A 144,179-nucleotide genomic window follows, 5' to 3' on the forward strand; every position below is an offset into this window, starting at 1 on the left:
AAGGTTGAGCAGAGTACCCCCTAGCCATATCTAGGTGAAGGGAAACAAGGGGCATAAGCATAAAGAAAACAGGGAACATAACGCTTAAAGTAGAAATGTAAGTAGATTAAAAAAATGAGAGAGAATACCAGGTTAATGGAAGGTAAAAAGGGAAGGACAAAGCTAAAAGGAATATAAAGGAGTATAAAGAGGATAAATGAAGTTAATGCACAGTAGGGGAGTGGAGAAGAGTATTGGGGCTAGAAAGTAAGAGCAAAAGGAAAGGGAGGAGAAAAAAAGAGAATAATAAAATAAATTTGTTGTCTGTGCCCTAAAATTTTCTATAGTGGACAATGTAAAACGCTTGAGGTTAAACACTTGAAATTATGTAATCTCTTGAAAACACCTTCTTACCTTTATTTGTGTGATTCTGCGATATAGGTATTTTACCTAAAGTTATGTATATTGTCTGCTATGGTAGGGAATTTTCAGCCATTTTGTCGCCAGTCAAAAACCCCCTGTCTATCATTGTCATAAATAAATAGAAGGGAATTGTGCAGAGACGGAGACTGAAAAACACAGCTTTAGAACTAAGTGATAAAATAACAGGGCTAATGAGAATGGGAGATTGAGCTGAATAAGAGAAAAGAAGATAAAGTAAAAAAGTAAAATAGAAAGGGGAATGAAAAGATAATGAGTACTGTATGGAAGTGGAGAGAAGAGGAGAAACCTGGGTTTTAAAGAAAGGGATTACTTGTTTACTTGCTTCTCTTGGAAGTCAAGAGTGGAAAAAAGTATACATATGTGCACACATGCACACACACAAATATCTGCAGGGCTAATTGCAGGGCTAATTTCAATCATCTACACACAAAGCATGTCCAACACAGCCCTGTACCTTATAAGGGCTATGATTGGCTATTTGGTAGCCCATATGCGGGGACTGATGGCCTACAGGAGGCTCTGCTTGGCAGAACACCTGTTTTTCATGCAACTAAAACTTGCCCCAAGCCAGGAATTTAAAATTAAGCACCTGCTTCAAGGTCACTGAGAGCAACATCCGAAGGGCTTGGTGAGCAACATGTTGGGGATCACTGCACTAGATCTTGCAGTAAAAAGTTGTGCCAGTTTCTGCACACTTTACACAGGTATTGCAGATTTTTACAATATCTGCTGCAAATTTTTTACGGCAATTGAATCCTAGTAAGGAACATCACTTTGTGAATTGGGTGAATTGTGCCAGTCTTTTGCTCTGTGTGCTTCTTTAGGAATGAACTCTTTTGCCTTTAGACAAGGGGGGGATAAGGGGTCTTTCCGTAATTTGGACCTCCATACCTTAAGTCTACCAAACAATCAATAAAACATTAATTAAACCCAATAGGATTGTTTTTAATACAATAAGGATTAGTTATGTCTTAATTGGAATCAATTAGGGATCCCATACCTTTACCAAGATTTAAACTTGATACTTTTGACACACTAGTACAAAAAATTGCATTGTAAAAATGTGCACGGTTAAATTTTTGATTGTTTATATTATGTTTAATTGCCCCATATTTTATCTAGTTGCCATGTCACAGAAACAGTATACATTTGTCATATTAATAATAGTACAGTAAGCTATTGCTTACTCAGTTTTTATGAATCAGCCAGTTTAATTCTTATTTTTATGCAACATTTTATTATTTCCTTAATGTTGACTAGCTGTACTTGTCTTTGATTGTAAAATGTGATAATATCCTCTGCTTAATGACTTGATGACAACATTCTCAGATCACATCTTTGCAGATAATTTGGGTACTTTTAGCAGGAAATGAAAAACGTTGCATGCTGGGCACTTGAGTAACTTAGTAATGTCATTTATTTTCTTTATTTGTATCCCAAACTATTTAATGTGCTTTAGATTAAACAAAGCAAAGCAACAAAGCAAAGTTAAATAAAGTTGTACTGTAGTTGTCTCCCTTAAGTTCTCTCATAACTATCTCCTTTATTCTGAAAGTCTCAGGATGAATATTCAGTTTTTAATTCTGTCTTCTGATTTTTTTTGTTTCAAGCAAAACTTAATGTGGATTTTACTATGTGTTGAAACTTGTCTTGTCATTCATACCTATAGTTATTAAAGGCTAATTAAATGAAAGTGCATTTTAAAAGTGAACTGGTCAAAGATTTCTGCCCAATATTAGATTTCTTAAATTTATAGAGACGCTCATGAGAGAAATGACTTACCACAAGCACAACAATAAATGGTTGTGTTTATCACAACCTCAGGGATTGATTTCACAGGTACTAGTTTATATTCTAAAATTAATATATGTATAATTGTTATAGAAACCATTTATTTTATACATGTAAAACTGTCTCTTTGCAGACTTTTCTGCAATCTTTTATGGATCTTTACTTTAAGAAAAATGTTGCTATGTTATGTATTTATGTAAGAATTGAATTACATATAACTTCATGGACACAAACCTTCCACAGAAATATGGCTCCAGATTTTGGTAGACTATAGCTCGCAGAACACTCCAAGAGATTATCAAACTAGGAGCTGAAGTCCAGAAATATAGGCAGAGATTGATGAAATTTACAGAAGCTTAGCCTAAGAGACCAACTGCAGTATATATATTCATATATAATTACCTGTATATGCCTTTTATTAGTTGCCTCCCCCCGCAAAAATGTCACCCTCCTTTGCGTCAATATCAGGGATATTTTCTTAAAGAAATAGGGCCAACTGCATACCCAAATTTGTGAGAAGACCACAATTGTCACAATTATAGGTGCAGCATGTCTCCCAGAAGCATTGACTTTTGTATGCATAGGAGCTTTGTCAGTGTGTAAATCTTCAGCTCACCAGTTCCCGCAGAGGAGAGTGAGTGCAGGAGGGGATAATGCGGCTGTTGGGTAGCGGCGGAAGTACTGGCCTAGTGGTGCATATTTTATAAATCCAGGCCTGGCGAGCTGTCCAGTAAAGGCTCAGATGAACTCCATCTGCAGGTGTAAGAAAGTTCAGGATACCTATATAGGAGCAATCAAAGACATGAATGGGAATGTTTATGTCCCCTTTAATGACTTGCCAGCTGTAGATCATAAAATGAGTAATGGATCAGTTTAATAATCTCTACTTTTTGGTTAAACTATTTAATGTGGATGTAGAGTCCTTTAGAGTTTGCAGAACTGTTTACAGAACTGCTTTCACATATATTGATAAAGTCAGTGATATCCTGAATTCCTTACAATGGCCTGGTGCAGATACCCTTTGCTTGGCCTTAGTGTAACAGGCTCTAGTTGAAGGTATGGGAGCTCTTTTTCTCTGTAAAAATAAAACAGCATCTTGAACTTGATGGTAACCAAGCTGTGTGAATACATATTGGTGGCAAAACAATCCTGTTGGGTTTATTTAAATATTTTGTAGTAGATTTATCAACACTCAAATTTGATTTTTTATAGGTTTTGAGATTTGAAATCTCTGTTATTTATAAGGTGCAAAAACCTTAAAAACTGAAATGTAAAAATACGGCAGCTAAAACCTTGCAACTTCATGTAGAAGTCAATGTGAGTTGCCCTAGACAAAGTCAAGCTATATTTTCAATTTGAGATATTCAAAATTTTAAAGTTTTGTTCCAGTTTGTAAACTCAAAAATTCAAAGTATTTTTTTATTCGAACAGTTAACCATATTAATAAATAAGCAAGCATTCAAGTTTTTTTAAAATGTGAGTTTATTCAAATTAGAAAAAAACTCAAAAAGTCAACTGAAGGCCAAATATAGTGAGATTTGTGGTCACTGTGTCTATATTGTTTCTGAAGGCCTTAGGGCCCATTTGTGTAAGAACTGGACTCAACAATTATTTAGTAGAACAAGTGATACAACAATATTTTGTATCTGAATGTTTGTTATAAAATAAGCGGTACCTGATCAAATGCTATATCACAAAGATGGGCTTGGGCCGAAAACGTTAATGCAGTATATAAACTGTTCAACTGTATCATAAATTTTTGCCGATTTTCCTGTATCCTCCCCATAACTAGAGAGGACATAGAAAATATTTTCTAATACCTTATTTTAGCTTTTATTAAGAAGTTATTTTACATCTACTTCAACCAACGGTTCTGCCACTTATTAATAAGTGAACGCATTAGAATTCATATTAAGATTGGATTAACATGGACTTTTTTAATAATGGCTTTATTTAGAATTTGTGTGATTGTAAAGGCAAAGGCATAACATTTCATTTTACCACAGTCTTTGTTCAAAAAGAAAAAAAAAAGCAGAAAGATAGCTAGTTAAGGCTGTGCAAACTGCTGGTTTGCATCTACTTGTAAAATATGTATTAAATTCTATCAAGCTCTTGCAAGAATGTAGAAAGTCTGCAGGCTAATGTACTGCTTTAGAAAGGAGAGCTGTCCTCTGTGTATTTAGCTTCCCAAATCTGTCTCTTCTCTTCCCTGTGCAAAAAACTGTAATTTTATTTTTATTAAAATCCAAAATCATGTTATATAGGGAAGCATTTGATGAACATTATAGCAGATCCTAGCAACGCTCAAGTGCAAGTAGTACTGTCATGTTTTTTTTCATAACATGTTTTAAAACACTGACTTCCAATCCCAAACTTCTATGACAAATTCAGTAGTAAAAATCCACATGTAAGCCCTTTTTGTTTTGCAACCAAATACCGTTAATGACAGAGATGCACATATTTCTAGGTACCTCTGCTTGTCTGTGTGCACGTTGTAGGGCTTAAGTGCAATTCCTGTATTCAAATATGCAGATTATCCCTAGTCCCAAAAATTGGCTATCCCTAGCCAATGATCTATTAAATGTTTTTCCAATAAGCTAAATCTTGGCACACAGTAACTAATATAAAAGACTTTGCATTCTCTCGCGTTTTCATGCGGATATAGGCTACATGTGCCTGCACCGAGCGTTTCTCGTTCATTCGGGTGCAGGCACTGGTAGGAGGCGTATGGCGGTATTTTCACCAAGTGTTTTTCTGCTTGCCGAAAATATACGCCATATGCTACGTCTGACATTAGCCTAAAAGTAAGTAGAGAAACAGCATACTCACTATATTTTGTATTTCTACACACAAAGACACATAGAGCGTATTTTAGAACTAAAATGCATACATTCATGTTTCCACACCAAAATTCACTCTGTGTGTCTGCATACAGCCTGCTTCCGTGCCTGTCAGTTCAGCTACAGGAAGAAGCGGATGGGCGTGGATGGCGTGGATTGTTTTATATGCTGTTTTATATGCAGGCGGAGAGACAGCCCTGTGTCGCATTAGCCTAAGTACACAGTCACATGTGGCATATGGTCCATTTCTCTCCCTCTGCATTTTGTATGGAGGTGAAGAGAAGCAAATCCACTCCTATATGCTCCTGTGTGCATCTCCACTGACAGGTATGTTGTCAGCCTGAGTGCAGCTACATAGAGTGGAGGTCAGCCTGAAAAACACAAAACCGTGCCTGGGCTGATAGCATTTTATGTAGCTGCATTCAGGCTGAAGCTGCGCCTGTCAGTGGAGCTATACACAGGAAAATATAGGAGCAGATCCGCTTCTCTCTACCTGTGTTTTGTAGGTGACAGACTGTACGCCATGTGTGACTGCACCCTAAGAGGGAATAACCCTCCCCCACTGTTCTTCAGTCAGATGTGGGATATTCCTGAGCATTTTTATTAGTATCATTTTTTACTTGCAATAGCAATAGGTAGAGATAACAGGTTTAGTAGTTACTAGAACTTCAAAATGTCTGGCGATTAATATATTTTCCTCTGCCCCTGAAATGAGATTTGTCTAAGCAGGAGGGACCTGAATAGCATACAATTGTACAGTAATTTTATGTTTAAATTTCAGCTGGGGAAACATGGTTAGGAAAATGCACTTAATCAGCCAAATTGTAGTCTCATAAGAATCTCAGAGCTGTAAATCTGGAATGGACTGGAGTTGAGGTAGTCTATGGCTGTGCTATAGGGGTAAGTAAGGTAAAAACCTGTTTTTTGGAACTAGGGTCTGAATTAGCAAAAGTAAACCTCAAAGTGTATCTTTTCCTACTATATACTGAATTTTTGAGTTTCTCAAGGGAACCCAGTACTTGGCCTAAGGAATACTAGAATTGTTAGGGTCAGAAGAAGACTGCCACCATGCACAGTAACAGGGAAGACAGACCATCCCATTGGTAACTGGAAAGCAGAAATTTGAAGGGTTATTAGTGATAGGGTTAATTTTATTAAGAACAGCTGTGTGAAAAGGTGTAATTAGTTAGCCCCCCAGATGTGGTGAAAATAGACGCAAGTTAGGGATAGGCTAAATGATAGTCAGGTAAGATCATGTGGTATAAGAAGGTGAGTATAAAAAGGCAGAAAACAAGGGGGTTCTTACCTTTCTTCCAAGGAATAGGCTGTAAGATGTTCCTGCCACCCACCCCTAATAAAAAAAATTGTTGCAGCAGAGCAAAGGAGACTTGGTGTTGTTTATTGTAAGAATATTAAGATTGGTTATATAATGCTTTGGTATAGCTCTGGTTGGGTATGGCAAAGCAGTAAGGTAAGGGGGCCTGCAAAATGGAATAAACAGGCTGGCTAGGTTTTGTGTTAAAAATAAATTATACGTTTTGGATATGGAATAAAATATATTTACTTTATGGCTTTAACACTTACAAATAAAGCTGCAGCCTTTCTCCACATAAATCTGTGTGCCATGTATGTAGATGGGCTTTAAAATGAAGTCCAGCTTGCAAGTTTCATGAGCTAGATGGGCAGTTTCCACCTTGCCTCATGGCAGAAGCAGCACTGATAACCATACACAAGCTGACTATTCTTTTCCAACCAAAGGGCAGCAACTTCAACAGTAACATACCCTCATCTCTTGAATGAATATGGGGAAAACTCTAGAGCATATGGAAATAACAGCTGGTTTATAGCTAGATGTTTTGCCTTGCAGTTACCTTAATTATTTAGGTGTGTTTGTTGCTTGTTGCTCTTTCTTTGTTGGCAAAATATTTGCAGAATCTGATTATTACATTATGATAATCCCTCAAGGAATGTCACACTGCTGTTCTGCTCAGTTGCACATTTTTTTTTTAACAGTGACAACACGACACAGAATGTCTTGAACTCCATAATATGAATGCTAAAAGTATCTATACTTTGAATTAAAACAACAATGAATTGTTTAATATATACATTGTTTATTGCATTTTGCCTCTTCATACTATGTACTCCCATTGGCCAAATGTGAAGTTGAGCCTCTGGAGCTCCCAGAATGGGTGGGACATTACTTTGCTCTCACCAGTTTGGTGAAGGCATCATCATGGCATGCCGGGAAGTGATTGTCTAACCAGCTGAATCAGTTGTTAAAGCTTTAAATCCCCAATGGATCTGATACCCTTTTTTTAGGTTCATTCTGCCTCTTTATGTGTTTGACTTTTGAACTAATTCTGACCATTCCTGAATGCTGCCTGCCTTGACTTCTGCTTGGACTTGGAGCATGAACTTTCTGCCATGTTATTTGACTTTTGCCATCCAGTGCCTGATTCCTGTATTTCTATATGTCATGGTTTGAAATATGCTTTCCCACAAACCTGGATGTAAAAAGGGAAAGGGTTTTACATGAGAATATGTTATTACCGTATATACTCGAGTATAAGCCGATCCAAATTTAAGCCGAGGTACCTAATTTTACCTAAAAAAACTGGAAAAACTTTGACTCGAGTATAAGCCTAGGGTGGGAAAAGCAGCAGCTACTGCTAAGTTTTAATAATCAAAATAAATACCAATAAAATTACATTAATTGAGGCATCAGTGGGGTATATGTTATTAAATATTTATTTCAAAGAAATACAGTAAACTAGCTCTGTAAGCGGAGAAGAGGGTCAACAAAAACAAGAGTACTACCCCACGCTTATTGCACATTGGCAAACTGGCAGCATACCCAGTCCCGGAGGGATGTAAGGGGAAATAAGTATTGCTAGTGGGAGCCTAGGCCAGGGCACTGGAGGGTCTGGTTGCAGGTGGCCTAATTTGTACACAAAGGAGAGAGGGTGCTATTCTAGAGGGACCCATGGCACCCGACTCGAGTATAAGCCGAGGGTGACTTTTTTCAGCATATTTTGGGTGCTGAAAAACTAGGCTTATACTTGAGTATATACAGTATATGAATATGAGACACACCTGAGGTAGGATTTCAGTAGAACTAATATGTCTTGAAGTAAACAAGTTTTAAGTGATTTTATTATTACAAAGGCCATTGCTGTGTATCTCAGGAGGTCATTCTGCAATATATACTTCATGCACTTAACTGTTAGTTGTAGGCTGCTGCTTCCCATTATTTCTGGGACTTTACCATTCCATATACCCCCACGTTTCTCTTACACTCTCACTAAGACAGGCCATACAACTCTTGCTCGCTTTGGTTATGAAAACTGTTTAGGATTATATGCACCTACTTACCAGCAATTTTCAGCTCCAGTTTGCTCCCTGATAGGCCCCTTCCCCAATAATGTAGGATGTTTTCACCCTATACCAGAGAGCTTTATTTAAATTATTTTTTAGTAGAGTTAAGGTATGGTGATCAAAATTATAGAACTGCCCATTATCTGGAAAACCCCAGGTACCAAGTATTTTGTTTAACATGTGCCATACCTGTATTGCCATATGCTGGGAGATGTAGCCCAGAAAAATTAGGCATAAGCAATATCATTGTATGGGCTGTTTGTACCCTTTTGAAATTGAGTTGGCCAGATCTTCCCTTTATTTGGGACTGAAGTAAAAAAATATAGAGATGCATTAAAAAATCTTTTGGCATTTAATTTCATGAATATCACCTGATAAAGACGTGACCTGGTGGCCCAATAATAAACTGGCATTGCCCTTGCTAAGTTATTTATAAAACCATAAACCGCCGGGTAAACAATTTCATGAAAATACATGGCAGGTTACTGGGATTTCACTTAACTACATGTTACAAAGGTTAACTAAAGGCTGACAATGAATGTTCTATTACCACATACAGTAAATAATTAAGGGAATATATATCATCTTTTCAGAAATAGCACAATACAAATACAGGTAAGGGCCATGGCAGACGGGGAGATTAGTTGCCCGTGACAAATCTCCCTTGTCGCGGGTGACTTATCTCCCCAAAATGCCACCCCACCAGCTAGAATGTAAATCGCCGGTGGGATGGCAAAAATTATTTGGTTATAATGGAGTCAATGGGAGTTTTGTGTATAACACACCTAATAATACTTACAAGTAACGATTGGTGGCAGTGTTATTGCTGTATTGTAAATAACCAGTCTGTGCATTGGATACAATTATGACATACTGTAGATGATAAGTCTCCCAGGGATATACAGTATGTGCAGCCTGGGTGTTTGATGTTGCTTAAGTCTCTCTGATGTTATAGAACTACTACTCCCACAATGCTTTAAAGTTGAGATAACATCGCTACTTGCAAAAACACTTTGAGATTATGATTGTGTAACAGGAAATGGTATATGGGTAGGGTTGCCCTTTGCCATCTAATGCCATATTTCAGTGTGGAAAAAATGACATTTTATGGAATGTTACGATTAGTCATACATGTTCTTTTGTATCGCTATCTCTAGAGAAGGGCTATGTTAAAGATGCTCGTTATAGTAGTGTAGATACAAATTACAATTTAATCATATCCATTCCATACAGTATAATCATATAGATGGCAATATTTTGGGAAGTGGGGTTTGTGAGGAGCCTGGAAGGAGTGTGTTCACGTGTTTTCAATTGTTTTTATACTCTAATACACTAATTTTGTTTTTCATGAAATAAAGTTGTGTTATTATTATTCTGAATGTGCATGTTTCCAGGGTCTTTAGCAGCTACCACTGTTGTGAGTCTGCGCATTGTCAAAATGCTCGTTATGGCATTGATCTTAGATTGTCTTATGTACATAGAACCACACTGATACACCAATAAAGACTCATTTTCCTGGAGAAAAGCCATTCAGTGATATATACTGTATCATCCAAATAATAGCAGAAAACACAAATTATTATATCCACCAAAATATTATATCAGCCCTAAACATTAAAACCAATGCAAGGCCTACACAGGGCCTCCTCCAGATCTGTACATTAATAATTATCATTCAGATAATGCTAACTAATAGGTAATAGCAATGATAATATTGTCATACAGCAGATATTGCCTACCTCTTGTTTCTGTTTACAGGTGTTTGGCTGGGCTGTGCTTAGATTTTCTTTCAAATGTATATGGGGTAAAATGTTGAGAGTTAAATATATACAGAATTTATTATAGAGTTGAAGAGGAAAGAAGCACAGTTTGCTTGTGGCCCAAAACAGCAGATTACAGTAGTGAGCTATGAGAAGAATAATATTGTGCCTTTAGTGCACCTTTAAACACTTTTACCTTTAAACGTTTTCAAGTTGATTTTTTTCAATACATTTTCCTTGAATTTATATATGCCCAAAACTATAGACTGCGGGGGTTGTATATTTTAAATTGTGATAAAGATTTTTTGTATATAAAGAATGGATCTGTATATTTGCACTATGGAACCCCATTGAAAGTGACATCCCTCAGCTCTTTATAATATTTTGTGTATTTTTAACCACCTCTCACCCTTGTATTTTTCGAATTACTAATTTTATTTTTTTCTTAACATTAAATACTGTACATTGTGAGATTAATTCTTACTCATATGTCCTTGATTCTCATTTATATGTACCTTTGGAATGAACTTCAGGTTTTAATGATGATATTTCTCTAAACAGAAAACATTCTCTAAACCTTTTCCTAAACCAAAGCACTAATTATCTTATTTGTATATTATGGTAACAACAAGTCATTTAACAGAATGTAAAGCAGGCAGAACCTGTACTGCTGGTGTATTAGAGAATGATCACTGTATATGATAAGGAAGATACCCATACATCTAGCTGGAAATCCAGTAATACTTTTCTAAATGTTTTTTATAAATGCACTGTAGCCAGTTTTAACAGCTTCTGTCTCAGTACAATAGATGCTGTTGTTCTTATTGCAATATTTACATGTAGTGGGTCAACATGGGCTGAATAGATTACCCCCATATGTATTATAGGCACTAAGTTTGCCCAGGTACAGTAACCCGCAGTAACCAACATGATGTTTGCATTTAAACAGGTGACCAGAAAATGAGTGATTACATCTGAGCTAACTTGGGTTATAATGGGTTATAATAGTCTTAAGTTTATTACTTGTCTAGCAACCTGTAGCAACCAAAAAGCAGGTAGCACTTACTGGTCAGCTGTTTTGAAAACATAGTAACATTTCATTGGTTACTACAGGCTCCTAGAGGTGTGCACAATTTCGAATTACTTTAGCCTATTAGTGTCTTTTATTGCATAAAATAATAGCAGACTTATAAGACCTATATGATTAAATCCCCTATTGGTCTGTGAATCCCTTAATGTGTAAGGAAGTCTTTTACATGTAACTTTTGCCCCTCGGCAGCTCTGGACTGGGATTTAAAATGTAAGGCCCAAAAAGCCCCACCACTGACCCACTAGTGACTGTCTATGGAAACCTACAGCATCCCCTCTGGCATTTGACGAAATCCACAGACTGACAATCTGGGCCTGCCCTTAGGTCCGTCCTATATTCATTAAAGTAAGTGGGAGCATGTGGCTCTTCCTCTTTGTCATTCACCTGCTGAATAAAGTGGGTGCTGCTTAGGAGCCTGGGACACAAGGCTCTTGTAAAGAATAGTGCCCTAGGGAACCAAGCCCTTTGTTAATGTTGGGGGAGCAGGGGGCCCTTAAATTAGGTAATCCACCATATGTATAAAAAAAGCACTAAGTTTGTCCAGGTGCAGTTACCAAAAGCAGTCAATAAGATGTATACAGGTAAAACCTTTCTGCTGATTGAAATACTGTAGGTGATTAGACCAGTAGCAAACATTGCTCCTTTTATTGTGTTATATTATACCCACTCTAAGTTTTAGACAGACAGGCTAGCTAGTACTGAGCTCCAACACTGGACAGACAAATTGGAGGTATCTCTCCCAGGTGGCACTTTTCTGAAAGTGAAGGAACGACAGTTTGGAAAGAGACTCAGGAGGTTATCCAGACCACTAAAGGGTAACTTAGAAAGGTGCACTTGAAACCTTGAAGTTTGTCTTTATAGTGGTGTCAGTGTGTGAATACACAGTGTGACAACACTGTGCAGGCCTAGACCTGTATTCAGAATGCTAGGGACCTGGGATTATCTGTATAAGGGGTCTTTGCATAGGTTGGATCTCCATACTTCTAATGTCTAAACAACATTAAAACATTAATTAAACCTAATAGGATTGTTTTGCCTCCAATATTAATTGATTATATCTTTAGTTAGGATCAAGTACAGGGTGCTGTTATTGTTACTGAGAAAATGGACATACTTTATTATTATTTGCGTACAATTGAGTCTATGGGACATGGCCTTCTCCATAATTCTGGACCAGACAAGTCATGTTCTAATGCTCTAGAATGTAGGCTCTGACTTTCTTTTTGAAGAGGTTTAGAGAATGTTCCCTACAATGGGAATTCAGGGATTGAATTTCAGATGTATGAGCTATGAGGTAGAAAGGTTTTAGACAAGATGGCAGTGGATGTGGGTGGCCAGGAACATACGGGGAGACAATTGATGTAAAATGTACTGAGGAGCTAAGGAGTGAGAGGAATTATATGTTAGCAGAAGGATTTTACATGCTATGCTTTGTTTAACAGGCAGCCATGAGAGGGGTTTTACCAGTGGATGAGCAGGTTCCCTCTTGGGAGAGAACAGAAGGATTCTAGAAGTAAAGTTTAAAGGGATACTGTCATGTTTTTTTTCCCTAAATTACACTGTTTACATAGCAAATAAATCAGTTTACCATTTAAAAAAAAAATTCTTGAACCAAACAAATGTTTTTAAGTTTTAATACTGGTGTGTAGGCATTGTGTCTGTGTCTGAGCTTCAAGAAGGAGCCAGTGCTACACATTAGAACTGTTTCTCCTACTCACATGTAACTGGAGGAGTCCCAAGCTGGACTTGGATTTCTTACTATTGAGTGTTATTCTGATATCTACTGGGAGCTGCTATCTTGTTACCTTCCTATTGTTCTGCTGATCGGCTGCTGGGGGGAAAGGGAGGGGTGATATCACTTCACCTTGCAGCTTTTCACTGAAGTTTATCAGAGCACAGGTCACTTGGCCAGGGGCGGGCCAAGCCGACCGGGTGCCCTAGGCAACCCGGTCGGCCAACTCCGCCCACCTCCCCCCCCCCCGAATGGCGCATGGGGGGGCGCTGCGATTCGATCGGTCATTGCCTCCACCGCTAATGATAAGCGGCGGAGGCAATGACAAAGTAGAACTAGGGGTAGGCAGGAGAGGCTGCCTGGCGCACCTCAATCGTTTGCGCCCTAGGCAGCTGCCTCTTCTGCCTACCCCTAGTTCCGGCCCTGCACTTGGCTCTGTGGCACCCTGGGAAATGAAGAACATGGCTAGCCCCAAAATTAAATATAAAAAATTCTGTTTGTGTATTTAAAAAATGGATTCAATGTGGGATTCTGCTGGAGAAGCTTTTATAACTGATGCATTTTGAAAAAACATGTATTCCTTTAAGACTGATTGCAGGAGAGAGAGGTGGGAGTCTGGGTGACTGTTAGTAGTCTTAACAGGCAAAGATATGCCTTTTTATAATCCAATAAGTTTTCAATTCTGCCAAGATAAGTACATTTATTTTCCTTTGGTCCATATTTTTGAAAATTTTATTTCAACTTAATTCCCTTTCCCCCATGACAATGTATTTTTAATTGAACTCAAATAAGAGTTTCTGTATACTCAAGCACTGTTAACTCAGGCATCTGTTTCTGAGTTTATATAATTAATGTATTATGAGACATCCTGCTTTATCATTTCCCTGTTTGTATAATATCCTTATTTTCTCTCCAACTCATTAGCGCTAGTTCAGCTACTTCTTGCCTCAACAACAAACAAAATATATTCTCTAATGTATTTTAGGAAAAGTGGCTCTGAACATTTGGGCAGATGGAAGTTTACATACAGATAGAAACAGCACTGCTTTGTGATAAAAGCCTGTTCAAAGACAATTTTGTTTCTGATGTAAACAAATAATTAGTAGTGTGTGTGAGAGACATGAGAAGTTTTGTGGTCACACCAGAAGAAAATTGTTAAAGGGGACACAAACTTCCATAAAAGTGTTTTACACTAAAACATTGATGAACTCTCTGTAGGTTCAATGATGATAGCTGTAGTCCAGCAACTACAGGGATTGATTTTTAAAGGGGGTTCTAAATTCTGCTTTTTAAATCCCTATTATAGATGCACAACATTGAAATAAATAATTGGAAAATACTATTTATATCTAATTTTAAAGGAAGAATCGGAACTTGCTTTCAAATACAAACAATTGGATTCTTAGATTTTCTTTATCTTCCTCACTGCTTTCATCAAAAGCACTACTCTAAGGGGCCGAGTTACTAATCCACGAACGGATCAAAAGCGTCCGAATGCATTTTTTTCGTAATAATCGATATTTTGCGATTTTTTCGTCGCCGTCACAACTTTTTCGTAGCCGTTGCGACTTTTTCGTAGCGGTCGCGAAAAAATAAACTGGCACAAAACTGTTTTAATGGTCAATATCTTTTTATTGGATTTATAGAGCAAATTTTTGAAGCCATTATGACCACATTTATATATGTGGGGTTGACTTCCCTCCTACATGTGGATATCAGCTGACAGTACAGAATTAATACACTTTTATTAGTTTAGGTAAGAAAATACTTATTGTTCTTGATGGTAGACATATACATATACCTAGACATATATATCTACATTAATAGGTGAGTAAAGATTGGGGGAGGGGTGGGCTAATCCTAAAGAGTTAAAAAAAAATCTTACTAGCAATATTTAGATAACAGTATTTTTTTTTTTATAAATAGCTGCATCTGGCAATATTGTTTCTGTAAAAGTCAATCAGCATCACATGACTTTTGGCCCATATCTATATAAGTTACACTGACACACTCCTAACATTGAGACTAATGAGCAGCCAGTATGACATAGCATACATGGGTACTGTGTAACCTCATAGTTATGTACTTCTTCAACCTCTGTTACTATGTAACTCTGTTCATTATAAGCACATGAGGTTTTATGTAGATGAGAAATGTATTTCTTACCCAGGTGCCATGCAACATAATCTTACTTGCTTTTTATCCTCCTAATGATTCCTGGACACCTTTACACTGATCGGAAGAGATAGATTTAATAGTTCAGGAATGGGAAGCTTCCAGCTGTAAGCCAAAGCATTTTCTGAAACTCCATCAGTATTCAGTACCAACGCCACCCGATCTGTGCGCTGGCATGCAGTCAGATGAGCTCTATTAGTGAAAACCTTTTAAAATTTTAAATGCCTGTTTCTGTATAACCCATTTTGACAGTACAGAATGACTGCTATAAAATACTTGGCAGTAATGTCTGACCTTTCCTGCAAAATAAAACTGCAATTTCTTACAAAGAGGAAAGAAGACATATAGGCAAATAAATCTGCAAATTGCCAAAATGGGCCCATGCCCTACCACATACATAGGGGAGCTGAACTAATAAACTAGGTTCTAAACTGCACTTTAGTTTCCCATAGCAACTAGTCTGGTCAAACCTACTTGCTCATCAGTTACTATTGATAACTACACTGGTGCAGTTATGTGTGTCAGTATTAGTGGATCACTATACACTATTTTGGGAATGCTAATCCCAATTTGCATACTAATCCATAGCCCACGCGACAACATTTTCAACTTCCCAATTTATTTGGCGAAAAGTCACATGATTTTAAGGATTTGGATTCAGTTCGGCCAGAACCACAGATTTAGCCGAATCCGAATCCTGCCGAAAAAGGGCGAATCCCCAAATGAAACCTCATGAAATTTATTGGAAATCAGGAGCAGTCAGCATCTTCTTCTTTGATTCTCCTTTGACATTGCTTTTTTCACACATCAATTGAATGGGCTGCCATTGCTGAAATGCTGAGGGATTAAGTTGCCTCATGAAAAGCAACCCTAAACGTCGTATTTGTGAGTAGGCAGGAGGGTAAGCGCTGTGGTGGACCCTTACCTGATACCCTTTACTCACATTACCTGCTAACTGGTACCAGGATTTTAAAGCCTTTTAATTATATTATTGGTGCTACACTATGGGAGTTTTCCCTTAAGTACCCTGGCTGCTGGGAGAAGTAGTTCGACAACAGCAATATATACATCAATCTCCCTGTTATGCCATATTGGTGTTTTTGAAAAATGGATTTTAATCAGGATTCTGCTGGAGAAGCTCTATTAACTGATGTGTATTCCTTTAAGAGCTGGGTTGTCAATTGTAGAAACAATTGAATTCTACCTCTATCTGGCGATTCAGCATTAACATACAGCTAATATGGTGCCCGATCAAAAATTTTTTTAGGCCTGCCTGATCAAGGAGACGACCATTATCCAAATAGGTCGTGGGGCAGCCTAAAAACTTGCCTGCTCCTTGCCAACTTAATTATTTTTTTTCCTTTGCACAATATAAGCTTCATAATATTTTAGCAGTTTACTTTATTTGACACTTAAGGCTGATGTCCCATGTCCCGTGATAGATCTCTGCTACAGCGGGCATCTAATCTCTTCAAAATGCCTTTCCACCAGCAACAATATGAATCGTTTGGGAAATGGCAAATTTTCCCTCTGTACGCAACTTAGTGCAACTTCGAAAAGCTGAAAAGAAACGACACATAGGCCTTTCCGCCAGTGGTTTGTATTGGCTTGTGGAAACGCATTTTGGAGAGATGTCACCTGCAGTAGTAGAGATCTATCGCGGGTGACTAAATCTCTCCATGGGACATCAGCCTTAGGGCGAAGACACACAGAGCTACTTAGTAGCAGCTACTTGTCATGGCTACAAAATGCTAGAAAATACCCTGCCATAGACAATACTGAGAATTGCCTCTGCTAAATCACATTGGCCATTTTTGTAGCTGTATGCAACAAAGACGAAAAAGACACAATTTTTGGCACACCTGTACATTTATAAAATATAACCTTTAATTCCAATAATCAACTAAAACCTTTGGATTAAAATAGATAGAGCAAAAAAAGAAAGGAAAAATTTAAAATATAAAAGAAAACACCCTAGGGGGCTGATTTACTAACCCACGAATCCGACCCGAATTGGAAAAGTTCCGACTTGAAAACGAACATTTTGCGACTTTTTCGTATGTTTTGCGATTTTTTCGGATTCTTTACGAATTTTTCGTTACCAATACGATTTTTGCGTAAAAACGCGAGTTTTTCGTATCCATTACGAAAGTTGCGTAAAAAGTTGCGCATTTTTCGTAGCGTTAAAACTTACGCGACCAGTTGCGCATTTTTCGTAGCATTAAAACTTAACGCTACGAAAAATGCGCAACTTTTCGCGTAAGTTTTAACGCTACGAAAAATGCGCAACTTTTTACGCAACTTTCGTAATGGATAGGAAAACCCGCGTTTTTACGCAAAAATCGTATTGGTAACGAAAAATTCGTAAAGAATCCGAAAAAATCGCAAAACATACGAAAAAATCGCAAAATACCGATCATTACGAAAAAAACGCAATCGGACTCCATTCGACCCGTTCGTGGGTAAGTAAATCAGCCCCAGAGTGTTATGTGTAAAAAGGATCTTTATTGACTCTGTTGGATCCTTCGTACTAGGACTCCAGGTAAGTGTATAATAGTGCACTCATTTCTTAGAACAGCACTTATACATTCTACTATTGCACTGCAGATCGCAAAGTCTATCTGGCATTCGGACTTGCAACTACAAAACCGTTACAATACGACTAATGTCAACAATTATTCGGATGATTTCCTACCATCACATGTAACGATCGTTTGTATCCGCCGGAAGAGATTTTCTCAGTGTGTGTTTTTGACAATTCCTTTATGCACTTGAATTTCCTACACGGAATTTATATTAGGGGATTGCACACCTCCGTACTTGGAGGTAATATGAGGTATGTTATACTATATTCATGAACAAGGCTGTTAGCCTAAAACCTGTGCGTGTTTATCATGATGTTCCCTCTGCATAGGGAAAACTCAATTATCTCGTTAGCCCAACAATTTGGCCTTATATTATCAGTCGGAAGAGAATGTACCTGCCTTCACGGCACTAGGTATACACATTTGGCAATTACCCTCAGCAGACTCCAGGGTCAGGATTGTGCTCGTGCCCACTACCTTAGGTTCTATCTCTCGGCACGAGGTCTGCCCGTCACCAGTGGCCCAACAATAGCAACACTGCTTTCGATCAATTCATCAGGCTTCGCCAATTCACAATTACCTATTATAGGCCCCAGAATCGAGATAACACCTATTACCTCTATTTGTCTACCTCAGCAGCTGATTAGAATCTCAATAATGGCCCTTTACCGTTGCCGTTACTTGCTGCCAACATCATCCCATGTCATTACCGTCAAATCACGCACCGCGGCTGCGAGATAGAACTTGTGCCTACTATTACCAATCAGTACCTCGGCATCAAGTTACCGTTAATTTAGCTAAATGTACAATACACACCGATCGTTTCTGGTAGAGTCACATTCGATAGCCCCCCATGTCATTACTCTCATTCAACAGCGAAACTGCGAGATGGAACTTGTGCCTACTATTACCAATCAATACCTTGGCATCAAGTTACTGTTAGAAACTACATACACACAGCGAACGCTACTGGTAGAGTCAAAATAGTTACCCCCCAATTCCGGATTTCCACATTGCAAAATCTGCTATATGAGAGGTAGAGCTTGTGCCTACTATTACCAATCAGTACCTCGGCATCAAGTCACTATCCATATCTACATACATACAGCGAACCGATCACTTCTGATAAAGTAAAAAAATGACTACCCCCCAATTCCGGATTTCCACTTTGCAAAATCTACTGTGCGAGAAATAGAACTTGTGCCTACTATTACCAGTCAGTACCTCGGCATCAAGTCACTAATTAGGTACACGCAACAAAACGACCGCTTCTGGTAGAGTCAAATTAAATTAACTACCCCCCAATTCCGAATTCCCATATTACAAAATCTACTGTGCTTACTACCCAATTTCTATTACCTCAGCACAGAATTGCACAGATCTAGGGTGCGAACGCCGACGCGCGTTTCGCTAAGGCTTTATCAAGGCGAGTGACAGTGTAGCTGTGACAAGTAGCTGCTACTGGTAGCGCTGTGTGTCTTTGCCCTTACTAGACAGGAAGTCCTGTATCTCAATAGCAATATATTTGGGTTGTGCCTGACTTCTACCTTACAGTATCTCTGTAGATCGATAGAAAGCTACACTTATCTTTTTCATTTTTTAATTTCTGACTTGAAGACAAGATTTGGAGGCATAAAGACCATGTGTACTGTCAAGCAGAGCCTCTTGCAGTCTGCCATCGTCATTGGGCTTTCAAATAACCAATCACAGCCCTTATTGGTCATCCCCTAGGAAATTTTTTTATGCTTGCGTTGCTCCCCAACATTTTTTACATTTAAATGTTGCTCACGGGTAAAAAATACCAGGGGCTTCTCAGCTAGAGCAACCAAATTATCCCATTTACAATGGACACCTACAGAATAATATAGACATGCTGCATAGCTTATATGAAATCAGCTTATGAGTGTATGGACTATGATGTATGTCACTGGCCATAATCTAAAGTTACCACATGAAAAATAAGGGCATGTCAAATAAATGCAAATAGTGGAGCTGCACTTTAATGCACTTAACATCTCCCTTCTACCTGGTTTTTCTATATAAGTCCCTGATTTTTTACATGATCTGTAACCTTACCATATTTGAGCAGCACTGAGTAATGCAATGGAATTTACTTACAGCATAAGTATGTATCCAATTTTAAAGGTCAAAAAAAGTCAGATAAAATGTTACCAATTTTGAAGGTATACCTGGTTTGACCCAATACTTCTAGGATGAAATTATTACATGTTTCAGGAGTCAGGAATGACATTAAATCAGAGGGAGCACAAACTATTATCAAGTTTGACTGACTGAATTCAGCCCTTTGAGAGAAAGTCAAGTTATATTACAGTTTGATTAGAGTTTATGCACTATGGAAGAAGCGGAGGAGGCTGTTTTGTGGTCTTTTTTTGGGAGGAGGAACTATCCTTGTTAGTCAGCATGGTATTTAGACTTTGGAGTTTAGGTTCTGGAAACCTCCAAATACAACCAACCTTTAGGATAATTGCAGATTGGGCTTTTTGTTGCCAGTCAATCTTGTCATTGTGAGAAAATGTGCAAACAAGCATTTCAAGCAGTTTTTGAACACATCGATTCCAAGGTCCTGCAAGGCTCAGGTTTTTTGGGTGCTTTCCACCCATTGGAAACGCCTTGTGTGCCTTTACCCTTAAACTAAAGACAATTGTTATTTATATGTTATTTATACTAGAACAATTTGAAACAAACGAAAATCACAAAGACACTTATTCTGAAAAATCATTTCGGAAATAAATAACCTCCTCTAACCTACGCTATTTATCAATAGTCTCTTTCAATGCAGAGGCACATTTGCTCCATAGGTTAATATGTCCATAAATTTGCTTGTGATTTATGGCGGCTCATGATCCTACTTGTTCAGAATCCCTCACAGGGGATTAGGCTTTGCAGTAATTTACAAGGATGTGTTATTATTTGATACAGTGTGAGATAAGCTTTTATTTTAAGTTCCCTCGCATTCGGCAGTAAATTTCACATTCAGCCAGAAGCTCAGAAACCGTCAACTGTAACATTTTAAGGAACAGAAAGGGATTAAATGAGTAATCGTTTGCTGTTTTTTTCTGTCTTAAAATATGATTTCTGGGAGCCCTAATCTCACTTCTTAAAGGAAAATAATTTCATAACATGATCCGCAGACCTTTTTTTAGATCTTGTTGTTCTTTAAAAACAGTTTTGGTGGGTGTAAAATCCAGTCCTATGTTTGTATTCTAATTCACATTTAAGGTCTATGCGCAAAAGAGCAGTAATAATCATTGCAGGCAAATAAGGATACAGATAATAAGGAAACCTTTTGACCAACAAAAGCAAGTTATTGGAGTTATTGGAGTGGGAGTAAGTTGTATGGATGCCCATCATTTTTGTATTTGACCAAATATCAAATTCTCTTTCCCATTTGGCTGAATACACATCCTAATCTGCCTCTAGGTTGCATATTCATATTTCAGGAGAATTAAAATATTTCACACATTTTGGGCATTGTTGTATGCAGTAGGTCAGAGTCTAAAGTACTAAGTTAGCAGGGTCACACCCATCGCCCCCCTCGGTAGGTAAAATAGGGCCTTAATAAAAAACAGTGCTTTCTTATAGCGCAAGCTGTCTGGTTACACCCCTTTACTCTCAAAACACCCATTCCAATGTTTTTGCAGTCAGACTGCATTCAGACTGATGGTATCTCTGGGTTCCCTATCGCCATGGTTCCTGACAGGACTTCCTGCCTCTACTCCTGATAGTAAAACTAACAAACTTAATATTACTACTAATAATACTACTTAAAGAAACAATACTGTCCCTGCTATTTCTTTTATAGCCACACATTTGCTCCTGTTTTTACTATTATTATTAATGGTATAAAGCCTAATTTTTACTGGATGGGCCAGTAAAATACTGGCTAGGTAGCATTCCTAGCAAAAACTATAAGAAAAATTGTGTCATAAAGAGTCTTAGGTTTTTGATTTGAGCGTCTACAATTAATAGAAGCAATTAGCTTGCTATGAGGCACACAGAAGTAACGTTACAGATTGATGTGTGTAATTAAATAACTGGTATTTTGGTGAAAAATTGAATTTGATACTGCTTGTCTTTTACACCATTATTTCTAACTTGAGCAACATAAAAGAATCCCATCATGCCACATTATTGTAAATAAAAATCAATAATAGCACTCAGCAGGCACTGATATAATTTCAGCCCCCACTGTAGAAAATGAAACCCAAATACAATGGCAAATTAATATTTATGTAGAGAAAATATATTATAAAGAGAAATGACAAGATGAGTCAGGCAATGGAGCCCTATTGTTTGCTGAAATTGCAGCAAACATTTTATCTTTTGGCCCTTCAGACAGCTGTCATCTTTATGTAATCAGAAACGCTCCGCCGTTACAATGGCAAGCACTCTTTATTTGAGAATGGAACATTCTATGAGAGCGATTATGCAAATAGAGCATTGCAGTTTTGTACAGAATTATTTAGATTCTTTAAGTGTTTTTTTTTTTTTTAAAGGTTCAGAGAAAGCAAGAGTTTTGAGCAAAGATTTTTTCCTTTAATGTGTGTTTTCAGATCAACAACTGTGATCACATTTTTTGACTTAGGGCAATTATGTACAAATGAATCTACTAGTTGTTACAGTTAGGGAATCTTATTAATTATAAACTTTTTGATTGCAAGCTCAGTTGAGCAGGACCTTCTTTCCCGCTAAGTATGTAATCTATATGTTCATTGTATAGACCTCTGCAGGTAAGGAATCTATAACCTATAACATTTGATTTTTCCATATATTATATGAGACATTTAGGGGAACATTAACGTTTAGTTAACTTTTTTTGGCAAAAAAAAATTCAGCAGGTTTGATCTGTCAAGTACCATTGAGTCCTATAGAGGCCTAGTATAGTCAGTGGCGGCCTGTCCTTGACACATTTTCAAGGGGAAGTTAATCTCATCATTGTTTTTATTTTCACCCAGTTTTAAGTGACACTTTAAATTGTTTTCCAAGAATGAGTTCCAATGCTCCTAAAATGGCTTGTGGAGCAATTCCTGTTTGGGAAAAATAAAGAGGATTCACAGAAACAAACATCCTTTTAAACTCGAATTTTTCAAATATTAACAATGCTTTTGGCTTAAAAAATTCATGATTTTGGAAGAAAACTCAAAATTTTCGCACAAACGATTCAAGCATTATTGTGACATTTTATAAATACTACAATGATCAAGTTTAATTTAAATTTATACCATGTCGGGTTTAAATGGCCAGAAAAAAACGAATTTTAGTAAATCAGCCCCTTAATTTTAGTATCCATCATTTCCTCTCTATCTGATTTTTCAAACCTATCCCAGTACATTATTTTCCTACTGGAGGCCAAGCAGACAAATGAGAAAAAAAAGTGTTAATCAAAAGCCTTCACAGTTTATTTGCTTGAATTATCAAACATTTCAACTGATTTCAGTTATTTCTTTATTTTTAAATATTCATTACAATTGTTTCCATGAGCAGGACCAAACATATTATTTTTAGACCTGAGCTTGTGCCTTTAAAAACAAGTGTTCTTTTAGTTGGCATATGATTTGATCTTCATATTCATCTCCATAATTAGGGAAAATATATGTGTAGCTGGAAAACATCAATCACTAATACAAATGATTAAAAACATAATAATCTTCCTATGCCTAACATTGAATTAACTAGTAACATAGTTTTGGCCCTGACTAGTGAACCACAAACACATACGTGCAGTCCCAAGTTTGTTTTCCTCTTCCAAGAGGTAAGAGCAATATTCTTTGCTCAGAAAATACTAGAGAGACACTGATGCAGATCATCCTTGCACTTCAAAAAAAAAACCCAAAACAAAAACCTTAATGTAAGGTATGGTCCAAGATACACTTATATAGTAACTTATTTTCAAAATGTTCACTGTTTGCTGGACTTACATAGTCTTTGCTTGAATTATATACAATGTGCAAAGTTTGCAGATGGTAACAATAAATGGCAAAGAAAATGCTTAGCAACCAGTCAAGAGAAGCATAGGAAAGTGCAGGATAGTCAGTATGTAGTACCACCATGGTTAAAGGCATAAGAACAAATCAGTCCTTGTAATGAACTGGTAATCTTTGGTTAGGATTCCCAAGTTTTTGAAGCATTAATACTGTCACCCACTTTATCATGCTAAGACTGTGTAAAGGTTGCAAATGGGTTATAGTCATTTGTCTTTGTCAACTATATTTCCTTATTAGGTTATAAAAATAGCCACAGAAAGGGGGAAATTAGTCCGGCTCTTTCTCTGTTTTATCATTTATCTAAGCAAAACAAAGTCTGCAGCACCGAAAGAAAAAAATGTTATAAGTAACTTAAAAAAATGAATACTTTATTTATAAAGCAGGATTGTACTTTACAGCTCCATACATTTAATTGCTGCACCCTCTTCTTCCCAGCTTTCAGACAGTTTGGGGCAAATCTTAAAGGAGAACTAAAGCTTAACTAAGTAGTAGGCTAGAAATGTTGTACATTATGTTTTGGGCTTCTGTACCAGCCCAAGGCAACCACAGCCCTTTAGCAGGGAAGATCTGTGCCTTCAAAGATGCCCTCAGTAGCTCCCCATCTTTTTTTCTGCTGATTCACTGCACATGCTCTGTGCTGCTGTCAGTTACTGAGCTTAGGGACTGACGCACAATCTACTGTATATATGGAATATAAATGTCACCATATAAGGTTGATTAATACGGATGCACCAAATCCAGGATTCAGTTTGGGACTTGGCCAGATTCTGGCTTTTTTTGTCAGAATTCGGCCGAATCCACGCCTCTGGCTGAACCGAATCCAAATCCTAAAAATCATGTGACTTTTTGTCACATAAAATTTTTCCCATTTTTCCAGATTTAACCCTTCCAAAACCTAATTAGCATATGCTAATTAGGATTCAGATTCAGTTTGGTATTCAGCTGAATCATTTGGGGGTTCGGCCGAATCCAAAAAAGTGGATTCGGTGCATCCCTATTAATGAATACAGATTATTAGTCCATCTTAATTCATTTAAAATTTTACTTTAGTCCTATAGAATCAACTTATTTGACAGACCAATGATTTGCTTCTCAACAATTGCTCAAAGCTGACACTCCTAACAAAATCCAAGATGGGGAGCTCCTGTGCCAACTTTAAAGGCCTTGAACATTACTTTTTTTAGAGATACTGAACCTTTAGGCTAGTGCAATAAGTTCAGTATATAAAATATGGCATTTTACCCATATTACTTTTTAATGTTTAGTTCTCCAGCTGCACAGAGTACCTATAGGGATTTCCAAGAGGATCACAAGCTTACCTTATATCTTACATTGTGTTATATTTTTCAAACCTTAATTCCAGCAGTTATGCAGGCAGGGAAACTGCACAAAATTGCAAAGATATAAGCTGTTTTTTTTTTTTAATAATATAAATTACATTAGGGTGGTGCAATTGGTACCAATCACAAATACACTGTAAAAATGAAATTTGTGGCAGTAATGATACCATGACATGAAAAAAACATTATAAAAAAAAGACAGGCCCTGGCCCTTGACAGTTTAGGGATAGGCATAAGGTGCCACAGGATTTTTGAGATAACAATATCAAATAAGATAATAAGATCAAAGATATAAAAACAAAGTGGAGTCAAATTTTTTTTACAGATACTTCATTTTTCCCAGGAACTTTTGACCAAATTCATTATTTTAAAAACGTATGTCTTTATGCACTGGGGGGAATGGTTTTCTATTGCTTTTAGAGTCTAGTCTATACCAATATCTAAGTAAGCGCTGGCTCTGTATGTTCCCAAATGGTAATATTTTCCCCATGTGTCATGGCTATGTATGAAAATTACACACTTTTCCACTGATGTAAATACTGTGATTAGTTCACCTACCTACTTTAACATTTGAGAAAACTAAAGGCCAGATTCAGTTCAATGGGAAAAACATCTAATTTCTCATCATGTGAAAACTCCATTGACATTTAAAGGGAAATCAGGATTTGAATTGAAGAAAGGTTTTTACCATTGAATTAAATCTAGGCCCAAATTTTACAAAAATGACCCACTGCTGTTGTTGTCAGGTATGGGGTAAAACTGTGGGAGTTATAGAGCGATACATATTTTATTTATCAAATATTGCTCAAGGGGAGTATTTATACTTACCCAGTAGAAAGAGTAATTTTATATTTTCATCACCATAAATACTATGGGTATATAAAAAGAAGGAAATCTGATCTGCATATATAAAACACAAGGTCCCATTAATTTTGCCCCATATTTATTATATAAAAGAAATACTTCTAAGAAATCACTGGAGTGGTTTGCACTTTGCACTTCATTTCTAAACCCACAGTTTAATGCATATATCTTACTTTGCATCAGAGAACATTTATATAATATACCAGTGATGTCCAGCAACTTCCATGTAAAAGGAGCAATAATTCACGTGTGGGCCAGTTACTATTTAAAATATTAATTTTGTACTAAAAAGTCTGTGGCCTTAAAGGCTAGAACCATAAAAATCCTTGGAGGGCCATATGTGGTCCTTGGGCTTCCAGTTAGACATCCTGGATCTGGAGTTGGGCTGTATACCCTTTGGGAAACACGCATACATTTACATAAGTATTGTGTACATTCTAGTGCAAAAAAGATGTCTCTTGCATCTAAAGACATTAATAAATACAATTCTTTTGTCGGTGATCTGTAGATGATACATTTTGTAATAATTATTTCAATAAACAGAGATTGAATTTCATTTGTGTACACTAATAAAAAGGACCAAAGTAAAGCTATTGGGATTTTGGACCAGTACTTTGCAGTTATAATTAGCTCCTGTTTTATTACAGAACCTTTTTGTTAAATTGCAGTTAATACTTGTTGTTTTGTTCGTTGCACAGAAGGTATTAAGCAAAGAAGGCATTTCACTGGTATGAATATTTAAATGGAAAAAAATCCAAGCTGTTTTTTTTTTGTTGTGTTCAGAAAAACAATACAAACAACATGTGGCATATATGGGCAGGGTCCATGATTTTAGGAGTCATCATAAAGAGGATTGTTGTAGTTTCCCAAGGAGCCATAATCTTGTTCTTCTAGTAGTCTTCCGTAGGATGAATGCCTACAAAATAAAGTAAATTTTGTGTTCAAAAAAGATATTTTACCTGTTCTTCAGCAGAATTACAGCATTATTGTATATTTACAATCAGGCACAAAAAAATTGACAGATACACAACTTATATGAGAAAAGGGCAGTACATGGGTGGGGGCAGGTGTTCTAAGGGTGGCCATACACATTAAGATCCATGTTTGGCGCGGTCACCAAACGAGTGGCTTTGCTCCCGATATGCCCCAATATGCCCATATCACTGTAGTGGGTTATATCAGGCTACCTAGGGCCAAGTGATCGAATTACATCGACAGGTATAGGAGCTGTCGGACCAATTAATGAGCTGATGCGGCCTCTGATCCAATGAGAAAATCGAACCTGCCCAATTGACGCCGGGCAGATTTTGCCCGGATATCGATGAGTGGCCTGCCGGGGGGCATACAGTGGCAGATAAGCTGCCAAATCGGTCTAAAGGACTCGGCAGCCTTAAATCTGCCAATGTATGCCCACCTTTACATGCTATTTAACTGCATGTCATTCAACTATCACAGCACTGATATAGGCACATGTATCTAGTCAAGGGTGAAGACATACGGAGCTACATAGTAGCAGCTACTTGTCACAGCTACAAAATGTCAGAAAATACCTTGTCTTAGACAATACTGAGAATTGCCTCTGCTAAAACACAGATAGAGACAATTTTCAGGAAATGATCAGCATTGTCTATTTTTGTAGCCGTGACAAGTAGTTGCTTCAAGTATCTCTTTGTGTCTTTGCCTCAAGACAGTTATTATTTATAGGGCTACTCTTTCCCAGTTACATTTTAGGGTGAAGACACGTGCAGCTACTTGTAGCAGCTAATTGTTGTGGCTACAAAAATAAAGTGGAAATTAATTTAGAAAAACTCACAAACTAATATGGCACTGGCAGATATATTTAGTAATGCCTACAGTGGTTAGTGCTATGAAAAAAATTAAAACTGATATTACAGAAACTGTAATTTCTGGGAATTTGCAAAGTGAGCTACGCCCACACTCCACCAAACACATTATTTTTGATAAGCAGCCGCTTGCTCTGATCAACCGTTTTTCAAATCTCTCTTAACATGACCAGTCTCAAAGTTAACAACCATATACTGAGACATTATTTCTGTTTTTACGGCTTTTGCATTACGTGATTAATTTTCTTTTTCTTTAATTTGAAATTATAACTGGGGTCAGATGCACCAACCAGAGAGCAGATTCATGCTGTGACTTTTTGTTACATTTTTATTACTTATGTTGCTGTTTGGGCACGCTCTCCTCCCTACTATTTAACCCATTGCATGGCTGCCTGTCAGTTTAAAGGAAAACTATAACCCCCAAAAAGTCAGTCTCGTTAAAAATATTAGGAATGCACCGAATCCCAGCATTTTTTTAAGGATTCGGTTTCGGCCGGATCTGCGGTCCCGGCCGAACGGAATTAGCATACATTAGCATATGCTAATTAGATTATTATTTTTTTCGTGTGTGCGTGTGGCGATTTTTAACCCTGATCCTAATCAGCATATGCTAATAAGGATTCGGATTTGGTTCGGGATTCGGCCGAATCCTGCTGGGTGGGTTCAGAGGTTCAGCCGAACCCAAAAAAGTGGGTTTGGTGCATCACTAAAAAATATATTGCATAAACATGCTTATATATAAAACCCTGCTTCATCTAAATAAAGCATATTGATAAAAATACTTTTTTTAGTAGTATGTGTTATTGGGTATGCCTACATAGAAAATTGGCATACAAAGAATTAAGTTCCGGGATCATGGAATTCACAGTGCACACAAACAAGCCAAGGCACACATACATGCTAGGCCATTTTACTTCCACACTTCATCCTGTTACAGTTAGAGCTGCATCTGGTCATGTGATCTCTAAGGAAGCACACAGCCCATCACTAAATATATATATATATATATTCCAGTTTGACGAGATTCTTTAACAGGTCACTTAACATAATATAAATCATCTCTTGGTTAAGTATTCATTATGGGGGTATAGTTTTCCTTTAAATACCAAATGCCAAACTCCAGATCTGCTGAACAAAACATTAAATAATGCAAAAACAGCAACAGCACAAAAGTAAAGCCAGTTTTACACAGATTACCAGTAAATAGGTTGGGTTTCCATGCAGTGCCAACTCAACCCACACCAGTTGTGAAACCACACCACCCCACAGTGAACAGGTTGGATTTCTATGTGGCCCATACTCAACCCCCCAGCTCCCATGTGTCCTGTGGACAGCACGCCACCCCCGGACATTAGCGTCATTCTACAAATCCAGACAATTTTGAATGCTTAGATTGTATGTCATTAATACATATTTATAATATATCATATGATTTGCATTAATACATATTTATAATATATCATATGATTTGCATACATTATTAACTACATTCTTTAATAATGCAGTAATATTTCATAATATAATGTGAAATGTATCTATTCTTTTAGCTTAAATATATTTTGTCTAGACAGACATAAAATAGCATACACCAGTTCCTCTGTCCGGATTCCGAAGGCGTCTAATAATAGTTTGCAACACTCGTCTCAAAAGTGATCACTAGAATATTCTGAGGAAATAGCAGATGAGTTTGTTCTTTTGTGAACTTAAGTGAACCAAATTAGTTCCTTTTAGATTCTTTTTGCAAATGCCCTTTACCTTTGAAATATGGCTTTTTTTCCTCAAATAACAAAGTGCATGTGTTTTTTTCTGTGCAATTTTTTTTTTAAATAAAAGTTTCCATGTGACATCTCCTCTTAGCACAATAAAGATGTGCCAAGCAGGGCAGATGGTAATCTGTCAACTGTAGAGTGGGTTGGAAAAAGGATAGGGGTTGGAAAATGAAAATGAGATATACAGGAGGAGGTGAAAGGCAAATGTAGCAGGAACAATAAAGAACTAAGGCAAAGAATGATCTGTAAGAGAAATACTTTGGGTAGGAGTCATGAGGGAAAACAGAAAAATGGATTAGGGGAGTACCAAAAGAGGCTGGGCACTAATCCACAATTTCAATTTGCCATCTTTCCTTATGGTTGTTAGAGAGTCAAGGTATACAGAATTTCATAACATTAGTGACATCAGTCAGTTTGGAGGTTTATGAATCACTGACATTACAATAGAGACAGTATGATGTACTACTGTACTACTGTATCTATTACATATATACACACACATTTCAGTGAATTCTTCATTTCAGTTTTTGCCTCCCCTAAAAAATAGCAGAAACATTCTCCACTCACCTTATTTTCCAAAAGGCTGCTCCTCCAAACACCAACAAGACCAATAAAATTACAATTATTGTTATGGCAGCAACACTACCTGCAAAGAATAAAGAAAAAATGTGACATCAAAATAAATGTCTTAAAATGTCATTAAACATTTCAATATGATACATGCCAACATTTTGAAAAAAATTTTTGAAAAAATAATCTAAAACATAATTTCTATAAAATCTTTTAGAATTTTGTCAGGGTCAGGGACTTCAGAAAAAAAGAACAAACAATATACTTGAATGGAGAACAAGTACAGAACAATGTCTACAAAAGGGGATGTGCAGCTTTTAGTTCATATATTAAAAATGCTACATTTGTGTTAATGAAACCACATTGTCAGTATTGTTTAAGCAGACAAAATTATTTATTTTCTGAAACTATTATTAAGGGTAAACATTTCCTTTAACTTAATAGCAAATTTCCTTCTGGTCTTGGCTTTTTATCGTTGCTCTATTATATTTTTTTTGCTGTTATAACTATGTCCTTTTATCAGTGTCCCAGCACAAGTGCATGTCAACAGGTTGTCAGGGTGAGGGACTCCAGCAGTCGCAGGGCACTTCATCAAGGGCAGCTGTTGGTAACTGGTACCAGCCAAGCTATAATTACATAACGAATGGGCACAGAGCATAGAACACAATAAAAATCAGACACAACTTTTCTTTATTTGTATTTGTATCATGCAGGTCTGCCTGAATGAGCACTTGAAGTGTTTTTACTGAGCATGTTTTTACTGAGGCTGCTGCTAAAGTCTAATCTCATTAGACTGTAGTAGTCGGCTGTACTCAGCCTGCCTTCAGTCTGCATCCTGCAAATTCCACAATTCCCTGCACATGTGATGTCATTAAGTAAAGTATTATCACAGTGCAATGCATTGCGGGTTATGTGTTTCCTGCATGCTTTCTGTAAGCTGTGGAGAAGTTGTTACAATTTGTAACATCAATATTTTAGTTCCTCCTCCCCTGCCAGGATTTCAAATGATTGAGAACGAGAAGAACTCTTTTGCTGGATTTCAGCATATAAAATTTGTATTTATTCATACTTTTTGAAGGAACAGATTACAGTGATAGGTATATTAGGGGTTCTGTGTTGTGTTGGTCTCTTTAACAAATTTTCCCCTTTACTAAAAATTTTGTGGAAAAATTGTGTAACTATCTGACTTGAAAAAAACACATTGATGAAAAGAATTTCACTTGATATAAAACATATTTTAGGGCTATATAAAGTGGTACAAATAGACCATTAAGAAAATCTAGGTGCATCTAAATTCACTTTTTAATTCACCTAACTAGTAACCCACAGCAATATAATATAAATCAAACTGGTCTCTGGCCACGTTGGCAATGGGAGCTAATCAGAAACAAGTATACAAGGCTACTAAGCATAATGTTATAGACAGGAACCATGTATACTGCTTGACTCATGCTGCACAGAAAAAACACCATAGTTAGCAACCAAACTGATTTCTGAAACTGGGGCTGCGTGAGATGGCCATGGGCATCAGAGTGTATAACTCTTAAATGGAAGAAAAAGATATTTAGGGATGACATTTTATATTCTTTAACATCTGGGATGACATTTTATATTCTTTATGTTTGCAAACCATCTCTTCCATAATGAATCTTATACACAGATGAACTAGTAGTTACGCTCAGCGATCAGTAGTTGGACAGCAATATCACATGCATTAAGTGTGAAGGTAACGCAGCTGCAATGCGGAATGACAATGAATCTTCTGTAGATGTATTATTCTTAATCTAATGCAATGTTTATACTATAGATCTACAAAGGCCACGGAGAAATTGAAGAGCTCTTACATTTGACAAACATCTTTCTACCCAGTTTTCAATAAGGATATGTAACAGACGTCACAGAGAACAAACTCTTCTGGGGATGTTCTCTCATGAAACGCACGACTGATTCTTCTGATGTAGCTCCCTGAGAACAAAAGAAGTATTTGTGCACTTTTGCTCTTTGTGCTTGCCTTCCCATTTATAGTTTGCTGTGTGTTTCTACAAATTAGAAACCATTACATTTCCTGCTTCTCCTAAATATACAGCAGCTCCAGTCAACCTTAGGTCAGCTGGCGTTACTCTCTTATCAATAATACAAAGCCTGGCTTTAGCAACTGATGTGGCTCCGCAGTGCCAAGTTTCCTTTCAAGATTATGCAGCACCATCTACCACCCCCTTGAATGTTTTACCACTGAGTCACAATATACTGATATCCCTTGTGAACATTTATAGCAAGCCTTAAAGAAATGCATTTCTCTACTGTTTGATTAGTTCTTTTCTCATGTAAGCAGTTTACAGTAGACAAGCAGAATGGTTTCCTTAGGCATATATGCACCAGTGGAGAAAACAAGCTGCAGTGCAGTTTTGGGCTTCAGTCCATATTAATGAACTGGTAAAGGGGAATGGAAGCTTTAAACTATGAGGTTAGACTGTCAGGGTTGGGGTTATTTCTCTGGAAAAAAGGCGCTTGCAAAGGGACATGATTACTCTGTACAAGTACATTAGAGGGGATTATAGGCAGATACGGAATGTTCTTTTTTCCCACCAGTGGTCACCCCTTTAGATTAGAGGAACGGAGCTTCCATTTGAAGCAGCGTAGTGGTTTTTCACGGTGAGGGCAGTCAGGTTGTGGAATGCCCTTCCTAGTGATGTGGTAATGGCAGATTCTGTTAATGCCTTTAAGAGGGGCCTGGATGAATTCTTGAACAAGCAAAGTATCCAAGGCTATTATGATACTAAAATCTACAGTTAGTATTGATGTTGGTTTATATGGTTTATGTATGTGAGTGTATAAATAGGTCAGTATAGATTTGTGTGTGCTGGGTTTACTTATAAGGGTTGAACTTGATGGACTCTGGTCTCTGGCATGAGTATTCCTAGTACTACTGGTGGGTAGGAAACTAAAGATTTGGCAGTGTAGATTTAATTGAAAAATGTCCCTTGTGCCACTGCATGTAAGGAACATAAAAAATAAAAGTTTGCACTGCTAATCTGTACCGGTTACTCCTTTCCAGTACTTCTTAATAATGCTTTCTTTGGACCTTCAGGCATAAGGCCTGAAAGCAGACCTATAGGGACCATGAATGGGTTTGGATGTGCAATCAAATTTTGTCATTTTGCTGTGACATCTGCATTATCTTGCTTTGTTTTGTGGCATATTTATTTTGCAGGCAGGTCTATTATAAAGACTATCACTCATTCAGTTGCAATAATATATACAGTATTTATGAAATTGGCTAGTTTTAATTGAAGATGCACATGAAGCATTTTTATGGTAATGGCCCTATACCGGTACATTTTACAAATAGCTGTAGATAAAGTAGACCCACCCAAGCAGAATAGCCCATACCATATGTACAAGTAAAGTAAATGTACTGTCCAAACTGGCTGGTATCTCCCTGTGCACCTAGGTCCAAACAAAACAATGTTTAATCAAAATCTGCTCAGGATGATCCATATCTCTTTTAGATATGTCTGAAAATCTACTCAGCTGATAATAATAATAATGGGTAGATAGTGGGGGTTGGATGACCCAGCTGCTGACAAGTAGAGTTCGGTCACCCTCTCTCAGCTGTTCCCTTGCAATGGTATTGGGAGATGAATTATGGAAGCTAAACTGCCACTTTCACATTATAAATACTTTGGTAAATGAATAGACAATAGTGATTTGTAACTATTGATAGGATTTAATAGTAGCAGCCGTCACTCTCGTAAGTACAACAAACAGTGAAGCAAATACTTATTGAGTAGTATAGCAACAAAAGCAAGTACAGAGGATTTCTTACCATTACCTATAAGAAACAGAACTTGTAAAGGCTTAAGATCACCAGTACCCATTAGTAGTTTGAATCTCCTTCAAAGGATGCTTCTCACAAAGTAGAACTAGCCTGAGTCCCTTTTCAGATAATTGTTACACATTATCTATCGCCTTGGAGAACTGTCTCCAAACTACTCCTCAGTGGAACTGGTCCTGCTCTTGCTAGCTGAGTTATTTAGCTTATAGCTCCTTAGAGAGAGATAGGCCAGAATTCAACCATTGTCTGACCCTTTCTGCAACTTATTAAAGGCTTGGTTAGACTGAACTAGACTCATTTACTGAGGTCTAACTTTACCTCAGTCCTTCTGGCAGATCCATTCACTTTTCTCACATTTGGCTAATTAGAAATCCTCCTCCCACAGGGCAAAGTTACCAGAAACTGGCATCAGTTAAAACAACATTTGCACTCATTTAGTGTGACTGCACTTTAGTAAGGGCTGTTGTATGGATTTCTAACACCTGAAGATTATTCATACACATAATAATCAGTATAATTTTGCTATAAAACATTTTAATTTATGTTACTTATGAAGGGTGATTATTTGAAGTGGAATTTCTAATGATGTCAACAGAAGCTGCTTGTTGTCACTGTAACAGAATTTTATATTTTTGTCACATATACTGCCTTTCATTGCTTCATATTACTGTGCTTCATATTAAGTGATCTTACCTTGTGATCTAATGAACAGATGGACTTTCTGCCCTGGATCACATTACATGATGTATCAGGTTAAACAAACTGCAAGACGATATCTGACTGTTACTGTGAAGTAGTTTGTATGTACCTTCTACCTAGGGATGGAACCTGTTTAGTTTACCCATGGTATGTTCACAGATGTACTCCATTTTTTTTCTAAGGCAAAAAAATTGTGTACCTCTGCAATTCAGGGCTAGGTACAGGGGAGTATGGTTGCCTTTATGAGTGCTGAGATGGTGGCGTATGGGTGGGCACTTGAAAAAGTGTTTCCTCCTCTTTTTAATTATATCATTATCCCTATAAATATAATTTGTAACAAAAAGTCTTCTTATTCCTACTGAAATAACTTCCCCTTACAGCTCATTATATTTATAATTGACAACTTTTTGTTTATTATACCGGAATATTTTTATTTATTAAGCAAGAAATCCTTTTTCTTCAGAGATCGGAATGATTTAGTGTCACTTGTCCTTACAGTTCATTATTTTAAAATGGATGTTTATTTATGATATTTATTATGCCAGAGAGCACAGGCAACAAAAAAGTAAAGATAAAAGGTTAATATACATAACTCATTATTCCTTCTTGTACTGGATAAGAGAATAGGACTAAACTATTCCCCTGATCTCTATCAGAAATTACCTTTTTGTGCTAATTTTTTAAATTCTATATTTGATCTGAGGATCAGAACAAGAGGTAGCCAGAAGATACTTGTTCCTTGTACACAACTGTGGTGGGGCACTGGCCACGTAATGTACCACTTTTGAAGACCTTTTTCCTAGTTTTAGCCCATCTTAAAAGTCCAGAATTCAGCGGGGGGTGATTTTGTAAAGTCCATTCTTGACCATTCAGCCCCCAGGTCAAGAATGGCTACTGTGCACGGGAGTGCCAGCCTTTGAAAAATATGACCAGAGATAAATAGATACGACCACCATACGGGGTTTACCTTGACGTGGTATTGGTGGCTTGCCAATCTTATGATCATAATTTTGTAACTAAAAACCCCTATGCACTAGCATAGATAATTTACTTATGAAACAAGGGACCAGGGAATGTGCATTGATTAATCCCACTCTCTTTTTTTTGCTACTTTCAAACAGAAGTCACTGACCCCCACAGCCAAAAAACTATTGCTTTGTAAGGCTACATTTTTACTGTTATTTTTACATTCTATAACTTCTTTTTCTATTCAGGTCCTCTCCTATTCATAAACCCGCCTCTCATTCAAACTGCTCCCTGGTTGCTAAAGAAAATTTGGACCCTACCAACCAGATAGCTGCTGAAATTCCAAACTGAAGAGCTACTGAACAAAAAGTGAAAAAACTAAAAGAAAAATACAAATAATAAAAAATAAAGACCAATTGCACTCTTATACTTTACGTGTTTAATTATTTTTGTATATTAAGTGTAATTATTAATTAATAGGAACCTACAGTGAAAAAAATTTTTAAGCCCTTGTACCCTTCTTTAAAGGGGAACTATCATGAAAAATGATTTTATAATATTGAAAATATAAAATCTAGACAAACATTTTGACAATTTATAGCGAAAAAAAATTTTGGACTGTTACAAAGTTATGGCTAATTACTGACACAGCCTCCCATCTCCCACCCTCTAGAAATATGTGAGTGACAGAGCAGAGTGAAAGCTGATTTGCTGTGGCATGTCATGGGGCCACACCCCTTAACAGCAAACATGTGCAAAGGGGAAGTAAAGGAAAGGAGCCAGACTGGGCTGGGTGCTGATTAAGCTGCATTTATACATATAACAGTAAAGCAGCTTATTGTTTATATCCTCATACACACAGCACTTCATGCTCTTTTGCATTTGGGTTGTGCTGCCCACCAGCAGCCTTACATCAGCTGCCAGACACCCTCCTGCAATTTACACACAGATAGAAATCTTACTTCAATAGCCAGATGCAGGTATAATGAAAGAGTGTATAAAAGGGACTTCCTTCATACCAGTGACAGTGACACAACAGCTGCAGCAATATGACAGACCTCTGCACAGGCAACTGTGTGTGTACAGGCACATAGACTCCTGTATGTTGAATTTACAGACACCTCTCTAGGTCTCTCAGAGTTCTCTTGTAGACTAACTATCAAGCTTCTTGATTAGCCAACTGAGTCTAATATGTTATCGATTAGCTTGTATACCTATAAAGAATGACTACAATTTATTGCACAAACAGTAGCGCAAATTACTGTTTTTTCCGACACCATTTATATACAAAAGGCAAATTGTAGTTTTATGGAAAAGTGTAAGTGGATGCCATAAAGTTTTTGTTTGATTTCCACATTCACCTGCCAGCTCACTTGGCGTGTATGTTTCAAATTGCTGGGCCTTTGTGCTAAACTACAATTGCTAACTCGATTGCTGCTGCTCATAAAAAGCAAGTGATATGTGGCTTCTTTAATTTTTTTCTCATAAATAACCAATAAAGTTCTAGGTGTTTGCTAGTGAGTCAGGTGAGTGAGAAAGAAAGTGTCAAGACAGTGAAGTCTGGAAATTAAGTTAATTTTTAGACCTTCTTCAAAGTCTGTTCTAGGTTTTCTATCAGATAGGAAAGATGGACAGGTGGGGGTTAAATTTTAGATGTCAGTCAAGAATGGTTGGACCACTCCCACTCCTCTCTGATCAGAACACAAGCTGCCTATAAGTACTGAACAAAGTTAAGCAGTTCCCCTTTAAGTGTATCACTGCACCACTCATGCGCTAATCATATTCAAGATTCCCTATGATATATGCCAATGCTCAAGTGAGCTGATATTTGCTTGTGCCAAGAAAATGCCCAAAAGAACAGTAACAGACATAAAGATTTTTCAGGTTTCATAAGCTCCCACGTGCAGATATGAATGTCAAACTATGAAATTATTATCAGACTTTATAAAATAAATCCTTTTTGCTCAAGGTTGCTTACAGACTAGATTAGGGCATGTGTCCAATTTGTAGTTGGTATAAGTTAATGCCATCCTTATAAATGTGAGACAGATAACCAATAAAATATATCTTTTGATTAAAGGAATAAACCTAAGAAAAAGCAAAACATCGAACCGCTTATTGTTTGAGAGATGCAGCAAAAGAGAACAAGTGAAATAAAACTCACATATTTTGTCTTTTATTAAATGTTAAAATTGGCAGCCACCCTAACCTTAAGTAACGGCTCAGAATGATGACAATTATAAATTAAGCATGGACTTTACTGGAAGGAACACTGTGATGACATTCTTTTGGTGCACTAGATCTGTGTTAGTGTTGCCGAGCTAATAAAATCTATCATTATCAGTTATGTGTCGGCACTCCTATAAACTCAGCTCTTGGGTAGCAATTGTAACTAATAATAGAGGTCTGCATTTTGTTATATAGAGTGATGTGTGTTGTGTTTAAGATATTTATTCATACTTTCTGTCTAAACAAGTGCCCTTCTTATGATACTCAATATTCAAATTTTTGTATTTTAGGTTGTAGCTCCCACTCATATTTACTAATGACTAAATGTATGACTAAGGGGCACATTTATTAATGTACGAATTAAGACTATTACAAAAAATTTGTATTTTTTCAAAGTTTAAGAACTGTGCATATTTTCTGCGATTTTTTCATAAATTTCTGCAACTTTTTCCTACTTTCTGACAATTTGTCCAACAAAATCGCATTTGTCACGAAAGTTCGAAAGTACAAAAGTTTTGGATTCATTCAAGCTTCGGTATCGTGATTTTCCTTTGGCCAGGTTGGAGCTGCAGAGTGCCATTGAGTCCTATGGGAGGCTTCCAAAAATCACTTCAAAATCACTGAAGGATCAAAGTCAGAACGTTTTTCTCGCCGTTTACGATCGTTCGGATACGAAAATTTCAGAACAATTGTACCACAATAAAATTTTCGCACTTTTAACGATCAGTAATTATCGGATATAATACAAATTTAATAAGCTCTCTATGGAAATCAGGTAATTTTACCATTTCCTAACGAGCAGATCTTGTGTATGGCCAAATTAAGTTTCCAAACCTTCTATCAATAATGGATATGCATAAAAAAGACCCAGAACTGAAGCTGGCCATACATTATAAGATCTTTCCCAGATTTGCGCACCTAAGGCTGATCTTATCGTTAGGCTCAATCACAACGATGGGGATCTCATTGTATGACAAATGAAAAATACCTTTTGAAATCTACTTCAAAATGGTCTGACTTACCTGAACTCAATGCTTTTGGTTCTCCAATGCCAGCAACAGTAGTAGCCTCACTTGTCTCACTTTCTTTCTTGGAGGTTGATGTTTGGCTTGTGCTTATAGTAAATGGTGATGTTGTCACTTCACTATCTACTTTATATACAGTTGTTTCTTTAGTACCTACAGTACTGCTTGTTTCAGTTGTATTCTGGGTTTCTTTTGTTATTTTGGGTAATGAGGTGGTGACATCCATTGTAGATAGATTTGAGTCTGTTGCTGTAGGATTTGAAGTCAGTTCAGTTCCAGTTACATGATCTGTTGAATTTGAGGATACCGTAGAGAGATGTGTAATGTTGGCTGTGTCAGTGATGTTTTGGGTAGCACTTGGAGTCATTGGAGACGTACTAAACGCTGGCACTGAAAGGTCTGTTTTCCCTGTTGAATTGGTATATGTAACTGCTGAAGTAGTAGCTGATAATGTAGTTTCTTTGACAGTAGAATTCACTAATGAAGCTGTTGTATTGCTTGTAGATGTGGTGGCAACTACTGGTTTGCTTGTAGAGTACTCGTCTGATACATGTGATGTAGCCATTTCAGTTGAATTTGTGGCAATGGATGTTGAAACAGAAGCTGACGCACTGGACATTTGGGGAAGAGTAGTATAGAGAGAGTAATCTGTGGTTGGACCAGTGTCAGTAGATAATGTATTATTTGGAGTACTTTGACCTAGGACTGATAGTAAAGAATACATTAGGAGAATACATTTAAATATAGGAACAGAACACAACCTCCATCCTTCACCTACTGATTTGGTTATAGATAAGGGCTCTGGCACACGGGGAAGATTAGTCGCCCGCGATTAACTCCCTGTTTGCGACTAATCTCCCCAGTGTGCCAGAGCCCTAAGTAGGAGTTGATTATTAGCTTTAATCTCTCTGTTTGCCCTGTTTAGAAATAGATTATTCACAATTAGAACAAAAGGCACAAAGTATGTTACATTTATGTATAACATTTGCATTTCAGCTTCCTACCTATTAAATGGAAAGTATTGTCAAAATAGTATATATATATATATACAGTATATGTATTTTTCAAATAATGACAAAACTTAAACTTTACAATATAATAAAAAAGATGCATATTCCAAGCATATAAATCCCTATGTCTCTCCACCCCCCTCCACATTGGCACGGCTCTGTTCCATGCTGTTGCTGGGCTAAGTCAGATCTTAAAAAGGCATTACACAGAGGCAATGGGGTGGGTCAAAGCTATTACCTATTTACTAAGGTGAAAAAGTTCAAATTACCTAACTGGCTTGTGCTTCCTAAAATAGCATTCATATCTGTAATCTATCCTGTATTGCAAAGTAATGAAAGCAAATGGAATTTATATATATATATATATATATAGCGAACCCAGGGTGGCACTCTGCTTCAGCTCTTAGCTCGGGTGCAAGGTAAATGATTTAAATATCCAAAAAAGACCAGCAACACCGAGTTATATTCCAAAAACAATCAACTGTGTATTACACAGTCTGTTCATGCGTTTTTAATACACAATTGATTGTTTTTGGAATATAACTCAGTGTTGCTGGTCTTTTTTTGGATATATATATAAGCAGGTAAAGAATGTCGGCACTCTTAGGATTTCCACAATAAAGCAAAAAATTCTACAGGCTTTTTTAAGATGCAAGTGGTGAGATTTATTACCAACGTTTCAGTCCTTTCTTAGGACCCTGACGAAAGTCCTAAGAAAGGACTGAAACGTTGGTAATAAATCTCACCACTTGCATCTTAAAAAAGTCTGTAGAATTTTTTGCTTTATTGTGGAAATCCTAAGAGTGCCGACATTCTTTACCTGCTTGTAGAATTTCTAGCTCTGGCACCAAAGTTTAGGACTATTGTGTTGTGTGCTCCCCATTTTGGACTCTATGGGGCACATTTACTAATCCACGAACGTCTGAAAAGCGTCCAAATGCGTTTTTTTTGTAATGATCGGTATTTTTGCTATGCAAAAGTCGCGACAATTCACGAAAGTCATAATGGCTATGAAAAAGTCGCGACAATTCACGAAAGTCATAATGGCTATGCAAAAGCCGCGACAATTCACGAAAGTCATAATGGCTATGCAAAAGTCGTGACAATTCACGAAAGTCATAATGGCTATGAAAAAGTTGCGACAATTTGCGCAAGTTGTAACGGCTACGAAAAAGTCGCGACAGTGAAGAAAAAAATACGAAAAGGTTGCAAAATGTTCGTTTCCAATCCGATTTTTTCCCATTCGGGATTCGGATTCGTGGATTAGTAAATCAGCCATATATATATATGTATATATGTATATATGTATATATCCAAAAAAGACCAGCAACACCGAGTTATATTCCAAAAACAATCAATTGTGTATTAAAAACGCATGAACAGCTGTTCATGCGTTTTTAATACACAATTGATTGTTTTTGGAATATAACTCGGTGTTGCTGGTCTTTTTTGGATATTTAAATCATTTACCTTGCACCCGAGCTAAGAGCTGAAGCAGCGTGCCACCCGGGGTTCGCTATATATATATATATGCGCCTTGAGAAAGGTCCCGATGGGGACCAAAACGTATCGTTGGCTGTTCATGCTTCTTAATACACGATTGATCTTTTTGGAATATAACTCGGTGTTGCTGGTCTTTTTTTTGGATATATATATATATATATATATAATGCAGGGGAACTTTGTAGTTTCTGCCACCTAAAGTAAGCTTTATCAGAAAGGTGTATGTAAATATGGCTATAAGCACTCACAGAAAATCTGTACTGAGTCCTCTATCAAAAGAAACACAGGATTTCCTGTCTTTTTTTGTGTACACATGTTCTTTGGTCAGACTTCCTCTCAGAAAAATCCTTCTGTGCAACTCCTCTCCCTTCTCCTGCCCCCCCCCAAAGAATTCATAAAAACTCCCTCCCCCTCCCATCAGAATGTGTGATCTGAGCTACCAACAACTAGAGCTGCAGCAGAAAGCTACCAAGACCAAGATAAAATTGCAGCTGCTATCTTAAACGAACAGAGAAAGCTTCTAGGGCTCTTTAAGGCATTCTGCAGAATAAATATAGTGTTCTAGGTGGCACTAATATGGCTAATCTATTGGCAGTAAAATGGCAAAATGACTTTCCTTCTCCTTTAAAGCTAGGTGGCAGTAGCTCCAAGGTTCCTACAGCCGACTGTCAATATACAAGAATAATGCAAAGACTTAATTTTAATGCCAAGTGCTGTAAAAAATGCATTCCTGACTCCAAACATTTTCAGGACATTTTCTGTCCTGTAACTGTATTAGATGCAAACTCCTGGGCATCCTTGGGGGGAGGGGGGACATGCTGCATTTGTGTTCCTGAACTGACAGTGTGTGCATCAGTACAATCCAGGGTAAAAAACGCAGCATGCTGGGTAACAGCCATTGTAAATTGTGTATAAAATTGCACGTTTACACTGTACTTGCATGTGAATAAATGGTCCTTTAGGGCAGTGACACAAAGGGAGATTAGTCACCGCGTGACAAATCTTCGTTGTTGCTGGCGTCCAATCTCCCCGCAATGCCATTCCATCGGCTAGAATGTAAATTGCCGGTGGGATGGCATACGTGGCCCCGCAATTTGCCTAAGTCTCCGTAAGATCAGATGCTATCACAAAGCCTGACAAAATCTCCCTTGACAAAATGATACTGCCACTAAGAACATACTATCATTGAGAGAAATTCCACCCTGAAATCATACTTTAAGGTACTAAACACAGAGCATCAAAAAGCAAACCCTCAATATCACCAATATAAAGAAAGTTAATCACTAGCTACACATGTGAGTGCTGCATGGGACTTCGCATGCCATAGCCTGGACACAGTTTTGGCTTTAAAATCTTATTAAGCCTCCCTTTAATTAACTTGATTAAAGAGTAAGTACTAATTTCTAAGTGACAAATAACCACCTTCTGTAAACAGATAATTATCAATAATTACTTCAATAACTTTTTAAATGACATAATGCAAGCACTGACAATTACCCCACAATCAAGCCTTTATTAAAAGACAATCCAGAATGATGCTAATCAACATTTACATCAGGTGAATATCACGTTTTAGACTGAATTGCTGCCGTGTTTGTCATTTAATAGAAGAAATGATTAGTGCACTATATACTTTTATCAGACATAAATAATGGACTGAAATTGTGCTAAATCAAAGTCAATCTAACACAGAGTTAAATCTCGTTTACCACAGGCGACTAATCGCCCCAAAATGCCTGCCCACAGGCAATAAAGTGAATTGCAGGTTGTAAGGCATACGCATAGCTTCATTATCTGAATTTCCTATGCAAGAAAGTTCGGGAAACTCCGGAAAGAAAAAAAACACATGTGGTTTACCACCGGTAGCCAAGATTCAACTGCAAGAGACAAATCTCACTGTGGCACGTGGCCATACACCGATATGCCCACCTAGTGCCAAACAGTGGAATTAAAACAGTGAGTATATGGGCAGTCAGACCAAGGCCCGCATCAACAAGCAGTTCCGATGGAAAAATCAAACCTGTCAGATCGAAAGCTGTCCAATTTTGTATCTGTCCGTGTATGGGACTATCACCTTGTGTGCAGACAAAATAATTTTTCAGATCGAGATGAATATTGGGAGATACAAAGGGACTATCATAAACTGGTATTATTTACTGTAAGTAAGAGGGAAAGGCAAACACACCCAAATCAAAATTGAGTAACTGGAGAATCCTGAAAAATTTTCAGCACTCAGTAAGTTCAGTAATTTCCTATCCTATATAAAGTATTTCTAGAATGGCTGACTAAGATGCACTTTACAAAATGTATTTTCTGTTCTAGAAATCCCTGGAACCAGGTAAGGGAAGTTTTTAGTCGATTGATGATAAAAGGGTGCCTGAGCCCAAACAGTCTGAAAATCACTGCAGAAGGGGCTATTATACATAATACTCATATTGCTCATTTCTTACAGTTGTTAATATATATAATATTTTTTGTTAATAAGACCTAACAATGTTTCTGCTACAAAAAAAAGTTACAGTAGATCCAAAGCTTCCAGCAGGAGCAACTGATTGTACAGGTTGCAATTATTAGGCACTATGTTATTCAGCTAGTATTGTCTTGGTCTAAGGCTAATGCCGCACTTAGCGCATGGCGTATATTTTCGGCAAGCCAAAAAATGCTTGCTGAAAATAGTGCCATATGCTCCTACCTGTGCCTGCACCTGAATGAATAAAATGCATTTGGGTGCAGGCACATGTAGACGATATCCACCAAAAATATGAAGTCTTGCGTTTTTTTTGACGGATACCGGCTACATGTGCCTGCACCCAAACGTATTCCATTCATTTGGGTGCAGGCACAAGGTAGGCTAAATTTACAGTAGCGGGGCATATTCTCGGCAAACCTTTTTTCGGCTTGCTGAGAGTATGCCCATGTGGCATTAGCCTAAGTAGCCAACTGTGAAATAGTTATTTTGAGGGGGAATAAAAATAAAACCCACTGCCCACTGCCAAATCTAATAATTAAAATTATAACTGTGGCTATTTATTATTTATTTAACAGCAGCACTGTAATGCCAGTTCATAATATGCTACCTAGGCAACAGGCCAAGTTGGAACTAAAACAGGTACCCCTGCACTACAGTGGTCTAATCCTGAAATCAGTAATACAACACACAAAATTCTCACTGCCAAATAGAACAGTGAACTGATCTTCTGTAAAAAAAAGAGCATGCTGCTTGTGTACAGGCAACAGGATTTGTATATTTCTTTCAAGCACTATTCTAATCCTATCATTAATATTTAATTTTGTTTAATAATGAGCTATTCCTTCCTGAACAGTCACTGCTCAGTGTAAAGTGAACAATTAAACAAGGAGTATAGGGAGTTGCTAAGGGGGAAAAGTGCTTGAAATAATACAAGCAACTTATAAGGGTAAAGACACAGAGCTACTTAGTAGCAGCTACCTGTCACATTTACAAACTGCCAGAAAGCACCCTGCCTTAGACACACGTGTTTTTGTAGCTGCTACAAGTAGCTCCATCCGTCTTAGCACTAATAAAATTCTGCACCGCCATGATAGCCCCATAATGGGAAACAAATAACATGTTGTTGTGATGATTACCCCTGAAAAGGCACTAGGTATCATTTTTCAGTAAATATTTGTGTAAAATGTAAGTTTTTCTGTGCTTATGTTTTAAACATATCTAATATATATACTTACGTAGCACAGTGCTATGTCACATGGCAGTTCTTTAACAATTCAATATGCAACTTTGTTTCTCTTTAAGTGGCAAAAAATAAATAAATCATCCCTGTAATTTATGCTGAAATGTAATAAAAAGAAATACTGCCAACCTGGGCAGCTCCTTGACCTTCATCTACAAGTGCAGCAAGGTCTTCTTTTCTGAGCGTTAGCAAGTATTAATTGTGTAATTGAATTAATATTGTCTTTCACGTTCCATTATGCTGCCCTGCGAAATGTACCATAGCTTTCAATTTAAATGATGATAACGCTAGTAATTACATCTTCTTCTTCTAACAACACTTATTAGGAACAGCTCTTCTCCAATCTGTACTAATGACTGTAAGGATCATAGAACGATATATCGTCTGTAAACTCCTTGGCTCAGTTGCTAAAGGTATGTTCAACCAAATAATATCTCCATAATAGGAATGGATCATTATTCACTATTGGAAGATTGCTGTAGGCAATTAAAGGCACACAAAAGGAGAAGGGCGCACAGGTCAAACCAGAGTTAGAATACAGAAGAATAATGTATAAAAACAGACAGCTTCCTTGGATTGGGCTAAATGATATATAAAAAAGAAGCCAAAGTTTCTTTATACTACCTCTCAAATATTTTGCTTTATGGCATGCTAAGCAACTGACAGATGGTGGATGGCACACAATTTTAATATGATTCCTAGTGCTCATTTTAGATGTTATACAAGACAACAGTACAGTGGAAACTGACTGCATGATTCATTTTTCTAATAAAAAGTCAATATAAAAAAGTGCATTTTGATGACACTGAAAACTAGACACCAGTCAATAAAATCCTTGCCAAAATAGGAAATATATATTTATCATGAAGACAGCTGCACAACAGAAGACAACTGCTCTCAGGATTAGAGGGGAAAAAAAGCGCTACAGCTATTTATATGGCCATTTTTCAGCAATGACAACTTATGTGCAGTAAATCATAACACAAAGCTCTTCTGAAGTCTTCCCACTGAGCTGCTTGTATGCATTTATCATCTAAGGAAAAAGTCACGGAACACAATAAAGTGCTCTTTTGATCCCTTGAGCTGTGCCATTAGGAAGATGTAGACATCCTCTTGTGCTAAAGCAGTTCAACAAAAACATAAAGGGAAAGTAAACTAGATTTCACTTACGCAACTTGGTAGTAATATTTTCCTTGAAACACTTAAAAAATGAAATCTGTTGTGATCGTGTAATAAAAGGGCCAACATTTGCTCTAGAAAGGCCACAAATGCTAGTAACTGACTATGTGCTATAATTTATCAGAACTGGAGCAAACTTTGCCCCATTAATACATAATCCGCAGGGACTGAAACTAGTTTCTGAGTCTTTCAAGAATAGGCATTGCATTGCAATGACAGTGCATGCTTGTCAGTGTTTTACATGAATACAGGTTTAACAGAAACTTTAAAACTGTGTCTACAATAAATTACTGCAATAAAGTACTTCCTTGAATAAAAATGACTCCTAGGGAACATGAACATGAAGCTTATTTCTAGATGTTTAAATGCATGCATGTTCAATGACCATTTCATTAAAAAATAGGAAGCTCAATTAAAGGGGAACTTTATCTTCCACTATCTCGTTTATTGTTTTTTTTTTTCTGAAAACCTTTCTAATTTTGTGGCAAAGTCAGCATTTTTTTTACTTTGTCAACTCTCAGATGACATTTAAGGTTTGGAGAAGGGTGTTTGTTGTTTTATTTTTGTAGTCTGTATTTTGTAAGTGGACCCTATAGCAATAGAATTATTTATTACAGGCCCATTTGGAGCCCATGATTAATTTGAATAACTGTGGCAAGAAAACATACTCAGGATAGAGCAAAACATTATATAAATGACAGGAAAATAAAAGGGCATGCTTTTCATGTTGTGTTTCTTAATGCTACCATAAATAAACCCACTGCATCTATTTTGAATAGAGGGCATATGTTGTGCTAACTATATCATATCATTTTACAGGACAAAGAAAGTGAAATTCACTGGGGGTGTTTGTGTGTAAACTCAGTAAACAAAAGGAATTCTGGGAATGAATTCCAAAAGAATTCCTTTTGTTTATTTGTATCTGTATGAGGCAGTCTCCTCAACCCTAATGATATGTTTGTGTAAACTTAGTAATTTGTTAGACCCCCCTCCCCCCACAGTCAATTCAGCTGCTTGCATTTTACCCTAGGCTGGTGCTCTTCCAAGGGATCCTTTATTCTACACAATATAGTAAAATGTTTGGCTTTACTATACAATGCATACAACCACTCAAAGATGGCATTGTGGTGCTCAGAGGAAACCTGCGAGAATGTACATTCTTTCCGGTGGGATGGCATATCTGGGAGATTAGTCGCCCGTGACAAGGGTGATTTGTCGCACGGCGACTAATCTCCCTCTCTGTCACAGCCCTAAGCAAATAAGTATTTATTGATGGGCTTCTAACAAGTCAAAAACTGACACAAATTTTGTGCTATTCTATATTTCTGATAAAATGCATTTTTTTTGTCAAAATGGCCCAACATAGCATGTGTGCTGCTATTGCACGCCAAATATAAGCATGTTAACACACAATAGCACAATAAAAAAAATCTAATGCATCTAATAGTTTATTATTTTCACTTTTAGCAGAAAGAGCAGTTTCTAAACAACTAGTAAGATACTTTCTGACACCTTTTATGCTTTTTTGGCAAAGAGGGATGCGCCAGGATTCCATTTGAGCACTTAACAGAGGCAGGAAGAATCTAACAGTACTCTGTTATTTCGCATTTTACACACTGACCTTAAAGGAAGATTGCTTAAAGTGTACAAAGGACCTTATTTTAAAAAATGCAATCTTTCCAAACTGTATCGTCCCAAGGTTTAATAAAATATAGTACTTTAATTATAGCAGATGGTGTTGACTTGATTAGTGATGTACGGAAGGATAAAAAAAATCTTAAAATGACTTATTTGAGGAAAATCCCTAAACAGTCTTAAAAAGCAATATGTGTCTATCTGTAACCTGCTTCACTGAGGAACACCTAATTTTTAAAACTGGGAATATTCCTGGTGGGACCTGGCTCTGTTGGGCCTGACACCTGCCTGCAAGCAAAACAAACAGTGCAGTGGAGGCAGGGGGCGGAGTGGGGAGTGGTGGTGGCTGGGTGGTGGACCCTTAGGTGCCTGGGTTTTGGGCCTCAAATACTGGGGAGTCACAATCTGTTCATATAAATTTATATGTACTGCAGACAGCTTTAAATATCACATAAAAGTAAGTGGATGTGCAAAAAATAATATATTGTGTAATATTGTTAGCCATATTAAAGATGCATCAACGCCATGCAAAAACACCTATACACACTAAAGGGCTGATTTACTAATCCACAAATCCAAATCCCGAATGGGAAAAAATCGGATTGGAAACGAACATTTTGCGAGTTTTTCGTATTTTTTGCGATTTTTTCATCACCGTCGCAACTTTTTCGTAGCCGCTACGACTTGCGCGAATTGTCACGACTTTTTCATAGCCATTATGACTTTGTGAATTGACGCGACTTTTGCATAGCCATTATGACTTTCGTGAATTGTCGCAACTTTTGCATAGCCATTATGACTTTCGTGAATTGTTGTGACTTTTGCATAGCCATTACGACTTTCGCGAATTGTCGCGATTTTTTCGTATTGAACGCTCAAAAAATTTGCGACAATTTGCGAAAAAGTCGCAAAATACCGATCATTATGAAAAAAACGCATTCGGACGCTTTTCGGACGTTCGTGGATTAGTAAATGTGCTAATTACATGAAAAATTTGTGATTAAGCAAAAAAAACAAAACAAAACAAAAAAAACCATAAAAGTAAAAGAAAACTTCACCATCTAAAATCTGTTAAGGTCATGTAGAAGTCAACGGAAGCTGCCCACGGCAAACAATTTTTATTTAAGTCAGGGTTTTAGAGCTTTTCAGGTTTTTTTTTTCATTTTGTGCACAAAATTCTTACAAAAATAAAAAAATGTAGGTTTTCGTGTTCTTTTCATTTGCTTAACGCATTTAAATATATTTGTGATTCAGATCTTTTAATAACTGACTAGACATTCATGGTTTTGGTGGAAATTAGTTTTCTGTGGTTTCAGAAAAAACTATAAAACAAAAATTAGAATGTTAATAAATCTACCCTTAATTAAGTGCGAAATTAATCAAACAAGAAACAGGTTGTTTGTAGCAGGACAGAGCAGCCCCCAGAAGACAATATAAAACTTCCAGTGCAATAACAGGAGCCTATCTGTGCATTAGAAGTTCTACATTTATACATATCAAACACATGTAGTCTGCATATTCACCTTCATGGAACACTCCAATTCAGCGAATCATATGTTAAATACAAAACATCACAATAGTGCAAAATATCAATTTATTATAAATGCCACTCAGCAAAGCATATTACCTTTACAGGAGATAGTAGTTACTTCAGCATGTAGATACAATAAGGTGTAAATAACAACTAGAATCTGATGGTAAAGGTTCTACTACATTGTGGCCTTGTAACCAATGTAGCATCAGCCCTGTGACATCTAATTCTAAGGTGCTGTAGGGTTTCACCTTTTCTAGCAAAACTGTAATAACACATAAAACAAGACCCCAAAACCCCCAGAAATGTGTTCAAACATTAGATAACCTGCCAAATTTTGTAAAATGGGAGTGGTAGTTAGGAGGTGTGGTCGCAAAAATGGGCATGGTCATGTGCTATGTGTGCCATTTCCTTTTGTCCCTTTTTGCTTTTTTAGAATGTTGGGTGTATGTATCACTGACTTCAACAAACTGATCTACTTCTAGAAAAAAATATGATGATGATGATTATAAATACAAGTTATTAATAATAATAAAGTTCCAAAATATTCTGGAGTGCTGTACAATAGATGAGTGTATACATTAAGCAGACCGATTACAAATAAAAATGCAACTGATAACTGATATGAGGTAAAGGGAGCCCTCTGTTTAACTGAGCTTAGAATTTAAAAGATTTGTTTTTTTCCCATTTTGCCAAAACAAGTTTTAACCTACATCCAGGGTTTATTAATAGCGTCCACATTTTTTTTTTATACCAAACTCTGTGAATCTGTTATTGGCATTTAATTAAAAAGTGTGACTTCTGTTAAATCTAAGCATGGTAGATATAACAAACACCGCAAACTGCTGTGACAAGCCTTTATTAAGCATAGTGCATGTAAGCCATACTTAATTAGAGGGTATTTTTTCTTGACCTTTAAAGTTCTCACAAACATTTTAAGAATGTAAGAAATCAATTATATTGACGGGACCTAATTATAATTACTGGGACTGACTTAGCACAGGATTTGTGCTTCTCATGCCACAATAAATGTATTTATGACACAAAAGATCTAGAAAAAAAGAAACAATCTCTAAAGCTGTATTTTACTGCAAATTTGACTTTTATATGCATTACACCATTGTGCATATGCAGTAGCCATTAAATGTTTTTTCAACATGTATTATGCAGACAAATTACTATGGTAACCTCATATGGTAAAAATAATAAGAAAAGTACACAAAGTCTTTGGAGAGAGCAGACATTGTGGTCAAAACTGGGGCACATAACAGAACACTACCTATCCCATATAAAAAGGATTCTTAACATAACGGTTGTGATCTAAAAATGGCTCCCTATTCTGTTTAGAGTGGGTCCTCATGATACCATTTCCAAAATCCAATTGTTGAAACAGAAAATAACATTACAGTTATGGGTTCCCTTATCTTGAAACTTGTTAAACTATCTTCTTGAAACTATCTTCATAGTCATATAAAAGTATAGTTATATTAATATGATATAACTATAAAAATGAGTTCCTTTATCTCTATAATAGTAAAACAGTAACCTGTATTTGATGGTAACTAAGCTGCACAAATTCAAGTTGGTGGCAAAACCAGAGACACATATTTTACTTGTTGCTAGTATTGAGTGAAACACACATCAGGTGGAAGTTTTTATTACTAGGTTTGCCATTGTGAATTATAATAGAAGGGGCTGATTAGCTTCATGGGCTTCAAATCAGAGATGTACTGTAGGGTGGTGGTGTAGTTGAACTCTGTCTAATGAATGGTGTATTTAGAGGGCAGCTCAGATTTAGTTAACGCTATAAAAACTCTACTTTTTCGAACTATCGCTGCAAAAATCCCAACTTTATCCAATTATCGATGCAATAGTTTTGAGTAAAAAAAAAGAACTTCAAGGAAAGGGACATTTGCCATTGACTTCTACATGAACTCTGCAAGTTTAATCTGGCGAATTGTCAGATTCTGATTTTTAGACGTTTAGATGCATAGTAAATGCATTGTAAGCTCTATGGGGCAGGGACCTCCTTCCTACTGTGTCTCATACCACATGGCACTTATATATATATATATATACATATATGTATTTATTGTATTTATTTATTATATCACTTGTCCTCCCTGTGTGTAATTTTGTATTCTGTAAGACTGTACAGCGCTGCGTACCCTTGTGGCGCTTTATAAATAAAGTTATACATACATAGAAAATCTTGAAAATGATGCAGCGTTTTTTCTCTGCAACTTTTTCGGAAAAAAAAAACCGTATTGAGTTTTAAACTAAAAATCAATGGTAAGTAAAAGAGCCCCATAGTGCAGATTAGGTGAAATATCCATGAGTCTCTTTAGGAACAGGCTCTACAAGGTCTATTACCTGTAATGCTTTGGATCTGGGGCTTTCCAAATAAGGGATGTTTTCTTTATTTGGATCACCATACATAAAGTTTACATAAAATCAATTAAGCATTAAGTAAACCCAACAGGATTGTTTGCCACCAATATGCATTCATGCAGCTTAGTTACCATGTACAAGGTACAGATTTTTAATTATGAGAAAAAGGAAATCCATTCTAGAATATAATTATTTGCCTAAACTTGATTCTGTAGCAAATGGCCTTCCTGTTGAAGCTTTTTGGGTAGTGAGTTTCTGGATAAGGGATCCTATATGTATAACACAAGCAACTTATCATTAGAAATTAATGATTTAAGATGAAGAATGAAGATACCTCCCATTAGAGAAAAGCACAGAGATGATAGACATAAGTAATTATAAAGAAGATCAGTTATTCATTTTTGCAAGCATGGAACAAAAGCAGTCCAATTGTCTTCAGAGCTTGAATGTGCATATCACATAAGACAGTATGCATATCACATAAAACAAGTGCTTTCTCTGAAACCTTTTGGTGCTTATCTATAAATATCTAGCTTAAATGACATATAAGGGATAAGGGAGACATTAAAAAATTACATTATAGATGACTAAGATGTACAGTATCAGTTTAATACAATGCATAACAAATATCTATATCCATAACAACCTCAAAAGCAGAGCAATTAGCAAAATATCATCTGTTGCATGTGTAAGGGTATCTATAATGTCCAATTTTATTTTTATGTTATTTCCCCCTTGAAAAATGTATTTCTTTAGAAACTGCAAATCTCTTAATTTAATCTAACCATCAAAACCATAAAATCATTAGATACATGCTTTAAAAGTGTGTATGTATCCTAAAGCTATGAATATGTTTTGCTTAGACCGTAAATGATTGCAGATATTTTGTCATAATGAGCCTCTGATTTGTGTCTCACAGCAAGAAATCAGTCCTAATTACAGCTGGTTTTGTTTGTCTCACAATGGAATGAAACATTTAACAGTTCCTTGTTCACCCACCAGCCAGTATTTTTGATAAAAGTGAAAGAAAATAATTTTCCATGCACAGAAGGATTTGCCAAAAGAGTGGAGTGAGAAACCAAGCCTATATTTGTGCCAAGCACTAGGTACGTACCTCTTTTGTTGCTTACCCCTAGTCTGGGCCCTTGTTCACCCACTAGCCACAAATAATTACCTACCCCCTCTTCGTTAATGTGCAAATGCATGGGGGGGAGGTTGCTGGCTGGCTAGGCCTGGTATGGTAACAGGTATGGAACCTGTTCTCCAAAAAGTTCAAGACCTGGGGTTTTGGATAAGGGATCTTTCCATAATTTGGATCAACATAGTTTAAGTCTACTAAAAATTTAAACATTAAATAAAGCCACTAGGATTGTTTTGCCAAATATGTGGATTAATTAAATCTTAGATGAGATTAATGGCAAGGTACTATTTTATTAAAGAGAAAAGAGAAACTGCACAATGCTTAATGCTGTACTGTAGTATGTAGTATCTTGTCTGCTACTTCACATAATTACTGATTTCGCAATGAAATGTGATTTCATAGTTAAGTGCATGAGAAACACAGGCACAGTTTTGCAAATATTTAGCACCTTAAATCCCAATTAGAGGTCCCATTTACTTGCTAAATCTGTTTGCAAATGTCTATGTATTCTATAAACTCATATAGAGAACCATCTGCCGCATGCTGCTCATGAACAGAAGGAATCTGTAACATTTCATCTGCTTTATTTATTCATGAATTAAGCTGTTAGATTCTGTTTATCTACCTTTATGATTAACAATAAAAAACATACATACAATAAGAAGTAAGGAAGCTGAGAGAATTTTGAATGACTGCAGCTGGTTATAAATATCGTCTCTATGCCTTTTTCAGACTGGGAGACACAAGGTAAGGTAAGCTAGACTTGCGTGCATTTTTAAAAGTTTTACCAAGTGTTGGCTCTGGGCCCATTTTTGGCATAAAGCATCTATAATACCTTGAACTGTACTGAAGCTGCAACCTCTCATACAAAATTCACATTTTAGCATAGTTACTTTGAGCCCTGTGGGGTTTTTTTTGTTTTTCTTATAGTGAATCTAGCAGATAGTATGACAAAGAATTGTTTAAAGTTGACAATGAGAAGTTTAAATTGTTCTTTACTGAGGTCATATAATGGTATTATATAAGGCTTGTAGCTGTAGATCTAAGCTTACCATGTGATTGGCCCTATTTCCTCTTTCTCTATTTGTTGCAGATGGCACTGGCTGGATAGGAACCTAGGAAACCAGCACTGCTAACCACTGTGCCACCTTGCTGCTCTGCACATAAATCTGCACAAAAGTGTATAAGAGGACAAAAATTAAAACATTTCCTCAAATTGCTTTTTCTCAGCACTTTTTGATTCTTTTTCTCCTTAAAATAGTTAAATATGCAGGCAGTCTTCATTTGCTCTGATCCACCCTGGAAAAACAAACACTCTGAAAAAACAAAGTGACACATGTGTTTTCCCACCAGTGATTTACATGATGACTGGTGGGAAAGCATTTTGGGGAGATTAGTTGCCAACAGTAGTGCAGAGTTATTGGTGGTGACTAATCTCCCGGTGAACCATAGCCCTTAGGGCTGAACTGACTTGGTCCTGTCTACTACCTGACACTGACCATAAGTTCTCACTCACTTACTAATGTAAAAAAACAGTTTACATACTAGGCAACTGTATATCCTAAAAGGGATGTATTTTTTATTTCTAAATTACACTGTTTACATAGCAAATAATTTACTTAACCATTTAAAATTATTCTTGAACCAACAAACGTATTTTTTTTTCAGTTGTGATATTGGTGTGTAGGCAGCTATCTCAGTGCATTGTGCCTGAGTCTGAGCTTTCAGAAGGACCCAGAGCTACACCTCAGAACTGCTTTCTGGTAAACTGTGGTTTCTCCTACTCCCATGTAACTGGAGGAGTTGCAAGCTAGACTTGAATTTCTTACTACTGTGTGCTATTCTGATATCTACTGGGAGCTGATACCTTGCTACCATTGTTCTACTGATCAGCTGCTGGGAGGAGGGTGATATCACTCCAACTTGCAGCTCAGCAGTAAAGTGTGATTGAAGTTTATCAGAGCACAAGTCACATGGCTGTGTGGCCCTGGGAAATGAAGAACATGGCTAGCCCCATGTGAAATTTCAAAATTAAATATAAAAAAATCTGATTGTGTATTTAAAAAATGGATTCAATGCAGGATTCTGCTGGAGCTCATTTTGAAAAAAAACATGTTTTCCCATGACAGTATTCCGATATGACAATTTCTGAGCAGTAGATATACATAAACAATAAAATTTAACTGTAGAATTATAGTATCCCCATGTTACAAAGTGTAAGCAGAGGTATTGGATCAATTATCCACAAAGTCTTTATCCAGACAGCTGTGAGCATATACAGCACAGTGTATAATTCAAAGAAATATTTATTGCTGCTCTTGGTATCTGTTATGATGTTACTAGCTAGCATAATTCTAGAAAATATTTACAAATTTTGGAATGTTTTTGGTATCCTCAAGGCATGATGACCCAGAATACCCTAGGTCTCAAGTACTATCAATAACAGATCTCAAACCTGTATATAACTTTATTACTGACCAACAAGAAACACTTCTTACATCTTACCTTTTGTATCTTTCTTATTCTCACTACTACCACTAAACCTGTATTCTTTCCTTTCTAGACAAATTTGTAAATCATAATGCACTCCTTTATCAAATACATTAACAAATGTTTTATAGCCAAAAATAATCATTTATACCCACTTTTGTTTTTTTTTATTTCACATCACAGGTCATTGCCAGGCAATTTAGGCAAGCGGAAAAGCGCTTGCTGAAAATTCCGCCCTACGCCTCCTACATGTGCCTGCACCCGAATGAATGAGATACACTCGGGTTCAGGCACATGTAGCGTATATACGCATAAAAACGCAAGATAATGCAAAGTCTCGCGTTTTCATGCGTATATCGGCTACATGTGCGTGCACCCGAGCGTATCTCATTTATTCAGGTACAGGCACATGTAGGAGTCGTAGGGCGGAATTTTCAGCAAGCGATTTTCCGCTTGCCTCGTGTGGCATTTGCCTAAATGTGCTTTGTTCTTTCAGATTACTTTGCGTAAGTGAGTGGGTATATGTAAAGAACATCTACAGAAAGGGCATCCTAAAAAACCTGTACGCTTAGGGGCAGATTTTTTAAAGTATGCTTAAATATTCTAAAAAAATAATAGAGAGCTAGGGAATATTACTGTGGTGAGCTCTAATTTCCCACCTTAATAAATCTGCACCATAGCATACCTCCCAACATTTGAAAAATGAAATGTTTTGACCACGCCCCCTTTGTGGCCACGCCCCAATTGCCACACCCCATTTTAAAAATAGTTAAAATAGTGCCCACGATGGCCCAATAGACAGCACCCCATAGAAAGTACCCTCCATACACAATGCCCCCATAGAAAGTGCCCCCATACACAGTGCCCCCATACACAGTAGCCCTCCTTACACAGTGCCCCCCATACACAGTGCCCCCATACACAGTAGCCCTCCTTACACAGTGCCCCCCCATACAGTGCCCCCAATACACAGTGTCCCCCCATACAGTGCCCCCCCATACACAGTGCCCCCCCATACACAGTAGCCCTCCTTACACAGTGCCCCCATACACAGTAGCCCTTCATACACAGTGCCCCCATACACAGTGCCCCCCCATACACAGTGCCCCCCCCATACACAGTGCCCCCCCCATACACAGTAGCCCTTCTTACACAGTGTCCCCCCATACACAGTGCCCCCATACACAGTAGCCCTCCTTACACAGAGCCCCCCCATACACAGTGCCCCCATACAGTGCCCCCCATTGACAGTACCCCCCCAATTGCCCCCATAGTGAGTACCTCATACAGAGCGGCCCCCATTGCGGCCCCCATAGACTTCTTGGGCTCCTGCTCCTTACTCGGCTCCTCGTAAGGCGGCGACAGGTCCTTTTATAAGGTTGCGCCCGTGCGTACGCGTGACATCACACGTATGCACGGGCGCAACCTTATAAAAGGACCTGTTGCCGCCGTATGAGGAGCCGAATAAGGAGCGGGAGCCCAAGAAGAAGGAGCCGGAGCGCTCCGCTGTAGCCAGCGCGTCCCGCTGGCCTGGATAGTTTAATGAATGTTCTGCATTTCCGTAATGCGGGACATTCATTGAACAATCCGGGACAGCGGGACGCGCTGTAAAAACCGGGACTGTCCCGCGAAAAGCGGGACAGTTGGGGGGTATGACCATAGTGTAGTATCTGAATGCCAGTTCTTGGTTTTTTTTCACTTTGGGGTATGCAGCTGTGAGCTTCTGATTTAGTGGGAAAAGTTTTTTAAAGGCAATAACAGACAGGGGTACTTTAGTGGGAAAAGTGTCTTTAAGAGCAATTACAGGGGTGTTTTGCTGCCATCTGCTTAAAAATCCCATAAACATTAATAGAGAGCTAGGGAATTTTGCTGTGGTCTGTTTACAGACTCAACCCATTGTTCATAGGATTTTGCTAATGGACTACTGCTGCACAAATATGGCAGCACCCACATAGAGAAACATTGGGGATCAGATAGGTAATTTAAAAGCATCAGGCAGATTTTTATGGCAAATTTATATAAAAAATGGTTAATTTCTGGTGTCAGTACCTCTTTAAAGCATGATCTTACATGATACTTTATTGTTCTTTTTCCCCTTCCAGCCCAGTACCTTCAAATTCATCACCGCCTGGCTGTTAAAATTCCCAGAAGCAGGTCTCACCTTTTGCTATTCATTATGTGCCTAGCAGAAACATTTACAGTAAATATAAAGTAGATGAGAACAAACAAAGCTGCCACTGCCAGATTTGCAAGGGAGAATCAATCTGTTCACATTTCAAGCTCAGTTTTTACAGTGCAGGCACATTTGCTAAACTAAATGATAAAATTAACATTTTGTGTAATAAACTATAAAGAATATCTGCCTATGCTTCCCTGTTTATCAATAGTGATACTTGTCTGAGTATATGATCAGTAAATGATATTAATTGAAATACTCATATCACCTATAGTTCTCAAAATGTCCAGGTCTACTTCTACAAACTGAAGCCAAGTCATGAGCAATAGAGATTACAGTTCCTAACATACTGTACATAGATTTGGGTTTCCCAAATTTAAACCTATGCAATCTTTTTCTAAAGTTACTGTGTAGGGATGTGTGCTTTATACTATGTGAAAATGGATGATGCTATATTAATATTATTACATTCTATGTATATAGCAACAGCATATTCCACAGCGCTTTACAGAGAATATACATCATTCACATCAGTGGAGATAACACTAGGATACCTATCACATTAACACACACTAGGGTCAATTAATCTAAATGCATATTTTGAAAACAATTGGTTTTAAAATAAAAATAATGGAAAGTTACCAAAAGTGTGATCTAATGGAGCTCTAAGGTCAGAGCTGAGCTGCTGTCATCTGCTATTCAGTTTCCACTGGGTGTTGCAGTTCTGCCATGGCATGTGTGCTCAGTCAATTTGTTTTCATCTTTTCTGGGATTACAATTATAAGGAAGTTCCGCACAAAATTAAAAGTGCTTAATAATGTAAGAGCATGTTTCATAAACTCTGATTGCTCTATTCACTGGCGAGTTGTTTGTCAGCAAACAATGTTTTTAATTCAGATGAAAAACTATATCTTAGATTCATAGGATTCCACCATTTGCTCAAACCAAGTGAGCACATGTGCACAGACAGTAAAATATGTAGACAAATAATAGTTCCTTCAGTACACTGAAAATAAAAAGACTTATTTACCAACTCAGTTTATGGTGCTAACTGCACTATTCATATGTAAAATGCAGCAATTTTTCCCATAATTCCAGTGTCACTGCATGCAGATATTGTAATTGCTAATTAATTAATTAATAAGTAAATAAAGTATATCATTATGAAATTAACTTCTAATTACTATGTGGGATGGTGTCACTACCAGGCATGCAAATGTGCAAGGTCTTACTAACGGCATTAGTGTACACATTACTTGGCACTAGTCAGTTGTGGCTATTGAGGGAATCAACCTGCCAGGGAAGCAGGGAAGCCAAGGAATTATTGACACATTCAGGGTGGAAGTAATCCCAGGGTCACTTGCACACAATTCATCAGTACAGGATGGGCAGGCAAAATGGCACTCCCACAAGTACACAGAAGTGCAATGAGCTTGTTTAAGCATGAATACCTTTTAAGAAGTTACATGAATAACTTTGTCAATATCAGTGTCTCACACTTGTGGTCACAAACAAGATTTAAAAATGTTTTATCTTATTTGTACAGTGCCAATATATAACACAGCGCATTATAGAGGCAAAAAGTGCAAACCACTGTGTTTCCATGCTACTTCCTAGTAACTGTGTATTGCCAGAGAACTTTATCATAGGCTTGAAGGCTTGAACTATTCAGGAATTAGTATGTATTCAGTACAGACATTAGGCAAAAATAAACATTGTTTTTAAAGTCATCCAAACTACCAATAGGAATTATTTTTTGTAAGTATAATACCATGCTGACAAGGGTGGGTTTTACTGGAAGCCTAATGTTTGCCAATCAACATCCATAAACAATAAGCAAAACCAGGTATTCAGGTTGTTTCAGTTTACTGTATTCAGTTCATATGAGGTCACACCTAATGGCAAACCTCCTTGCTAGTTACACACTTACACAGGCCAAGAAAAAAGCTGATCTGCTGATCTGGCTTACTGCTTTAGGAAATGTATAAGCTATTTGTATGTATAAGGTCTTTTTTATGTCTTTCCTGTGCAAACCTTGCTTTTCTAAAGGCCGACTAAAACATGCAGAGATCAGTATTCCTAATTTACAATACAACAGGTAACAGGCATATTCCTACCACTGACCTTCATGCAGCTAGCACAGTCAAAGTATGCAAAATTATAACCAACACTTGTACGTAAAAGGGACATGTCAATATCAAATTCAGATCACATTAAATTATTAAATATGATGCAAGACAATCTTAACTGCCAAAATACAAAGTTGCCTTCTGATTATGTTAACTACTTATCAAAGATGCCAATCAAAACTATTGGCAAACACCAAACAATAATTGACTTCATGGCCAAGGTCCCTTGAGGTTATCCAACCCAGCAGCGATGTGAGAAGATAAAAGGGAACACAAGATAGAGTAACACCGTTTATTTAAATAAAAACCCTGTACACTACAGGCTACTCACAACTGTACCAAGTCTTAGGCAGTCATATCAAAGTACAGTTCCATAAGCCGGCACATCCAAGTACAGCTCATGGGTAAGGATTGTACCCATGGGTTGGATAACCTCAACGGACCTTGGCAATAAAGTCAATTGTTTGGCATTTGCTAATTTGAGTTTGGTGAGCACATATATTTACCATACCGTGTTGGTGGAGGAGTTTGTCAGATTGCACTTTATATTTGCAACCTTTGTGATTGCACTTTTTGTTTTGCTTTTTCCATGCACTTCCACATTCTTGAAGCCCAGTCAAACAGATTTTTACCACGTGGAAGCTGCAAGCAACACAACTTTGTGTGTTACAGAAGACTTCACTGTGAAAAGACCAATTACAGCGCTGAGTACATTATATACTGACCATTAAATGCTGCCAGCTGATTGGTTGATATGGATTACTAGAGAAGTAGCAAACTTTAGACTATTTATTATTATTATCCATTTCAGATAGCAAGTTGCCTGACAATTTATAATCCCACTTGTGTAAAATTGCCCATTACTTAAAGCGGTGATCCCCAACCAGTGGCTTCTGAGCAACATGTTGCTCTCCAACCTCTTGGATGTTGCTCCCAGTGGCCTCAAACAGGTGCTTATCTTTTAATTCCTGGCTTGAGGCAAGTTTTAGTCGCATAAAAACCAGTTGTACTACCAAACAAAGCCTCATTTAGGCTGCCAGTCCACATAGGAGCTTCCAAATAGCCAATCACAGGCCTTATTTTGCACCCTCATTAACATGTTTCATGCTTCCCCAACATTTGAGTGTGGCTCATGGGTAAAAAAGTTTGGGGATCCCTGACTTAAAGTGATACTGACATTAAAAAAAAAATACTTTGTAAAATATTAATGTACATAAAAAGTTACCTATAGGTCATGTTGATTGTTTGTAACCAAAAGTTTTGCTTTTGTAAGTAACTGTTACTTAAAATTTTTAAAACTTTTTGCCAACCTGACTCTCCCTTCTTAACCTGCCAGTTATAGTTTCTAATGCGGACTACTGCAGCACAAATATGGCAGCCCCCTCATAGAAGAACTTGGGGGATCTGGCAAAATTATAAAGCTCATGCAAAGACAATGTTATGATATATTTAAAACGGTTAGTATGTCTTTAAAGGGTTCAGGAAATTATCATAAAATGTCTTTCTTTGTTAATCTTATCATCTGCTTGACAACAAAATTCATACCACTAGTTTTAGGAACTGCAACATTTTGCACATTTGGAGATTATAACACTCACATACTGGTGAAGCATGAACTAAAATATTGTGGTGTAATATCTAAAACACATAAAGCCTTTTTGAAAATTTCACACAGCAGAATCAAAGATGAACGAAAAGCAGAATGGCTAAATATAAAGATACGCAACAAAATATAATACTAACAATAGCACAGAAACCTTGGTGAAATGAAGTCTGTTCTGGTTGTCAGTGACCAGACAACATTTTCCACTGGAGGCCGGAAAGAAACAGATAGGTAGACAATTATAAATAAATAAAATAAATAATAAAAAATGAAGATCAGTTTAAACATTTGCTTATAATAGGTACATTTACAGCATACTAAAAGTTAATTTAAAGGTTCATTTTCCCATTGAATTTAAAAATTATTTAATACCTCAGGCTGGTGATCTGGAAAAACTGCTTCTGTTAGCAGAAAACTGCACTGGCCTGGGGAACTTTTGAGCGAGCACCATGGAAAGAACTTGCGTGGGGTGCTCAAGCACATGACAATGGCAACGTCAATGTTATGCCCTCTCCATACCACCCACAGCTACCCTTCAAATTACCACTCCACACTATTGTTGGATTTAAAAGGCCGCAGCCAGTTTATTCACCAACCACGATAATCATGACATCATTCGATAACATCATTTAACCATAACATGCTAACATCATTGAATAACTTCACAACTAACAACATTAAGCCACTGAAGGCTGCAGTTTAGTGGGAGCTATTCCTGCCCCCAGCCACATTCAGGTCCCTGAGGTTCGCCATCCCCTTTAATCTGGCCACCGGCCAATGGCCAAAACTCCCTATCCTCAGGCCTAACCTTCTGCCTTTGTCCTAGCTGCGACTGACTCCCTTCCCATCCTTCCTTAACTGCCCTTTTTCCTCCTATAATTTAGGGTGGGAGCTGCTAAGGTAAAATGGTGTCCCCTCTTTTAGTCCCTCCTCCGCTAAAGGCTAACCCCAACTCCTCTCGGCCAATCAGATTACTAATACCTTTCCCCTGACTTCACCACCCACTCTTTTCCCGGGCTTTTTCCTGGCATTGTCATGGCTCCCTCCCCTCGACCGTTCCTTGCTCAGTACTGGGGCCTCTGTAGATTAAAAAGCAAAACTTTAAGCAAAAAGTGCCTTTTTCACTCTACTGCGCATGCTTTGGGTCGGGGCCATTGTAGAAAGAAGAAGTGGAAAAAGGTCACTCATCCAGAAGAAACCCTAGCATTTGCAGTATTCTGCCAAAAGAAGCATCACCTTAGGATATCATGATGATTATAATCAGTGGCAGGGAGTAACATTTCCCTCTCCATTAATCAATGAAAAAAGTAGCAAAGAATTGGTCAACACATAGCATGCCAAAAGTTAGGTTTGAGCTTACCCTTTTTATTCTGGTTTACTCAGACTATAATTAATTACACCAGACGTTAGAATGGAAAGATATAGCACTATGTGGTAGCATTTTCTACATGTGCCTACAAATGCAACAATTCTCCCTAAACGGATGAGGTTTAAGGTCTATAACTTGCTGATAGCTAGAAACAAAACTGAATACTGTTTCCTCTGGAAAGTCATGCACTGTATTGACTAGTGAAAGTTGTACTGTGAGAGGCTGAACTAGAGCTGGTTTTGGCACAAACACCAGCCAATGTGTTATACAAATAAGCAGTAGGGTTAAAGATATCCTGTAATACAGGTATCGGACCCCTTATCCGGAAACCCATTATCCAGAAAGTTCCGAATTACGGAAGGGCCATCTCCAATAGACTCCATTTTAATCAAATAATTCACTTTTTTAAAAATTATTTCCTTTTTCTCTGTAATAATAAAACAGTATCTTGTACTTGAGCCCAACTAAGATATAATTAATCCTTATTGGAGGCAAAACAATCCTGTTGGGTTTAATTACTGTTTAAATAATGTTTTTTAGCAGACTTTAGGTAGGAGATCCACATTACAGAAAGACCCCTTATCCGTAAAACCCCAGGTCCCGAGCATTCTGGATAACAGGTCCTATACCTGTACTCTCACTGCAAGTACACGTGAACATATACTCATCTGCAAGTCACAGCACACATACAAATAAAAAATCTATAAAAAAAACACTGAGAAAGCTCTTAGCACATAAACAAACAGTGGAAATATACACAGATTTTCACCAGAGCAATAATCCATGGTAACCAATCAGACATTTCATTTCTTCTAACCGCTCCAAACTAATAAAAGCTTATTACTGGTTTGGAGCTATGGGTTATTTCACTTGCAAAATGATTCCAAAATGGAATCAAAGAGTGCCAAGCTATATAAAAGCAGAAGATCAAGGAGTCAGGGCTGGCCTTAGGACCCAACAGGGCCCAGAGTAAAGCTGTCCAGCCCACCCACAACAATGACTACCTGAAAATGCTGCTATGTGTTCTGGGACATCAAACACTAAGGGGCTGATTTACTAACCCACGAATCCGACCCGAATTGGAAAAGTTCCGACTTGAAAACGAACATTTTACGACTTTTTCGTATGTTTTGTGATTTTTTCGGATTCTTTACGAATTTTTCGTTACCAATACGATTTTTGCGTAAAAACGCGAGTTTTTCGTATCCATTACGAAAGTTGCGTAAAAAGTTGCGCATTTTTCGTAGCGTTAAAACTTACGCGAAAAGTTGCGCATTTTTCGTAGCGTTAAAACTTAACGCTACGAAAAATGCGCAACTTTTCGCGTAAGTTTTAACGCTACGCAAAATGCGCAACTTTTTACGCAACTTTCGTAATGGATAGGAAAACTCGCGTTTTTACGCAAAAATCGTATTGGTAACGAAAAATTCGTAAAGAATCCAAAAAAACATACGAAAAAATCGCAAAGTACCGATCATTACGAAAAAAACGCAATCGGACTCCATTCGACCCGTTCGTGGGTAAGTAAATCAGCCCCTAAGTGGGCACTGCATTCATACTGCAACCCCAGGGTACAACCAGTCTTTCACTGTGTATTTTGTGTTTGAGGGGCCAATAATTACTGTCTCACACTGTATATAGTATGATTGGTCTGTGCCCAGTGCTTGGGGCCACATTGTGCAATGACATGTCGGGGGCCAATGGAACAAGAGAAAGAGAGGTGAAAAAGCAGGGTTACATCATCAGTCACATGCAGAGAGTGAGAGGTAGGGACTATTTGCCCACCCAGCCTGCAATCCTGTGCCAGTTGGCAACACCTTTAGTAGAGGGTCCCGCCAAAATGGTCCCAATTGTTCCCCGCCATCTGTAAAACCAGCCCTACGAGGAGTTGTAAAAGAAGCTATACTAATTAAATAAGTGATATGTTTGTAGCTAGATAGAAGGGCTTATTTATAAACATAGGTGGTAAACTGCAGTGTAGTTGGCAGTTGCAACCAATCAGATACATTTACAAAGTAAAAGCAATTATCTGATTGGTTTCTGTTGGCAATTGTACTTACGGTATTTTTGAGAGCGAGAAAGTGAGAGTATGCAGGGAAAGAGAGATATGGAAAGCTGCAACTGTGGGGCTAAAATACTACTAGTAGATAATATGTAACTAGTAACTTGTACTAGTCATTTTCACTTTTTGTTAATTTTGCTAGAAAGCCTGAAAAAGCAGAAGCTTAAGTGTATTACAGGCCTTTACATTACAGGTATGGTATCCGTTATTCAAAAACCTGTTATCCAGAAAGCTTCGAATTATGGGAAGGCCATCTTCATAGACTTAATTTTATTCAAATAATTCAAAATGTTAAAACAGATTTCCTATTTCTTTGTAATAATATAAAAGTATTTTGTACTTGATTCCAACTAAAATATAATTAATCCTTTTCTTACTGGTTTTATTTAATATTTAAATGATTTTATAGCAGATTCAAGGTATGGAGATCCAAATTAATGAAAGACCCCTTTTCCAGAATACCACAGGTTCAGAGCATTCTGGTTAATAGGTCCCATACCTGTACTGTGATCCCTATAATCACTGGGTCACAGGCATCTATTAAAATTCATTAATACCTTCTCCTTTGTATTACATCCTTTTCAGTCACTTACATCCAGGTAAGCACATGAACCCTTTCTGACACTAAGATCTCAGATATGTTTATGATAACAATATGTTTCTCTAAGTACTTTGAGATCCCAGTAAATGTATGATAGCTGCATTACAGCTCCTCCAGCTCTCCATCCAGCATAATAAGGGCATGATCACTGTATTACACACTGCTCTGTCATTTACAAAGATTGCAATAAGTGCCTGCAAACAGCCCCTTTCATGACTGACATCCTAGTAATACAATGACCACTGTAGTATAGCCAGCACTGTGATGCCGGAAAATGCAGGATCACTGTATTACAGCCAGCCATTTGCTGAGATCCCAGACAACACGCCTGCTGTAATACAGACTTTTCATCAGTTTTGTCCCAGAAAGTGCATAATCACTGCATTACAGCATTTCCTATCTATGCTAATCCAGAGCTGCCAAGGAGGGCTGCCATCAGAAATGTACAGGTGGAACATTTGGGACCTCCAGTTCAGTAATACGATGTACTTATTTTTTTTTATTGCTGCACTTTGTCCCCTACAATACCACCCCCACACCCCCTTGATGCTTGTCCTGCCAAAAAGTACATGCTGACTGCATAACAGCATTTTATATCATTGTCATATGAATAAAGAGCAGGATCACTGCATTACAGTTTCAGGTGATCACTGTATCCAGCCTGCTATCCCACTCATTCCATGCAGATATACGATCCTTGATTACTGTGATCATATAGTCCTTTCTTTTATACATTAATATAGTGTGATCCCAATCTCCCAGCACCCAGACACGAACAGTGCAGCGCTACGCAGATTTCTACAGACATCAAAGGAATTGATACAAACCCCAGCCCCCACCCCGACCCATGAGTAGAAGCCACCTGTTCCCTTCAGTCTATACACAGAGGTCAGGCGCTAAGTTTTCACAATAACGAGGAAGTTGAGGGTAAAAGTTGAGACGTTGAGTTTTACCTGCAGAGAGCAGCCAGCACGCAATGACACCCTGGCATAATATGCTCGCTAGGGAACTCTGCATCCACCGAGTTTTCAGCCCCATCGCGTCTTCGTGATGGACCACCAGAAGCAAAAAGAGGGAAGCAGTGTCTAGCCAAGTCGTTATCCAGATCCTTTCAGTAACAAATGGGTCACTATCCTGAGCCAGAAGACCAAATGAGTGCCCTCAGTATATGCATCGGGTGCAGGTGTCTGAGCGCCTACAGGTTATTCTTTATACTGCTTGTCAGGGAGAATCATGCCTCCCCTGTGTCACGGACACGCCTGCACCTTCCCACGCCTCTAGTGCACTTACTTAGCCCGTAATGAGCCAAGGCTTAGCTGCAGCGCCCTCTGCTGGACAATGTGCGCAATGTGCGGCTGTACCCCATGCACAGAATAGCAGGTGTCAAGGGAAGATTACGCCGGGAAGTCACCTCACAATACGAAGGCTGTCAGTCACACACCCATAACAAGAATGTCTCAATTTGTACAGTCGTCAATGACTTTAAAATGAGGCAGCATCACACGTATATTAACGTCATTTCAATTTCTTTCAGGCCCAACCTTTCAAACTAAAGTAAAGTAATGTCCCTCAAATAACACAAATTTGTCCAACAACTTAACTAGTCCCTACATTGCTAAGTTACTGACTTTGAAATATTGTTGTTTTATAATATATAACATATTTATATATTGTAAATTTTACATCCCTGTCCACTTTAAAATCAAGTCTTAAATATATATAAAGCAACTTTTTTTTTTTATTTGGCCCAGGGCACCACATGAGTATACAATTATAACAGCACCACATGAGTATACAATTATAACAGGTATCAATGTTTTAATTAAAAAAAAAGAATTTGGGTTTTATGTTTAATTTGCAAAGGACTTTTTTAATACAGCTTTTTATGTGTGGGTGACACGCCCCCTTTAAACAACCAGGTACAGAAAGAAAACCATGAATATCGGGGAACTGATATACTCACTTTCTAACACCATATAACAGAGGTGCCCAGAATTTTTCTCGTGGCGGGCGATTTCTGACTCCTCCCCGCATACATACGCGACGCAGCATACGTACGCATACCCAATAAATGCGCAGAACCGCCACACTTTTACACACGCATTTACCGGCTTTGATGCGGTCCACCAGAAATTCATGGGGGATCGACTGGTGGACCGCGATCAACATTTTGCCCACCCCTGGCATATAATGACAAACGCATAAGGGGAAGAAGTACCTGCTAAACTCTGCAACCACAAGATAAAGCTGATACATTTGAAAACCATTTCCTGCTATTGCATACAGTGGCTTGCAAAAGTATTCGGCCCCCTTGAACTTTTCCACATTTTGTCACATTACAGCCACAAACATGAATCAATTTTATTGGAATTTCACGTGAAAGACCAATACAAAGTGGTGTACACGTGAGAAGTGGAACGAAAATCATACATGATTCCAAACATTTTTTACAAATAAATAACTGCAAAGTGAGGTGTGCGTAATTATTCAGCCCCCTTTGGTCTGAGTGCAGTCAGTTGCCCATAGACATTGCCTGATGAGTGCTAATGACTAAATAGAGTGCACCTGTGTGTAATCTAATGTCAGTACAAATACAGCTGCTCTGTGACGGCCTCAGAGGTTGTCTAAGAGAATATTGGGAGCAACAACACCATGAAGTCCAAAGAACACACCAGACAGGTCAGGGATAAAGTTATTGAGAAATTTCAAGCAGGCTTAGGCTACAAAAAGATTTTCAAAGCCTTGAACATCTTACGGAGCACTGTTCAAGCAATCATTCAGAAATGGAAGGAGTATGGCACAACTGTAAACCTACCAAGACAAGGCCGTCCACCTAAACTCACAGGCCGAACAAGGAGAGCGCTGATCAGAAATGCAGCCAAGAGGCCCATGGTGACTCTGGACAAGCTGCAGAGATCTACAGCTCAGGTGGGGGAATCTGTCCATAGGACAACTATTAGTCGTGCACTGCACAAAGTTGGCCTTTATGGAAGAGTGGCAAGAAGAAAGCCATTGTTAACAGAAAACCATAAGAAGTTCCGTTTGCAGTTTGCCACAAGCCATGTGGGGGACACAGCAAACATGTGGAAGAAGGTGCTCTGGTCAGATGAGACCAAAATGGATCAATTTTGGCCAAAATGCAAAACGCTATGTGTGGCGGAAAACTAACACTGCACATCACTCTGAACACACCATCCCCACTATCAAATATGGTGGTAGCAGCATCATGCTCTGGGGGTGCTTCTCTTCAGCAGAGACAGGGAAGCTGGTCAGAGTTGATGGGAAGATGGATGGAGCCAAATACAGGGCAATCTTGGAAGAAAACCTCTTGGAGTCTGGAAAAGACTTGAGACTGGGGCAGAGGTTCACCTTCCAGCAGGACAACGACCCTAAACATAAAGCCAGGGCAACAATGGAATGGTTTAAAAAAAAACATATCCATGTTAGAATGGCCCAGTCACAGTCCAGATCTAAATCCAATCGAGAATCTGTGGCAAGATCTGAAAACTGCTGTTCACAAACGCTGTCCATCTAATCTGACTGAGCTGGAGCTGTTTTGCAAAGAAGAATGAGCAAGGATTTCAGTCTCTAGATGTGCAAAGCTGGTAGAGACATACCCTAAAAGACTGTCAGCTGTAATTGCAGCAAAAGGTGGTTCTACAAAGTATTGACTCAGGTGGCTGAATAATTACGCACACCCCACTTTGCAGTTATTTATTTGTAAAAAATGTTTGGAATCATGTATGATTTTCGTTGCACTTCTCACGTGTACACCACTTTGTATTGGTCTTTCACGTGGAATTCCAATAAAATTGATTCATGTTTGTGGCTGTAATGTGACAAAATGTGGAAAAGTTCAAGGGGGCCGAATACTTTTGCAAGCCACTGTATAACCAATTCATTGGAATTAAATTGACTTTTTTAAGCAATTAACTGGACGTTATGGTCTAACTACTGCACTGAACTATAATGCTCTAAAAAATCAAGTGTTTGCCCAAAACGTGCATTATTACTTTATCGTGCTACTTCCATTAAGAGATAAAGTACAGTAAATGTGATCATATAAAATGCAAAATCATGCTAAAAACATGTATGATGCAAGCAGAAAAAAACACACATTAGAATTTAATCTGAATTCATCAGATTTAAAGTTCACACTGAGCATGTGTGGCGTTTATTGATGCTCAGATGGTTACCTAACAAGATCACAAAATGGCGATCAGTTGTGGACTTAAAGTATGGATCACAAGGCTATTGGCACACAGCACTTTTATACCCACTCTCAAACAGTGGAATATGTCATCCAGAAAATGCATATAAGAGTTTTCTATCCAAAATATGCTCCCTATGTGCACTGTGACAGGAGGATGGCATTTTAATGCACCTGACAGGTGGCAGTGTTATCAGGGCTTAAAAAACAATATACACAGCGCCTCTATTCTAGTAAGGTAAGAATGTATACATGGCATCAATTATGTACGCTAGCTTGGGCAGTAGTGTTTCATATGCACTTTCAGTTTCTGTTCAAAATTCGCAATTGGAAAATGTGTGAAATGAAACCAGAAAACCTGAGTGTTACTATTTTTATTTAGCAAATACAAAATGATGTGGTGAATCATCTTGCATTTCCTGTTTGCAGTTAGTTTGGACTTTAACATGGGTGCAGCTTTTCCCAGCAGCAAGGGTGAACTTCCAGAGCATAGTGATGTATCGCAATGTCATATAAGCACATCAACCTATTTGCTATCCTGCAATGCATTCAGTGCAGTCTATACCCAAAGCTTCAAAGAAAATGACACTGATTATTTATAAAATTAAAGTACATTTAAATTTTTAATACAGCTATATTGTGTTAGACTAAGGACCACCACAGTACTGGCAAAGCTAGAGTAGGCAACACCGCCCCCCCCCCCCCCATAATTTTCCCCTGAAACAGGACAAGAACAAGTCCCCCAGATCCCCATAATGATTTTTGTAAGGGCTTTTACATACAAACTTTTTGGGCTGAATTCCCCTGCAGTGGACTGATCCTACGTTCCGTTGGAGGGGAACGTAGTAAGAAAAGCCATTTATTCTTTTGGAATTACTCATTAAGGTGCAACAAACACAGGTGGAATTCAACCAGAACCTGAAATATATTAGGCTGATGCCACACGAGGCGTAGGGCTGAATTTTTCGGCAAGCGGAAAAGCGCTTGCCGAAAATTCAGCCCTACGCCTGCTACTTGTGCCTGCACCCGAATGAATGGAATACGCTTGGGTGCAGGCACATGTAGCCGATATACGCATGAAAACGCGAGAGAATGCAAGCGCTTTTCCGCTGGCCGAAAATTTCAGCCCTACGCCTCGTGTGGCATCAGCCTTACATGCATCTTTTCTGAGCTTCAGTCGTGTCACATGATTGCTCTGTATGAGGTATAAGAGGTGTATTATTGTACTTGAAAGGGGCCTATATATTATGCTGTGTAAAACAAAATTTGCCCTTAAAAATGATGTAAAAAGCTTTATCAAGGTGTGTTTTATCTTACACTGAATATTTTACAGTGCTTCAGACTTTGTTTAAGTAAGTTCTGGCTAGGGTTGCCACCTGGCCGGTATTTTACCGGCCTGGCCTGAAATAATCATTCTTCATGCCTTCATGCCTATCAATAGGGAAAAAACATACAAATATATTAAGGCTGGTATTTTTTTCAAGAAAAGTTGGCAACCCTAGTTCTGGCAGAAGTTGCTCTATGAAAAATGTGTAAAAAAATTTGCAGCCTGGTGATGTATTCTGAATTTTGACGCCATTTTTCACACTGCATAATAAATCTTCCCCTAATTAGCGAGAGTATTGTTACCTGTGGCTGCTGCACCAAGAAACCCTTCTAATAAGCACAAAGATCCTGTGCAGGCCCCTCTTTAACATCACCAACCAGACTCCATGCATACGGCCCTTCACCAAAAATATGTGGTTAATAAATCGTTCTGCAGACAATACACTATGATCTCCATACTATGATCTCTTACTGTACTCTGAAGAGTTATATAAAAATACAAAAAACTGGGTTGTCACCCGCCTGGATTTATTTTGGGAGGTCTAACAGAGCATGGTCTGAACATAACTGGACGTCGTCAGGTTATATTGATGCTGGGGCCAAAATCCTCCAGGACATCACCTCCAGGACACTGATGTTTGTAAAGAGAACCCCAGTCATTAGGACTTGCTGTCAAAAATCATATACTTTTGTACATATACAGAGCTATATATGTTCGGGAGTTACCTGAATTTGGTGGCTCTCCCCCGGTCTCTTGTACCCTAGCAGCATTCAGCATTATTACGAATCCTTTCAAAGTCTCCTGTGAATTCCTGGCACACATACACAGTAAATATTTTGTGACACCATAATTTGATGCATTTGTGCATGCGCTAATAGAATTTTTCAGCTTCAGCTGCAATTTTGCACATGCAAGTGACGTTGCTTCCAGGTGACGAAAAAAAATTGCTCATTGTGCCGCATTCTCCCCAGCAGCCAAACTGTCAAGGTTGACAGCTCTGTATATATCCTATTTTTTCATAATTTTTAAACCCAAAAGACTCAGCAGACAAAATATCTATGGATATTTATTACATTTCACAGTGTGTTTTAACTATCCCCTAGATCAGGGGCATGACAGTTTTGCCATTTATTTCATGTTTCTCCACTTGTTAGCCATAGAAAAATGATCCCACCTCATAATGGAAATACATAAGAGAGAGTCTTAAGTTGCTTCTGATTTTTCAGCTTTAAGCCATAGCCTTCACGCAGCTAGCAGTGGAAGTGAAGTGGTAGAAGAAATTATAGCCAAATTTTGTGTGAGTAAATAAAATGTAAACAAACACTGTGATTTTTATATATTGTGAGACAGCGAGTTACATCAGCTAAATATTTTTAATGCTGTATAGTTTTTTAGATATGCTTAAGGATAGAGCCTTGTTACATGTAAATGTCATCCCAGACAGGATGGCTTGCTGAAAAGGAATAGTTGATGTGCACATTTTAACTAAGCATTGCAGCAGTGCCACCTACAGTCCAGTATCTGCAATTACACATACTTCTAATCCTGTGATCAACCTCATATCGCATCTGGCAATGTAGCAACCATCACAATTTTTAACATACATTGTACACAAATTGCTCAGTTAACCCCATGTCATGCCCCATATTAGATGTGCCAAATGTAAACCTGCCAAATGTAGCGCTATAAATATTTGGGTTTGTCTTTTTCTGCTGCTCTAAATGAAAAAGCAGTGCTAATGGACATAAGTGCCAGTGGTTCTTAACCAGAAATATGTACAGATAACATAGAAAAGAAGTAATTAAAAGCATAGATTCGCATCTCACATCAAGTTCACAATGACAGTGCTGGGCCAAGCCAGCCAGGAGCCCCCTGTAGGGGGTGGGGTTGCCGGGGGCTGCTGGTGGGGGTGATTCAGTGGGGAAAAAGGGCCTGGGAACTAAAGGTAAGTGAAAGAATAGGTACCTGGTACCCCCCCTCAACAGTGCAGCCTAGGCAGGTGCCTCTTCTGCCTACCCTAGTTCTGGCCCTGCACAATGGGTACTACTCATGTCACAGGTGGCCATAGGTCTTTCCACTGGCGATTAAATGCCAACCATTCAATGTACAGAAACACAGGTACTTTACACCTACAGTAATGTGTAGAAAGCTTCTCTCATTTACACAAAGTAGTGTGAGAAAACAAATAGATGAGCAATTTTAAAACCTAAATTTCAAATATAAAATTATAGATAAATGTATTAAAAAAATGTTGAGTTTGTAATTTAACTGTCTTGCATGCAGTTTGCTTTGTGCTTGTTATTATTTTCAAAACATGATTAATGCATGAGGATGGCTTGTGTTATGGTGTTTCAAGGTGAGGAAGGCTCTATCCTTAACTAAGACTTAATCTTCATAAAAAATCTGGCCTGCAATTCAGCCTGTGTTTTACATATCGGCCCCCCTTATGCGATTGAGTTTGACATCCCTGACCTAGTGGGGCTTTTTGGGGAGATTAGTCACCAACGGTAGTAGAGATTATCGAGGGTTGACTAGTCTCCCCGTGGGACATAACCCTTAATGTGAAAAGGGATATTATTATTGTACTATATCCCAACTAAGATATACAGTGGCTTGCAAACGTTTTTGGCCCCCTTGAACTTTTCCACATTTTGTCACATTACAGCCACAAACATGAATCAATTTTATTGGAATTCCACGTGAAAGACCAATACAAAGTGGTGTACACGTGAGAAGTGGAACGAAAATCATACCAAACATTTTTTACAAATAAATAACTGCAAAGTGAGGTGTGCGTAATTATTCAGCCCCCTGAGTCAATACTTTGTAGAACCACCTTTTGCTGCAATTACAGCTGCCAGTCTTTTAGGGTATGTCTCTACCAGCTTTGCACATCTAGAGACTGAAATCCTTGCCCATTCTTCTTTGCAAAACAGCTCCAGCTCAGTCAGATTAGATGGACAGCGTTTGTGAACAGCAGTTTTCAGATCTTGCCACAGATTCTCGATTGGATTTAGATCTGGACTTTGACTGGGCCATTCTAACACATGGATATGTTTTGTTTTAAACCATTCCATTGTTGCCCTGGCTTTATGTTTAGGGTCGTTGTCCTGCTGGAAGGTGAACCTCCGCCCCAGTCTAAAGTCTTTTGCAGACTCCAAGAGGTTTTCTTCCAAGATTGCCCTGTATTTGGCTCCATCCATCTTCCCATCAACTCAGGGCCGCTGCTGGCCAAATGGGTGCCCTAAGCAGAAATTTACTTTGGTGCCCCCTCCCCCCAAATATTACAGACGTAAAAATAAAATAATAAAAAAAAAAACCTACTATAGGGGCCAAAATAGAACCAATTGCCCCCATAAACAGTACCCCGCATAGACAGTAGCCCCCACACACAGTGCCCCCAATTGCCTCATACACAGTACCCCGCATAGACAGTAGCCCCCATACACAGTGCCCCCAATTGCCCCCATAGAAAGTACCCCCAATTGCCCCCATAAACAGTACCCCCCATAGACAGTAGCCCCCACACAAAGTGCCCCCAATTGCCTCATACACAGTACCCCCCATAGACAGTAGCCAGCCCGCACAGTGCCCCCAATTGCCCCCACAGATAATACCCCCAACAGACCAGTGATCGCCTGCGCCTCCTTCTCTCTTATGCCGCGGCAACAGGCAGGTTGCGCCTCGTCGCTGACGTGTGACGTCATACGCACGGGCGCAACCTTATAAAAGGGCCTGTTGCCGCGGCATAAGAGAGAAGGAGCCGCTGGCGAAGACTTAGTATGTTGTTGCGCAGAGTGCGCACTCTGCGTACGGTACTGTCTGGGTGCCCCCCTGGGAGTTGGTGCCCTACGCAGAGTGCGTACTCTGCGTATAGGGAGCGGCGGTACTGCATCAACTCTGAGTTCCATTGTATCATGTCATGTATGATTTTCGTTCCACTTCTCACGTGTACACCACTTTGTATTGGTCTTTCACGTGGAATTCCAATAAAATTGATTCATGTTTGTGGCTGTAACGTGATAAAATGTGGAAAAGTTCAAAGGGGCCGAATACTTTTGCAAGCCACTGTAATTAATCCTTATTGGAGGCAAAACAATCCTATTGGGTTTATTCAATAGTTAAATGATTTTTAGCAGACGTAAGAAAAGGAGATCCAAATTACGGAAAGATCCCTTATCCGGAAAACCCCAGGTCCCGAGCATTTTGGATAACAGGTCCCATACCTGTATAAATATATCATATATGCATATATAGCATAGTTTATTTTTTCTAAATCACTTTTAGGGCACTAATGCATGGGGTATTAATAAAGATTTTTGCATGTGATATACTTGGTGCATGTCTGTTGCAACTATTGGCACAACCTTTTTTGGGAACCCTGCAATTATTTCCACCTAGTGTCAAAAGGTGCCCTTGAGTGCACAGGAGGCTGGACTTGTGTATTAGTGTTCAGCTCAATTACAGGGAAGTGCAAGGAACATGTTCAGATACAAGTATCTTTTATGAATTCCTTCAATACATGCAAGAAAAAAAATTTTACTTACCTAATTGTCATAAATTCAATTTCTTCTAGTACCAACATGTCAGTACATGTGGGCAATATTGCCCCACCCAGACAAGGAGGTAGGACTTACTATATACTACAGCCATTCAAAATTAATAATGACCTATAAGACCACCTGACTTCCTCCTAACCATTGTTATACATTTGACATAGAATGCAGAAAATATTAATACTTGGGATTGGAAACCCTGTACTGAAATTGCAGGACTAGAATAAATGTAATTTACAACAAGTAGGTAAATTAAATTATTTTCTTCTGTGTCCGTACCATGTCAGTACAAATGGGATTTACCCATAAGCTTTAGTATAGGTCCTACCTGGGCAGGCAATACTGCTTATATATACTGGCATGGAAGGGATGCAGAAGAAATGCCCTGTGTGCACAGGGTCGGACTGGGCCGCCGGGACAACAGGAAGAAACTCGATGGGCCCCGCCGTCCCAGACCCAATCGCTGTTGCTGCCGATGTCCTCCCCTGACGAGTTTCACTTATGCACTTATGGGGGTGCAGTGGGGAATGTGGCGGCAGGGAGCTTTTATTATCTTATTAAAGTATAAGGAAAGGTAATTTATAAGCACTGCCGACCGGGCGCCCTAGACAACCCGGTCGGCCAACTCCACCCACCTCCCCGCCCCCCGAACGGCGCATGCGCGCCAAAGCACATGAGGAGGTGCAGGGGGGGCAGTGCAATTAGATCGGTCATTGCCTCCACTGCTAATGACAAGCGGCGGAGGCAATAACAAAGTAGCACTAGGGGTAGGCAGGAGAGGCTCTTGCCTGGCGCCCTCCAGTCGTTGCGCCCTAGGCAGCTGCCTCTTCTGCCTACCCCTAGTTCCGGCCCTGGTCTCTGTATGGCCCATCTTTAGCCTCCCCAAACAAAAAAGTCACCCACCACCTATGCCCTTTCTTTTAATACAATGTACGTGTACCAGCACCAATAAAACCTCTCTTATCCCAGAAGAACTCCTTTTAAGTTTTTAAAGCAGAGCATAAAAATAGCACTGCTCTAATGTATGCTGTCAGCTAATGAATGCCTAGTTTGTTTTATGTTCTTTCGCGCCTCCTAGCGGCCTAGCCCCTGCTATTAGCACATTGCGGATAGTGTTGTGCCCCCCACATTGTAAATAAACAAGAGCCGTGGTATCCCAGCCACCCGATTGGATTATGTAGTTCCCCCCACCCCCTAGCGAGTGCCGATTGGCAAATATATGGTGCGGCTACAGAGAAGTTAAGAGGTCCGTCGTCCCCCTAGGTTTGGAGGAGGGTTCTATGATATATATATAAAGTGGGAGGCACCTGTGTGACAGTAGGCGGGCAGATGATGGACGGCACAGGGTGAAAACGGGGGAGTGGAGGGGGTGTGATTCATGGGGAGGAGAGGGCATAGCAAAGCAACGAGGCTATTGGAGGAGGGTGCAGGGAATAGAATTAAAGGGCCACTGACTAAAAAGAGCTCTTGTAATAATAAGTACATCAGACCCCCTTAACTTTTTCAAGATGGTGACAACCAAGAATTTAATGTATATACAAATCACATTTGCTAACGTTGTCAAAGTTTCAGCCTAAATAGTTTTTCCTATTCTAAACCCTGAGATCCACACGCCGGGCTTGTAGAGGAACAGCTTCAGCTACAGCCTCATACTTCAAATAGAAATGTACGCTGCAGACTTGGATTGCCGGAGCTTCTGTACTACAACGCTTTGCAGGTGTGCTTCCAGCACGGAACGGGGGGAGCACAGAGCAATTCGGGCTCTATGTATGTCGGCTAGGATACATGTTTTGTAAGTGTAATTGCGGCTAATAGAGGGAATACCGGGGGGAGGTAGAATAATTCATATTAACAAGGGAAAGGCTGTTCTGAAATATACACCACTTAAACTGTGAACTTAGCTCACAGCTTCTTATAGCCCCAGAATGGCTCCACCCTTGTTTCTCCAAATAGCCCAGCCCATCTCATCCCAAAACTTTCAGTGTGCAGTGCCAGTCAGCAGGGACTATAACAGGTCTGAGGGACAGTGCCAATTACACTGTCCGGGGGCCTCCTGATGTGTGCTGCCCAGGTGGAGGAGCAATTAAGCAGCCTGTCAGGGGACCGATGCGCCTGACTGATGGACACACTGACGCTCAGCAAGCACCTGCTGCTGCCTCTTTTCCTGGGTAAGAAACATGAGTGCGCTGGAGAGACCTGGCCTGTTAGAGAAGGGTTAATGGAGAGAGGTGGGCAGTGGGCACTGTATGGCTTCTGACAGTGGGACTAACAAAAGAGGAGACAAACGTTAAAGTGCCTGAGTGTTAGTGAGATGAATAGTAACAGCTACAGAGCAGAGTCATCCTGCCATACTGTCAGATATTACCTTGCCAGGATTAAGCTGACACTACCTTCACTGATATAAGGGAAACTTTATTTTTTAAAACTATTACAGGCACAGTAGTTTTATGTATTTCTTGTAATAGTTGCTATAGTGAGTGCTAAATGTCCTTTCCTCATTTTACTCATACTCATGTACTGCATTCAAGAGGTTTGATCTCCTCATGCTAACATGCTTATCTTTAGCTCTTTAACCCGGCAATTGTCTTAAGCTAGATTGGGGCATCAAATTAATGTGATGTGCAGGCCAAAGAAAAAAAAAATATGTTGGCTTTGATCTCAGAAAGGGTAGCTAATAATAATAATGGGCATTGGGATCTGTGGTGGATTTTGCAGCATCCAGTTGCCTCTCGGTTTTTATTTTATTTGCTTTTGCGCTCCATTGCTTACTTGTTGTTTCCTCTTCTTATGAAATTCTCCCTGTTGGCATATAACAATGGTTAATCATTGTTCTCCATGGTAGGCAGTGCCTTTAACAACAAGGGAGCTGCACCAGGAATGTTTGAATTCTCTGCACATTGCTATCCAGCATGGCTGCTTAGGTGCTGTACTCTGCTGTCTTGCCCCTAAACAAGGTATTCATGCCAGGACTGAAAGAAGGCAGATTAAAACTATACATATATGTTGGCGCAAAGGAATTCACAAAAAAAGGGTGGAACAATATGAAAAGTATAGATTCTGGAGTCCAGAAGGAACTGGGATTGCCAGTCATTTCAGTGGAAGATAGCATGAACATTGATAGTGATTTCTGCCAGCTGGGCAAATGCCTGGCATGCTATGTGTTTTAATTAACAGTCCTACATGAGCATCTGTATAAGACTCCATTTTTTTTTTAAATTTAAATTCCCTGCCTCACTTGGTAGGTCTTATCAATACGTATACAGGTATGGGACCCGTTATCCAGAATGCTCGGGACCTGGGTTTTCCGGATAAGGGGTCTTTCTGTAATTCGAAACTCCTACCTTAAGTCTACTAAAAAAGTATTTTAACAGTAATTAAACCCAATAGGATTGTTTTGAAAACAATTTTTTAAAAATGTGAATTATTTTATTACAGTGGAGTCTTTGGGAGATGTCCTTTCCGTTATTCAGAACTTTCTGGATAATGGGTTTCCAGATAAGGGGTCCAATACCTTTATTTGTATTTATATCCCTATTGTTAACTATGCATTTTACTTAGAGTTATATACCACCCATATATGAAACAAAAACAAGAGTCCAAATGGCCAGGTCCTGAAAAAAATGGAGAATTGCTTAGATAACACACATAGGCCTAATATGCAATGGAATGATTGGCCAAATATAATAACGAATTAGTCATATATCTGGATTAATTCATTGATCTGGCCAGGAGGCTAATTAGTATGATCAACCGCATTGCACAGAGTAATGGTCAATGGACATCCTGTTTTGGCCTATCAACTTTGATGCTGTTGCATCAGAGGTTGATTGAAAAAACTGATAATTTTAGGGTAGACAAAGATGACTTCAACCTTTTGACGAAAAGTAACTCATCTGTGTATGCTAGGATAAAGTAAAAAAGGTAGAATATGAACAGATTTAGCATTTGGGTGAATTTCTTCATCTGGCAAAAATTGTCACATTAATTTGTTTGGTGTTTTACATCATATCATGTTAGGAATCAGTAGAAAGGATTTTTGTCCAAATCCTGTGTGTTATTTCCTGCAGTGCTGGAATAGGGTTATTTCTGTTTACAGATCTGTAACCCACTGAGCCCCTAATGCGACGCAGCTTTAAGGCCCTGGCCAACTACATTCTTTTTAGATGTAGAAGGTTTTTGATGTTTATACTTCAACCCTTTTAAAGAATAAGTAAACCTTTTGTTTTTCTATCAGTAAAATTACTCTAAACAGCCTCCAGAATTACCTACCTTTGTCCCAGCATTCTGTCTGACCTGGTTCCTCAGTTAGATGTTAATCCTTTCTTTTGCTTCCTTGTGCAGAGTAAAGCCCCGCCCCCACTTCCTGTTCAGTTCTCTCTTCAATTCCACAACCTGTTGTCAGAGTGGAGAGCCTTCTGCGCATGCCTGGAGGCAGCAGGAGCCAGTCTGTGCATTGGCAGGTTTTTTTTTTTTTTTGATGAGACACCTGAACAGGAAGTGGGGGCGGGGCTTCACTCTGCACAAGGAAGCAAAGGAAAGGATTAACGTCTGACTGAGGAACCAGGTCAGACAGAATGCTGGGACAAGAGTAATAGAGTAAAAGAGTAATTTTACTGATAGAAAAAAAAGGTTTTTCAGCACGAAAAATGTGCTTACAAAGTTCTGCCGCTGTGACAAGGGACTGCCTCGATGCCATAGTGTGCCTGTTACAGGTGAAAAAGGGGTTGCTTCGAGGGGCATCGAGGTACATTGCTGGGGGGCACGGCACCAATATTTTCTTCTTCTCCCTGATGTTCTTTGCATGGGCTTAGACTGTCCTGCCAAATACCCCAGGCCGCTCCAATTTTTATAGAAAAGGGTCATTATTTTAGGCTGCATACACCTTTCCCTAATCTGCAGCTGCCAATATTTTATATTTATGAAGAGTTCACATGGGGTCACGCTGAGTGTCCTTTATTAATTATTTGATTATTGAAACTTAGCAATAGCTGCTGCATATCCCACCCTAGGCTTATACTCGAGTCTATAAGTTTCTCCAGTTTTCTTAGGTAAAATTAGGTACCTCGGCTTATATTAGGATCGGCTTATACTTGAGTATATACGGTAAGTAAATCTACATTCTGCACACCTAATTTGAAGTTCATTTAGGCGCTCAATATAGAGTTTCTTGACACCTTCCTCAACCCACTGCTCCAGTTGCTCAAGTACCCCAACCCTTAATGTAAATTGTGAAGAGCTTGGTGACTGACTTGACTGTTTCATGTTTAATCAGCTACTGATGATAAAAAAAAAAATATATATATATATACATATGTGAATACCATAGCACTGTTGTTTTCAATAGAACTGCTGCATTATTAGAAAAAAAAGTGCAAAGTTGCCAAGTTTTTTAGCACAACTGTTTCTGTGTACACAGTCTGGATAATTTATGTGCATACTTACTTTCTCCCTGTTATGCTTCCTGCTTCATTTCATTTATGATTGCTTACCACATATAACACAGGGCTGAAGCAAAACAATTAAAAGACACTGCACAGAATGACTTTGTAAGTAGCAAGCCTAACGTACAGTAGATATACATATGGAAATGGAAGCATGGAAATTAAAAGTACATTGCCAAGCTCTTGTTAGGCATAAAAAGATAACTGTTACAATATGTCTGATTTAAGTATATCGGAATGTGCTGTTTGTTTACTCAGTCATGTATGTAAATTTATGCCATTGTTTAGAGGGTGGGGTGCATTCAATTGCTTGAAAATGTTAGAATGTTAAGGTGCAGCAGACATCGTGCATGGCCTTCTGTTACCTGTTGTAACTGCTGAGAACCTGTTTTTGCCTTTTTCAAGTTGACAATTTGAAGGCATCAGAAGGACTGTCATTTAATAATTAACCCATTCTCTGCCTGTATATGTATGCAGTAGTCTTCTCATTTATTTTGGAAGAGTCAAACAGCCTGTGCTCTTTGGAAACATATAAATAGATTCATAAGGTTGGTGGTGTGGTGGGGATCTATGATGGAGTCCTGCAGCAGGTCAGGACCAGCACATTATCTGTAAAAAGAATAATAAAAAAAAAATAGTAGGTTGTGGGTAGGACTTACAGATGCAAGTATGTGTGTGGAATCTAAAATATAGTATTTTTTTTTTTGCCCCAGCCCAATTTTGAGTATGTCACTTCCTGCTTTCAGCAACAGCACTTCCAGATTAATGGTACCAACACAATGATTTGCTTAGCTCTGTGTGTGCTTATGGTATGCATTAGCATTAGAATTATGCTATGTAGTGGTGATAAGATCATTATGTCTGCTGATAAATACTAGACTTGATGGGTCCATAGGGTTACCAGACCACTACCAGACAGCTATAAGGGCTACACTGATTAAATGCAATGAGTGTAACATTAAAATGCAAATTTATTAAATGTATTTCTGTAATTTCAAGTGATCTGGTAACCCTATGATGGCAGCTTATGCTGGTGCTGATCAAGCCTTTCACAGTCCTGTTAATGTTATTCAATGAGACTTCCATTCTTTTTCCCATTATACCCCTTCAGGTTCTCTGAGCATATATGTTAAGAGGGAGACTGTATATTTGTAAACAAATATATCACCCTCTATATGTATAAGCCATACAAAGTTTGTTTTGATCTGTATTAGTCAAGCTTGACAAACTTGTTTCAAAACACCTTTTTTAAGATCTGGAAAGTAAATTCTTAACCATCAGTTTAGCAATAATTAACCAAAGCTGGCAATAAATTATAATGACTGCATGATGTCTTAATTTCTCTGTCCTCTTTACTTTTTATTCATTCATACCTCCCTAGCTGTCTTAAGACTGGACTCCACTAGCATTTCTTGTGGTCGAGATTTCATGTCTCCACTGAAAAAAAAAATGTAGACATATTGTCTAGTAAAGAACATTTAATACAAGGCAACATGCATTTTCTACTAAGTTCTACAACTTAGTAGAAACTGCATGTTGCCTTGTGCTAACTGTCCTTTATTAGATAATATGTCTAGTTAAATGAAGGTTACAATCCTAAGGGTGAAATTGATCTTGAGCACCTGCAAAAAACATCTTGACTTCATTAAATATGTCATTGTTCTGCATTTTTTTCAAAATGTAGACTTTTGCCACAGTTAAGGCAACATTAAATGTAAATTTTAAAAATCCTCAATATGTAAATTCATGAATTTATTATTTTACATGCCTGCTCCATTTTCATAGATAACCTTTTGGGTAACGAATCTTCTATGGCATTTCACCGTCTTTCTTCAAATATTTTTCTGTGTACTTAGAAGTCATATCAGGGCATACTGTTAACGTTCCAAGCTATTATGTTGGTTATTACTAAGTGCTAGATGTTAGGCGGAGGTTTGCAATCTATCATCACTGCCTAAAAAAATCGCAAGGGCCTTAAATGAGAAGAGTAGGAAATCTTTACATGTGCATTAAATGTGTCATAGGGTGTATGTTATGGGATAAATCTTTTAGTAATGCAAAATGACCCAAACGTTTTTCAGCAAATGTGGAAAAGAGCTGTAAAATGAGGGAGTGGTTATATATTTATTTTAGCTAGACCTAAATTAAGGATTGAATTGCTGGGAAAAATAAATCCTCTCTGAATTTATGCTTGCTTAATTTTCTTATAAAAAATGTAGAAACCTGTAGAAAATAATGGTACCAAATTATACATTTTTTTTGTACTTACTGATCGGGCGACTGTAACAGTTTCTGTGATATTGAAACTAATTCACTAATGTCACTAATTCACTAATATCACTAATGTAATTCAGAGAGATTTTTTAAAAATATTTTTTTTTGTCAAATTGCCTTTCAGCATTTGTAACCTACAGATTTTTGTTAAAGGAATACTGTCATGGGAAAACATGTTTTTTTCAAAACACATCAGTTAATAGAGCTTCTCCAGCAGAATCCTGCATTGAAATCTGTTTTTTAAAAGCTCAAACAGATTTTTTTTTTTAATATTTTTAAATGAAAAAATTTCCCATGGGGCTAATCATATTCTTTATTTCCCAGGGTGCCACAGCCATGTGACTTGTGCTCTGATAAGCTTCAGTCATACTTTACTACTGAGCTGCAAGTTGGAGTGATATCACCCCCCCCCTTCCTGTGGAAGATATAAGAATAACACTCAATAGTAAAAAATCCAAGTCCAGCTTGGAAATCCTTTAGTTACATGGGAGTAGGAGAACCAATAGGTTATTTGAAAGCAGTTCTAATGTGTAGTGCTGGCCCTTTCTGAAAGCTCAGACTCAGGCACAATGCACTGAGATGGCTGCCTATACACCAATATTACAACTTTAAAAAATAAATTTGTTGGTTTAAGAAAACATTTTAAATGGTAAAGTGAATTATTTGCAATGGTAAACGGTGTAATTTAGAAATAAAAAGTACACCATTCATTTTAGGTGTCAGTATCTTTTTAGGAAAGGGATTCTGTCATGATTTTTTTAGAATCACAACATTGTATTTACATGCTACTAAATGATTGGATCACAATTATGGGGATACAAGCTATTGGGACAAGGACCACTTTAACAAGCCTATGCAGTCCTTGATCTGACTGGAAAATTTAAGGTCCCCATGCACGGGCAGATAGTAGCTGCCGATATCGGTCCCTTCGGACCGATTCGGCAGCTAATCGGCCCGTGTATGGTCATTCCCGACGGGCCTGCCCGACCAATATCTAGCCTGAAATTGGCCAGATCGAATTACCCTGGATTCTCCCGATATCACCCACCCGTAGGTGGGGGATATCGGGAAAAGATACGCTCGCTTAGCGACATCACCAAACGAGCAAATCTTATGGTGTATGGGGACCTGTACATGAGCAGATAAGCTACCAAATCGGTCTGAAGGCACAAATCGCTAGCTTAAATCTACCTGTGTATGGGCACTTTTAGCCAGATATTGGAGTTACAATTGTAGGCAGCCACATTATGGTAATATTTCTCTGTAACCTCTGTTAATAGAAGTTATAGTGAATAATGTACCTCCTTTTGTAAAATATAGGGGTAGTAAAAGGAGTTCCATGAACATACCATATGTATTATAACACAATATGTACCGCACATTTGCAGCTGTATTTTGTCAACAAAAGATTTATCCTATGTATACAGTGGTATTTACATGGATATTTTACAAAGTACACCAAGCTACCTGATACAGGAACTACTTGTTTGATTTAACTTGTGCCAAGCAGGTAGGCCAAAGTAAACATCATTGTCACAAGTGGGTCTATATTGTTATCCAGAATGCTCAGTACCTGGGATTTTTCCAGATAAGGGGTCTTTCCGTAATTTGGATCTCCGTTCCTTTAAACTGGGTATACACGCACGATGATATTCGGTGCGTGTATGGCGGCTCGATGAGGCGACCGATATCGCAAAAGTCTGCGGATATCGGTCCATTTGCCGATCGGCCAGGTTAAAAGATTTTGATCGGGCGCCACTGAAAGCGCCCGAGCAAAGTCTACGTTCAGGGCTGAATCGGCAGAAGGAGGTATAATTCCTGTTGATTCTACCTCCATATCTGACGATCAGCCCTGAACGTCTGTGGAGGGTGGAAACGATCTTTCCACGAAAGATTGAAAATTGCTACATGTGTGGCCACCTTTAATAAAAAAAACCAGTAAGATTGTTTTGCCTCAAACAAAAATTAATTCTATCTTAGTTGGGATCAAGTGCAATGTACTTTTTTACTTATACAGAGAAAAGGGAAATATGTTTTTAAATTTTTAATTATTTGCTTAAAACTGAATCTATGGGAGATGCCCCTCCAGTTATTCGGAACTTTCAAGATAACTGGTTTCTAGATAACGGATCCCATACCTGTATTAAAGCCCAAATTTTTAATTAAGCCTCTTTAACTTTCTTTAATTGCTTCAGGTAAGTAAGAAGGTTGCTTCTGTGCCAGACATACATTCCGATTCAGGCTATACCTTTTTGTACCAATGGCATTACATGGCAAAATACTAAATAGAAGGAGCGATAAAATATAATGCAATTGATTGTTTTGTGTTACTGACTTATTTTTTAATTTGTGGACCTGTGTCTTAAGCTTCTTTGGGCGTTATCTTTTTATATGTATTTCAATGCTTGGGTGTAGTCTATGAATAATTCTAGACATGGAAAGAAACAGCACTCTACTCACAAGGCATCTAAATATCAATAGTTACGTAATATTGTCAGTGCTTAGAAGGGTTGCACCAATACTGGGTTTGAATAAATCCTTTATATTCAGTATAACCAAATATAAGGGGCCTAACTTAAACACACTAGACAACTGAAGGTGACACATTTTTATTAGGATGAAGCATTTTATTCTCATTTTATTCAAAGGGATTATACTTTGGGTTTTCCCATTCTGTTGAGTGTTTGTCCATTTCTTTGGTTGTACTTGGCCAAAATCAAAAGTTATGATTTTGGTGCATCCCTAGTACTTTTGATATGATGTGTGTGTGATGCCATGTGCTGGTTTTTGGACTTACTGAAATGTATTTATTATATAAAATAATGTACTTCCTGCCAACTTTCATGGTATAAACATTTCTGACCTGTCCAGACCTAACCGCCTTGCCAAGAGGATGTGCTGTGAAAATTGGGACTCTTCAAAAAGGAATAGAACAGTTGAAATAGGTACAGTGGAATGGTAAAGGCGGTCATACATGCTATAATTACGTTCTTTCCCATGACCATTGATCGTAGGAAAGATTGTTCAGCCACTCTATTAACGTTTAAGAGCTAAATTGTCAGATATGCAGGTATTCTTTACCTATTTGATGATTCAGCATTAACGATACATTGTTCGGGCACCTCCAAAGGCCTGCCCAGTCGACAAGACGACCGATTTCTAAGGCTTTTACCAATATCAGTCACGTCGTCTCCCACCATATACTCACCATTTATCATACGGAACTTTGTTTTGCACGATAATATCGCATTGTGTATGACCAGCTTAAGGTTGTTGCAAGACAACAGCACATTACACTGAAAATCATGATGTATGTGTATAAATAGACTTCCCTACACAAGGGTTAGTTGTTAAAATTCTCAAAAGGCATAAAAACATGTAAATTAGTATGTACAGTGGTGTGAAAAACTATTTGCCCCCTTCCTGATTTCTTATTCTTTTGCATGTTTGTCACACAAAGTGTTTCTGATCATCAAACACATTTAACTATTAGTCAAAGATAACACAAGTAAACACAAAATGCAGTTTTAAAATGAGGGTTTTTATTATTTAGGGAGAAAAAAAATCCAAACCTACATGGCCCTGTGTGAAAAAGTAATTGCCCCCTGAACCTAATAACTGGTTGGGCCACCCTTAGCAGCAATAACTGCAATCAAGCGTTTGCAATAACTTGCAACGAGTCTTTTACAGCGCTCTGGAGGAATTTTGGCCCACTCATCTTTGCAGAATTGTTGTAATTCAGCTTTATTTGAGGGTTTTCTAGCATGAACCGCCTTTTTAAGGTCATGCCACAACATCTCAATAGGATTCAGGTCAGGACTTTGACTAGGCCACTCCAAAGTCTTCATTTTGTTTTTCTTCAGCCATTCAGAGGTGGATTTGCTGGTGTGTTTTGGGTCATTGTCCTGCTGCAGCACCCAAGATCGCTTCAGCTTGAGTTGACAAACAGATGGCCGGACATTCTCCTTCAGGATTTTTTGGTAGACAGTAGAATTCATGGTTCCATCTATCACAGCAAGCCTTCCAGGTCCTGAAGCAGCAAAACAACCCCAGACCATCACACTACCACCACCATATTTTACTGTTGGTATGATGTTCTTTTTCTGAAATGCTGTGTTACTTTTACGCCAGATGTAACGGGACATGCACCTTCCAAAAAGTTCAACTTTTGTCTCGTCGGTCCACAAGGTATTTTCCCAAAAGTCTTGGCAATCATTGAGATGTTTTTTAGCAAAATTGAGACGAGCCATAATGTTCTTTTTGCTTAAAAGTGGTTTGCGCCTTGGAAATCTGCCATGCAGGCCGTTTTTGCCCAGTCTCTTTCTTATGGTGGAGTCGTGAACACTGACCTTAATTGAGGCAAGTGAGGCCTGCAGTTCTTTAGATGTTGTCCTGGGGTCTTTTGTGGCCTCTCGGATGAGTTGTCTCTGCGCTCTTGGGGTAATTTTGGCCGGCCGGCCACTCCTGGGAAGGTTCACCACTGTTCTATGTTTTTGCCATTTGTGGATAATGGCTCTCACTGTGGTTCGCTGGAGTCCCAAAGCTTTAGAAATGGCTTTATAACCTTTACCAGACTGATAGATCTCAATTACTTTTGTTCTCATTTGTTCCTGAATTTCTTTGGATCTTGGCATGATGTCTAGCTTTTGAGGTGCTTTTGGTCTACTTCTCTGTGTCAGGTAGCTCCTATTTAAGTGATTTCTTGATTGAAACAGGTGTGGCAGTAATCAGGCCTGGGGGTGACTACAGAAATTGATATTGAAATTGAAAATTGAAATTGATAAACCACAGTTAAGTTATTTTTTAACAAGGGGGGCAATCACTTTTTCACACAGGGCCATGTAGATTTGGAGTTTTTTTTCTCCCTTAATAACGTAAACCTTCATTTAAAAACTGCATTTTGTGTTCAATTATGTTATCTTTGACTAATAGTTAACGGTTTTTGATGAGCAGAAACATTTAAGTGTGACAAACATGCAAAAGAATAAGAAATCAGGAAGGGGGCAAATAGTTTTTCACACCACTGTATATGAATTACATGATTTGTAGACTTTTTAAAGCCATTTCGTGTATAACTTGTCCTTGAATCACAGCATAAAATAACGAAGTAAAACAAATAACTCATCCATAACAATTAAGCTTTTTATACAAGTGGGTTGCATAATATTAAATTAGCTGTATTTAAGTCTGATTTGCTGAATAAACCCAGTGGAAAAATTAAGTTGATCTGTTGATAAGTTGACCCTGTTTTTGTTAATATTTCTCAAGAGTCCAAAAGCTACAGATTAAAAGGCTTTAATTGCACATGGCGTGAAATTACAGAAATCCTTTGTAAATCAGGGCTAAACAACTATACAAAAGCTGTTTTAAACCATGCTGTAACAATGTGTAAAAGCATAAAAAATTCTTGAGAGGGTTTAAAACAAACAAAAAGTAAAACACAAATAGGAATAAATTGTACTTACTTGCTCCTTATAGCAATTTACATAAAACACTGTAAATCCTGCACAGATTTACCTTGCCTTAATGTAGAATATTTTTTTTTTTCAAGTGGAGATATAGATGTGTGAAAATGCAGTTACTCACTTAGTAAAAATGATGTCAACTGTAAATGTTAATAATAGGGCAGAAAGATAAAAAAAAAAAAAAAAAATTGTATTTGTATATTTTATTTAGCCTTGGAGTGCTCCCACAACCTCTTTTTGTGTATTTATGTAGTTTAGCAGATTTAATTCTGCAGGAAGAATGGCCAAACTTCCATGTGGGTTCAGCACCCCCACACCCGTCCCTTTAATGGTGGTCTTATGCCTTTAAAAAGAATGGGTGTTGGTTAATGGGCAGTCTTCTCCTCTACAAGCCGTAAGCGGGGGAGGATTGGGCCTGGGGAACCAGGCAATCTCTCTCTATATAAGCAAAAGGCATGGGAGTGACTAAGCCTCCAGGTCAAGAATGGCAATAGTGCACGGGAGTGCCAGCCTTTGAAAAATATGACCAGAGGTAAATAGATAGGACCACCATACGGGGTTTACCTTGACGTGGTATGGTGGCTTACCAATCTTATGATCATAATTTTGTAACTAAAAACCCCTGTTTTTTGTCAATATACTGTATGCACTAGCATGAAACTAACAGACAATTTACTTATGAAACAGGGGACCAGGGAATGTGCATTGATCAATCCCTTTTTCTTTTTGTATGTTTGTAGTTAATTTGGCCAGATCAGTTGCACTTCCATTGTATTTGTATACTTTATTTAGCCTTGGAGTGCTCCCACAACCTCTTTTTGTGTATACATGATGGTATGTTAGGAAAATTCTCGAAAGTTATCAAAAGGTAACCCAGTTCTTTTGGAAACTTATCAATATATCCCAAAAGAGCAAAATGCTGTATGCCCCCCCCCCCCCCCAGGAGTCACCATAATAACAGACTGTTGGCTTTGGTTTTGGTTTAAGGCAGGGATCCCCAACCTTTCTAACTCGTGAGCCACATTCAAATGGAAAAAGTGTTGGGGAGCGACAAATCTCCCTTGTTGGGGGCGACTAATCTCCCCGATATGACATCCCACCGGCAAAAATGTAAATTGAGATTAGTCGCCCGCAACATTTACATTTTCGCCGGTGGGATGTCATATTGGGGAGATTAGTCGCCCGCAACAAGGGAGATTTGTCGCGGGCGACTAATCTCCCTCGTGTGCCAGAGCCCTAAAACCACAAGTTAAATAAAGATTGTTACAAACTGCCTAGGACAGCTCCCGTTGACTTTTACACAAAAAGATCCCTATCACATTGACAAACAACAAAATCAATTTTATAAGAAACCAGTTAACCCGCCTGTATGCTTTTGGAATGTGGGAGGAAACCCATTCACAGATACAAGGAACATACAAACTCCTGAATACAGTACCTGACTTGGAACCCCAGTGCTTAAGGCAGGAGGAATACCCACTGAGCCAACTTGCCTGACACTGCTGCAAAAAGTGATGTAAGGGTAACGCATTGTGTAAAGAAACTGTGTTCTTTCGGCAGTACCTTTGCATACCTCCCAACATTTGAAAATGCAAAGAAGGACAAAAAGAAATGCTGCGCAGCACGGCAAATTTTTTGACCATGCCCAATTTGTTACCACACCCCCTAAATACCACTCCCATTTTACGTAAACGGTGGGCAAACCTTTGCGACTTTGCATGATTTTGGAAGCCTCCCATAGGACTCAATGGCACTCTGCAGCTCCAACCTGGCCCAAGGAAAGTCACAATACTGAAGCTTGAATGATTCCGAAACTTTCGTACTCGGCATGCCGGCTACGAAAAAGTCGCTACAATTTACGAGCAAGTAGTAATGGCTACGAAAAAGTCGCGACAATTTACGAGCAAGTCGTAATGGCTGCGAAAAAGTTGTGACAATTTACGAAAAATCGCAATATACCGATCATTACGAGGTATGCTTTTCTGTATATCACTATGGGAAGCAGTAACAGGTGCTGCTTTTATTTATATTAAAGTGACAATCAGATGCCCTGAATGCCATAGTCCTAAGTATTTCATAGACCATCTGTTAAAATCAAATATAACTTACTCTTCAGGATTTAATGGACCACAGCAACCTCTTTATGGTCCAGTGCATCATTCATTTAAATACACAGACTAAAGCCTTGCATGTAAGATTTATCCTCTACCAAACAATGTGAACTACAAGTAGTGACCATCAATCAAATACCAATGCATAAATTTGTATTAAAAGGTTATATATTACATGTAAAATGTTTGTTGGCTAACAGAACCTGCACTCCTGGAAGGAGTCTTTTTCTTTGTAATAATAAAACAGTACCTTGTACTTGATACAAACTAAGATATAATTAATCTTTATTGGAGGGGAAACAATCATATTGGGTTTATTTAATGTTTAAATTATTTTATGGAGTTCCAAATTACAAAAAGTCTGGATAATAGATCAGACACCTAAATTTATTGCCGCATGATAGTTATCAGTCTCACTGTGATCAGCCATTTTAATGTGTTCTCTGAACATAGCCCGACCCAGTATTTTGGTTCTCTCCACATTTTTGGATTTCGATAGCTTTATATAATTGCACTTATACTCAAACCAAAACAACCCCAGTATTTTTTGTGGTCCCATATAAACACTGATGGCCCCTGGCTGACATACAGTGGTGTGAAAAACTATTTGCCCCCCTTCCTGATTTCTTATTCTTTTGCATGTTTGTCACACTTAAATGTTTCTGCTCATCAAAAACCGTTAACTATTAGTCAAAGATAACATAATTGAACACAAAATGCAGTTTTTAAATGAAGGTTTACGTTATTAAGGGAGAAAAAAAACTCCAAATCTACATGGCCCTGTGTGAAAAAGTGATTGCCCCCCTTGTTAAAAAATAACTTAACTGTGGTTTATCACACCCCCAGTTCAATTTCTGTAGTCACCCCCAGTTCAATTTCTGTAGTCACCCCCAGGCCTGATTACTGTCACACCTGTTTCAATCAAGAAATCACTTAAATAGGAGCTACCTGACACAGAGAAGTAGCCCAAAAGCACCTCAAAAGCTAGACATCATGCCAAGATCCAAAGAAATTGAGGAACAAATGAGAACAAAAGTAATTGAGATCTATCAGTCTGGTAAAGGTTATAAAGCCATTTCTAAAGCTTTGGGACTCCAGCGAACCACAGTGAGAGCCATTATCCACAAATGGCAAAAACATGGAACAGTGGTGAACCTTCCCAGGAGTGGCCGGCCGACCAAAATTACCCCAAGAGCGCAGAGACAACTCATCCGAGAGGCCACAAAAGACCCCAGGACAACATCTAAAGAACTGCAGGCCTCACTTGCCTCAATTAAGGTCAGTGTTCACGACTCCACCATAAGAAAGAGACTGGGCAAAAACGGCCTGCATGGCAGATTTCCAAGGCGCAAACCACTTTTAAGCAAAAAGAACATTATGGCTCGTCTCAATTTTGCTAAAAAACATCTCAATGATTGCCAAGACTTTTGGGAAAATACCTTGTGGACCGACGAGACAAAAGTTGAACTTTTTGGAAGGTGCGTGTCCCGTTACATCTGGCGTAAAAGTAACACAGCATTTCAGAAAAAGAACATCATACCAACAGTAAAATATGGTGGTGGTAGTGTGATGGTCTGGGGTTGTTTTGCTGCTTCAGGACCTGGAAGGCTTGCTGTGATAGATGGAACCATGAATTCTACTGTCTACCAAAAAATCCTGAAGGAGAATGTCCGGCCATCTGTTCGTCAACTCAAGCTCAAGCGATCTTGGGTGCTGCAGCAGGACAATGACCCAAAACACACCAGCAAATCCACCTCTGAATGGCTGAAGAAAAACAAAATGAAGACTTTGGAGTGGCCTAGTCAAAGTCCTGACCTGAATCCTATTGAGATGTTGTGGCATGACCATAAAAAGGTGGTTCATGCTAGAAAACCCTCAAATAAAGCTGAATTACAACAATTCTGCAAAGATGAGTGGGCCAAAATTCCTCCAGAGCGCTGTAAAAGACTCGTTGCAAGTTATGGCAAACGCTTGATTGCAGTTATTGCTGCTAAGGGTGGCCCAACCAGTTATTAGGTTCAGGGGGCAATTACTTTTTCACACAGGGCCATGTAGGTTTGGATTTTTTTTCTCCCTTAATAATAAAAACCCTCATTTAAAAACTGCATTTTGTGTTTACTTGTGTTATCTTTGACTAATAGTTAAATGTGTTTGATGATCAGAAACATTTTGTGTGACAAACATGCAAAAGAATAAGAAATCAGGAAGGGGGCAAATAGTTTTTCACACCACTGTATATATTGGTATATAGTCTAATGTTGCTAAGAAAATTTGCTCTGACAGGGCTTATAAATTTTGAAATGTGCATTTATTTGGGTGTCTTACGTTTCGTCTGGGTCCCCAGCCACTTGGTATATATTCTGGTTGTACGGCAGCCCCCAATTTTAAGTAGTCACAGTTGTATGCTTTACTCCCATCTGTGATTTTTATGTTTGTTTCCTTTTTGTTACTTTTCTCTGTTTTCATTTTCATTTCATTTTTTTTCCATTCTCATTCTTCTCTTTCTTTTCTCTCCTTTTCTTAGTGGTTACTTCTGCCTTATAGCCCCATTTACTTCCCCTATTTTCTTTTCTACCTTGGCCTACCCTCCTCAGCCAGGCAGTACTGAAAATCAAAATGTTTTGAGATGTTCTTATTTGCTTTTGTGGTGATACTATTTCTAACAAAACAGGGTGTTCTCCGTTTGTTTAGAGAATGCTGTTTCCAGTGACCCCAGTGATACATACATACATACCCTATATATCATTAGAGAACTGTGTAATCTGTCCCATCCCATGATAGAAAGAGAATGAGCATGGGTAGAATACAGCAAATGCAGGTGGTCTTCTGATCACACATGCATCCTGCATATTTTAGCACTAGGCCATTGTGCCTATAGTGAATGCTGTATTATTTATTATGGGTGTTAAAACTGTAAAGCTGTGCTGACATCACAAATTCCATTTTAACTAATGCAGGAGTGACATCCCCAGGACCAGATGTAACCCAAAATCTGCTGTTTCTTAAAAAGTCAGGATTGTAGTTTTAGGGTAATGTAGTTATTAAAACACAGATACTTTATTTCAACAAAATGGGTTGAGTTTAGAAAGATAATTTTCCTAAACGTTTATAAATCATCCCCACTGAGTAATTAGCCAAACATAATATAAATACTGTATTAAAGGAACAGTATAACCCTCTTTTCTGCATGGTTTTATTGAATGGGGTTAGGGCTGAACATACTTTTTGCCTACAATGTGACATATTATTAAATATACACAAGTTGCTACAGAGGCACTTGCAAAAAAATCATAGGGGCAATTTAACAACCGAAGGTCAGTTTGCTTTATCTCTATTAACCAGTAACTGGTAGGATTTACTAGATTAGAAGCAGCATTACTCTTTTACCTCTTATTTCTAAACCAAATCTTCATTATCTGTGTGTCTCCAGTAAATAAAGAAGAATACATCTAATGATTTCTAATGCTCGCAACTGTGTATAGATAGTTTTGAAGTGTCCTTTGTTTTCTTGTACCCTACAGCATTGTATTGATTATTTGTTTCAATGTTTATTGGACTATTGTTTAGTAAAGAATTTACTTTTTCTTGGTTACATTTGCAAGGAGATAGCAACCCATGGTTGGTCTCTTTGTTCAGCATATTGCCATTGCATAAAGCGTCTGCCACACTACTATTGCCACTCTGAGCTGCTTAATGGTGTGTCTGCATTAAAATATAATGTTCAAAATCTGGGAGCAGACTGACGCAGTGTCTCTCAGTGCAGACGCATCATAAAGCAGATTGGAGCAGAGGGGCAGTTTTTTTGAGCTTTTTACACAGGCAGAGAAATGTGCATTGCTTTGTAGCCTGAAATTGCCTTGTGCCACTGGTGGTTTACATTAATCTCAGCAGGAAGCATATATTCATCATCTATCGTTTTTTTTTTATTCTTCATACATTTGGCTCTTCACATAGTTAAGTGTATGGAGTGTATAGGCGTTTGCAGTTATGTATGTATAATTTTATTTATATAGCGCTACATATGTGCACAGCAATATCTACAGCAGATATGAGCACAAACCAATGTATAAGTTAGGGATGCCACCTTTTCTGTGGAGGCTGGGCTGTGTTTGGGGTTGTCGGTGACATAGAAAGGGTGGCATAATGAAGCAGGAATGGCGGAGAGATGACTGTGGGGCTGGGCAATGATGTAAAGAGGTTTTTCATAGGGTGAATTCTTCTGGGACAGAAAAGTAAAGATTGAGCAGGAATTGAGGTGAATTGGGGACAGAAAAGAGGGCATTGTGGGTTTAATACATTGTACAAGTACATTGTAGTATGTAATATGGATCCCAGCCCTGGATGGTATTTCTTACCATCTAGGCTGGTGAAATACTGGATGGGTGGCAGCCCCAGTATAAGTGCATAGAAACACACATGTGGCTAAAATGTGCATACATGGAGTATTTTAGCTTTTTTTTATGCTGCCCAATATTAATTAGAATATGTACTGAATGCTAGAAAATATTTAATGCTGCAAATAGATGTATATATTAATCTGATTTCTATTGCAACATATTAAAGGAAAAGGAAAGGTTAAAACTAAGTAAGCTTTATCAGAAAGGCCTATTTAAATAAAGCCATAAACATAAAAGCTCCTCTATCATAAAAGCTTCCATATTAGACGTCCTTCTCTTAGAAAAAAACTTCAGGGCAAAAGATGAGTCTCTGCAGCTTGCTATACCCTCCCCCTGCCCCCTCTGCTTTCTCCCCCTTCCTTCTCTCCTGTCTCTGCCATCTCTCCTGTCTCTGCTGTATTATTAGCTACCAGCAGCAAGAGCTGCAGCACAGAAGTTACAGAGACCAATGGCAGCTGCTGTCTTAAAACAAAAAGAGGAAGTGTCTAGGGATGTTAAATCAGGTGTGGTAAAGCTTTCTACAGAATGTATGTAGTGTTCAGTTAGCCACATGAGTGCAAGCTAGAAGACATTTTGGCATTTTATTGCTAATCAAAGTGCCTTCTCCTTTAATACGTTTATAAAGTGTTATGAATGCATTAAATGACTGTAATTGTATTGTATTTTTATACAAATTGGAATCAGTTTTACAGTCTGAAGACTAAGGTAGGTAGGGATTATGGTTGTATGTATTTAGTAATATCCTGTAATACAAAATTGGCAACAAATGAAGGCATGTGCACCTTATATTTTTAGTTCTCTGACTTCACAAACCTGCTGAGCATAAGCTAGGCAGATTGCATTACTGTAGAGGTCACAACCTAGTACAGCACTAGTATTGCCTGGCTGAGACACCTGATGTCAACACACTGAAAATACACGTTGCTCTCTGATTATGAGCATTCAGAATTCCTGCATACTTTTAGGTATAGTTTGATATACTTAAAGGAACAGTAACATCAAAAAATTAAAGTGTTTTAAAGTAAAATAAAGTAAAATATAATGTGCCGTTGCTCTGCAAAAAACTGGTGTTTTTGCTATAGAAAAGCTACTATATAAATAAGCTGCTGTGTAGCCATGGGGGCAGCCATTCAAGCTGGAAAAAAGGAGAAAAGGCACAGGTTACATAGCAGATATCACTAGTAGATAAGCCCCACATAATGGGGCTTTATCTGTTATCTGCTAAGTAACCTGTGCCTTTTCTCCTTTGAATGGCTGCCCCCATGGCTACACAGCAGCTTACTTATATAAGCTATAGTAGTCTTTCTGAGGCAAACACACCAGTTGTAGCAATGCAGGGCAACAGTAAATTATATTATAATTACTTTTATATACTTTCATTTTTTTGGTGTTACTGTTCCTTTAACTTCTGTTTAAAGGAATACTGTCATGGGAAAACAGTTTTTTTTCATAACGCATCAGTTAATAGAGCTTCTCCAGCAGAATCCTGCTTTAAAATCCATTTTTTTAAAAAGGCAAACAGATTTTATAATGTTTTATTTTGAAATTTCACATGGGGCTAGCCATATTCTTCATTTCCTATGGTGCCACAGCCATGTGATTTGTGCTCTGATAAACTTCAATCACTCTTTACTGCTGCGCTGCAAGTTGGATTGCTTAGGGGCCGACTCAAAATATACTGCATAAATAGGGGCAGATTTATCAAAGTACGATTTTTGTACCTTTAAAAAGCATGATACCAAAAAATCGTTTTATACGTACAATTTTTTTGTATTGTGCTTTTTAAAATATGAAAAATTTGTATCTTAAAATACAAAAATATTGTATCTTATCGTATAAGGTCCGATTTTGTTTCGTATCTGAACGATTGTAAACTGCAGGAAAACCTTTCTGGCTTTGATCCTTCTGTGCATGATTTTTGAAGTGTCCCATAGGACATAACATTGGTCCTCTAACAACCATATGTTCGAATGTAGAAGGCCCTAGCGCAGGAATATTATTTAAGTCTTTTCAACAGAATTATTGTAGAAGTTTGTTCTTAAAGGAAAACTAAAGCTTAAATAAAGAAATAGGCCAAACATTTTGTACATTATGTTATGGGCTTCTGTACCAGTCCAAGGCAACCACAGTCCTTTAGCAGTGAAAATCTGTGCCTCCAAATATGCCCCCAGTAGCTCGCCATCTTCTTTTCTCCTGATTCACTGTGCATGCTCTGTGTTGCTGTCAATTACTGAGCTTAGGAACCTTTTTATTTTATTTTATCATATAAAGCATATTTACAAAACTAATATTGTGAGAAATCCACACTAAAACATAAAGAAGTGTGTAATTTGCTTTAATGCAGTGCTGTCCAACTGGCGGCCCGCGGGCCGCATGCGGCCCGCGACCCCCCTCTGTGTGGCCCCCCACCTGTCTGGCTGCTTTGATGGCTTACTCCTGTGTAAGCTTTAAATGGTATCAGTACTGTGATTAACTGCCCCCTGCATGGTTCTCACCTCAGATTCAGGCTGTAATCAGGCTGTATTGTTTAAATATGTAATCCCCTGTGTTTTTCACACCTTTTAATCTCTGCATTGTTCACCCCCTGCAGTGTTCACACCTCAGGCTCAGGCTGTAATCACCCACATTGTTCCCCTGTTCACACCTCAGGAGCAGTAGAAACCCACAAATAATCCCTGCACACTACAAAAAGAACATATACTGAGGTGGTACTGCAATTAAAAAGTTTTTTAATATATAGTTATTGTGCAGACTGTAGGAGCAGTGCCAGCATTGTGTCACTGTAGGCTGCCTGTGTGTGCCATACACACAGGCATCATAGGGCAAGCAGAGTATGGCACACACAGGCAGGGTAGGGAAGGCAGAGTATGGCACACACAGGCAGAGTAGGGCAGGCAGAGTATGGCACACACAGGCCAAGTTTGGCACAAACCAGCCAAGAATGGCACACACAGTGAAAGTATGGCACACGCAGGCAGGGTAGGGAAGGCAGAGTATGGCACACAGGCAGGGTAGGGCAGGCAGAGTATGGCACACACAGGCCAAGTATGGCACAAACCAGCCAAGAATGGCACACACAGTGAAAGTATGGCACGCAGGCATGGTAGGGCAGGCAGAGTATGGCACACACAGGCAGGGTAGGGAAGGCAGAGTATGGCACACACAAAGGCAGGGTAGGGCAGGCAGAGTATGGCACACAGGCAGGGTAGGGAAGGCAGAGTATGGCACACACAAAGGCAGGGTAGGGAAGGCAGAGTATGGCACACACAGGCAGGGTAGGGAAGGCAGAGTATGGCACACAGGCAGGTTAGGGCAGGCAGAGTATGGCACACAGGCATGGTAGGGAAGGCAGAGTGTGGCAGGTTTTTGCTGTACTACAACCATTAATATGGGTATGGTCATGTGATAACATGGGTGTGGTTTCAAGTGGGTGCGGTTTTAAAAAGGGGAGTGGTCAAAACTGGCTTCCATTATCGGCCCTCCACCACGTAGGTCGGAAAAATTCCGGCCCTCGGTACAACAGAAGTTGGACAGCACTGCTTTAATGTATCAGCTAAAATATGTATGTATGTAATATATAGTGAGATTCCATGGGGACTGATGTTTCATGTTACCTCATCCTGTGCAGTCATGGAGCTGAAATATTACAGGCAATAACAACCGTGCTATGAAATTAATATACTGTAATCATAGTACAGGCCCCACACCCTCCTACCCTCCTCTATATATATTTATATTTTATGAACTGCTTAGATCTGGAGACCTTTTGAAGAAAAAAACAGATGGTTGAAAAGATTTGTGTTCAGTCTTTTTTGTTTGCCATTTATAAGACATTAAAAAGGTTTGCAGCCCCCTTGTAGGGCCCTGCTTACAGAACATGTGTATTATTTTAGAATCAACAATCCATATTTTGTACAGGTAGGATTTTGTGAAAAGTATAATCAGTATATATCAGTATAATCAGAAAATCAGTATATACCCATTTTAAATGTCCAGTAATCTGAATGCTTCTTGTGACATCACAAAGGTGGTCTTAGCACTTGATTTTAAACAAACTTAAACATTTAAACTTAAACAAAAGTTTACCTAAGTATGTGGCATGTAGGGGCCCCAATGTGAACATACCCCATATGATCTATCATTTCTGTCATTTCAGCTCCAGCAAAATCAACACATTTACATTATTATATGTGGGATAAAGCTAGTAAAAAGTACGCTCACCCCAGAAAGCCATATATTTTTGGAAAGGGCACATTCCCCCAAATCTAAAATGGGTATCTGTGTCTTTCTACTCCAAAGTACCAAGCAGCAAAGCTTTTCTAAAGTTGGCAATTTTGAACTCCAGGGGTCCACTGAACAGTTTGATGCCCAATATGTATAGGTTTACCTAAGTATGTGGCATGTAGGGGCCCCAATGGGAACATACCTCAATATGATCTATCGTTTCTGTCATTTCAGCTCCTGCAAAATCAACACATTCACATAATTATATGTAGGATAAAGGTAGTAAAAAGTACGCTCACCCCAGAAAGTCATGTATTCTTGGAAAGTACACATTCCGCCGAATCTAAATGGGTACCCATGTCTTTCTACTCCAAAGAACCAAGCCACAAAGCTTTTCTAAAGTTAGCAATTTTGATAACATTTCCAAAAATCCCCTCAAAGCTTCCACTTTGCAGCATCTTATGTCCCACATAGCATTAGGTACCAAGATAAAACACCCTAAATGAACAGTTTGATGCCTAATGTGTGTCATGTAGGGGCCCCAATGGGGAACATACCCCCATATGATCTGTCATTTCAGCTCCTGCAAAATCAACACATTTACATCCTTTATGTGGGATAATGCTACAAAAAAGTACACCCACCCCAGAAAGCCATATATTTTTGGAAAGTACACATTTCCCCGAATCTATAATGGGTACACATTTCTTTTTACTCCAAAGTACTAAGCCGTAAAGTTTTCCTAAGTTTGCTGATTTTTATGGTATTTCAGAAAATCGCATAAAAATGTTGCAATTTGCCGCATTTATCTCACACAATTTCTTGCGTACAAAGGAAAATCACCCCAAATAGGAACACCTAAGGTCTACTGAACAGTTTGATGCCCAATATGCATAGATATACCAAAGTCTGTGGTATGTACTGACCCCAAAATGAAAATAGCGCATATGGATTTCTCGCCTGCCTGTGTGCTGTATGTGTGTGTAAATGCATGTAATTGTGTGTAAGTGTGTATAATAGTGTAAAGAAAGGGCACTTACCTGTCCTGGAGGCAGATGGCTGATCAGATCACTTGGAGGGTCCTGCAGCAGGAAGTGAGTGGGCGTCGCTGGAGGGAGGGGGAGGAAGCAGGGGGGAAAGCAGGGAGAGCCAAAGGTAAAGCAGCATCTGCTGCTTGGAGGTCTGTCCTGCCATGATCGCATGGCAGGACCAACATGACAGCCCCCTTGGCTCTCGTTGCCCAGGGGGCTGTCATCGCTCAAAACTCTCTGCAGAAGCATCACATGCCGCTTCTGCAGAAAGAATCTGTAACTGCCAAACAACGTACAAGGCACGTTGTTGGCAGTTAAAGCCTTTTTCTGCAACAACGTGCCACGCACATTGTTTGCAGTTAAAGGGTTAATGGACATTCTGAATCAACACAACAGAACCATTGTTCTTTGGACTTGCAGAACAGGGATACATATGGTGACCTGGTAATGAACAAAGTGCAGGCTAACCTATAGGGTGCTCTGGTATGGTCTGGGGAAATTTATTATTGCCTGCTTTTGCCTGGTTATCTACTAGAATTAATATGCTGAATAAAATGTTTGAAAATGTGGGGCCATCGGGGTATAGTCATTCTACTATTGATTGGTTACTATCAAGATTAGATTGGATAATCTAGTAGTCATATGCAAAAAGTGGCTGAATGACGGGTTTCATTGAATAATGTCATATTTGCAGAACTGTAAATGAAGCTTTCTTAATGTGTTAATCTAAATACTGAATTGTTTAAGGCAAGCAAAACCCACTAGTGGTACATACAATAAAATACCATTACTTGAAAGATGAAGAAAAGATCATTGTTGAGAGTTTGTCGAGAAAAGCTGCACTACTCAAAATGTTCAAATAGTACCTTGTGCAGTTTCGAATTTACAACTTTAAAGGAGAAGGAAAGGCAAAATTTATAAATGATACCATTCAATGGTGCTACTATTGTTAAATAAAAACGCTATACTTTGGCTCTATTATAGCAACAATAACTTAGTAAAACTTACTTTTAAAGTTTCTGCTCATGCACAACATTCCTCCCCCCCCAGCCTTGGCATGCGTCCATTTGTGCGCATGCACAACATTCCCTCCCTTCCGAGCCGGCTCAGAGGGACTAATGCAAGGGGAGCGCGCCTGCTTGTGCGCGCTCACTGAAGACAGACATGTGCATATGCCGCCTGTAGTCCTGGTCGTAGTGTCTGTTCAGGAGTGAGGCATTATGGGAATCCTCTTTAACCAGCTCAGTGTTTTTTTCTTCCTGTTTGGCTTCTGATCATCTAAACGAGCGCAATATGGGGAGACTTAAGGGCACTATTGAGACAACTGAAGGTATGCCTGCAGCTTGAGATTAACTCTTTGGTAGCCTTTCCTTCTCCTTTAAAACTTTCATGCAGAATGTCAAGACTTCTCTGCACATCATGCGCTGACACTGTACTGACACCGTACACAACCAACTTCCATTATTGTCTGTATTCTACTCTCTCTACAATCATGGCCGAGGGCAATTCAGAGGGTCCTTTTCTAGGGGGGCCTCAAGCTCCTCCAAAATGAAATACCTAGCTTGCCCCAGGTGCTGCTAACATCTCCCTTCAGGGACCCATTGTGTTCCTCCTGCTTCAAAATTCCAGCTGACATTGTTCCCCAGGCACAGGACCCTACTCCTCCGGTACAGCCCGAGGAGCCAGGGGTGGGGTCTAAACCCGCAGAGACACATGAACCCCCTCCATGGGCCATTTCCCTGTCCACAGCCATTCCCAAATTAGCAGCATGCCTAGACAAGCTTTTGGATAGGCTGGATCGAGGAGAACCAGAGCATCGGCCTAAATCCCTGAAATGTCATGTGGCCCATCATTTCGAGGACCACAGCAACTCCGAATCCAGAGTCTCAGAACTCATCTAAATCCTTATTTAAACACCAAAAGAAGATACTATCCATGTTTCCTTCACGTGGGTTTCCCTGGCCATTCAGACTTGGTTGGAATCCCTGGAACTGGCGACCTTGGCATCCCAAATCAGAGACGCCTCTGTGAAGCCTCGCTCGATGCGACCCAAGCCTTTAGAAGGACCTCTGCCCTCTTGATGGCTGCATGCCGCTCCCTGTGGCTGAAGCTGTGGTCAGCCGACCTCTCCTCCAAAAAATCTCTCGCCACCATTCCCTTTAAGGGCAAACTCCTTTTTGGTCCAGAATTAGACAAAATCAGCAGCCAGGCGATGGGAGGAAAGAGCACTCTCCTCCCGCAACCCAAGAATTGTGCTTCCTTTCGTCGAGGACTTTCTTTTGTCCAAGACCTTCCAAGGCATCCTCCTCCAGGGATTATTCATCCCAGAACTCCAACAAGCCTAGATTCCAAGGCCATCCCAAATATTCCTGGCAGAACAAAAGATCTCAGGCTAAGACCTCCAATAAGCCCTCAACTATATGACTGTTCCCCACAAGAGGGAACCTCTCTGGTCGGAGGCAGACTCCTCCTTTTTCGAGATGTGTGGCTTTGCCTCACCACAGACCCCTGGGAACATGAAATAATCTCCACAGACTATCGTCTCGAATTCTCCTCCAGACTGCCAAATTGGTTCTTCATGTCCCGACTTCCTCTGGACCTAAACAAACAAAACACACTCCTTTCGATTGTCCAGGATCTTTTAGACAAACGTGTGATCGTTCCAGTACCTCCAATCGACAAATTTCAAGGTGTTTACTCCAACCTCATTGTCCTGAAAAAAGACAGATCCTTTCACCTTGTCCTGGACCTGAAGCATCTCAATGCATTCATTCGCTTCTCACGCTTCAAAATGGAGTCTCTGCGATCAGCCATAGCGGCCATGAACCCAAATGAGTTCCTGGTGGCCCTGGACATCAAAGATTTCCCATCCCACTGAAAGTTCTTACACTTTGCATTCAAGAACCAGCACTTCACGGCACTACCCTTCCGCCTTACTTCGGCCCCCCGGATCTTTACCAAGATCATTGCCGCGGCGGCAGTCTCACTGAGGTCTCAATGGGTATCCACCACCCCATACCTTGATGACTTGCTGCTCAAGGCCTCATTTCCAGCAGCCACATCCCAGCTTCCCCTGGTCATGAACACCCTGACCACCCTGGGATTGAAGATCAACACAGCAAAATCCTGGCTGACTCAGGCTCAGTGCATGCCATTCCTAGGCATGGTCTTTTGACACAAGTATTTCTTTTGCCAGAGAAGGTTGCCAGAATCCAAAACCTGGTCCGCCAACACCTTCACACCCCTCAACCCTCCATCCGATTTGCCATGCAGGTGTTGGGGTCTCTGGTGTCCCCCATAGAAGCAGTTCTTTTCGCCCAGTTCCACCTCAGGGCTCTGCAGTGGAACATCTTGGATCAATGGAACCGCAACACTCTCTCCCAGATGATCTAAATTCCCCCCAGGACGAAAGTAGTGCTGACCTGATGGCTCACCACAGCTTACCTGACAAAAGGTCTCCTCTCCCCAATGGTTCATCCTAACCACAGACGCCAGCCTCCATGGCTGGGGCGAAGTCCTGGGATGTCTAACAGCTCAAGGAACCCGGTCAACCACAGAATCCCGTCTTCCGATCAATATCCCCAAAATCAGGGCCATTCGCCTAGCCCTTCATCAGTGATAGAACCAACTGACGGGGCTCACCATCAAAGTCTAATCGGACAATGCCACCACGGTAGCCTACCTGAATCACCAGGGAGGTACGAAAAGTCTACAGGCCCTCAGAGAGGTCAGCCAAATTCTGAAGTGGGCCGAGGCGAGGGAACTACGTCTTTCAGAGATCTACATTCCCAGCCTTGGGAACTGGCAGACTGACTACTTGAGCTGGCAACGCATGGATCCAGGAGAATGGTCTCTAAATCCCCAAGTATTTCAAGACATTGTGGAGAGATGGGGTCTACCAGAGGTGGACCTCATGGCTTCCCGTCAGAATCGCAAGGTATAAAGATCCATGCCCAGATGCAGCAATCCATTAGCGCTAGCAGCGTACGCTCTGAAGGCCACGTGGTACTTTGATCTAGCTTACGCCTTTCCTCCTCTTCCTTTTCTTCCCAGGGTCATCAGGAAGATCAAGGTGGAAAGGTGCGTGGAGTCTTGATAGCCCCACATTGGCCCAGAAGAGCCTGATTCACCGATCTGGTGGAAAACTTACAGAAATTGGTGCGGCACCTCTCCTTCACATCACGGCTCATTCACCCAGGTGCATAGGCACCTCCTGGGCCTTTTGGAACAGCCTCAGCCAAAATGGTTTGCAGGGCCGATAAATGGTCCTCCATTCACTCCTTCACCAAATCCTACAAATTTGAGGTCTTTGCAGTATCTAATGCCTTTTTCGGTAGAAAGGTACTACAAGCTGCAGTCAATTAGACCATCAACCTAATATCAGATCTTTCCGCTTCCCACCCTGGACTTTCTGGGACAGCTTTGGTATGTTCCCATGGTCCCTTCTTCTTTTTTAATTCGGATCTTTTAATAAATGATATTCATGGGTTTTGTTGAAATTAGTTAGTGCCAAAAAGCTCTAAAACCACAAAAATCCAAAATCTTGATAAATATGCCCATAATGTTGACTTGATGACTTGTTTTGAATTTAAATTTTTTAAAAGTCTGGGAGAAATATAGTGTTGGCTAATACAAGGTACTGGTATTTATTTAGAAACTCATCCAGAAAGCTCCAAATTAAAGGAAGCCCATCTCTCATAGAGTCCTTTTTCAGCACATTTTTACAATTTTTAAAAATGATTTCCTTTTTCTCTGTAATAATAAAACTGTGTTGTACTTGATCCCTACATATTTGGTGTCAAAACAATCCTTTTGGGTTTATTTAACTTTTTTAAGTTAGCAGATTTAAAGTATGTTGATCCCTTATCCAGGAAAACACAGGTCCCAAGCATTTTGGATAACCGATCATGTTAGTAAAGCAAACAAAAAAAAAACAAACCCTCAAAAAAGTTGAATATGGCATCACAAACTGTTCCCCTTTTTGTTTTTGCTTGCAACAAAATTAAAAAGTATTTTGGATTAGGCACAGATTAGTTATTTGCCTGCAAAATACTCTTTACCATGCTGAGCCCTGGCTGTGACTATTGCTGTCTTGCAGCAGGAATTAAAAAATGCCAGGATATCACCTTATCTCGTTTCATGTCAGCAGATATTTAATGCAATGTGTTTGCTTCTTTAATCTATTAAATAATTACCTACCCCTTCTGTTTGTTTTGTATGTGGCCAAATCTCAAAGCAACATTTGAAATGCCCTGATAGAAGTACACAGAAAGACATGTAACAGGATATCAGGTTTTGTTAACCTTTTAATATTTCCATGTGCAACATTCAAAAAAAATTAAAGGGCTTTGAAGAGGAATTTGTTCCACTGAAAGACAATATAATTCTAAGCACCTTTACAATACATTCACTAAAACTTTTCAGTGATTTTAAAGTGAGGTAAATATTTTTAATTTTTAAGTAGAGCATATTTTTAATGTAAAGAGCTTACATAACAAAAGTTATTACTCAGCAATTTTTTTCTGTTTTCCCACAAGTATTTTGTATCATCATCAGATACATTCCCACAGTCTGAAATAAAATATCTGTCAGCTCACATGACATACAGCCTGCCAACATACTATGCATGAGATAGGTAGGACTGTGTGATCAAATTCTCCTGCCCCTAATAGGCAATAAAGTGTCATGGTCTATTACCTCCAACCACAAACTGGTTGTGGGGGTGGTCAGTGACAGAGCATTGTAACTTCCCTCTTAAAAAGACAGAATAGAAAGTCAAAGAACTGACATGATTGCTAAGAATCCGCTGATCTATAACATAAAGGTTTTAGTAAACTTCCCCCTATAGTTGAGTGCAAATGATTGCACTCAACTATAGTTGAGTTTTCTTTCTCCGATAAACCCTAAATTGTGTAAATTGAAAAATATGAATCCCTCTTTACAGTGCTGGCTTTTATTGAGGGAAACTATATTTTTATGCCGAATTTAACCTCTTTAAAAAAATAAGTCCCAATGACAGACAAAATAAAAGAGGGAGAACAGGGTCTATACCATACAGGCTACCATATAGCAAATTTACTTATTTGGTAGGCATAATGGTTGTGCAGTACAATGGATATTAGTTTTTAATTTTTTGTACAGGTTCCTAAATGGATTTTTTGTATTTCACATTGGAATTTACCAATTAATGTTCACTTATATGGGCATATTGGATGCTTTGATTCACTTTTTTGAGCTATGGACTTTTCCAATCAGAGTTGTGAAACTTCACCTATCAACACAATTGGTGGGTCCTTGAACTCAAATTGGTATCACATTCGGTTTGTATTTGGGCTTGAGGGAGCCCCAAACATGTTGTGTGTGTAGTCAAAAATAAAGCCTTTTTAAGCAGGAATTCTGCGAGAGGTGCTCTCCTCATTCGTGTATTCTGTGCTGTTTTGGCTTGCGGATAGCCATTTGGAGAAACAATGCATCTGGTCTGACAGGCTGAGCGCTTGTACAATCCTCAGTCATCCATACAGGCTGCCCATAAATCGATTACTGAGTACAAAACATAACATATTCTCTCAACATTGATTTGTTTTTAGGTTTTACTGTGTTGCCATATGTGAGTACAGATGGGAATTCCACTGAACATCCTGAAACAACGAGCCCACCTTGTCCTCAGTATACAGATGATTGCACAGGTAAAACAGATATGGTAGTGTTATACAGTATTGCAAGGGCCTGATTTATAATTGCTTTAGCCTTCAGGCATTACCTTTGGGAATTGTGTTTGAATTACTGAATCATAGAACCACCGAGTCTTCTAAAGGAGGGTTCTTTCTACTATCCGTATAACAGAGATAATGAACTGCCTTCCAATTGATCTAATTTAAAGGAAACAATATAAGAAAATAGTATTTAAAATGGATAGTTGGGTCAAAATGAATTTGATTAGCGAGATGAGGGGTCACAAGAAGTATACCTACAAGAGGTGGCTCTCTTTTAGATAAATGGGGTATATTTATCATGCTGTTTAAAGTGGAGTGGTAATGTTAGCAAAAAGTAAAGTTAGAAAAACAAAGTAAAGCATCTGTTTGGCTCCTATGTGCAACATAACAGTTAATGTTTCACTCTACTTTTTACACAGCATGATAAATATACCATATGGTGTATGGTATATGGTGTATGTATTTATCAGTGCTATATACGTTTGACCCATTCCTCTAGTTTTGCTATAAATTAAGGTAAAATAATTGGGGGTGGAAATTAAAGTTGAGCATCAAAAAATATCAGACTATTAGCTGAGAAGGTAAACCATAGCTATATAGGGCTGCTTTACACAAGCATTTATGTATCATTTCTGTTCTGTTAGACAAAGGCATTTGCAAAAGCTAATTTTGTGGTGATTTTGTAATCCTTGAGGCAGATATATTTGCCAAGAGTAAAACTGAGTTGGCATTGCAAATACCTTCTAATACATTTTGACTTTTGCATTGTAGAACTGTCTTCACAATCAAAATGGAATGGTCATTTTTCACGATGCCCCAGGACTTACAGACACTACTGTATTAAAGGGAAGTGCCGCTTTGTTACTGCGGAAAGTATACCTGCATGTATGTAAGTAAACAGCTTTCATTCTAATTGAAAGATATTTTAATAAAAGGCTAGTAGCATTTAAATTAAATACCTTTTAGAGTGGCAGCATACAACCTTGTTCAACATGAGTGCAATGAATTGGGCTTTCTTTTGCTCCCACACTACTTTCTTTTACAGATTGAACTGCATTATTTCTGGTCTGTTGATCTCTGTGGGAGCACACAGACCATCAAAAAATGGTGACTGGACTAATGTATGATGGTATTGTGTTAATGGTATTGAAATCTGTATTGAATAGTCCACATGAAGTCTTATATGCACTGTGCACATATGCACAATTGCTCGAATTAAAAAAAAAAAAAAAAAATTTGGCTCAAGGCAAAAGATGTTAAAGGGCAATATTTATTGACATATATATTCCAGTTTCATAGGGTTTAATATGAAATAAACTACTATTTATTAGTTAAGTATTCATTCTGGGGGTATAGTTTTCCTTAATTTACCTTTCAAGAACCAAATTTCAAGTTGCTTTGCTGCAAGCCCTGTTTATTGAACTCCTGTTGAATAAGGTGGTATACTGCCAATTTAAACATAAAGTGGGTATAGTTGCAAAGTAGTGAAAAGGAAGACCTTAACCACACACAGTGGCACTCTGATAGAGAAGAGCTTGGTGCAAAAATGCTGGAGGGATCGGCACCCTCCTGGGCAATCATGGGCAGGAATAAGTACTGGCACTCGAAACAGGTACAAGCAGGGCAAGTCCCGTGCAAGGTTTTGAAGCAAAAAAGCCCCTTTGTCAAACATACAGACAGGTGAAAGTAACAGCTTATAAAGAGACACTTAATTTGCATATAGTTGCCAAAGTGCCATTTTTATAAAGCAGTGATTTTACACATAACAGAACTGGGTTGGTCTGGCTTGTCTGAGTATAAGCAGCCCAATCAGTTGGGGCAGAACAGTTTGTGACAGCACAGTTGCATGCCCATCTGCTGGGCATGCAAGTACCTCCAAATTTTACTCAGTGCAAATTTTACTCAGTCAGATGCTATGATTAAGCACTTTCATTCTCCTTAAAGCTCGATTAAGTATTAAGCTAGAAATACTATACCTTATGTTATGGGCACCTGTGTCAGCCAAGTCCACCATTACCCTACACTAACCTACCTACACTACCCCTGAGCTTAGAAGCCAACTCACAATGTTCAGTGTATATATCATATAAATTACAAAATCCAAGGCCTTTGAATGATTAATTAAGATTTACATTATATCCAGATAGAAACCAGTGCATTCTGCATTAAAATTACCTAGTACTACCCTGTAGCATTAGCTTCTATTGCAGATGTATACCTTTTTTTGCAAATGTTTTGATGATATCTGATGATGACCCCTAAGCTTATCTTCTCAACTGCAGCCCAGAGCAAACTGCATGTGTAGTATCACTAAAGTGTAAGCACTTTGTGTATGGTATTTTAACATGCACAAACTAGCATGTATTTTCACCCCTTAGGGCTCTGGCACACGGGGAGATTAGTCGCCCGCGACAAATCTCCCTATTCGCGGGCGACTAATCTCCCCAGATTGCCATCCCACCGGCGAAAATGTAAGTCGCCGGTGGGATGGCACATGCTGCGCAGGCGATTTCGGCAAATCGACGAAAATGCAGTTCGGGGAGTCGGGCGATTAATCTCCCCGTGTGCCAGAGCCCTTAAACCTCAGTGATATCAAATTTAAAGATAACCTTTTTTTTTTGTTGAAAGACAAAGAAAAGTAAGGTTAAGTGACAAATTATTCAGCATCAAGTACAAATATTAAATCTTACAGTTTACTTCCCAATGGATACTTTTGTTAATAATGCCCTCAGGCCTTGGACTTGAGAGCATGTACAAATATACAGGTTTTCCTCTGCAGATGTATGGCAAACCTTCTGTGCTTGGTTTCTCAGCCAGTAGACCATGCTCATTCAGTATGATATACCAATGTGGTTGGAGCTAGGCCTTATAAAAGGGCACAGTCTGGTCTTTTTAACAAAGTCTAGTGATTCTAGGCAGCCACCATTGAAAAGGATCAGCTCCAACTGTAAATTTAAAGACTGTGCAAACCACAAAGACCAATCAGGTTACAGTCCAGGAGGTCATGGGTACAAATCAAGCTCTGAATTAGCATAGGACCAGTCAGACTCCTAGGTACTCCTATGCCTATAGGCTGCATGCCCAGATCAGCCAATTTTAAATAGTGAATAGTGGCTTGTTACAGTCTTCATAAAATTTGCTACTATAGTTTAATTTAAAAAAGGTGAGTTAATTTAGGGATAGACACATTCAAAAAAGGTAACACAAACTTACAATAATAGGCCCATGGGGTGTATTGGGTGCATTGTTTAAGAACAAACTTGTTTATAAACTTGTGCAGTCTTTATATATTGCAGTGCCTGTATGTGGTGTGCATGAATCCCAGGGTATCTAAAGTTTTGTGTTATTTTTCCCTTGCAGATGTGACTTAGGTTATACTGGAGCAAGATGCGAATACTTGGACTTATTTTACTTGAAAGGGGATCGACGGCACTATGTAGTTATCGGGCTGATTGTTGCTATGATGTTTCTCATCATTCTTATTGTTGGCATATGCATCTGTACACAGTAAGTTTCATAGTCATTTTCTCTTGCAACTTTTCCTGTATGGTTATCCATTGGATAATTCTTATAGTTTTGGTACCATCAGTAAACCAGTCATAAACCAATTTAAGAGGTGCTATCTGGCCATGTAATGGCTTCTATTGCAAGGAGATTTTTGATATATGGGTCATATTAATTGAAGCTACTGGGGCACATTTTTATAACTTGAAACCATAGACAAAAAGTATGTTTATGACAAGCCCTAGTCATTGAACTGATGTAGAAGGTGTGTATACTGCTTCTTTAAGTGCATTCTTGATTTATTGTGCATTATTAACTTGGCAGTCATTGGCAAAGAGCTCAAAGGAGGAAAAGGAAAGAAAAAGAAAGGGAAGGACTGAATAACGATTCCGCAACAAAAGTGGAAGAAACTCATTTTGTATAGGTAAATAATTTATAATAAAAATAAAAACCATATGGAAAGTATCAGTGAAGCATAGTTGGACCTGTCCCCCTAAGAAATAATTCCAAATTCTTTTCTATTGTTTTTGTCAAACAAAATAAACAGCACTTGTATAAATTATTTAAATCTTGTCCTTCAGTCTTGGAATTCACAATCACAACAAGCAGGCAGGTGCCATTTTGTGGGCACTGTTATTAAGGCAAGCTTTGTATCACCCCAAAATCTTGTGTATTCATAAGAATGGGGGACCTGATGCCCATGCACTGGCTACAGAATTAAATGGTGAGGAGGGAGAGGAAAAGTGATTGGTGAATGCAAAGTAAAAGTAATTGTCTGCCCCGCCTCTGTGCCTAAGGCAATATATGATTGACACATGGGATATTTGAATGTCTTTATAATGGGTATGTATGTGGTAATAAAAATGAATTTGGGTTTCATGTTTAATTTAAAAAGGAATTTTACAATACAGCTTTTTATGTCTGGGTAACATTAATTCTGTTTTATACTGCAGTAGAATAAAGTTATTTGTCTTGCTAAGATTTTACATTTTGCAATAGAGATACAAATTATCTACACAGTGAGCTGCATAACAGGCAGATACATTTTATCTTTTAACTACCATGACTAATTATATAAGTGATATAGTCAATGGGACATAACTACACCAGGTAAAAGGCAGTCTCTCAAAGCAGAACCTGGTTTGGAAAGGTTGCTGTTTTAAGAACTGTTAATTTGAGGGATATGTCTAGTCCACCTGGTTTCTACAGATGCCTAGGAAGTGAGTGGCATTTTTTCCAAGTAGTTTTATTCTAGAACAGCACAGTGAATTACATGTACAGTTATATGTACACTGTCTGCAAACATACACAGTAAGATCCACTCTAAGCGTATAAGTGGATCATTTCTCAGTGTGACCACCCTGTCCTGTGACATGACCATGGACTGCTTTCTCCATCATTTATAAATCACATTAAATGAGAGCTTAAATAAAGATACCCATATATTTTACAAATATTCGTGGGCAAGAGTGGCTGAGCCAGCACTTAGTGTCTACCCATGTATGGGCACCTTTATCCAGGCATAGTGAATGTGAAGCTTGCAGTCTAGTTGTCTAGTCTAGTGTCTGATACATAGGCAGATGAATCTTTCCAAGAACACAAGGTTAACACCAGTTGTCAAAGAAACCAAACCCCAGTCTCTCTGATTCATTCCTTGAGCGGGTAAATGTTTCTATGGTCAAATGTCTCATTCTAATATATAAGGAACTTTGGGCTAGATTTAATTCCTTGAGAAAACATTATATTATGGTTTATCATGTGAAAACTTATGGTCAAGACTTTTCTCCTACCTCGATGCAGTTTTTTTCCCCATAGAGTTATCTCATTGAATTGAATCTGTCTGTATTTAAATATATGGAATTAAATAAGGAGATAAGCTTTTCTTATCAAATTGAATCTGGCCCCTTATTCCTTACTGGTTTAGGATACCAATAAAAAAAAATATATTTTTTTTTACACAGGTCACAAAGAAGGTACCTGCGGGCAGGTTTTATGCTGCTGCTATAGAGTAAACAATAAGCTGTTCCACCATAAGGAGAGCAGATTCTGGATGAATCTTGCTGAATGCTGTGCGTTATAAAGGCCAGTGGCTATCGGCATTGCTGTACTTTCAGGATGAAAAATGAATAGGCTATCGGAGACTTTGTTTCATCGATGAGTGATACAGCTTCTTCCAGTCATGTCTGTCTGTATATGTTTTTGTATGTGTTTATGTATAAGGCTGTTTAACTCTATGGGTAGCCCCCAACTTGTAAATTAATTGCAGATAAACAGTATTAATTACATTGGTATCATTCAGAAATTGGCATTTGTCAGCTTATCTAAATATCTTGGTTATAGCTAGAATTATGTCTTGTATTTAAAAGTGGGAATCATTGAAAAAAACATAACCATAACCCTGAAAGATGTTCTGTTACTCAAGAATTTCATGCAAATGTTTATGTTTCAAATCTGTTTAGAGGAGCATACTTCACGTACCAAAATTAGAATCTTAAAACAGCTGCTGAGCCATAAATCACCTCTTGTAATAGACTCATGAATTACCAAACTTTAGCTGAAAGTTTGAGGAGTGCTTATACAGCTGCATAGCTACGTACCCACTGATATTAATTTGTATCTGAAAATGGCCATGTTGTAATGCTCTTTATGCTGGCTAAAATCAAGGGTTTTCTTGTTTCCAAGAGCCATTCCATTCAAATGTTTTGCAGTTTGACAACAAACATCTGCTAAGTGTTACTAGACCTGGTACAATCATTGAATCTTTTATTACATACCCCTGAGAACTGAAATAACCTTTTTAGAAAGCACCTGGCAAGAATGGAAGAGCCCTTGTTTATTTAGCTAAACCAACAGTCTACAACAGTCTAAAACAGAATCCCAAATAAATGTTTTCATCAAAATGGTGGCACAGCCTCTTTAAGCGAGGCATGCCCAAAGATGTATGACATTTGTGCATGCCAACCTCTACATAGTTGCTGGAGGAATGGCAGCAGAATTGGTCATAACATTGAATTGTTTGTTTTGAATAGCACACTGCCAAGGGCTTTTATTACATTACAAGAGCTTAGCAATTTTTGGAATGCTGTTGTTAGTTTTTATATATATTTTTACCTGCTGCATTGCAAAGGAGTGTCACCAAATGTATCCTCCTATTTTCTTTATTTCTGGTCATGTTGCCAAGAACAGCTATTCCTTCTGTGGAGGAAGATCTCTGTCTTTGTGCCCTTGGGACCCTCATAGTTACTACAGCCCTGGTGTCATCACAACCCCCTGAGACAAGGCTTCCTTTAGAAATCATGGGACCCCATATGCCCAACCAGCTTCACACAAGTCATGTCCTGTTTTGTCTAAAAATGCTGACACTCATTCTCCTCCATTTCTTGAAAGCTGTGCCCCTTCCACATCATTGAAAGCCAACTGAGGGTATTCCTCTAACCTAAGCCCCCTGATGACAGCACTGCTTTTAGCTAAACCTTGTGGTATGAGGATCTAACAGACTGGAGTTATTGTGCTGCATTTATTATAATCTGCCAGCACAAAATAAACCATCTCCTCTTAATATTTTCATTAGACAAATACAAAGGGAAGATAAAAACTGGAAGGTACAGTTGCACAAAAGAAATCGGATTCACATATTGTATTCTCTACTACTACAAGAAAGACACATCATATAATTATGCATTAGGCATCTGCCATTCTTCAAAGTATTGTGCATAGACCAGTGCAGTCTTGGTTTGTTCTACTAGGGAATGTGCTGTGTTCTTGAAACCATCTAATACCTATAACATTAAGGGGCCCATTTACTAATGTTGATAAATGGTCCTCTAAATCTCATGTTTTTATAAGCTACTGTAATTCTTTGTACATTCATTGTGTTCGGTTTCATTTAATCACAGTATATATCAATTATTACAATGTTTACTAAAGAATTATTTATCTGAACCTCTGTGTTGTTATTGGCAATCCATAGCAATGGTATAGTTGAGCTCAAATTAGAGCAGCAATTTGATTTAGTGTGGGGGAGAAATTTTTCATGTGATTGCTGTGACCATATCTAGCATACAGTAGCATTAGTGAGAATTATAGTACTGTGGCTGAAACCATAGGCAAAATGGGTATTGTTAAGCACATATATACTGTATAGTACTTTCATGCCTCATTCAATTTGGATCTTTTAATAAATGACTAGACATTCATAGTTTTCACAGAAATAACTTTATTCATGGTATAAAAAAGTCTAAAACCGCTAAAATCAGAATGTGGATACATCTGCCCCTAAGAGTTTCATCTGATCTCAGTTGTACTTAGGGGCAGATTTATCAAAATTTGAGATTCACTACAGAAAAACATATTCAATTTCAATTTATTCCTATGGGGATCTTTTAAAGCATATTTATAAAAAGGTGAACTCTTTCACGCTTTTAAAAATCCCTTAAGAATTGATACAAAGTGGGTGGTTTTCTGAAATGAGCTCTAATTTTACACTTTGATATATCTGCCCCGTAGTGAAATTGGATCTACCTAGTAGCACTAATATGCAATGCAGTTTTATGTGAGTTCTAACTATGTAAAGAAGTCCTGATTGTGCAGTCCTACATGTTTGATCTGGTTCAAAACTCCCAGATTTATGAGATCTAAGGTTACTGTTTCTTATGTTGGTAAATATGTATTCTGTAAGATATTTTTGTAGAACATACTCTGAAAATATTTTATTAAACATTTTATTAAGAAAAAAAAAGTCCTGTTAATAGCAATTTTATTATTTTGATGAAACGTTTGGGCTGATAATTCCCCTGTTCATGTTGGTTTACTTAGTTTTTTGTTTTGTTATATGCAGCTTATATTTTATTTATTAGTTTATACCAGGGGTCCTCAAACTTTTTAAACAGGGGTCCAGTTCACGGTCCCTCAGACTGTTGGAGGGCTGGACTATAGTTAGTCCTCAAACTACGCTACCCCCGCTGCATCCTCACCCCTGGCTACTACCTGTCTGCCTCAGCCTGGTCCTCAGCCCCAGAACCTTACCACATCACACCGTCCAACGCTAATGCCGCTGTGTCAGGATACGGTGACGTGACGTGCTGGGGCGGCCGCATGCGGCATGTGGGCCATAGTTTGAGGACCCCTGGTTTTACAGTCGCTGTTTTAAACCGTAAGGGGAATAATCAAATTAGGATATGAATAATGCAATAGCATGTATTGTGAATTTTCACAATGATGTAAAGATGCCACTCCTAATTCTCCTTTTGGTTTTTGACTGTACGGTTTGGCATTGCTTGCTAGACTGTTGCTGCCTATATGGCCATATTAAAGGACAAGTCAAACCAAAATATAATTTTTGCTTAAAGGACATGTAAAGCCTACATTTGCCTACAATGTATATCAGTTGGGCACGTCTCCCCCACCCAAATGGCATCATTTGTACTGCATATATCCGCTCTGCTTGCCAGCACCATCACATTTTCCTAAAGCAAATAGCAGCTTTCACCAGGTGGCCATTTTTCCTCTGATACATAATCAGATACATTTAAATCAGAGAATTACAATGGTCTTTGATAAAAGTTCTGCTTTGTTTGAGCACTGTAACCTTTGCAACATTGTTTAAAAAGTAGCCAGGAGTTCAGCAAATGCTGCTTTTAATAGCAATTACATTTACAAATAACTTTTAAAGCTCTAAAAAATGTTCATATTGGCAAGTTGCTTAGTATTTTCTTTATTAGGCAGAAAGAATTATTTTGGGGCCAACACGTCCTTTAACAATTTAACATTTCCCAAAGTCATCGTCAGGCCCGTATTTGTGGAAAGGCCCGGGCCTAGGGCGGCAAAAATTGGGGGGCGGCATGCCGCCCCGCCGCACCAAAATATTAAAGTTTTTTGCACATATGGAGCAATGGGGACCTCTCCCCCACTGCTCCGTATGTGATTGAAAAGGCCCGCGCATGCGCGGGGGGAGGTTCGCCGTTCGCACATGTGCAGGGGGGCGCGACAGAGAGGGGGCGGCCTCGGGGCGCCCGGCAAACAAATCCGGCCCTGGTCATCGTGCTGTACTATTTTCCTTCTACAACATTTATGTCCAAACTTTATGGAGCTACTATTATGTTTGCCCACTTCTGATGCCTAACTGTGTACATGCTTTAGGGAGCAAACCTATTTTGCTATATCTTTACATTTTTCCTGTAAGGCAAATGTTCTAGTAATACTCAAATCACTAAAACTTATTTGTTGTCCATAATAAGCCATAGAGCTATACACAGTGATCAGCAGCACCATTTCTGCCTACAGGGCAGGTACAGGGCAACAGAATTCTCCATAACAAGTTTTGATTCAATTGCCAGTTTGTGAATAGATGGCATACTGCAAATAACCTACACGATAAATTACTTCAATTTCCTCCAGGTTATTTTTTCAATTGCCTTTAATGCCAGCTTTGAGCCTATGCTATTTTGTAGACTGAGACACTCCATCCCAATTGTTTTTACAATTCTCTGATTATGTTTTTACTGCATCTCAGACCTCAAAAGGCATTTTTTTTTGAGTAGTTTGGTAAAATAATTATTCATATACCGCAGACCTACTTTTATTCAATAAGGCAGTGATTCCGAACCAGTAGCTTGTGAGCAACAACCCCTTGGATGTTGCTCTCGGTGCCTCTAAACCAGGTAGTTATTTTTGAATTCCTGGCAAGTTTTGGTTGAATAAAAACAAGATTTACTACCAAATAAAGCCCCCTGTAAGCAGATAGTGTCCATAGAGGCTGCCTAATAGCCAATCACAGCCCTTATTTGGCACCTCTATGAACTTTTATGATGCTTGTGTTGTACTCCAAGTCTTTTTACATTTGACTGTGGCTCACAGGTAAGAAAGGTTGGGGAAAACCTGGAAAGATATTCTTGAACAAATACCTGAAATCAACATAGCTACAAGAGACCACTACATCTATGTTACATTTCTCAATAGAGTGTACTTAATCCCCCACAGGCTGGTGCAAATGTATTAGGGCTATCCAGATGTGTGTGTGAAATGTAATCTAGACCAGGGCAACTATTTTAATGTGTTCTGGGACTGCCCCAAAATCCAGCAGGTCTGGGCGGCAATACTTACCTATGTTAACTCCTCACTGGAATTTCCAAATATTCGGACACCTGCATTTTGCCTACTGGGATATACCGAAGGCCTTACTCTATCCTCCAGTGACTGGCTATGCCTGCAACAACTCCTGCACTATGCCACAAAGGCCATCCTGCTGACTTGGAAAGCCACAGAGCCTCCTACCCTGGGATTCTGGATCAAGTTGGTGGATGACACCAATCATGGCAGAAACTCACCTAAATTTGAGAAAATCTGTTACCATTGGCTGGCAGACCCACGAACGAGCAGTATGACATATTAACATACCCAGTTGGTTGTCTAAGAAACCTTAGTAATGTTGCCATGTAATGCTAAGCTTGGATTTACCTGTGACATAGGAACGCCCACCACCACCTTCTCTTTTTTCTATTCTCTTCTATTTCTTACTTAATTTCTTTGTTTACATAAAATTAATAAAGAAAATCTTTACAATGAACACAGTGGAATGCAGTAGTTTTCCTGCAGTGTACCAAGGACTGGCTGAAGGGTTGCTTTGGCACTCACTGCATGTTTAAAGTAGCATGCATAGGCTCAAGTAACTTTATGAACAGATAAGATGTGCATCAGTTGTAAATGAGGCTTGTTAATGTCACTGTGCGGTGAACGCTCTTTCTGTCTTTTTATTGCCAATGTAAGCAAATTAATATACAGAACTACTCTTATCTATTTGAATCTAGAATTTCTGATGAGTTTGAGTAGCTCCAGGTACCATTTGACAGGAATTGTGGAAACATTGCTTGCCAATCTGTGTGTAAGTATATAAAAATCATGGCACTATGAGGATTTAATCCACTCAGTGGATAATGTAACCTCTATTTAACAGGTTAACACAGTATTTTTGTGCATCATCATCCATATCCCCTCTCGACCTACAGTATATAATGAAAGTTGTGCCAAGAAACTTTAATGCCCATGGCACAGATGGATATCTGCAACCCCAGTTTGGTGGTTCAGCAGCTATCTGATTTCTAGGGTCCCAATTACCTTAGTAACCAGGGAGTGGTTTTAATGACAGACTGGTATATGAAAAGGAAAGGACTCGGTTCGGGATTTGGTCGAATCCCGGTGTTTTTTTAAGGATTCGATTTCAGCCGGATCTGTGGTCCTGGCAGAACCGAATCCTTATTAGCATATGCTATTCAGAAAGGGTTAAATGGGCAGTGAAAAAAAAAAATTCACCGTGTGTTGATTTTTAACCCCTTCCAATCCTAATCAGCATATGCTAATTAGGATTCAGTTCGGGATTCGGCCTAATCCTGCCGGGTGGGTTCAGAGGTTTGGCAGAACCCAAAAAAGTGGGTTCGGTGCATCCTTAATACAAATTAACAATAACAATAAAATTATAGCTTCACCAGCAATAGTTTTTTGGCTCTGGTGTCAGTGACCCCCATTTGAAAGCTGCAAAGTGTTAGAAGAAGAAGAAGGCACATAATAAATATAAATAATGAAGACCAATTAAAAAGTAGCTTATAATTGCCTGTTCTTTAACATACTAAAAGTGAATTTAAACATGAATCACACCTTTAACCCTGTCTGAAAGTTGCTGGTGGACACAGACCAAAGGGTGAGGATAGACAAGGAGCTGGTCTAATGGTGATCCACCCAGATATTGTAGTGTTACTGGAAATATATTTTCTGAAATGATGCCCTCCCTTACTTTTCAAAAAAATAGTTGAGTCCTAAGCAGGTGCTTCTTTTACCTACCCCTAGTTCCGGTCTTGTATATACTGTATATTAATCCTGTTTCGGTGGTTTCCAGATCTGCTCACTAGCTGCCCTCTGTAGACGAAAATCATAGAGAAATCTTTAAAAAGTCACGTTTCCCAGTGTCCATATGATCTGTGCAACTTTTTTTTAATGCTGTTGAGTATGTTTGTGCAGTTTCCTTAAATGAGTTACAGAAGTTCCCTTACACTGACTCTTTTGCACCCTTAGATTTCCAATAAAGCATACCCAAATTAATTGGAGGTACAAGAGAATCTTCTGGTGAGAATCAACCCTAAAATGCTAGGGGGGGGCAAATTTATCAAAATTTAAGTTTGTGAAAAAAATGCAGATGTGAAAAAGAAATAACTGCAACAAAACTCATGTGACTACTCTTCTTGAATGCCAGGTTATTTAAGAAGAAATGATTCATAATATTCCTGAGCTCCTATGCTGGCGAGAATCACATTGATCCATTCATTTTCAATGAGGTTAAAAAACTTGAATGTTTTAATAACTGGGAAATAAATAAGTTGTTAGAGACAATTCCCATTGACTTCTATTGAACTTTGACAGCTTGAGAGTTTTTACTGGTGACTTTTTGAGGATTTTTTATTTAATACAATTGTAGTTCTTAAGAATATTCTCGAGTGTATTTGCATTTTTTGCTGCCTTTTTTTCTCCAAACATGAGAATACGCAAACTTGAATTTTAAAAAATTGGCCCCTGTATCTTTGCCTTCAGCAATGCTTATATTACACAGGGAGATGGAATATGGAGTGAAATGAGCATACAGAATTTTCACTAGAGGATTCTTGGCCCTGGAGAAGTTTTATTACTGAGTAATCCTGTACATATGGTTGCTGGATACTTTAACCCTTGGTATTATGCTGGTAGTGGTCTAGCCACATTTAGCAGGAGCAGCACCGCTGAGCTTGTGGAAGGTTTATGTCCTTACATTTTTATCATGATAGTCCTCCTTTAAATGGCTGTTTCATTTTATGACACTAGATGGCAATGCAGTCCTGAAGTTGGTATGGCTCTTCGGCTTCAAATAAACATACTCGGTAGAAACACAGCCCCTAGTAGCTATAAAATCATTATATGCTACTCAGTACCAAAGTTCTATACCTATATCTTTTCAAATTAAGCTCTATTTTTTAATAAAGATAAATATTTCTTAATAGACTTATAATTCATAGGGTTTTCTCCAAGGGTATCCAGATGTAATTGCAATTTTTTTTTTTATTTATAGGTATGGGAACAGCCATACTGTTTGGCTTGGCATGTATATTTGCTATGCCTCAGACATGGGAGTACATATTTTGACAGCAAGGAAAAGCAGGCAAAATAATTTATATTATTAGTCAATAGAAAATCACATGAAGCTGTTTTTTTACTGCACACAGTTAGTACACAGTTTTCAGGGAGATCTATGAATAAAGGTATGGCCAGACATGATGGATTTTTTTTCTGCAGGAAAAACCATCTCCAGTGTGACACAACCAAGCATTATACTGTACCCAGGGAGCAGCAGACAAGTGTTTAATATAGGAATTTCTATTTGTTAGTGGAAATAGAACAAGTCACATACTGTACAGAGAAGAATCAGGACTGAAATTCAAAACAGGCCCGGGCATTTCAAATACACAGAGACCCAAACAGTACCCACCACTAAATAGTCACTGTCTGTGACCCCCTTAACTTATTAAAAAGTAACAAACATGTAAAATAAATATTGTGATAGTGCTCCAATAGTTTTTTAGGATAGCAAATCAGTGTTCCTCCTGGGGCCTCATACATAGTCTATTTTGGACACCAACATTTTTTTTTTTGACACAAAAATAAACACTGGGGTGATATCTCCAAAGAAACTTTAAAAGCACAGCAACAGGTTATTCACACCTTTCTAAATTAATGTGCAGAAGTCTATCAGAAGGGAGGACCACACCTTTTTATTTGCTAACATATCTAATTTTGAAGATTTCTACACTGCTCATATAATGGATTTCAAAAAACAGTGCCACCTGCTGTTTATGGTGGTCATCATAATAATTGTAAGGGGAACTACACCTTTAATTTCCTTGTTGAAACATGACAGTTTAACCAGATATTACTACTGTTATGGTTTGGGAAATAAAAGTAGTTGAATTCTTTCTGGTGAATTTATTTACACAGACATTAAATATGCAGGAATTATTTGCCTTTTCAGAAGTGCATTTCCAGTCTGGGCAAGAACTTAATACACATTCTTGTTTCCTTTCACAATTTGACATAACTAAGGGCCTGATCACATTTCATGCATTAAGCAATGCCCAAAAGTAGGTGCAGCCACTCAATAACTGATATAACTAGGAATTCCGTACATAATGCCGAAAGCCTACCTTGTGTTTGTTTTGCTAACACAGGAGTGTGCCAGAGGTTGTAAAGCTTGTACTGTATAGGTGATACCACAGGATTTGCCAGGTTTATTTTACAAAGCTGCCAACAGACAAAGTGATTTCTTCTGTTAAATTCTAATGAAGTTCTCTTGGCACAATCTTTGTCAGAACTTTGCAGAGGGAAAGTCATTTTTTACAGGAATGAGCTCCAACGCTGGTTTAATGTTACAGTAAGACTTTATATCAGGGCTGTTTCTGGTGCCAGAGTTCGGCAAGTGGTTGATTGGGTTGACAAATTATTGGGTGGGGCTGGGCATGACCCAACTCTGTACATATTAATTCTAATGACACAATTAATGGTAGGTGGAGGGCCCTAAAGAGTGAGTTCAGGGATCTAAGATTGAGAAAGGGTCCTCCACTTTAAGTTTTGCCAGCTTAAGGAGCTAAATGCGTGGCTAAAGTCTTTGTGTAGGAAGAAAGGGTTTAGGTTCGTAGAGCACTGGGCTGAATTTTCTTACAATCAATATATCTGTGACGGATTGCACCTCAATGGAAGGGAGTCCACTGTCCCAGGGGAGATAATGGCCAAGAGGAGTGTTTGGAGGAGTGTTTAAACTAGACAAGAGGGGGGTGGGTGTACTAGAGTTTTATGGGAAAGCTAGTGTAGAGGGGGCAGTGGGATTAGCAAGGGGTCATGGGGGGCACGAGGGGGCATACAGTTTACCAGCTAAGAAGCTTCCACTGTTACAAAGAAAACAGCCTTATAACCTTAGATCTAACTCTCCGTTACCTAATGTAAATATCAGAGGGAGAAGTAGTAATCTCCGCTGCATGCTGGATTATGCACAGGGCTTGTCAGGAAATTTAGGAGAGCTGGAGTCTATTGCATGTACTCTTTTTCATGAGCGAAAAGGATGCGCACAATACCGGTGGTAGGGTTGGGGAGCTGGGTGTAGAATCCATCTGGGTAGAGATTTCAGCAGGGCTAAAGGTTATCATTGGTGTATGCTATAAACCACCCCGTATAAGTAAGGATGAGGCCCAGTTGCTATTGCAAGGTGTTATTATGGGGGACACTATTTATCCGGACATTGACTGGAGTAATGCGGTGGCCAAGTCAGAAAAAGCTAGTAGGTTTGTAAATATGCTAAATGACAACTTTTTATTTCAGGCGGTTCAAAAACCTACTAGGAATGATTCCCTTTTGGACCTGGTTATATCTAATAATACTGAACATTTGTGTGGGTGAGCATTTAGGGAACAGTGATCACAACATGGTCTCCTTTGAGATAATGCAGCAGAGACAGCTCTATAAGGGAGTAACTAAAACGCTTGATTTTGGACGTGCAGACTTTGCCAGTATAAGGGCATCTCTGCAATGTGTCAACTGGGAAAGGCTTTTCACAGTTTTTTTAAAAAAATCTCTAAAACTGCTTAAAGGAACAGTAACACCAAAAAAATGAAAGAGCTTTAAACTAATAAAAATATAATGCACTGTTGCCCTGCACTGGTAAAACTGGTGTGTTTGCTACAGTAACACTACTATAATTTATATAATAAGATGCTGTGTAGCCACGGGGGCAGCCATTCAAGCTGGAAAAAAAGAGGGAAAAGTTCTGTAGAATACAATAGTGTTTTATCTGTTATCTGCTATGTGCCTGTGCCTTTTCTCCTTTGAATGGCTGCCTCCATGGCTACATAGCAGCTTATTTATATAAATTATAGTAGACTTTCTAAAGTAAACACACAACTTTTACCAGTGCAGGGCAGCAGCACATTATATTTTAGTTACTTTTATACACTTTCATTTTTTGGTGTTACTGTTCCTTTAAATTAATCTCCACTAGTCGGCATCTGCTTCAGTTGGAAGAGAAAATGCATTCTGTGCCATTAGTATCAGGAATGACTTTTCCTACCTGAGGGATAGCTAAGTAAGCCAAATTGCACTCGCAGATCTAATATACTAAGAAGGGCAAGTACAATTAACCCAATAAAGTGACACTACCACCTGAGTATTTCTACAACTTGTTTACCCAGTATCATTTTACAAGATTATTTAATGATGCTTCGTTATCTAAATTAATTGTTACACTCAACATAATATGTGGAATGTAACTGAGCCCAACTTTCTCATGTTTAACTTATCTCTTTAGAAAGAGACACTGGAAATTAAAAAAAGCACAAAAAAACATTTAAAATAGCATTTTGGAAACAATTTAACAAATTTCTGGATATGATCCACTGATCATTTTTTTTTAGTATTATCTTCAATTGATTCCTTACATGTCAGGTAACATTTTAAAAAGTCTGGCAAGTAGTACAAATTCTTTATCTGTTAGTAAACTCTGAATGGTGTATTTACTCAGTGACTCATAATTATGCCTGCTTCCCTTTCTTTCAGGCTTTGACAGGCTGAGGAAGTTATACTCTTGGTTTAATCACCTTATGAAAAATGCCACTGATTCATAATGTGGATTTGAACTTCTATAGCTGAATCTTCACAGGCTTATTGAAATTGCCGCATGTTCCCCAGATAATACATGATAAATGATAGTGCCAACACGGGAAAGCCAAAGGAGTGAAGATCTAGGGTCTAATCTTAGTTCCTTAGTTACAAGGGTTGCAGGATTAAATTTATATTGTTAACAACAATGCATGGGGATGCAGTAATTATTTTGCATGCACTAGTAACTGCCACAATAAAGGAAACAAACCCACAATATGATGCTCACTGATGCTTCTTCACATAAGTATTATCAGATATACTTAAATAGTTAAAGAAAAAGGAAAGAGTTAATCACTAGGGGGTGACCCCCCAGTGATTGTACCCGATACCCTTTGGCAGTGCACCTGTTAGCAGACAACTACACTAGCTTGGGTTACTTTTGTAAAAGTTAAACTGCAGCCATCTTCTTCCGCCTCTGTCGTCTTTCCTCCAGGCACAGGCAGGCACATGTGTGGTAGAGTGAAAAAGACACCTATTTTTCTTAAAATTTAGCTTTTCACTCTACTGCGCATGTGTACCTGTGTAAAGAAAGAATAAACAGGAAGAGGATGGCTTAGTGAAGCTCCTCTAGAAATACCCCCAGCAGGTGCAGTTTTCTGCCAACAGTAGCTCCGCATGGGAAATCACGTAATGATTATACTGCCTAACATTTGGCAGCCCCCGGTGATTTACCTTTTCCTTCTCCTTTAACATACCATCTTGTTAAGGTTTGGAATGTTAACTGGAATTCTGGAATGTGCTGATCCTTAACAACGAGAATATTTTCTGTGTTATTCTGTGTTGTGGGAATGAAGTAAAAATATGCAATAGGGACTTGTGAGCAAAAGCATAAGTCATAAAATTCATACAACAATTCAAATGTAACCTTAAAATTTGCTTTGTTGTTGCCAGGGTCACCAACTGGTGAACAACTGGATTAATTGCTACTATCCATCTACTATCTACTAGAATGTTAGAAAAAACCTTTATAGAAAACTTTTATCTTTATATAATACAGAAAAGCTATGAAAATAAATATTTTCCTTATAAACGGTGATGTCAGCAGTTATAATCAGTGCTAATTGATGTAATTCCTGTCACACGACTCACTTAAATTTGTGTATTATAATAAATAAAATACCCCCTGTTGTTAAATATAAGGATATTATAAGTCACCTCAGAATTCCATGACTTATAAAAGCACTATGCATTAGGCCTTGTGCTTTTATATAGTCATGGAAGTCCACATTGGATTATATTTTACAATAGGGGGTACTTTATTCACTATATTAACTTTTAGTATGTTATAGATGGACCTATTCTAAGCACCTTTTCCATTGATAATTATTTATGTGTGATTTGTGCAACACAAAATGCTATGGTTGCTGGGGTCGCTAACCCAGGCAACCAAAACAAAAAAAATAGTTTGATTGTTGGGTGCAAATTTTTTGTTATTCTTATTTTAAATCACTTAATTTTTTTTATTTGGTTCATACCTATTAATTTTCCATTCTGAATTACGAACTTCTACCTGGCTTCTAGGTCCTACTGTATATACAGCACTTGATAGAATGACAACTGCAGAACAAAACATTTATATTTTGAACACCACAAATAAAAGAAAAAAGAAAAGTAACTGCAAATTGTTTTAGAATATTTGTCTACATCAAACACATCAAACTAAAAGTGTATTTTAAGGTGAAATAGCCTGTTAATGGTTTTTCTGGCTTCCATTATTTCTTTGACAGACACAATCTCTCCTGCTCCTGCCTATTGCTCTTTACCCTTAAGCGTCCTGAAATGGAAGAAAAGCCCTATAATCTCACTTAAGATGAGTAAGTATGGACTGGAGGCAGCCACTCCCTGTTTAATAGAATACTAAAGTGAATAGAGCAATGATACTAATTCAGGTGGAGTTTTGAACAGAACAGAACAATTTTAATCATTCCTTCAGCTGGTAGTTGTGCCAGTGTCTCCTATGCCCTGGAATGTTTAGTTTTGAGGCAAGAAAGCAAAGGAATGTGCCCCACAGTGGCACAGAAGGAATACCATCCCCTCCCTTTGCTTGAGAATTACTCATTTTCCCTAAAGGAAATGATGCCTTGGGCACCTAATCATGACAAATAATGACTAAGTTTTAAAAGTGACGAAATACCAGTTTTAGGTTTTTTTGATCCTGCTGATCAAAGTGTTTTTTGGGTTACCACCCTTCCCCTCATCCTCTTGTATCTGCTTCCAATGTTGTGAAAAATCAGACAGGAGGGATGATGTCCAACTCTTCTTAATAAAATCTCTTTGTAGCTCAAATCCATAATAGTAACACTTATACTTAAATGCATGGGAAAGCCTATTGAGAAATTTTGGGGGGGGATGTTTGTAATAATAGGGTGCAACATGAATACAAAAACTATTTAGTGCCCATAAAAGATAGAAATATGTGCAAATAATGTAATTTCCAAAAATTGATTTTGTTCGCATTGGCCTATTTTTTGTGATGCCATTTTTTTTGCAGAACAGTGGTGAACCCACTTTCCCATCCCATAACCACAGAAATGATACTGTAGGAAAAAAAAAATCTAAAAATATAACAATAAGCAAATATTGATCCCACGCCATTACAGTGTTATTATTATCTTGTGTGTGCACGGCACAAACATTCCTGCTGCTGTTTCATGAATGAGTAATAAAGATAAACCGCTAGCGATGATAACAGGGCAAGGTATCTGAGTGCTTACTCTGCTTTATTGCCATGGCAACAAGAGAGCTGTTTGTAGCAGAAAGATGGGATAAAGAGACCATGATATGACCTCATAGATGAGTTTCATGATATCACAGGTCTTACATTAAATCTTTTAGGATAAGAAGTCATAAAGGACACACCTATTCACAGGCACCTAATCTTCAGACACCAATTATTTAATTTATTCCTTCTGTACTAAACCTTTAAGCCTCATTTATGGCAAGTTAACGTCTTTTGTAGTGGACTGAAAGGGTGGTGACGTCAAAGATCAAAGCTTTATCCCCATGACATTTTAGTTGTGCTCTCTGGCACCTAACTACCTCTGGTTTTGAATAAAACAAACTGTTCTTGTTATGTGTAGCTGGAGATGCATAGAAGGAGGGGTAGGTCTCAGTTCAACTTGTGATGCTAATGCATGTTTTTATAAGTGTTTACACAAGGGTTTAGCAAGTATAAAAACAACTGTTAAAATATTGACTCGCTAGCTTCTGTTTATATATAACTGTTATACTGAAATATTATTTTTAAATTATGTATATAATATGGATTTTTTCTCAATAAGTATTCTTTTATTTTTTTAGACCCTATTTGGCTAAAAATGACTTTATTTATCAGCTGAATATACTTGCAAAACCCAAACAAGCTCTCTTGATTATGAAGTTTATGGTGACCAATCAGTCCCCTTGGTGGTCTAGTGGGGCGGCGGGGACGCCCGCCGGTTCCTCCTAGGCGCGCGCGCACACGCCGCCTTTTAACGTCTCACAATAAGACCTGGCGGCATCCGAATAGCGAAGGGCTCCTCCCGACGTGAAAGGCGGCTGTTATAGGCAGAAGCGTGAGCCGAGACCGGACCCTTGGAGTCAGTTCTGAGTTTTGGGATACCGATTTTGACACCTACATTCATTTGTAGAAAAACACCCTTTCTTTATTAATTTATAAGGATATTTAAAATAGGCAGCTAATGGAAAAAACTTTGCAATAGGTTATAAAAATTTGAAACAATCACTTTTATACAATATTTATTTCAGGGCTTTTGCCCACCTGCTTACCAATTACATTACTTTGTCAGTAGACTGCCAATAGAATGAGAGTGCATTCATTTTACCACTGGCGTCTAAATAGAATATCAATTCAAGACAGCTAATTTGGCAATAATTCAAAAACTGCATTATGCCCTCTGATCTATTGAAACTGGCAATAAACCTTTGCCCATTGTATTTATGTATGTACTTTACTGAAGTATAATAATTTACCTGTGAAAAGTACATGCATTTTAAGCCTGTATTCACATACGGCCTACAATTATCTTGCACTCTAGTTGGCCTTCTGTTGTATTGCATTTACCAAGAGCTTCTTGCAGACATTTCATTTAACTTTGAGGTGTTTAAGTAGTTTTCATTTCTTTAACCTACATTCTTTCATCACAATTAAGAACAAATAGTTTTTCTGCATTGTGGCAAAGTAAGGCAAATGTTTTACTTTATAACTAATGGTGCTCTATCCTCTGAATAATATTAAAATTGCCATTGTATCTCACATGGAGAATCATCATAAAATTCCTCTCTTGCATCTGAAAGATAAGCCTAAGTGAAAGATATTATTAACATTGCTACCATTAAATGTAACAGGTATTATTATGTAATATATTGTAAGCCACTCCTCATGATGTACCAGTGACATGGATAATGGTTTAATATTTATTTGATCTGTTATATCTTTATATATTTTTACAATTGTTCAATTAAACAACCATGCCGGTTCAAAATCTGCGAAAAATTGTGCTTCTCAAAGCTAAAATATATTTCATATTCTATATTATGTATTTATAAGGTTTGTAGAACCTTGTTTATGCCTTTTCCTTTGCTAATAGTTTGTCAATAGTTTCAAAACTGTGATTTTAAATTTAGTATTTAGTATTAATTGCACAGATGACTCAAGTAGGCAGATGAAATAACCTAAGTGGATGATTTTATCTTATAGTGTTGTGTACTAGACTTTAAAGCTGGTTTAAAGCTGTTTAAAGCTGTTGACTTGGCATACTCTCTGCAACTGTTTTTCTTCACATACATTCAAGCATATCACAGAGGTTCCTTCCTTTGCGCATGAATGCTTTAGTAGGGACCTTACTATTTTCAGCGATTTTAACAATAAACATGCACATAATGAGCAAGTTATTTTAATAAGAGGTAAAAGATCATATGGTCAAATGCTAGACACTAAAAGCATTTGAATAATAAGCCAGGACTCATAGAAGGATGGCAGTCAACCATATTTTTTAATTCACTTTCTAAATGGTTTAGACACCTTTGACTTTCAGTAACATTATTTATAGTGCCCTTAATTTTCATGGCTCAAGATGTACTTGGTCTGCTCTGGAGACCCTTTAGGGAAAAGTCTAAATCAACTAGCGTGCCACTGATCTGGCAACAATTTTCAATCAACATACATCAAAATATTCCAGTATTTAGGCAGAAAACAAGTTAAAAAGCAAAGGACCAAGGACAGACCCCTGCAGTACTCCGCTAACCACACTGGTCCCCTTTACCACCACTCATATACCTGTACAATAAAAAGTTTGTATGGCTTTTGAAAGGAGATTAGTTTAGTTTAGGTGCTTATTTTGCACTACTCGATGATATATAAATATAGCTATACTCTGCTGAGAATCTCTTATTTGGAAACACATTATCCAGAAAGTTCCAAATTACGTGATCACATTATTTTAAGTGATTTAATTTAAATGATTTTCTCTGTAATAAAAAGACAGTGACTTGAGTGATTTTTTTCGCCAGACATGGATTCATAGTGAAATCTCACTAAACTAATCTCCTTTCAAAAGCCATGCAAACTTTTTATTGTACAGGTATATGAGTGGTGGTAAAGGGGACCAGTGTTGTTAGAGGAGTACTGCAGGGGTCTGTCCTTGGTCCTTTGCTTTTTAACTTGTTTATCAATGACGCTGAGATTTTTGCTGATATTATCATAAGTTCCATGCAGGATGCTGACATTTTGCAGAGATGTTTAACTTCACCACCAGCAAATTTTTTTCGCGAAACTGTGACAAAAATTGGCTGCAAAAAAAAATTTGATGGAAAAGCAAAATAATGCCCATTCACTTCAATGCATTTGGAATAAGAAAAAAAAAACATTGACTTTAATGCATTTGAAGTGTGAAAAAGTGGCATGTGTAAAAAAAAAAAGTCTTGCGGTAGCCTCAAAAAAAAACCACCAGTTACTTCAATGCATTTTGCAATGATTTGCTCATCACTAGTGCCTTGTACTCTTGTACTTGATCCCAACTAAGCTGCATTAATCCATATTGGTGGAAAAATAATCCTATTGGGTTTATTTAATATTTAAATGACTTTTAGTAGACTTAATTTATATTATATTTTAGCAGCTATAGATTGTATTTTAGATTTAAAAGAAGTTTTATTTTTAAAAAACCCTAGTTATAATTTATATATATATTTTGTAATGTCATTTTTGAAAATCCTTTTGTCGTTGTCCAAATCATCAAACTATGGTTTAGTAATGTGCTTATAGAGTTTTATACAATCATTAGAAATACTGGCAAATATATTCCTAAGCAACAGGGAATGGATAAACAAAACAATGTTTTGGTGATGCCTATATGTGTATAAGGAGGGGTGTCACGATATCATAGAATAGCCAATATAAAGTACTGATACAGCACAAAAGAAGTCTGTGTGTACAAAGCCGGGCTATATTCGAATGGCTTATCAACAAATGTAAACAGCTTAATAACATGACAAGTTCAATTATACAGTAGTAATCACTTTTATTCTATAAGTCTATTCACACCACAATAATTAGAGCAAATTATTATGTAAACCAGACAGATCCCAGTCTCAAACACATGCATTATAATCATCAATAGCTAAGGAACGTTAATTCTGCAAAAAGGAGGTTGTTAATAATAACAACAATTTGTTGACAAAGATCAATATAAATTCAATAGATTCCAGAATTCTAAAAATCTGTTTTACAGTGTTTGGATCTTTGGCCAGTTTAAAAAAAAAACAACCCCCCAAGCAAACACAAAACAAACTATGTCCAGCTGTTTTCTAAGAAGTGAGGTTGCCCCCCCAGTGGGAACCTGGAGCAGTGGAAGACAGTAGTTCAGTTTGAAGGCTTATATGAGTAAGTCATGAGGCAACGGATATTTGTTCTTTTAGTCATAGATATACCTGAGCACCCAGCTCGAAGTTTCATTAGGGTTATTTTGTAAAGTTGTACATTTTTTTGTTGTCCTTGATATTCTTGGAAATATGGCTGTAAACTAGTGATGAGCGAATCTGTCCTGTCTCGGTTCGAAGAATGAGTGAAACTACAGGAAAATTCGGCAAAACGTGTTTGTTCCGCAACTTTTTTGTCATGCGCATCTTTTTTTTACGCAACAGAACCAATTTTTATGCGTCCGCACCTATTTTGACGATACCACACCCAACATTATGTGACCGTGCCCAATTTGACAAGGCCGTGACTTTTTGTGACGTGCAACAAATTTTTCTGCTGCAAATTTTCACAGAAGTTTTCCAAAGCAATTCGCCAATGGTGAAAGGTGGAAATTCGCTGTGAATCCATGCATGGTAAAAAAAATCGCTCATCACTACTGTACACAGTGTGTTCCTATATCTGCAACCCCACGGATAACCCCACTGACCGAGGTGTGCTTGAATCAAAAAAGTCTTACAAACCTTTGACTCCACTATAATAAAATAATTTTTTACTAAGAAGTCAAACTAGACATGCTGGGCTATAAATATGTCTTGGAGGATAACATCAAGCCAAAATGCCTAGAATGACGTATCTGACTGAACATATTACAAATTTGGGAAGTCCAAGCACTGAGTATCATGCATTCATGTAGTTGTCAGAGGCCTCTACTATTACGTATCTGACTGAAACTAGGCATATACAATAACTAGCTAAATCCCAGCTGTTGAAATGTAAAGAGGTCAGACCGCTAGCTGAATAGAAAACACGTACAAACAAGTTTTATATAGGCGATGCGTTCATACAGCTGGAAGATTTCTCATGAAGTTATTGTTTTTGGTAAAACCTACCCCTCAAATATTGTCAAGGAGTTGTCACTATCCCCTACAGTGTTATATGTTTGAAGTAATGGGTCTTAAACAAAAAGCAATACCTAACTATACATTTTCTTCAGTTAAAGCAAAGGAGTGTATACTATTGATTTAGAACAGGGGTCTTCAAGTTTTTAAGCAGTGGACCAGTTCATAGTCCCTCAGTCCTCCCCCTGTGTACTATGGCATGCTCCCCACTGCATCCTCCGCCTCCCCACTGCATCCTCCAGCTCCCCGCTGCTTCCTCAGGCACCCCACAGTGTCTCCGGCTCCCCCTGTGTCCTCCAGCTCTCCCCTGCGCCCTCCACCCCCCTGCATCCTCTGGCTCCCCGCTGCTTCCTCAGGCACCCCCCCATTGTCCTCCGGCTCCCCCTGCATCCTCCAGCTCTCCCCTGCGCCCTCCACCCCCCCTGCATCCTCTGGCTCCCCGCTGCTTCCTCCGGCTCCCCTGCGCTCTCCCGCTCCCCACTGCTTCCTCCGGCTCCCGCCTGCTTCTTCCGACTCCCCCCAGCAAATAGCATTTCGTAGTATGCCTTTTGAAAGCAAACTGGAATCTGGGATACAAACTTTGTAGCTTTCATTAAACAGTATATATATGTCCATTTCTAATGATTGATTACATCGCAAGCTCTAAGCAGGGCTTGTCAGTATTTGTATGGTGCATGCAGTATTCCATTGCACAGCACTGCGGAATATGTTAGAGCTTTACAAATAATAATAACAAGTATCGAATAAAACACTCATTGCTGATAACTGAAGATTGCTTTCCAAGATTCACCCTTTAACCAGTGACAGTGATTTGTTTTGTCTTGACTATACTTTTTTAAGGAACTTAAAATGATGAGATCATAGATACACAAAGGTACATTACAGGTACACATGTTCTGTAATTATCGTAATGAGCCTTAATGGAATTAAAAAAGAAAATTGCAGCACACAGTATATCATCTAAATTTAGATCTTCATTACATAGTTACATAGTTACATAGTTACATAGTTACATAGGGTTGAAAAAAGACCTGTGTCCATCAAGTTCAACCCATCCAAGTAAACCCAGCACACCTAACCCACACCTACCAATCTATACTCACATACATAAACTATAAATACAACCACTAGTACTAACTGTAGATATTAGTATCACAATAGCCTTGGATATTCTGATTGATCAAGAACTCATCCAGGCCCCTCTTAAAGGCATTAACAGAATCTGCCATTACCACATCACTAGGAAGGGCATTCCATAACCTCACTGCCCTCACCGTGAAAAACCACCTACGCTGCTTCAAATGGAAGCTCCGTTCCTCTAATCTAAAGGGGTGACCTCTGGTGCGTTGATTGTTTTTATGGGAAAAAAGAACATCCCCCAACTGCCTATAATCCCCTCTAATGTACTTGTACAGAGTAATCATGTCCCCTCGCAAGCGCCTCTTTTCCAGAGAAAACAACCCCAACCTCGACAGTCTAACCTCATAGTTTAAATCTTCCATCCCCTTAACCAGTTTAGTTGCACGTCTCTGCACTCTCTCCAGCTCATTAATATCCTTCTTAAGGACTGGAGCCCAAAACTGCACTGCATACTCAAGGTGAGGCCTTACCAGGGACCTATAAAGGGGCAAAATTATGTTCTCATCCCTTGAGTCAATGCCCTTTTTTATACAAGACAGCACTTTATTTGCTTTAGTAGCCACAGAATGACACTGCCTGGAATTAGACAACTTGTTATCAACAAAAACCCCTAGATCCTTCTCCATTAAGGAAACCCCCAACACACTACCATTCAGTAGATAGTTTGCGTTTATATTATTTCTACCAAAGTGCATAACTTTGCACTCATCAACATTGAACCTCATTTTCCAGTTTGCTGCCCAGTTATCTAATTTTGTCAAATCGCTCTGCAAAGCGGCAGCATCCTGCATGGAACTTATAGTTTTGCACAATTTTGCGAGTTGGTTTTCAAGTAGTGACACCAGGTCACCTGCTAATGAAAAAACCCATCAACATATTAGTGGGAGGTTGTAATAATTCGTAAACAAAAAGACATTTAGCTTAGGAATCTGTAAAGGAAAAACACATTTTTTTTAAATGCGTGAGTTAATAGATCTGCTCCAGCAGAATCCTGCATTGACAATTGTTTTCCAAAAGAGCGGACAAATTTTTTTATATTTAATTTTGACATTTGATGTAGAGCTAGGCACGTTCTTACTTTCTCAGGTGCCCGATGCCATGTGACTTGCGTTTTGATAAACTTCAGTCACACTTTACTGCTGCACTGCACCTTGGAATGATATCAGCCCCCTCCCAGCAACCGATCAGCAGAACAAAAGGAAGGTAGCAAGATAGCAGCTCCCAGTAGATATCAGAATAGCACTCAATAGTAAGAAATCCAAGTCCAAGTGGGACCCAGGCAGGAGGGGGGCCCAGACTGGGGGGTCTGCTGTACCTTAGTCTCCCCTCCTACCTAGCAGCATGGTCGGGGCTGGGAGATGCGGCGCAGTCGGGGTCAGGAGGGGGGTACTGGTTGCGCTGGGTCCTCTCAAAAGATTTTTCTGCCAAGTTACACTGCTGGGCACAATGAACTGAGATGGCTGCCTCCACACCAATATAACAAATAAAAAAAAAACATTTATTGGTTTAAAAATAACATTTTAAATGTTTCAATTAATTATGTGCAATGTACTATAGTAATAAGAACTATACAGGTACAGGTATCGGACCTCTTATCCGGAAACCCGTTATCCAGAAAGCTCCGAATTACGGAGAGCCCATCTCCCATAGACTCCATTATAAGCAAATAATTCACAATTTTAAAACTGATTTCCTTTTTTTATGTAGAAATAAAACATAACCTTGTAATTGATCCCAACTAAGATATAAATAATCCTTATTGGATGCAAAACAATCCTATTGGGTTTAATTAATGTTTTATTCATTTTTTAGTAGACTTAAGGTATGGAGATCCAAATTATGGAAAGACCCCTTATCCGGAATACCCTTGGTCCCGAGCATTCTGGATAATGGGTCCTATACCTGTACTATAAAAGTAATGACAGAATCCCTTTTTAAAAGCACTCCTAGATGCTTCCAATATTCCAGTGATATATTACTGAGTAGAATGCTTGCCAGGAGCTAAATTCCATATAAGGTTCTTCCTGCATTTGTGTGGTGTGAATGGGATCAAATGTTTGCGGTTTGTGGGAAGCCCGTGCCTTTCACCTGTTTGTTTAACACTTACATCTATTGTTCATTTTATAACTAAGAGATAGTGCAGCACATTACTCAGCCAGAGACATGAAAACTACAAGCATGTTCCTTTGATCTAGCACACCTTTGCCAAGTTAAGCAAGTCCACACCTGCCTCATTCACTCCCATGGTATTTTGTATTTCGTCATACTTTTGTGGGGTCTGTTCACAAACCCACGCCATGTGACCTCTATGATGTGAAATCTATAGCACATTAGCCACTGCAAGCATTGCATAAAACTGGATGAAAGTCTGGCAGACTATAGTCATTATAGAACATCTCAATTATGTTAGAAATAGGTGATGATGTGAAATTATAATAATGCCACATACATGACTGTCATGCTACAGTAGTTTTAATTTGTTACATAATTGAGTATTTTAGTGCTGTCTAATAGCACCCTTATTGTCCCTATAGGTACAATAAGGGACCCATTTACTAGTGACTATATTTTTAGCAATAAAACTTGGTGATTTTACTAATTACTCAAAAACACGAAACATTTTGGATTTATTAAGTGTAAAAAGCGCAGAAAAATATATATATATGAGTAAAACCACACCATCAAAAAGCTGCCAAGGTCATGTAGAAGTCAATGGGAACTGCCCTTGGCAAATTGTAACAATCTTTATTTAATTCATGGTTTAAGAGGTTTTTGTGTTCTTTTTCACCCTCCATACACAGATCTCAATAACTTGGCCATGGAAAGCCCACTTTGCCTTTGCCATCCACAATTATTTATAAATTATAAACAACTCACTATTTTTTGTAACTGGTTTGCCTGAGGAATAGTTTCAAATATTTACATTTCCAGAGAATAATTACTTCTTGGCTTACCCCATGTCTTCTTGTGGGAGATAAGCATATTCTTTCCATTACGAGTGAGGCATTCAAATAACCTGGTGGCAAATTCATTACATATATCACGGATTACAGCATTGTTGCCTAAAAGTTCTCATGTGCCATTTAGCATGTCTATAAAGGCATGTATGAAATCTTTTCATCTTTCTAACTGTAGTTAAATGTTTAAATTTTCTTTCGACAATTGTTTATTCAATTTTGGCTCATGAGTACATTCACTTGTATACTTTGTTATATCACTTCCAAAGGTAGATTAAAAGGGAAAATGACTTGGTTATGATGCTTCCTGTTTATAATGCCAAGCTGCAGACAGGCTGAAAATAAGGTCTATAATGAGGATGGAATGATGTGAAAAATGGTGCCACATAAGAATGTTAAGGAGTGAGGCACACTGGTATATTAAGTTGAGAAGCATATCCAGCTGTGTGCATCAATCCTTCTCTGCAGTTTACAATTTTTATGCCACTAAAATGGTCATACTTTTATATATAATGTATATATATATATACTACAAAAAAGACCAGCACCACTAAGGGGCACATTTACTAACCCACGAACGGGCCGAATGCGTCCGATTGCGTTTTTTTTCGTAATGATCGGTATTTGCGATTTTTTCGTAGCGTTAAAACTTGCGCGAAACGTCGCACCTTTTCAGTTTTAACGCTACGAAAAAGGCGCAACTTTTCGCGCAAGTTTTAACGCTACGAAAAAATCGCCAGATTTTGCGCAACTTTCGGAATGGCTACGAAAAACTCGCGTTTTTTCGCGCAAATCGTATTGGTAACGAAAAAGTCGCGACAATTTCCGAAAAGTCGTAAAGACGCCGAAAAAATCGCAAAAAATACGAAAAAGTCGCAAAATGTTCGTTTTCAAATCAGAATTTTTCCAATTCGGTTCAGATTCGTGTCTTAGTAAATGTGCCCCTAAGACTTTATGTGAAAAAACAAAGCATATATTTAAAACAGCATGAACAGCCAATGTAATGTTTCGGTCCACACTGGGTCCTTTTTTCAAGGCAGCCATACCTTTAACTCGCTCCATTATATATCCATAACAAGCAAACCGATAGAAAATGCCAGAAAATGACTAAAGCCAAAAAGCAATTAAAAGTGCTGTAAAGTGTCCAGTGCTAGGAGAAATCAGCATAATAAAGTGCTTTTACAAGAGTCATCAATCTTAAGATCACATACACAAAAGACAATATAATGTCATATATAAATTACCATGAGGTAATATTACCTAAAACACATATGAAATATATAAAAAAAATACATATAGAAATATGCATAAAAAAGTGCAGGTGAATGGCCATCACGCTTCGCAAGCTGATTAACCCTATTAATTAACTTTACTGTCCTGGATATTGGGGGCACCCATCAGCATATAACTCAACTGTATTAAAACAAAAAAATACCTTTACAAGCCAGGTGCATGTTGCCACTTATAAAGCAAGATGTTTTAATACGAGGATTATATAGTACATGCTAAATATAGATCAAAAGTCAAAATTACTTGTTACAAGCAATATCAAAGGAAAAAGATTATATATCAATCCATATAACCATGAAGTCACATAGATGTATAATTGAAATGTTTGTTGGACAAGTCAATTCACAGAAAACAGCTCACAGATAACAAGCTATTTAGACCTTTGGGGACCATACAGTTCAGTTCGTATGTCCAAAAAGTTTCTCTTTGCAGTAGAATCTGATCTAAACAGAAAAAAATGTGCACAAATAAGGATAAAAATTTGCATTTCGCAACGTAATATTGTTCAGTAGACTGTTATTGCACTGTGAATTTTAATTGCGCATTGTGAACTTCTAAGACACGCTTGAAGGGGCATAATCTTTTGGAGCAAACTTAACAACTTTTTCATTAAGAAGTCTAATTACATACAATGTACACTATCGCAAACAATAAAATTTGCGTTCACAAAGCCCATATAAAATTTGTGCAAAGGCAAATTTGTTCTCACAGAGGCATACATTTTCACATTGCGAATAATTTTCCCATTACCAACTTTTATTACAATACCCCCTATATCTATATATAATAAGTCATTTTAATGACTTTTCATACTTTGCACCCTGCCTTCTACTTTTGAACACAGGGACCTGTGGTCACCACAATGAATACACAATGGGGGAGATTTACTAATCCACGAACGGTCCGAAGGTGTCTGAATGCGTTTTTTCGTAATGATCGATATTTTTGCGACTTTTTCGTCGCCATCGCAAATTTTTTGTATGTCCCGCGATTTTTTCGGTGCCGTCACGACTTTTTCGTATATTTTCCGCGACTTTTTCGTCGCCGTCGCGAACAAATCAGATTGCTTTTTCCACTGTTTACTATCGCTCAATCTGAAAAAATCGCGTCGGCGACAAAATAGTCGGGCAAAATGCAATAAAGTCGCGACGGCGGAAAGTAGCGACAAATACCAAAAATCGGTTCCTTGGCACCATCGTTATCTGAGCTCTGTCCCTTGTTCCAGATGTACAATTAAAGTCACACAAGGGTTCTGTCACAGTGTAGTTGCTCTCTACCAGCTCCAGACACAAGTGATTTTTGTATTGTGCATAGGTGCTGTTTTGAATCCATTAGCGTTTGCAGCTAGTGTTGGCATATGATCTTATACACGGGTGTATTTTTATGTGTTGACAAATGCAGGCTAAGCACCTAAAAATGCACATTTTTATTTAATTTTTAAATGCACCTAAAATGCATTTTTGTCAGTTCCAAATTTTCTTTTTTATTGACTTCTAAATGCACGTCAAGTGCAAGAAATGCAACATTTGGCATCTAAATAATACAAAAATACCAAAAAAAGCAACTCTGAACACTCATGAGCACAAACAAGCAGAATATAATGGAATCAGTTAGCTGATGTGTTTAAGTGTGCTCAGACCTGCGCCTCAAAACCAAGTCAAAAGCATAAAAAAAACACCTGTGTCGGAGCCCTAATAAGTGATGTAGACAGTACCCAAGCTATGGAATTTTCACTTTTTGCTCTAATTTAAACAACATGGCAACCCTAAATTTTCCTACCATGTATAAAGGTTGGGCACATCTCCCCCACCCAAACCTGCATCATTTGTACTGCATATATCCCCTCCATTCGCCAGCAGCATCACATTTTTCTAAAACGACAAGCAGTTTTCACCTGGCAGCCATTTTCCCACTGACACATGTTTCTCCAGCAGAGTGCACAGCTAGAGCTGTATATGTTACAAAAGCCCCACATTATCAGGATCTGCAATACAAAAATAAAAAAAAAAATATTGAATTAGTCCATATTTCCATATACTATGGAAACCACTTTGCGCAGTTGTGTACAAAAAATTGGGCTTGAACGACAAAAAAAAAATACGCGGGCCACAAAAAAAAAAACGCGTTTCGCAAATTTTTCGCCGTTTTGTGAATTTTCTTGCTGTTTCACTAATTTTATGGTGAAGTGCAATGGGACTAAACCTGAGTAGAGAAAATGGGTTAGAGGAGGAGAAATCCTAAGTTATTAAGGGGATGCTACAGCTTTACTATTAACTTTTTAACACCCAAAGTGGCAGGTATTTAAATATTTCAAAGAGACTGTTCACTGGTTGCTTTTTTTTGGGGGGGGTTACATATTCTTTAAGTAAAAAAAGTGTTAAAACTGAATTAACTTTTTATACTGAAACAAATAGTGATGCTCCTATACATTTAACAAAGCACATACTGTCAAAAATTTCACAGTTTTCCTTGCAATCAACCACAAGTATAATGAAGTAATCACTGGCTTCTGACAAAAGGACATTTGGGTTTGATTTCAAGGCTTATATATACTGAGCTAAAGGAATTTTAGTAGAAAATTTAGTGATTTGCGTTATGTATAATTACTAGTGAAGAGCGAAATTTTTCAGCAAGGATGGATTCGCTGAGGAAGTCTGTATTTCACTATTGGTGAAATGGTCACAAAATTTGCAAAAACAGTTTCATCAAAAAAGCTGCACGGTAGCCGCATTTTGCACATTTTTGTCGTTTCTTGTTTCTGTGAAGCAAAATGGGATTGGTTCATCACTAATAATTACTAGTGCTATAAGTAAGATATTAATAGTAATAAAAGCTATATCAAGGTCACTTTTTTATTTAATCATTCTCAGAAATAAAATAGGGTGCTAGTCTGTGCTTTGCAATTTGGTGTTAAATGGAAAAAAGTTGTAAAAACTCTGTGGGTGTATCATTATCTGAGTGATGACCTTTGTAGTATTTGTTTTAATTTTGTGTTGGTGGTTTACTTATGTTTCTTTATATGGATTGTGAAAACAGGATATCCTTTATGGGAATGACTGCAAGATAAATTCAAAATCAATTGAAAAGCCATTTATGGCCCCCAACCTTCAGCATATTGACTTATCCTCTTACTCATTTCAGTTACATAATCCACATTTCTGGCACAGACCATTGCAAAGTAACACTGTAATAAAATGCATGACCCAGGCAACATCCACTGCATCCTCACACTAGACTCTCTACCCAATAAAATGCTTGACACTATGATCTTGGAATGATACTGGCCACAGCTTTATTAATTTTCAGCAATACAATCCAAAACATAACAATTTAGTAATTTACTATGTACATCTTCTCATTAAATCATTTATAACAACAATATCAAAACATGTTATACGTTGTATAAACGTATAACATTCATATCACATGAACCCCTGTCAGTCTGCCCTTCATTCTGTAAAGCATCCTAGCCTAGAGGATAGGCCGCTAAAAACTTATAAAAGAGACTCCACCTTACCTTGAGCCTCAGCCGTCACCTTTTAATATCTTCCCCTGAAATGTATCCTCAATAATAGTCACCCACCTTAGGGGTTAAACCATCCCACCAAGATAAGCCTCTCTTACTGGCACAAATATTTTCCCGGCAGACTGACAAGGCCTTCCAATTTGCCTAACCTCCCACTAACTATAAATTCATGTACCCCAGCCCTCACTGGCCGCATATGTGACAGCTAAGAAAAAAACAAACCAGACCATGAATACCACCCCCATCTAGGGAGGACGGGTGGGAAACTTTGCTTTTTCACTTGCTACTGTAAAATGGTGGCAAGTTAACCTCACCTCAATCTGAAATGGCTACCTACTCCTCCCTCCAATATCAGCCCTTCCCATTTAATTAAACCTACCTATTGGGCTCCTGCATGGGCTGAGCCTGGGTCATGCTGTCCCTCTTCCAAGCTGGGCTGCTATCCGGGGCTTTGTGTACAGAGGATCTCTAATGTAACCAGGTATTTGCCATACACTAAAAAGTATTTGTAAAAGCTTTTGAATTCTGCTTAACAAGGAGCAAAATTAAGTGCTCAATTTATACACTGGCAAAATAGAAGGTAACTCTCTTTCAGTGCATTTTGACATAAATAAAATTATATTTTATTATATAATACCAAAACAGTATGTAGAACTTTACAGAGAATGTTTATTCATTTAAATGCCGCCCTGTCAGAGCAGTCTGTTCTTGTTAGTTTAAAGGCACACATAACACTTCAGTGCCACCATAATTCAGCCAGTAAGTGGATGCCTGATATACTACGTCAGGGTAGGAATGTAAATTGCCCATCACTGCTCATCAGTCATGAAGAGGCACAGTGGGTATTGGGCATTTCTGCAGTTAATAAAATGCACTGGGGGGGAAATGTTATTTATATGCCATTAGTCTTATACAAACTCAAACTAGCCAGTTAAACTAACTGTATGCGTGGAAAGTGTAGAGTGTGGCCCTGATGTATAAAGATTTCACACATGCAACACACAAATTGCATGCTGGTAGTACCCTGGTTGAACCTCGAACAATTGCAGCCTACAAAAGAATAGTTCCAACCACGGAGCCACCCTAGTCTCCATTGCATATCTAGAAATTGTTAAAAATTCTATCAAAAAATGGAAAGACAAAGTCAAAGACTCATTAATCCATGTAATGTCAAAACCCAATAATTTTTTAAACAATAAAAAAATATATTTTTACATTTACGGAGTAGAGAACAACTTCAACTGAATGTTTTTTACTGATATGTCTTATTAAATGATCATTCGGCTGAGATAAGCCATGATGATTGATATACTAATGTGCTTTTAGCAAAATATACTGTTATATGTAAACAGTCAAAAATATGATTTCCAACAAAATTTAACAGTATTCTTGTTTTCACCACTTTTTAATTATGGCCCATACAGACATGAAATCTAAATATACCAATCATTCCTGGAAGAGGTTCTAAAGCAAAGGTTCTTTCTGGCACCATGCACCCTCCGCTCACTTTGTGGTCCAATATCCAGCAGTGGTGTATAAAAATATTGTTAAAACTTTGTCACTTTGCTACAGGTCTAAGAATGCCATTCTAGTTTCCATTTTAGGGTACTTTTTTATAAGAAGTTTGCTGAAGAATCTGTACTTGCTGCTCGTGATGGTAATATTGAATGCATATTGAACATCACCTATACATCATATGACTCAAATATTGAATAACAGCCATGCCTACTGTACATGTACAACTTAATAGAATTTTGTAGTGTGTAATGGTCCTGTTCCAGTACTCATATCCCTTTTAATATCAACAGGTGGCGCCAAATGAAACATTATTAGTACATATATTAATTTTCATTCAGTCATGTAAAACACATCATAGTTTTTGTCTCTGTTGTATCTGTTGTTGAGCCGATGGTAGCTGATTTAGCCTTTTCAGCAATGAAGGTATCCATAAAATGAGTTAAACATCAACTAAGCCCCTAAGAATCTGGTTCTGCTAAGGGGCCTTTGTAATTGGCTTTCCTTTTATTTATATGCAGTGTAGATTATAAAGCTACAGAAACATTTCAGTAACACCTGTTATGATTTGGCATCAATATCTACTTCAGTAATTATACTTACCCAGCACTGCTTTGCTTTAAATAGAATTTTGTCTTTAACATAAACATCATCCTGTGCTAGCCTAAAATAGTAGGTTAAAGACAGAGCGACAGGGTCCAGACTGACTCCGACCCTAAAGACAGTATTCTTTTGCTTGGGTTAGGAGTAAATCCTTGGCACTGCCTAAATAATTCCCAATGGCTATAATAAGAACTCCTTGACGTCAGTGAAATAATAAGCCCTTCTTCTTCAGGATTACCAACCTGCTGCTAAATACAATATAAACCTGAATCAAAAAGCTTTGTGGGTTTGTGGAGCTTCTCTTTGTCTTAAAATGGATCTCAATACAATGAGCATTTTCTTCTCACATTATTCTTGTTTTGCATCAAAGCAAACCAGCAAACTCCAGCTGAACATGGTGCAACAGAAACAGCCAGCAATCAATAGGAACATTGGCCAAATGTCCCATTTCCTTTTTGCCTACATATAGAATGCTGGGAACCTCTGTTGTTAAGGAAGAGGATATTTGATAATTCACATGGGACTTTTGGGCGTTATACATATATTGAAGAAATCAGTTTTTTTTATAGTCTACTGAACCCTCTCCTAGGCTGTCACCATCGACTCATCTTTTTCACTTTTGTTCTCCAGCATTGTCAAGCGCTAAGTTATTTGACCTCATGCCCTGAGTCATTTTTTGACGTTTGTTACTTATTTGAAGGCACCTTGCATGAAAAAAAACTTGAGCACTGGCTACTTCAAGTATTAGTGTCTGCATTTTGTTTGGGAAACCCGTTTAGTCTCTACTAGTCAATCAGCAGCGGTCAATAGACCACATTAAAAAAAAAAGGTGTACTTCTGTTTAATTAGTAAGCACAGTCGAATCCATAAATAGCGCCTGATGTTATGTAAGCATAAAACTGGCAATG

The 144,179-nt window shown here is 38.4% G+C and overlaps 2 protein-coding genes across 3 annotated transcripts; one reads left to right on the forward strand and one right to left on the reverse strand.

The window, feature by feature from the left end:
- Positions 1-24,858: 24,858 nt before the first annotated feature.
- parm1 (prostate androgen-regulated mucin-like protein 1) lies at positions 24,859-66,700 on the reverse strand. The gene is made up of 4 exons (XM_018096385.2): positions 66,404-66,700; positions 38,918-39,625; positions 30,164-30,242; positions 24,859-26,899 (listed from the first exon to the last, which is right to left on the reverse strand). Exons 1-4 carry the CDS (start codon positions 66,486-66,488, stop codon positions 26,815-26,817), a joined length of 957 nt encoding a protein of 318 aa, XP_017951874.2. The 5' UTR covers positions 66,489-66,700; the 3' UTR covers positions 24,859-26,814.
- Positions 66,701-76,955: 10,255 nt separating this feature from the next.
- On the forward strand, positions 76,956-115,431 carry btc (betacellulin). Of its 2 annotated transcripts, none has more exons than XM_012954434.3 (6): positions 76,956-77,335; positions 107,074-107,172; positions 107,971-108,088; positions 110,560-110,706; positions 111,028-111,127; positions 112,665-115,431. In XM_012954434.3, exons 1-5 carry the CDS (start codon positions 77,329-77,331, stop codon positions 111,125-111,127), a joined length of 471 nt encoding a protein of 156 aa, XP_012809888.1. In that variant the 5' UTR covers positions 76,956-77,328; the 3' UTR covers positions 112,665-115,431. The 2 variants fall into 2 exon arrangements, with proteins under 2 accessions (XP_012809888.1, XP_002941813.1); XM_002941767.5 differs by lacking the exon at positions 76,956-77,335 and adding an exon at positions 77,404-77,711.
- The last annotated feature ends 28,748 nt before the right edge of the window (positions 115,432-144,179 follow it).

Source organism: Xenopus tropicalis, chromosome 1, assembly GCF_000004195.4.
Source record: "Xenopus tropicalis strain Nigerian chromosome 1, UCB_Xtro_10.0, whole genome shotgun sequence".
In the NCBI taxonomy this organism is placed as follows: Eukaryota; Metazoa; Chordata; class Amphibia; order Anura; family Pipidae; genus Xenopus; species Xenopus tropicalis.

Bases quoted from the DNA above. Each gene is read 5' to 3' on its own strand.
- parm1 (XM_018096385.2), bottom strand. From the start codon at position 66,488: ATGGGGCTGAAAACTCGGTGGATGCAGAGTTCCCTAGCGAGCATATTA. The intron at 39,626-66,403 runs GTAAAACTCAAC...CTTTACTATCAG, and splicing joins GTGCTGGCTGCTCTCTGCAG to TCCTAGGTCAAAGTACTCCA. The intron at 26,900-30,163 runs GTGAGTGGAGAA...TTTATTTTGTAG, and splicing joins GCAGCCTTTTGGAAAATAAG to GCATTCATCCTACGGAAGAC.
- btc (XM_002941767.5), top strand. From the start codon at position 77,663: ATGGACACACTGACGCTCAGCAAGCACCTGCTGCTGCCTCTTTTCCTG. The intron at 77,712-107,073 runs GTAAGAAACATG...ATTTGTTTTTAG, and splicing joins GCTGCTGCCTCTTTTCCTGG to GTTTTACTGTGTTGCCATAT. The intron at 108,089-110,559 runs GTAAGTAAACAG...TTTCCCTTGCAG, and splicing joins GAAAGTATACCTGCATGTAT to ATGTGACTTAGGTTATACTG.